Below are 114,794 nucleotides of genomic sequence, written 5' to 3'. Positions count from 1 at the left end.
TGAACTCTTTCCACGATGCTTTTAATGTACGTTTACGTTTTGTAGCGTCATCAATTTTGTTAGCTTCTTTTGAATCTTTTTTCTGGGGCTGAGGTTTTGGCTTGATTCCTAACCACTTCTCAATTTGTCTTGTGTTCTCTGTGCGTCTACTCTTGGAATATAAGCAAACAAGGCTTGGGAAAGTCCGGAAGCACGGAGTTATTCGATGCAGGCTTCCAATTGGCTGCCGTGTATGCAAATTGCCAAACAAACCGAAATTTCCAAACCGAACAAAGATTTCAAAATCTGAATAACGCAAATGTTTGATTTTAAAACAAATCTTTTGGTTTTTATTTTTTAAAGTTGTCGAACAGCCGGGTGGAGACGTTTTGTAAATTGTGCACCCGACGTAAAAGATGCACGCCCCGGGCGTTCGGGCAGACGTTTTTTTCAGACACTACCCATATCAATGTAAATATACCCCCCCTCAGTTACTTTAGTGCTCGTTTTGGGCCTAAATTTGGTTTCAAAACTGGGTGCGAGCAAAGTTCTTTAGTAAAAATGTCACAAAATACTGCAAACGAGGATACCAATGGCGCTGGGTGAGGAGTGTTCGCGTCCTGTCCTGTGTATTGTTCCGCCCACCAAATTGCTCAATGAACATAGAATGCTTAGTGAGTTTCAATATCCAGGATTTAGCAATTTACAGCCGAAATAGGGTCTGTGGGTGTGACACCTCGACTGTAAACTAGTGAAAATTGAGTCTTACCTATACTGGACCGAACCCTTTGAGAAATCTGTAACGTCTGGGCATAGCATTTGTGACAATCGGTTCCTTGTGTAACTGCATTTAGTGATTACGTAGGTTCTCTTATCTCTAAACCATATTTACTCATGAAAAAAAGCTATATAAATGGCTCGAGCCAAAGGTTGTTGGCCACTGGGCTATACAACATCAATGCAAATCTAGTTTTTCATGTGTTGGCATCAAGCTAGCAAACCTTTGCATACTTGTCAACCTCAGCCTATTGCTCCCCTTATTGATTGCAATTCCCCTAAAACGATAAAAAACCTTACAAACACAACACAGAACCTATTTACTAACCGAAATCAGACATTTTTTATAATTAAAAACAGATAAATTGTGCAAAAGATGAATTTATTCAGCAAATAAAACATTTCAAAATCTTTTCCCACTTGCCATAAATGTAGTGTTGCATATTATACGTAGTTGTTCAGCATTTCACATACTATTTGTTCCACGGATTGTTTTACTCTGTAACAGAAACTTACAATTCAGTTTAATTTGCAACACATATGTGGCATCAGTTCCCTTTGTCCCTCTATACTCTGTACTTTTCTGACATGGCTGAAGACCCTCAGGAATGCAAAGCAGAACTTTGTAAATCAATGCGATCTTAACCTAATGTACTTTTGAAATGCGTGTGGTCAAAAGACTGGGTTCATACCGCAGCAATGTTCATATTTCCATGACCGAGACGATCCGGGTTAAAGCTGAAACGCAATCTTTTGCACAAGAATTGTTTTATGACGTACATAATTTGAAATGATAAAATATGGGGAAAACATACAAGTGGACAGGATGCTTTTGATTCAATATTGTTTTGAATGTCCTCAAGCATCCTGGAACAAAAGGACAAACGTGGAAATCAGAAACCGGAACGTATTTGGATCCCATTCTTTTATTGCAGCACTGAGTAAAATACACGGCAAGAAATGAAATGCATATTTGCCAACACAATACAATATTTGGGAATAGGCTTCGCCGCTGCCGACAGCAATACGTTAGAGAAACATTCATGGATTGTCATACAACATTTATACTTTGAGTATATGGTACATCTTAATCTGAATCGCTCCAATTTACTTGAGCTGTGACAAAACATTTAAAAATGCACAAAATGAGCCGTTTAACTCTTTAAAATACTCGGTATTTAAGCAATAGTGACTAGTGCAAAGCAACTTAAAGCTTTATTTATGGTGACTACTCTAACCACCTTGAGATACATTTGTAACAGCAATATGTGCAAGTGCTGTGGTCGTTAACACTAGCTAGTGTTGTTCTTGTGGAGATGACAGTTTATAACCGCACACTTGTTAACATCATTCTCCAGTGTTTTGTTCTGAGTTGACACATGGACAAAAAGCTGCGTTTGTTTCATATGAAGGTTGCCGTTCCTGTTAATACTTCACGATGTGATCCGATATTGCTGGCTACAGGTAAAAACTTCATTAACCACGATTCAGTTTATAAAACACACTAGTGATATATGTACACGTGTTAACCGAGCTTGAGTGTTGAAAATAATGTCATCGTGCAATAAACGTATTTCTTCCTGAGGCAATCGAAAATTCAATTCGGACCAAGTTAGAAGGAAAACTTTCAAAACAAATTGTGGTGGGACATAGCAGTTCTTGTATCAGCGTAAAATACACGAGTGCACAAAACAGGAGTATAAGATAAATAGGTTCTCTATAACTATAACCCTGAATCAAGAGGAGTCGTTTGGTACAGGTCATGTTTATAAGCTGGTGCATAAAGGAAAACACGTCTTATAACATCTCATTATTCATTTATAAGGATTCCAGCACATTCCAAAGACAGAACTGTAATTTCACAGTCATTCTAGGACGAGTGACAATATTCCTTCGTTACATCTAAACGGAATTCAACATTTAAAATATAAAGCTAATTAAGATTTAACTGAGCTTACAATTTATATTGCTGCTGCGGTTACTACGAGTTTTTTTGCTTTTTTTTTCAGCACCTTTTTGATGAAACACTGTAGTGTGGAAAATTATAAACGCTCTGTAAAGGTTAGTACAGTACAATAAAGGGGGGGATACAACAAGACCAACATTTTCCCTTTTTTCCTGGATGTTTTCAAAGTGGGTGCTTTCACTACAAGATTCGTCGTAAGAATATTCCGTTTTAGAAATGTTAACATTTCACACCTACGTACAACATTGTCTCAGAAAATTAATTTGTGTGATAAGTTTTTTTGCAATTAAGATGATAAATATATCATATATTCTAGATCAGGGATGGGCAAAATTGAGTGACGACTCACATTAGGTTAAAAGAAAATGGCAAAATGGGCAAGGCCGGGAGGAAAAAAATAGGTTGGTTTAATCTTATATTTACTGATACATAGTCTTGAATCCGAAACCATGGCAATGCATGTAAAAACAAAACATTAAACAACAAATGTATTCCTTATTCGTTCACCCTTATATGTATTGTCGTTCCTTTTGCAAATTATTTGGCGGGCCTCACGTGACCCGCAGGCCCCGTTTTAGATTCACAACAAATCAACTGAAGTATTGCAAGTCGTCCATTGTTTAAACATTACTGAGAATAGGCTGTGCAGTACAGATGTGTTTTAATAGCATTACTGAAGATAAATATCACAATATTCTTATTTTCTGAGACAACTCATATTTTGAAGGGACAGTGTGTTATATTTAGAGCCCCCCACCTCGTGCTACAAAATAATAATAATAATAATAATTCCTTTGTATTGCCATTCTTTGTAACAATGTACACAGAACGAAATGTCGATACACCTGACCCGTTGTAGCGAGCCGATGCAGCCGCAGCCAACAGAGGGCGCCGCCATTATACCAATTAGGTATGTCTCGGCCGAGGCGCGAACCAGCGACCTCCCAGTCTCAAAGCGGGCACACTACCATCTAGGCTACTGTTTGTATGAATAGGCAAAAATACATGAACTGTCGCACCAATGTTAATTTTTATTAAAAACTCATTGGTTGAGAAATAACTATTTATTTTACCCTTATTAAGTCAGCGCCATGTTTGTCCAGCAGGATGCTGTGCTCTGTATCACAGGCCTTCGCTTACACAGTGCCATTTTGTGGTCGAATGATACACATTGGGGCTATAACTTCCACCACAAAAATGTGACCAAACCAAATCATTTTTCCGATTCTCTGCCCAGCTTTTCACAAGGTTTTTAGGCACGCTTAGCAGCAAGATGGCAGAAAATCATCAGCTTCCGCTTAGTATGTTATGTCAAATACAAATGTTTCCACTCATGAGTCTTAAAAAAACATGTCCAGACCATAGTTACTATATGTTCTGTTGTATTAAAGATATCTAAAAACTAAATTTGAAATTGCAATGCATGATTACCATTAAATGCTTATACAGTTATGAATTAATCCTTTCATTTGAGATTTTTTATGCTTTACGGAATTTTTAAGTTTTCCGGCGAATGTTTTGAGGAACCCTAGATCTTACAGTAGGTTTCATTTCATGCGTCTTATACTCCAGTGGTTTATATATGAAAATATATATATACAAGTGCCTACTTGGTCTCATTAGTTCATGTTTAGATGGTTAGATACTAAACTATGTATTTTTGCTCATAAATCATATCTACAATTTATATTTAAAGTATTTTTTTTTTTTTTAACCAATAGAAGGCTCCAAATAACACACGATACCCCTCAAAGTACGCAAAATATGTTTATTCTGTGGAGTAAATCTATCCAGTTATTTGCTGGGGATGTCACTTGCCACAAAAATGGTTTATCAATGAAAGCCACAAGGTGGCAGCAATGCGCCACTTCTCTATACTCTATCCACGAAAAATGAGATTTCAATTCTTTGTTAATTTTTCGGTGCGCTGTTCTGGTCCAAAGGAAATTGTGGAAGAGTATTGATTTTACATCAAAGAAAAGGTGCTTCAGTCTGCATTAGATAAACCACATGTCTGACAATAATAACTACAGTATAGCTGACTGCATTTTTTCTAACGGCCGCCAGGAATGCGCGAGCAGACTTAGCGCAAAGGGCACCCATTTTGATATAAATTTCTAAAATGGCAATTAAGCTAGATAGATAGATAGATAGATACTTTGTTCATCCCCGAAGGGAAATTCACATTTCCAGCAGCTCCCTGGCTTGCCAAGTAGCTAAAAAGGTAGCTTGATAGTTATTAAAGGTTAATAGGTAAATAACTAAAAGGGAGCTAATAGCTAAAAGGACAAAGCCAGCTAAATTGCTAGACCGCAGGCCAAAATTTACCTTGATAACTAAAATAACGTTGGCTAGAAAGCGTGCAAAAATATGTAAAAAGCTAACTAGATAGCTAAAAACGATAGGATTATAGCTAGCTACAAAGCTGAAAAGGTAGCTAGATAGCAAGCTGAACAAAGCTGCACACTTTTTGCTCATTCACTTTTTAAAAATCCATACAATGAAGATTGTTGTATTTCCTGTAACATAGATCAACAAAAATATGAATGTTTTTTGATACATGAATGTTTAAAAATAAGATTATTTTGGTCCATGAAACGCATGATGTGGAATTTATTTAAATTTCTAAAATAACTTTTATTGCTATGTTGTTACCGGGTTAATTATTAAAATAGGGTTAATTAGACTCAACTAATAAAAATCATTTTTTAGAAAAGGTCTGCCAGCACCTCAACTGTCATTAGGGGGCATCACTTTGGAGACCCACGAGGTAGAGTGAGACAGGTGGTGTCAAGGAAGATGCAAGTGACAAATAATATACACCATAGAAGAAGAAGTTGTTTTACTGCTGCGTTCCGGTGCCTTTCTTATACGTGTGGTTGTTATTAAACTTTGAAAATGCTTTCTTTGTACCGTCTTTCCATGTAAATATCTCAAGTTTCAACATGCAGGTTATGAGAGTACAAAATGTCTGACTCATTTTAGTTCAGGGGACAAGGGTAGAAAAATCACATGGGGTCCAACTAGTAAATTAATGGTACAAAAAGGTTTGCCTTATCTGCAGGGGTATTTTGGGAGATTCCATTATAAAAATGATTGAATGTTATTTTTCCCTCAATATTTTGCACCAAAATGTATCAATCTTTTGTAGTGTTTACTAACTGAGCATTTGTTTTCACTTTCACTATATTTTTTTTTAACTTGGGGAAACTCAAAGTCTGGAAAGTGACCAAAATGGCATACACACACTTTTAAATAATTTATTTTTTGATGAAAATGTTAACCTGAATATGGGAACTTAGCTGTTAGATTTGATATTATAAAAAGGAACTTAACCTTCAGCAAAAACTCCCAGGTTATTTCGTTTAATTTTGTATTTCTTTTCTTGCCTCAAAAGTGCAACCATAAATATAATTTTAAGGAAAATAACACGGGCTTCCTCAATGTTATGTGCTTGATTAACGGTAGTCGGCAAACAAGGCTACAGTGGTTGCTTTGCGAGTGGCGTATGGCTTTTGTGACATTCGGTAGACCTTGTTTGACACGATACTGTTTATTTATCTCCTGTGCTTCTCAGCATCGTCTCACTGGCCACTTGAAAAGTGTTGTGCCACATTTAGGCTTGATAGAGCGCTTTAAAAACATCTTGGAGTCCCAAAATGACGGTAGTTTGGCAAAAAGCCAACTGAAAATATTTGTACTAGAATATTGTAAATTGTTCCTGATGGAATTCAATTTCAGTTTTTGAATCTTGCTGTAACGATATTACGTGTTCCGCTTCGTTATATCTCGCACAACTTCATCAGGAAGAAAGACGAAAACAAAAAGTATTAGACTAGTAATAGGAATCATGATACAAGAGGACACACCAATGTTACATTCAAATTCATGACTAAATACATCAGTAACGGATTCAATTCATCCACACAAAAACGTTGCAGTGTGTGCTCGACTCTGCAGTAGGTCCAAAAACAACAGCGACACAACCAATATGCATAAATAAGCTGACTCTGGACCCACGTGTGTTGTGCATGTGAAGCTTCTACAGGCCTTTGTTGAAGTAGACCACGGTAGTACCCGGGTTGCTCTCTCGTATCCTGTCCTGAAGCTCCGCCTCCAGCCCGCTCACTTTCATCGAACTGCAAACGAGTCAAAAAGGGTGTGGAAGCCAAAAAATGCATTCTTTACCTTCTTTTTGTGGGGGCATGTTACCTTTTCTGTGGGAACAGGGCGCAGCAAAGAGGGGTGGCAAACACCAGGCTAGAATCAAAAAAGAAGGGCAGGGGTTCATCGTAAGACCGTGATTTCCAAAACCTCGAAGGTTACCTTATCGGGCCATTGACTTACCACAGGCCGACTAGCCCCACCTGGATCGGAGCATTTAGAATTGGAAAGCGCTGCAGGGGCGGCGACAGAAATGTTTTAGGTCGGAATGTGGAAGGACTCCTTTTTGAAGCAAACGTTGAAAGACTTACCTTCATAAAAGCTCTCTTCTCCAGCGCGTTCATGATGACTGGAGGAATAGCTGGAAGGGTGCGGCCACACAACATTTAACCTCAAGTCAAACTTCGGTCACACTGATTGAATGCTAGGTTTGCGCTAATTATACAATGTGTGCTAATTGCATAGCTGACAATCCCAGGCCAATTGCTCCCCTCTTTGGTAATTGTAATTCCCCTTTGTAAGTGATAAATCTTTCAAAAACAATGCAGCACCTATTAACTCACAGCAAGACAGACTATGCTGAACGAAGATAACTAGTGAAAGCAAGTGTCATTTAATCACCAAATGAACAAAACATACAATTCTTTCATCATCTTTCTGAGTTCTTTACCCACTTGTAACACATTTTGGGTTTCCTATTATACATAGCAGAGAATGATATTGCAGACTTCATCTATTGTATTCTAACAGAAACTGTCACAATTTACTGTATATTCCGCACCCGCAATAGTCGTATTTTTTTCTATAAGGCGCAATAAAGTGCACGAAATCGAAACTATGTTAACAGCCACTGTATTCATTCAATTGTAACCGTTGCGATGGTATAAATGAGTGCAATCATTAGTCAAAAAATGTCAGTGACCAAAATTACAAAACATGGCATTTAACAGGAATCGAACCTGGTGCAGTGAGAGCGCCGAAACCTAACTACTAGATCAGGTAGTGGTACAGTTGACGTTCGAAAAGGCATTCGATTTTATTTCATGACCACACCCCTTTTGCACACGGTGCTAGAAAATAATGTCATAGAATGGAGAAAACAAAGCTGAAAGGTGTGAATAAACGCAAACAAAAACAAAAAACCACGATGAGGGAAAACAACTTTGGTTCATCTGACAATGAATTGGACTATGCAGTTATTTATATCTCTCAGGACAACACTCATTTTTCTCCATTCTCTAACATTTCTTTCTGGCACTGTGTGAAAATGGTGGTCTAGTGGAAGAGTTGTGGTGCTCTTACTGCCGCAACCTGGTTTCAATTCCCGAGGCAAACGATGTTTTGCGATTTAAGTAAGCGATGAAATTCTATTGAACACGGTAGTATACCGTAAAAACTCGTCTAGTTACACATGAATAAATACTGTATGCATATCCAATTTTACCCATCAGTATTCCGCGGTATATAAGGAGCACCAGATTATAAGGTGCACTTGAGTTTTTCTTTGCCCTCATGTAGGTTTTAGATCAGGGGATGGTGTAATAATAGTCTGTGCAGCCCTTTGAGACTCTTTGTGATAAAGGGCTATACAAATAAACATGACTTGACTTTCGATTTGGTGTTTTTTAGGTGCGTTTTATAGTTTGGATAATACAGTAGTTAAAGATAAATGCTTGATCGAGGATACAATTTTCAAGTGTACCGCCTCAATATTAGCAATCATTGACATTGTCGTCTGCTACCAGAGACGATCCGGTTTGGAGCCAAAATGGGCAAGGCGAGATCAATTCAAAGAAAAACAATTTTTTTAAAGGTTTTATATGCAGTACACAATTGAGAGGATCAAACAAACGTATAAATTAGGGGGGAAATATACTAGTTGACAGGTATGTAATTGCACAGGGTCAAAAATTACTCAAATGAGTTCAAACACGGACCATTGATAATTGGTGAACGTAGTTCCTTTGTTTTGTATGAAATTCCGACCCAACCTGCCAACTTTTTGCGTTGCTGTAAGAAATGATACCGCATTTGGGTTGTTTTGTTCAACATGACATCCTTTGGAGTTGTATAAGCAATGGGTTTTCACATGTTTTGCTCTAAAGCCCATGTTGAAGAAAATATAAGGGAAATTATTGACAAAAACCAGAGATTTTTGTGCAAAGTTCACACATTTTGCTTTTTAAATAGGGAGAAAATTGTTTGAGATCGTTTTAAGGAAAAAATAAAGTGTTTCTTGACCTATGGGTTTTAAAAAAAAATCAAAAGTTCGATAGTTCATGTATACTGTATTTGCCGAGAAAATATTAAATTGTTTTTTAATTAATCTTTTTTTAACACCAGGAAGCGTTAAATTATAAACAATGTCCCTTCAAGGTCACTCCGATTAAACCATTATCCTATTCAGTAAATATGATCATTGGGATGGAATATGTTAACCTTCGTCAACACACAGGCACCAATTCTCAATTTTTATGGCTACTCCAATCATATCATGCTAGAACAAACCCTCACGCACCAATTTTGACTGAAATGAGAGAAAGCATTACCCATAGCTGGCACTGCCATGCCGATCCTGGAAACCACCACTTGCATAATGGCCTGCTGCGCCGCATTGGCGGACTCTCCTAGCTTTTTCCCGTTCTCGTCTGTCACTGGAATGCCGTACTTCAACTCCCTGTATGGAAAAGGGTCTCAAAGTCAAATGGACGGGGCAAAATAAATAACTAAAAGGCTTCAAGGACTGTTGGGATGTTGCAGGGTTCCTACAGCTTAAAGCAGGTTAAATTCAAGACTATTTTGAATGTCTTTTGAAATTAAAAAAATAGACCAAACTTACAAATAAAGCATGATTGAAACAACATCAAAAACATTTTTTTCTTGCAAACAATACATTGTGCCTCGTACACATTACCTGGCACAGTTCTTAGCCACGGAGAAAAACTTTCATCTTCTAAATAAATTGACCCGGGCATGGTCTAAAGTAAACGAATCTATTCGAAGTTGCTGTGTGTATTGTGGGTAGATCTAATACATGCATCTGCTCTGAAAGGCCCGACTGAAACCACATCACCATTTTGTTTAATAGTTCTGTAATTGTGGTCACTCCATGTTGCCACGAAAGTAAATCGGTGAAATAATAAACATTAAAAATTCTAACTTAATCTTTTCAGTTCAAACAAATATATATCTTATTAATGTGTTCACATTTTTAAGACTTTCGAAAATTGGATTTGAGAAATATTAATGCCGATTAAGACCTTTCTTGTAATAATGAATTGAATGCCTTTCAAGACTTTTCAAGGATCTGCAGGAACCCTGTGTTTAGCATTTTGAAAATGACGCATATAGTACGAACGGGCGGATCGATTCAAATATCATTAATATTAAGCAAGTACTAGGATCGGATCAATACTTTTGTCCCAGGATCAAAACTGTGCTCCTCAACCAATTTCCTCAAAGAGCTGCTTATCTACGCAGATAACGCACTCCTATCTCTCGTCAAGCGTCCTGTGCTCTTTAAGTATATACCTGAGTGGGGACTGACAGGCAATCTATTAGCACCTTTCTCCAACCTGGCCACTGGCTGGCATGCTGAGTATTACTTGCCAGGCATAGGAGACAGAACGGGAGCATGGAAGAGTAGCCAAATCGATCTTCCCACCCCCACTAGAATAAAAATGAATGAGGCAAACAGGAAACACAGTACTTTGTAGACTTTTTAAAGTGGTCAGCTACTGTGGCAATACCACAAATTTACACAAACAGATGAAAAAAAGCTCACCCTGCAAAGAGCAACAAGCTGCAACCAAAATTTATTCAACAATCACGACATTTCCGAGCAATCCGTCAATACTACCATGTAATTAATTAGATTGGATCGATACCAAAATTCCAAGTATGGCCCATCCCTAGCATACAATCTAGTGATCCCATTTGAACCTATTGAAAAGCGAACATATATATTCCAATATGATCTCATAAATAAAGAATTATTTTCTGTCAGTATTCTTGAATTTTCCACAGGCACAAGACGAACTTCCTTGAGAAAAAAATCCCCAACAACATGAATATCAAATGAAAGAAAGTGGTGTTATTTAGGCATATTAGCAGCCTACAATTTATATCTTGGCAAAAGTGGGCAACATTGACTTCAAGCAGCAATTTTCTATAATTTACTCAACTGATTTCTTTTTTTAATTGCATTGGATTAAAATACAGTAAACTGTAGTGCAAAAATCTGTCAAGCAAAAATACTTAAGTTAAAAAAACATCCTGGTGTATGATACAGTTGGTACAAATCAAGATCCTCTCAGGGGCCGTGAAAACCTTATGGGACACACCTGGCCTGCGGGCCTTCATTTTGACACATCAGATCGGATCAATATTTGTTTGCATAGCAATTTTCAGGCAACCAGTTGCAACTCAACGTACTGAAGATAAACATTCCCACTACAATGAGAAAATAAAATCCTCCAATCTGGTCAGCAAAATGAAGAGAGCACCACACGGCTATGTGCAGGTGTTCCTTTTTCAAAATATCCTAAGATTGCTGAGCAAAACCTCGCGTGATCAAGGTGCTCGTTCTTGCGTTAGTTATAAGCTTCGCTGTAGGAAAACACAGATACACAATCCGAGCTGTGGTGAGTGTTCTCTCACCTCTGCCTCATAAAGGGAATGTTGATACAATTGGCGGCAGCAACAGCAGCGAAAGGCACAAAGCGGCTGACGATGGGCGGGAGGCGCTAAGGAGAAGGTACAACACAATTAACATACCAGAAAATCATTGTTCCAATGAACAAAAAGGGGTTTTGACGGGACGTTACCGTGGCCAGAGATTTGAGGCCCAGGGCAGTGACGACGGCCCCGGTGGTAGCACTCACGTAGGCTGCACCAAGCTGACTGAACATGTGTACATCATCAGTATTGGGACTAACGCGTTACAAAGGGTGTCATAATATTTGAATTGCATGTGAGGCAGCCAAGATTACAATTTGAACACGTCAGCCTGGATGACTAGGCAATGTAATCTATTTTAAACAATAAACCCCACCTGACACATTCATTTAAACCAGGGGTGGGCAAACTTTTGGAGTCACAGGCCGCATCCAGTTCAAACGTTTGGACGAGCGGGCAGGGCCAGAAGGAAAAAAAAATAATCAATTCATTTGTTTTCTATCTCCCGATTGGGCGTCTCGATTCCATACCTCGGCAATGCATGGGCCAAAATATACCATATCATATTTTTTAACATGTATCCATGCATTCTTATTTTATACTTGTTTTTTATTAGACAATTTCATCAATGAAACACTTTTGTTAAAGCAAAGTAATGAAGAACGCCCCTTTTACTTTTGACAATGTGCATTTAAAAAAAACAATCAAATGCAAAAGTGTTTTCTTCTGCCTGACATTTCAAAAAAATAGCTTAACGAAAAAAAAAAAAAAATCATAATTTTTCTCCTGCTATGTATCGTATGAATAATATTTTCCAAAATCGACTATTTTCTCCTCTAGAAAGGTGCCGTAAATGTTTTCAGACGTCACCGCAGTGGTAAGTATTTGGAGCTCATGCGCCGTGGACAAGGGCAGCCCGCGGTTTTGTTCTGTGCCCCGCAGGCTTGAGGAATTTGGCAACTGAGCGCAAACATTACAAAACATGTTTGATACTCGATGCCATTGCCGCCAAGATGTTATTGCTCTTAAACATGCCGCCTTTTTGGGGTTGAGTTCGACGTGTCAGTTTTAGAGGAATAAATTAAACAGGTCATCGATAATACATGCTTTCATTTTATAAATAAGATTATGCTCAACCCTAATTAATAGAAAAGCGAGAGGTTGTCCTTACTTGACAGTGATGGGAGCATCTCCACTCCGGTTGGTGTAGTTAACCACTGCATTGAAGGACTGATTAACCCACTGCCAGAACACCACTGCCGGTGTGGTCCTGTAGGCAACCAACAAATGCTTACGAATAAGCTAAGTTGACATCAATGTTGAATTGAGCAAGAAAAATGAAGCACTGGACACATTCAAATAAGGGCAACTTTAATTAAGACATCAATTGTTTTAGGCCTTTTAATAGGATTTTCATTCTAAACAGGGATAAAAGTTCTACTTCAGTCCCTCTGAGGCACACTCACTGTGCTCATCGGAAATAGACGTTTAGGTATTTAGCATTTTGCCCAATTAACAGATGAGAACCAAGAGATGGCGGTACCTGTAGAAGGTGAGCATGCAGCCAGTGATGGACATGTTCATGGGCACCTGAGCGGACATCCGGCCGATCACAAACATCTTCTCGCCTGTGTCTGGATGAAAGGCTGAGTCGTACACGTACTTGGCCCGCCACAGCTGGTCCTCCGTCAGGCCGGGCGCCACTACTCCAGTCCTGGAGGGAAATAACCACTTTGTTTTTTTCTTTTGGGGCTCCTTTTCACTTTTTAAATGTCCGCCAACCCAGTACAACGTGAGCAACGCAAATTAAATGTACATCACAGTGATACCTCATCTCACAAACTTTGTTGCAGGATCGTGCTCGTAGCTTGAATTGCTTGTGTAATGACTGATTTTTTCTCATAAGAAATCATTAAAAAATTGGTCTGTTCCTGTCGTCCCAAAAGTATCCAAGTGAAATCTAAGTAGCTATAAAACAGATGTTCCTGATCACTAAAACCGTATTCAAATAGTAATCAAACATAAAAAAATACAACAAAATAAATGATATATTAATGAAATAAAATGCAAGTATTATGAGCGCTTACCACGGAGGAAGAGGCAGTAATGAATGTGTGTGCGCAAAATTACCAATGCTCGTTTTCCCCGTCTTGTGTAATTTTAATGTTTCAAATTGTGTACATTTTTTAAAGTCCGATCTTGTCTAATATTGTCGCAGTATACTATATAGTCTCTTGCTAGGAGTAAATACGTGCCGTGTTGTATTTATAAGTATGTATTTATATTATCGCTTAATAAGGAGAATTGCGACATTAATACGGGGAGCCATTGGCTGAGGTTGACAGGTATGAGATCGAGAGACTTGATGATATGTAAGCACTTACTGTACACTTGAAATTAAAGTTACTGTAACTAAGTGAATGTACACACCAAAAATATTTACAGCACACTATTTTTGCCTGTATTAGTTTACAAGCGCAAACTTGAACAAGCTGATGGTGGCAGTGAGTAGTCACGAGCCATGAGTGGTAGCCTCTGGGACTTGCTTGTGAACTGGATTGTCTGTAGTATCTAGAGCAAGATGTTTCTTCCAAATAAAACTTGTACATGGAAATTCATGACGTGCTCATATTAAGAGGTACCGCTGTATATTATAAACAAACATATTTATTAATATTGACAATAATAAATCTGAGTTAATTCTCAAAATATGCCATGAAGTGCAAGTTAGCGAAGTGAAAATATAAACTATGGCTTCTTCTTCAGCAATGTCCCGTTTCCAAAACAAAGAAAGCCTCCCACCTGTAGTTGTTCACGATCACACGGGCCTCTTCCAACGTCTCCCCTGATAGCAGGACGTTCCTGGGGTCAGTGACCATGAAGAAGTGCTTGGCACGGCCCAGGAACGTTCCCTGGTCCCATCGCGGTTCTTTGATGTTGATGTTTAGGGGCAGATCGCCGGACATGTTGGCTACCTTTGCAACAGAAAAAATTGGTTTAAGAACATAATAGAATCATAATTGTCTTTATTGCCATTAATAACAACTTATTGCTTGCAACAAAATTCAAGATAAAAAACGTAATACAGACTTATAAGAGATAAAACAATGTCAAGATAAATAGGCCAAACATGTACAAGGTAATGATTGGATTATTGTAATGTGGAACATTCAAAATCACAGACATCCTTTCAGGGATACTGCTAACGTTCTGAGCCATTTTTATTGGACATTTCCACCCCTCAATTTAAACAAACGATATATATTGGTCAAAGGGACAGTGTGTATTATTTGACCACTAGATGTTGCTGTATTGTCTAGTGCAGTGTTTTTTTTAACCCTTTTTGAACCAAGGCACACTTTTATTTATAAAAACGTTCTGAGGCACACCGTCCGTCGAAAATGTTTGAAAATTAAGTTATGTCAAATATTTCACTGTACTACCGCATAAGCAGATAATTAGTATATAAAAAGAAGAAAATAATACTTAAAATAAAATAGAAATATGTGCTTTGTTTTTTTTTACAGGGCAATCTTAAACCGCTTTGTTAGACAACTTAAGTTATTGAATGTAGTGTGCTACCTCATGAGCAGATAATTAGAAGCTAAAAAGTATATAAAAATCTACTGCAGCCTACTGATATGGATGACTATTACAGTTCCTTGTCCGAGGAAAGCAAAAATACTGAATGATGCCCTGATTCTTTGGAAAGATAAAATTGGGCAAATTCCAGCAGCACACTGGACAAGGTCTCACGGCACACTAGTGTGCCCCGGCACACTGGTTGAAAAACACTGTTTTAGTGCAACCGAAAACTAGTGCCAGAAAGCACAAATAGAAACTACGAACACTTAAGAGTAGGGGTAAGATCTTAAGCCAGAGCGCAACAGGGGACTAAATCAATCATGTGGATCCTTCGCGACACGTGGACAATTTTTTTAAAAAGTCAGCGAGAGGGAAGCCCAGCCCTCACAAATAAAATATGTAAAGGCGCGTTTTGTTCGGGCTCCCTCCCTCAAATCAAATTGATTGGTCAGGCTTGGCAGGCTGGTTTGGGCTTTAATATATGCGGGCCAGGGTCGTGTTGGATTTCTTAGGCCCTAACTTACTTCTTACTTAAGGTAACCAAACCTCACCACCGTTCTTTGACGGAGACTCAGCGTAAACAAACCTCAGCATTTTTTTTTAAATATTTTTGCCCAGCTTTTCCTGACGTTTTTGGGTACCCGTAGCAGCAAGAGGGCCGACCATAATTCAGCCCTGTCTAGTTGAGGATCACAATATGAAAAATAAATGCAAATTTCTTGACCGATGAATAGTTGAGAAATGAATTTCTGCTTTCATAACACTAAACACTGGACTCATGACTGTTTTCAAAATACTAAAGACTGGACTCATGCCAAAATAGTCGGGAAAACGTGTTGAATGCAGAAAATAAGTGATGGCTTTGTTAACGCTTCATTTCCGACCAGAATCTGTAATATCTCTGTAATAGTAATACATATCACCACACTCCTAGTTATGTAGACTGTTTTTTATTTCTTTCACATATAAGATGTTGACCTGCTTTTTTTGCCGGACTGCCTAGAGTTTGTATGTCGTGGGATTTTATTTTACTGTTGTATGGAAAATGGTAAAGAAGGCAATAAAACTGAGGTTAAAAAAAATGCACCTTTATATAACAGTTTATGTATTTTTGCTTTTTTAAACAGCAATAGATTTTTTAAAAATTTATTTTAATGAATAAAGTTTGTTTACAACTAAGAATGAATGGTTTCCGGCTATAATAAACATTTTTTAGCGGGTGGTGAAGGGATGTCATGAGTTTCCTGTTTGTTCAAAATGTCTTCGTTTCTATCAACCAGCGGCGATTTCAGATTCAGAGCTTTGCGGATGCTGAGCACCCAGAGTGGCTGACTGGTAAAAAAAATAAATCTTTTTTTACATTTTCATTTTACTTAAAGTGATTTAGTACCATTCAACACTGTTCAGGAGTATGACTTCCCATTTGTGAACCTCACATTACTTTTTGTGGTTATCACAAACACTGTTCCTACGGCATGCCCGGTTTTTTACTCATTTATTTATAAAAGAGTACACACTAACATACAGATGAAACTTAAAACTTATTAGACAATGATGCATTGTATTCAACCATTTCTTTTTGATCTAGCGTTTTTCATTATAGTTGAGCCCAGCCTGACCTTTATTAAGGAGGAGAGTTTTGAAAATGTAAAGTTTTGGGGGCGATTTGGTTCAATAAGGGGGTGCTTGAGCACCACCCAAAATGAGCTGGTTACGCCCATGCAACAATGAACTCGTAGAAAAAAAAATCTCCCTGCTAAATGAACACACACACAAAAACGGACAGGTTGATTGACATGACGTTATATAGTTTACGTAGTGTATCGTGTACGTGTAACACGTGTAGGCTTGCTTTTTATGTAAATAACTGAACAGCAAATCCCATTTAAATTACAATTAATCGCTGTGGAGGAGAGCCGTCAATCCTATCGTGGCTTGGGCAGCCACGATAGGATAGTTCAGTCAAATCCGCAGCGGGCTTTTTCACCCGAAAAGGCAACAATTCTGATGAGTACACATATGCGCCATTAAATGAATCACGGAGTTGGCAAAATAACTATTAAGGCGTCTTTCCTGAATTCCGCCATTAATCGGTGCCCTCACGGTTATCAGTCATTTGACTGTTAGCTGGCTTAGCTAACGTCGAGTTAGCACAACAGCGAGGGTCAAGAGGGGAACACACGACATTCGTCACTTTATGATATGAATATAAATTTAAAATTAAAAAAACGCCATTAAGACAGACTTTACCTGTTCAAATGTGATTTGAAGACGATTGACCTCACAATATCACCGCAACCAGCTGGAAGAGCACTGCGACGTTCAAGTACACTTACTAGTGTAGGCAATTTAGCAGTTAATACAAAATGAAGGTTCGTCAAACGAGAATCCCGCATAAAATACTGAAATAGTAAAGAAAAGTTAGTCTTACAGTTATTTTGAAAAAAAAATGTAAATTATTTAAAGGTTTAATTAACATCAGGAAAACTAGTTTGGTAAGTTTCGATGTACTAAAATGCAGCACTTTCGAATACGTATTCAGGGCGTTACATCTTGTCCGTCAGTGAATACCACAGTATTTGATTGGTCATACAAACGCCCCTGTCTCTGATTGGTCTTTGCCTTTTTCCATTAAAACATTGGCTTTGACCTTTTATTATTCGAAATTGTCAACGAATTTGTTTATTCATGGGTTTATATCATTTAATATGATATGAATCTCCAACATGCAAGTGGCGGAATAGAATAGAATATTATTTATTGTCGTTTATTATTAACGTGGTAAAATGATGTATGCAACGAGATTAGTCGTGACACCCAAAGGTAAACGTGTAATAAAGACTTTAAAGAGAAAAATAAGAAAAAAGACCTTCAGAATAAATAGGCAAACATATTTACAACCCACATGCTCGGGGACTAGTCCAAGTTATCATAATAGTGCAATGAAAAAAAATGCATCGTCTTAAATATATGAGTTAAACAGGATGATATTTTGACCATGTTCATTTATTTTCTTTTTTTAATTTCTGTACTTCTGCAGCACTTTTCAGTCCCTTGTGAATTGTTAACTTTGTATTATTGTTTGACTGTTGAATGCCAAACTCGTTTCTAATGATGCTTTGTTTATTAAAAAGTGTCAAAATTATATTCGAATATCTTAACATTTTGTAAAGGTAAACCTTGGTTAGAGCCATTGGCCGTTTTAACTTTGAGTTGGTTCACCCTAATAAAATCTGAATAAAAACATTGTTGGAAATCTGACAGCATCTTTGGTACACACTCATTTTTCCCACTAGATGGCAATGTTTCAAAATTAATTGTGACGACAGAGTCTTCCTTAAAACGCATACTGTAAATAATCAATTGTACTTTAAAAACATGTTTTGTTTTCACAAAAAAATGGTCATAAAGATTGAATAACTTTTGTGTGGTGATGTGCAATTTAAAGGAACCCACATCATGGATTATGACTTGTCAACTCAAGTCAAGTCATGTTTATTTGTATAGCCCTTAATCACAAAGTCTCAAAGGGCTGCACAGACCACAGATTATTGCAAACCATAGACTATTATCACCAGATCAAAAACCTACATGAGGGCAAATAATACACAGATATTGTCAACATAAAATATAGGTTATTAATATGCTATAGAATAGAAGTGTGTTTTAAGCTTAGATTTAAACATTTCCACTAAGGTTGCAGATTGAATCTCAGGGGGAAGAGCATTCCACAGCAGCAGGGCCCGAATGGAGAACGCCCTAGAACCTGCAGATCTCTTCTTGGCTCTTGGGATCAGCAGTAGACCAGCATTTTCAGAGCAAAGGCTCCGGACCGGTACATAGGAGGGAATTAAATCTGAAAGATATGAGGGAGCAAGTCCATGCATGATTTTGTATAATACCAACAGAACCTTAAAATCACATCTTAAGCTAACAGGGAGCCAATGCAGGTTAGCTAAAATCGGGGTAATGTGATCAAACTTTCTTGTCTTAGTTAAACGCCTCGCTGCAGCATTTTATCGGAAGATATAGTTGAGTGTCATCTGCGTAGCAATGAAAACTGATATTATACTTTCGAATAATATCACCTAATGGAAGCATGTAAATGCTGAAAAGAAGGGGGCCAAGTACTAAACCCTGCGGAACACCACAGGTAACACTATAACCGTTTAACGATATTGTGTTTATTTTCTTTAAATTTTATGCCTGCAAATCTTTTGGGCTCTTCTAATATAGGCTTTTTTATTCTGATTAAGACGTGATGCATGTGAGGCATGTCATATAAAGCATGACTTACTGCTTTTGAAAAATGATGAAAAAAAACTCATCACATAAATCCTCAGTGACGCATGACTCGTGTCTGTCATATTTACAAATGAATGATCGTTCATTGTATTCATCATGTGATTACAGGGCAGGAAACCAATATATAGACTGTAGCATAGAAAACGTTTTATTGTCTTACCTTATACATGAAGTATATTCTGCATCTTTTGAATAAAAGCATCAGGAAATAGGTAATCCTCCATTATATAAAAAAAACAAACCCATGCAATGAAAGAAAAAAGTGGAAGGCTTTTCCTTTTGTTAGCTTGCTAATATTATGCCTGATTCTATTGCTAGGGGCTGAGGCGTTCAGCAAATCAAAATCTAATCTAATATTCATAATGTGTGAAAATAGAGTGATTTTAAAAAATACGTTCCCCAAAATGTGAAGTGAAATGAGAAAAATCTTCAATACAGACCTTATACAACCCTTTAATATATTTTGAATTGTATATTTCCATGATGACAAGTGAGGCACAGCTTCACCTGCCTCCTCCGACTTAACACCCGTAAGGTTATATTTTGCAGGTTCACTTGTAATTTTATATGTTTATGTATGGTGACAATAAAAGCCATTCATTCCTTTATAAAAATGAAAACAGTATAAGAACGAGTACTTCATACTATTTTATTTTAACATGTACACTGTTTTGATTATACAGTACATTTTTGATGAGCATTTGGTTCTTTCAAGATTTGTATTCATACATTTGCTGGCCTGGAGAGGGATGAGTGCAACAAGGCTGTACTTGCCCAAGACACACAACAGGAAAAGGTGCCCGTACCATGCGAGTGGTCAAGGGATCAGACAACTACTGTATGATCTAGTATCAGTATTGTCACACGTTTGCCTAATTTCTGAAAAACAGGATGACGCTTCACACCGAAAAAACAACGGCAATCAGATGATGAAGGTGTTGTATCTGAGACAGATCTGGATGCTTCTCCTGCTCCTGGTAACCATGTCAACCAGTGCTGTTTCATTCAGGGCAAATCCCAAACCAAAATACAGCCCTGGAGATGGATGGGTTCTGCCAGGCTGTCCTTGCTCAAGGCACACCACGAGAGGTGGTGCCCCGACGACGAATTGGCTAGGGGATCAGGGAACCGTGATACAAAACTTTGCAACTGCAGTTCTAGTTCCACTAATCTGAATGAAGGTTTGTTTTTGGAGTTATGTAACAAGTTTACATGTATGACACATGAAGAAAATATAAGTGAATTTTTGGGAGATTTTGCGTATACTGTATGTAACTGGTGAGTGAATGGATGGGGTTAGTCAATCTCAATACTCAAAAGTGCATTGAGGGCTATATGTGTATTGAATTCTTTCCTACAACTATGATGCTGTTAAGATAGACCAGGGATCAGGTATCTATGGCTCGTGAGCCAGATAAGGCTCTTTTTATTAGTACATATTGCTAGGAGATAAAATGCTACTTATGAAAATTTCCTCTGTAGGGTTACACTCACAATAAACTCAAAGTCGAGATTGGTGCGTGCACAGCCAAAGCAACGCTGATGACATAATCTGTTTGGTCCAATATATAAAGGGTACAATTCCAACTACGGTTTCGGGTCAAGGTGTCACACCAATTGACGTGTTTTAACTGTATGAAGCTCAGGAATCCTTCATATGGAAACTCATGAAATAATGCGTGAGTCACTTAATGATGAAAACCCACAGAACAAACTGAAAAATCACAACTAGGCTAGCCAAGCACAAAGAGCAAGTTGACAGGGTGAGCAGTAGGGGTGGGTGGAACTCTGCACAAAAAGCACGCTCCCCAAACATACGCGCCCATTGCGCTTAAGAAAAACACATCAATAAACTTTATCGTTTGCAAAAATAAATGAAGTTCAAAATTCAATGATCTTACGTAACTAAGGGAGGGGGACAAGTCTAAAGTGGTATATTTGTTGATATGGGACACAGGCTCTGGCACTATTATTATTTTATAAAATTTATCAAACCATTTAACGTCACACAGTGAAATAAAATGGGCTGAAAAATTAGCATTTGTCCGGAGAGCGGGTTTGGCGGTTTCGCTGAATTTTGTCTTAAAATATATGGTATGTCTCTCTCAAAAAAATAAACTAGAAATATTTTGCCATTATGGATCTTTGGGTCAAAAAAGTTCTTATCACTAAGAGCTAATGACACCGGATCTTCCAAGAATGGTTAGTAGTTGCTATGTAAGACACCCTTGTGCATAAAACAATGTCCTTAAGGGGAAGCAGCACCCATTTCAGATCATACTCCACATGTTGAACAAGAAAGGGGCGGCATTAGCTCAGGAGGTAAAGCTCTCATCTGGGGATCAAGAGATCACAGGTTCGATTCCGTGTTATATGTCGAAGCGTCCTTGGGCAAGACACTGAATCCCTAATGCCCCCAATAAGCAGGTTGGCGCCTTGCATGGCTGCATGGCCGGTGTGTGTGAGTGTTTGTGTGAATGGGTAAGTGTGAAGCACATTGTAAAGCGCTTTGGGAGGTCTTCATTGACTTGAAAAGCGCTATACAAATGCAGATCATTTCATTTCAAAGGTGCAACAGACCTATAAATAGGCCTTTCTCCATTAAGGGACTTTCCATTACTCTTTGAAAAATGTTGGTTACTTAAAGACCTTGACTTACTCTCAGTGGTGTATGACAAATGATCGAAAGCACTACCTCTTCTATGGCAAGGACAAGCCGCGGATCACACAGGTTCATGCTGAAAAACGAGAGAACGGTAAGAACATAGAACACAGGTTTGGTCCCCTCTACAAGGGTCAATCAGACAATTGTTGAAAATAAACCTCTGTACCAGTAATACAATTTAGCAGCTGGTTTTATAGAAGTAGATACATCTGAAGACATTGTTGAGGAATGTCTTTTCCTAAGCGTGTTCATTGGTTACAAATACAGAGAAGGCATGTTTTCAAATTAGAGGCTGAAAACAGACAGGCAGTTCCTTTGAATGTTTTATTACAGAATATACTATAGGCATAAATGAGCTGGAAGACTGGGTGTAGCAATTCACTTTTGCGAAGACTGACATTCTAAATCATGATTTTTATGCAAAAAAAGGCAGTGCATAAGCTGATTGGAAATCTATCAAAAGTCAAACATACAGTTGGAGCACTATCCTACTGATGACTGCCTCATCATCTTTGGGGAAATCTTACTCATGCCGCTCAACCCTTAATGAGGAAATCATTGTAGTCTTTTCTTCTCAGGAGTGTGCTTGTTTAAGCATCTCCTTGTGAACTGAAATGGACGTTTCCTGTCTTTCATTGTGTATTCCAATAAAAGAGAAAGGTGATATTACAAATAAAACACAACTGACGTTACATAGTCACGTCTAAATAAATGAGGAACTTATAAACACAGAAAATATAGAATTATGACTAAATATGGGCAGTGACATATTTCAATTATACCACAATAACCAGACTGATACCTGGTTTCAGAGTTTGAGGTGAGTCTGACCAGTGATAGATACTTTTTTTTTAAATTATAAAATCAAAACCAAAAGGTTCTGGCTGTCTAAACAAGATGTATTGAATGAAGGGAAAGGGAAAGGGGAAGCAGAGCTATGTAGTGGGCATAAAACAATGGTTGTTTGTTTTTGGCGTTGCAGGTGCATCCTCAGAAAAGAACAGATGACATCAGAGGAAATCGCTGTTAACACGCAAGGAACTTTATATATTGCTTGCATCCTGTGTGTGCAGAAAGTACACGTGTATGGATGTGTAAAAAATGAACGGGGGGTTCCTAGTTATTTCTGACATAAATGAAATTATTGTACAAGTACACATACTATTTACGAGGCTCTATACAAAAAAAAACATACAGCTTCCCAAATCACACAATGTTTTAAGGCAGAAATGATCTTTAACAAGCTCAATTTTACTTAAAGGGACTGTGTAATATTTGACCATTGGATGTTGCTGTTTTGTGAAGTGCATCCGAAAGAGAGTGCTACAAATACAAAGTACAGAGACTCAAGGTGACCAGACCAAACCATTGTCTTCTCATTTTTTTTGCTCGGCATCTCTCAAGGTTTTTGTTATTTGGTGGTACATAACCTCAACAGCAAGATGGATGACAATCATGTCAGTTCCCTGTAGGTGAGCATCGTGTTATGTAAAATAAATGCAAATGTTCCGCTCTGCGAGTATTTAAATAAAGTTTATGTGATGAATTGTGCATTTTTGCTTTTTATTAATATCAATATATATATTTTTGAATTAATGAAATGTTTGACCATAGCAAAGCGCTAAATAATACACTATGTCCCTTTTTGTCACTTCTCTTGTGGGAACATTTGTTTAGGAAAGAATGTGCTTCTGGACTCAATTGTTTCATTAAAATGCAAAGTGTTTTAAATTATTAAAAAGGTTTTAAAACATTGAAAAAGGGGCGCTACACTTAAAAATTAAACTTGAACTTTTATTAAAAAAATCTACTAAAATGAAATTACAGTACTGTAAATAAAATGCAAAATAGAATATAGTTGTATAATTATATAAATAATTTCAGTTTGTACGTTCAAAAACTATAATACAAGAAAGAATCTCTTTCTGCTGTTGTATTATTCATTCCTTCATTTATTCTCTGCACCACTAGTCCTAAATAGGGTCGCAGGGGTGCTGGAGCCCATCCCAGCTGTCTTCGGGCAGTGGGCACCTTGAACTGGTTGCCAGCCAGTCGCAGGGCACACAGAGACAGACAACTCACTCATTCACACCTAGGGACAATTTGGACTGGCCAATTAACTTGAAATGCATGTTTTTGGAATGTGGGAGGAACATGCAAACTCCACACAGGAAGGTTCGATCCCATGACCTCAGAACTGTGTTGCACATGCGCTATCCACTGCCCTGCCGTGCTGCCCGCTATTGTATAGAATTATACACAAATATTTTTGTAATTTTTGCATACCGATACGTTTTGTGTATCCGGATGAGTAAAATGCAAACAAGAAACATGTAATAATCTCAAACTATCCCGTTCTAATTTTTACGAGCATTCATTTCATAATTTGATGGCAAAATACTCATTTATAAGAGGGAATCCATATCACAACTCTTCAAAATGCAGTAAAGGGTGTCATTTTCTGAAAACATAGAATATGCACTGGAGAAATGTTATTCCGTCAATCAATGTCAAGTTTCTGTTCAGATTTAAACATTGTTGCTATTTCTTAGGTCTTATGACATCTAGCTTTGTTTGTTAGTATTAAGATAATTGGGGATTCATGAGGCAAAAAGTACATTTTTGTGATCAAAATAGATTAAAGCTTGTAAGCACGTTGTTGGGTTTTGTTTTTGTGGGAGTTGAGTGTATCTCATCAAAGATCATTTCTCATCGCATTATAGCTCGTTTTTTATGCGTGTGTGGGTTTGTGTGTGCGTGTATTCGTGCTCAGTATTAACCTTCATAGAATTTTGGTCATTCCCACAAATTTTAGACTCCTAACTGAGTCAAAGAGTGAGGATACCAGCAGAGGTGAAAGGCAGATTTGATACCATCCTCAAGATTCTGAAAAAAAAGGTACACAAATTGATCCATGATCCCTGGTCTGCGATAAATGGGGCCAAGACCAGAGTAGGAAAAACATGCCCAGACCATGATACTTGCACCACCATGCTTCACTGTCTTCAATGTGTACTGAGGTTTGAATTCAGAGTTTAGAGGTCGTCTCACACACTGTCTGCTGCCCCTGGACTCAAAAAGGACAATTTTACCTCCATCAGTCCACAAAATGTTCCTACATTTTTCTTTAGGCCAGTTGTTATGTTTTTTGGAAAATTGTGACCTCTTATTCACGTGCCTTTTTTTAAAAGAGCGTGGAATTCTTGAAAACATATTTGCTTTGCACAGATGTCTTTTAACTGTCACAGCACTTACAGATAAATGCAGACTATGTTTGATCTTCCCGGAGCTGATCATTGGCTGAGCCTTTGCCATTCTGGTTATTCTCTGGTCCATTTTAAAAAGTCTTTCTTCCGTTTTCTTCTACATGTCTTTGTTTTTTTTATCCTATTTTAAGGCTTTTAGCTGAACATCCCACACTTTTTTTCACTTCTTTATAGGTTATACCCTGTCCAATCTACTTTTTTATTTAAAGAACACCGTTTTTCACAGCTTGTGTAGAAACGTTTCAAGTTTTTGTGTGTAACGGTTGTCATTTTTATATTTTGATGTTAAGAAATGCCGTTCTCCTTCGTTGCGTGTGTAGAGTAGGATCGGAATCAGTCAAATGAAGATAACTTCTGCAAAGAGGGCACCGACAACAAAGAAAAAAGGACTTGGCACCAGTAATTTCAAGAAAAAGGGCTGCTTATGCCAACCTAAATCCCCAGGACGGCCATCAACATCAGCAGAGACGGTGGGGCAGGTTCGTTAACACTTCCTGCATAGTCCTCGGAAGACTGTTAGGAGAGCAAGTTTGGAAACTTACATTCTAAAAACAACAGTTTGGCGAATTCTAACGAAACTATCGTGATTAAAACCGTACAAGCTGCAACTCAGGCAGAGTTACAGGCGGCGCTCATATTGAACCTTTATGAAAGTCTGTCACTGAACCAACTAATATTTTTCCTTTTTTTTGGGGTAAATTTAACTGATAAAACATATGATTTCCAACATAAAGTGTATTTAAATTCCTGAAGATTCATCAAGTACTTATTGACATATGGGCAATTAGATTGGGGTCAACCATTTTGGAATACAGTGTATACAAAGTAAGAACACAAATTAGAGGGTGAGAAAGAATGATTAGTAGGAAGCAATCTGCTGCACAACATAACCAAAGACTCATTTTACAGTTAAGATTGGGTCGGCGGGGTCAGCCAAAAACACCCCTTCTCCCGAGTCCTCAAAAATAAAATTTACATTTGGGTTTGCTTTGGGCTCAGTTCTTCAAATCAAGTTAATTGGTCAGGCTCGGGTTGGTTCGGGCTTAAATACCCGTGGGCCCAGGTCAGATTTTTTTAGGTCCTAGCTCCATGATACAACCTGCTAACAACACTGAGCCACATATACCAAGTAGGGCTCAATGTCCATTTTGGGATTTAATCGTTATTAAATGCTACAAAAATTGACTCGGTCATTAGTGGAGTTAACATGCGGCGACCAATCTGTCAGAAAATAAATATAATAATCCCTGGACCACTCCATTAGATTTACTGTCAGATTAAAATTGATGTATTATGTCAAAAGCCAGAGTTTGGAGATGATTTCAACATGGCTGCTCAGCATTACAGCGCTATTTTTTGTGAGTTTTTTTGGTCTGGCATGAGTGACGGCAGTTATAGAGCAATCTGCCACTTTGGAGCTTTCATTACACATGATGAGGATTTGGGAGAAAGGGAATAAAAATGCTGAATGCGACACAGTTAGACTTCTGAAAGCAACATTTCATCATTAAAGACAGGAAAGAAACAAAGAATCAAGGTGTGACAGCTTGGTTTTTACTGAAAAAGAAAACTTCATTTGCACAAAAAATATACACATTTACATGAACGAGTGTGAAGTAACAAATAAAAGGGTGAGAAATAAAAACAAGTTTAGCTAAATTCCTTTGGTCTATGGTCACAGTGGCTACATCTGCAATATGTATATGCCAAAATGTGTTGTAATAGTAACTACTTTTATATATTTACACTCAAAAACAGAAAACTAGATATCCTTATTCGAAAAAAACATGACAAAATAACAACTTTGAGGAGCATCCTCTCAGGTTTTATTTTAGCTTTACACTCTGCTGCATGTTATGTCTACCTATTGACATTCATTTAGACAGACTTGGCATATGAAACCCACAATGACACCGGTGCTACCAGAAAAATACAATATTAGTAGGTGCTTTATTTATATGTATATAAAAATATACAAACTTCACAATATAGACTTTCTTTTCTACTTCTACAAAACTGAAAGCTCTCTCTCTCTCATGCTGGGTAATAAAAATAGTAGGATTAAAGCTGATCTTGTCGACAGGGTTTGTACGCCTCATTTATGGCCAGATTCAAGCACGTTTTAAGGCCTTTAGAGCCATTATGCAAATTTCTCCAGGACCATTAAAAGAAAAAATCCATTATTAATTAATCCATTGATTTATTGTCTGAGGTCAGAGTGTAGAAAAAAGAACTAGAAAAAAAAGACAAATCCTAAGCCAAATATTAAACCAGCAGCTGTCATTCACTGAATGGTGCATAGAAAATTAAACTGAGTTTCTGTGTCCCATTTTATTAGTGTTTGCTGTCATTTCTGGCCTATGTTATATTAAATTTCAGTCTTCGTCTTCCCACACACAGCCACCGACATCACACGGTAGAATTTTGGATTGATTCATGCTGGACTTCTCCTTGTAAATTACAATGGCAACATGAAGCCACCAGTGAACAGTGTCAGCGTCATTTTTTAGCAGACTTTTGTATATTTTTCTTCATTTAATGCGTGATCTATCTCGTCGGGCTGCCCGGAAAACATGGCGACAGTCTAAACCACTTACAAGCTCTCTACCCCAAGAACTTTTCAAACCTGCGTTAAATATGGCGAATTGACATCTGAGCCATTTAGTGTAACTTGTGGTGTTCCGCAGGGTTCAGTGCTTGGCCCCCTTCTCTTCAGCATTTATATGCTTCCACTAGGTGATATTATTCGCAAGTATAACATCAGTTTCCATTGTTACGCAGATGACACTCAACTCTATTTCCCGATGGAGGAATCTACCACACTAAACTGTGGAACTTTGGAGGCCTGCCTCACTGAGATAAAAGAGTGGATGTCACTCAATTTCCTGCGTCTTAACCCTGAAAAGACTGAAATGTTAGTAATTGGTCCTTCTAAGTCCCGTGACTTATTCTCTAAAACCGCAGTGAACTTGGACAATTGCCACATCACACAGAGTGACTCACTTAAAAATTTAGGTGTCATTTTCGACCCTGATCTGTCCTTTCAAACACACGTGAAGAAAATTACTAGAACCGCTTTCTTCCATCTCCGTAACATTGCTAAAATTCGTCCTATACTTTCTCAGTCGGATGCGGAAATCATAATTCATGCGTTTGTTACCTCCCGTCTCGACTACTGTAATGCACTACTTTCCGGTCTTCCGATGACCAGACTCAAGAGTCTTCAGCTGGTACAAAATGCTGCAGCGAGGCTTTTAACAAGGACAAAAAAGTATGATCACATCACCCCAATTTTGGCTAACCTGCATTGGCTCCCTGTTAGCCTAAGATGCGATTTTAAGGTTCTCCTACTACTATACAAAATCATACATGGACTTTCCCCCTCGTATCTTTCAGATCTGATCTGCCCTTATGTCCCGGCCCGAAGCCTTCGTTCCGAGAGCGCCGGTCTCCTGGTGATCCCAAGAGCCAAGAAGTGTTCCGCTGGTTCGAGAGCGTTCTCCATCCGGGCACCGGTGTTGTGGAATGCTCTTCCCCCTGATATCCGATCTGCAACCTCGGTGGAAATGTTTAAATCTAGGCTTAAAACTCACTTCTACTCTATAGCATACGAGTAACCTAATCTTCTTATATGTAATAACTTGTGAAGCCCTTAGAGACTAATTGTGATTAAGGGCTATACAAATAAAAATGACTTGACTTGACTTGACCTTGAAACAAAACATTCAAATTTAAGGATTTTTAAGGATTTCAAAGATTTGTGCCTGTATGAACTCTTTGTGGAGCTGTTAAAGTTTAAAAAATATCTACCAATGTCAGTGTTGTGCTAATTTCTTTGCGGTTGGGGAGAATCTGTCGTTCTCTTGTTTTCAAAACTAAATACATAGTTGTTGATGTCTTGTGATGTGTGATATAAAAACTTTGGAAGACTCAGAATCAAGTGATTGTGTCTTGAGGGAAGCTAAATAAAGTTCCACTGAAAGATTTGAAGCCCACTCTGAGTTCAAACAGCAGCCTAACTAATAAACTCCATTTTTAGTTTCATAACAATGCTAAAAATAGTTTCGAGTGAAGAGAATGCAGACAAAGAGAGCAAGAAACACAAACATAATGCTGACATCTCCCACTGACATGCTTGTCTTACTTTCTCACAGTATTTTGAAAACAGACTTATTGTTTCTCAGATTTTTGGCCGCATAACAGCTAAGCAAATCTTAAGTTCTATGCCTATTTTTAACATGGGAAAATACGGACAATCGATTAGTTTTGCATTTGTGAAAACCCGTGTTTGTTTTCCTAGGCATGTAACAATTCTAATTTCACTGCAGAACACTTAAATTGTGGTACTATGATGTGCCATAACATGCCTTGCAGCACTGAGTCTAGGGGAAGAGATTGTATGTAGGATCTTAAGCCCGAGCCGGGCCTTAAATGTGAATAATGACGTTTAGGTTCAAGCGTGGCCAGGCTTCTCTTTTTTTTAAATTATCCACCCGTCATTGATATTTGTTTCTTTTTCTTTGTGGAGGATCTGGGAGATGGATTTCAGCCCCTTCTAGGGCAGCCCTGATCAAATTTTACTGTTCTTATTCCCACTGATAGCATCCGATGACATCAAAATGTAGAGCTATGGTTTGATTTATTTTGGACTTCTTGTAAATTACGACGACAAAACGAAGCCAAGATCGTGCGGGCTGCCAAAAAGGGGGAAGGAATCAATCAAGTGGAACCTCCACAAAGAAGAAGTAACAAATAACAATGATGGGGGATAATTCAAAAAAATAGCCACCAAGAAAAATGCCCTCTTCCACACGAGTCCTTGCAAATCAAATATGAAAATTAGCGCAAGTTAGGGCTGGTTTGGGCTTTAATACTCACGGGCCCCGGTCGGTCTGGATTTTATAGGCCTGATCTTACCCCTAAAAGAAATACAACCTAAGAACCTTAGAAGAGAAGGACAAAGACTGGCTTTTCTATTTAACACTTGCCTATCATTACATTTTTACTAAAATATCCTTTGACAAGACTTAAAGGGACAGTGTGTATGGTTCAGCGTCTCCTAATGGTAAAAAAAACTTATATCGTTAACAAACAAAATTGATATAAAACATAATTAAAGAAACATGAACCATCGTATTAACATGATTTTCTTTAAATATTCGTAGGTATGGTAATTAGCATTTACCAGTATTTTATATAACATGAGTCTCACCTAAAGAGAGTTGAAATAATTGTCCCCCATTTTGTTGCCACAGTTCCCCAAAAATACAAAAAAGTCTGGAAAAGTAAATGAAAAGCTTTCTGTTGTACCAGGGTCGGCCACCCAACATTTTGAAAGAGTCTTAACAGACCAAAATAAAATAATTTTTTTTTTGTCTTGAGCGGCAAAAAAAAAGAAAAGCCAGATAATAACAGAGTTCTATATTATTGAGCTTGTAGCTTTTTAAAATGAAATGAAACATGGAAATATTTTTTGTATTACAATGTTAATGCAATCTTGTAGTTCTTACAGAAAAATTCAACTGGACTTGAAAATGGGTTTTTCTTTGATTTGGTTGTCTTGTTTCTTCACTGATATTAAACCACCAACTTAGATAGCAAAGTCAACAGGCACTAAACAACACATTTCAAAAGTCTGTTTGAAGCATGTGAGAGAGGGCTTTAACATGAAAAAAAATATTTTTTATGCAGTTTCTCCATATTATATTGCATATTTCACAACATCAATACTTGTACACTGGTCCCAAGCCCAGATTGTGATTGCTGATTGAGCAGTGTAAAACACAGCTAGAAAGAAAATTCCTAATGTTAGCTTACCCTGTAGCTGCTTTTAGACTCTTCGGTTTTCAATTTGACAAATTAAGCTAAGTGGGGAAAAGTATTTTGGCTGTGGAAGATTGGAGCGGTACTACATACGCCACGATAGCATTCTCAGGCTCCATTGCTTCTTCAAGAATACAAAACACAACATTAAGAGGCAGACATGTCAGGCGGTATCATCACATTACATGACATACATGCTCGCTAAAGAAATGTATGAGAGGCCGTTTGCAAAGTAAATCATACCTGCTCTCACATGTAACATAGTCACACACATGTATAACTATACTCTCATACGGACACAATCATACCCATGCACAAACACTACTATACTATACTCTCTCATTCATACTAATATACTCTTATACACACTACTACATTCTCTCACACATACAACTTTACTCTAATACACACACCTATATACTCTCTCGCTCACACTACGATACTCTCATTCACAACCTACCTTAGTCTCTCACACATACAACTGTACTGTCAAACACACACTATGCTATACTGTCATAAACACACTACTGTACTCTCTCACTCATATGACTATACTATCATACACACACCACCATACTCGCTCACACATATTTCTATACTCTCAAACACACACTATGCTATACTTTCATAAACACACTACTGTACTCTCTCACTCATATGACTATACTCTCATACACACACCACCATTTTGCTCACACATATTTCTATACTCTCATACACACATCACTATATTCTCTCACACATATTGCAATACTCTTACTCTCATACAATGATGTCACTTACACACATGCACCACTATACTTTCTCACATATACTACACACGTTTTACTATACTGGGGCAACTCCAGTTTTATGTCGAACTGCACAACATATACACACAGATCATTGGGCATTGCCAACACTTAGTAGAGAGGTGATCATTACATTTCTGTAAAAAATCCCTACAGAGAGATTAGTAGAGTGTGTGTGTGTGTGAGAGAGAGAGTTTAATAGAGAGAGTATAATAGTGCATGTGAGCGAGTATAATAGTGTGTGTAAGAGTATAATAGTGTGTGAAAGTCTATAGTAGTGTGTGTGGGGGAGTATAGTAGTATGCGTGTGAAGGCATAGTGGAATGTGTATGCGAGTATAGTATTATGTGTGAGAGATTATAGTAGTATGCATGAAAGAGTATAGTAGTGTGTGTATGAAAGATGCTAGTATATGTGAGAGAGTATAGTAGTGTGTATGAGAGTATAGTAGTGTTAGAGCATGGTTAAGAGAGTATGGTTTTGCACGTGTGAGAAAATAATCTTTTATGTGAGAACAAGAATGATTTACTGCCACTCATAGAATGTGCACATGGCCAACTTTTTGGGCCATTTTAAAAAGCATTCGTTTCTGATTCGAACACTTTCAACTGCTTCAGAAGAAATGTTTTTGTGCTGACTTTGTAGTGGTGGAATAAAAGTCTTTCAAAAAAGTGCAGGTGAAACACTGTATCAAAGATTACGAGGAGTGCAGCAGTAGAGGAAGAACGCACCTTTGGGAGCTGCTCGAGAGGTAAAAGCAGCTGTCGTGTTTTTGTATTTGTTTCAATTCTGTCCGGTGTTTTAAGTTCACCGGGTGTCTTTATATCTCGGTGGCTGTAATTTCCTCGAAGTGGATGTCGTTACTGCCGCTGTGCACCTCAAAGTCGTCCGCGTCTCGGTTTTCCAGCTCCAGACTCAGCTCCTGCATCACCCGCTCCAGGTCGCGATTGCGACGATACATCTGGATGTAGTTCTGCTGCAGCTGTTTCTGGTAGCAGATTACCTGCGGGTTCCATCCAGAAGGAAGGAAATGATTCAGTCAATGCCAGTACAAGTACCCTTGCTGGACCTATCCTCTGACTTAAGGTCAAAAATATATATTTATGTTTGCAAGGTTCCTACAGCCTAAGGTAAACTAAATTGGAGACCTTTTAGACTTTTTAATGCCTTTTGAAATCAAATTTAAGACCAAGCCCAACAAAAAACAATAACAACAAAAACAATTGAAACAAACCAAACAAAAAACAACAACACATGAATTAGATGCAATTTTAATGTAATGTAATTTTATTTATTCATGTTTAAATCACATTTTGGTCAAGTCAAAAACTTTTCATTTGAAAAACAGAACTCTCCAAAGTTTTAGACATGAAAAAAAATAAATTAAAAGGGTGTACTTCATGAATCATTAATCAAAACTGGTAGATAGATAACTACTAATTCCCAAAACTATTCTGCGACATTCATGTAGCATTTTTATCATGATGCAGGAAAAATGATACTAAATGTTTTTAAATCAAACAAACATAAATCTTATAAAAGTGTTCACATTTTTAAGACTTTACAAAATTGGATTCAATGACAATTAGGGCCTTATTTTTGGAATTTTAAGACTTTTCAAGGATTCGCAGGAAGGCTGGTTTGTCAACCATTGTGCTGCTGACCTTGTCTGGTGTGTTGCAGGACGTTGTCCAATTTCACCTAATAAGTGACCACCAATTGAAAATGACAGAGGTAAAAAGCATTAAGTGCAAAGTCTATTGTCTTACGTGCTGTAACTTGATGGAATCACTATTGCCCAGAAGATGTGCACGCTATTGTTGAAACCCCCAAAAAACTGCCGTGTGTAATTACCTGTTGCCTATCCCCCTAGAAAGAGAGAATAGAGAAAGAGAGAAATAGAGGAGAAAGAGCAGAAAGCAAGCGAGAGAGAGAGAAAGAGAGAAGAGAGATCAAAAGAGGTAAAAAAAACACAGAGTAAGAGAGAAAGAGGAACAAAAAAAAAGAGAAAAAGAGAGAGAGAGTAAGAGAGAGATAGAGAGTGAGAGAAAAATGAAGGAAGAGAGAGGGAGAGAGAGAGAGAAATACAAACACAGCATTTGTGAGAGGCACCTGGCTTTGACAACATCAAGTGGACATATTTCAATCTGCAGCTCATTTTTCTCTTGCACTTCTCTGAGCATTGTCTCGCGGGCCGGATTCAATCCCTTAGCGGGCCTGATCTGGCCCACGGGCCGCCTGTTTGACACCCCTGTTATAGACGCATAAAAAATTAACACAATGGGGCGTCACTCAAGCCACCCCGTGGCCCACAGTTGACCAGGTAATGATATAATCATAGAGTTTAATTTAACCTAAAATGTTTGCTTTTACTTATATATGACAGGTACACATAGAAGTATTTTTTCTCACATTTATCTTTTCTTCTCAGTCATGTTGCAACAAATATCACATCACAACATTAAAAAATTGCCCGGAAAAAAAAGGGATGACAGATTGAAGCCAAAGGTTTGTAGGAGAGCCATCTCTTAAATAACTTGGTATACTTCTATAAAAGATTTTAACTCGTCATCATGTCTCACATCATTATAACAGGAGGAGCGTACTTTCTCATGAGACTCCGGAAGTGAAGTAAACATTAAAAATTAAACCGGAGCTGGGAATTGCACTTTTTAATATTTATATGGGTAATGTGCCTTTTAGTTTTTTTTTTTTTGGGGGGGGGAAGTTTGCCATGGCTCAAAATATGCTGAGAAACACTGCTAAATATTATAGAGGTCACCATAAAGCTATACATTTTATCCATCTCGAGGAAGGCTGTCATATTTCTCAATGGGTATGTTTGCAAGTATCTGGTTGTGCAAAGACAATGTAAAGGCGCACTCTGATGGGATTATGGTCTAAGTCTAACTGTGGATAGTCCACTTGAAAGTATGGATTTATTAATTTCATTTTCAGATTACTCTTGCATGTGTAACCCTTGACCGTGTCCCAATACCTGTGAGCATTACTGTGCACATGCGCTTTCTCCATCTGAGGTATTTTTTCCTTTGTTGGTGCCTCCAAAAGTCTGTGGACTTGTCGTACAAAGAGGAATAATACGCACCAACTCTGGCTTGCTCACTAAACAAACCTCATGTGTATTGATGGATTTACCCATATTAGTTGTATCCTGAGAAATCCTTGAAAAGTCTTAAAAGGCATGCTTCTGGAACAGCAATATATAAGAGCAACTTATTATACAGCAAATACACTTGACACTTTTGGAGCGAGGAGGAAAAGTACAGTACTTCATTGATTGTGGTGATTGACACAAATGAAATAATCTTGGATTGATTACACCATAGTCCCTTGCTATATTGCGGTATACTCTCCACAGTTTAGTTACTTCGCTACTTTCATCGTGCACTGAATTATGATTGGTTGAATGTCAGTTACTCCCGTCATTTACCCATGCTTCATTAAATTTCTTCAGTTTGACATTTAGAGCACTGGGCAGAAATCACATCACAATAATTGTAAAACAAAAACATTCAACCTATTGCAAGTCCTTATTATAACGCACCCAACGCGAAAAATGAAGGATTATTGTAATGTCAAAAGTTCAATGTGGAAACAACATGCATCTGCAAAATGATTTCTCGCAATAGCCATGTATACTGGTTGTTTGTCATTAGTCCCGTAAATGAGTCATCTGGATCTGACTGTTCCTTCCATTTAAATGTACACAATCCTAGGTAGAAGTAGTATAAAAAATGCCTTCCCCTTGGGACGAATAGAAACAGGTGTTTGTTCCCTTAGTTATTGTTTGTTAACCTAAATACTGCATTTAAGCTCATGGGGGTACTTACAAATGTCTACAGCGGCCCCTCTAAGTTCGAGCTTCTCTATCTATCTATCTATCCATCTATCTATCTATCTATCTTGGTCCTATCCCTCAAGAGGGGTGACGACAGCAAGACAATCACATACAAAAACAAAGAAAATAAAAACTAAATTCTCGAGATATGAGATGTATTTTGAGTGAAAATCTTCTCCAACATATCAGAGAAAATCCAAGTTAAAATTTCTAGCGCTTCCAATAGCCGAACGAGTGCCCGAGACCGCTCACCATATGGTCATCCCAGTTAGTACGAGCGTTTTCCGCCATACAGACCTTGTGAATTTCCCTGCGGGGATGAATAAAGTATCTTCTATCCATCTATCTATCTATCTATCTATCTATCTATCTATCTATCTATCTATCTATCTATCTATCTATCTATCTATCTATCTATCTATCTATCCATCCCACGCTTTTCAGGTTTTTTTTTTATCATATAGCTTACGTATCATCAAAAGTCTTTCGTACTCCTTACTTCTCCCCCACCATGCATTCACCTCCGCTAGCAACCAGGTAAGTGCTCATGATAAACTTACAATGTATTTACATATCTTCATACATGCCAACTTTTTGACATTAAAAATAAGTATATCTTATCCTGCAGTCTATTTTTTCATGTGACGAACAATGCTTCTCCAGATTATTAGAAAAACAAACAACATGTGCTTGTTTAAAATCAGAAGTGGCAAACTTTTACCAAAACGGATATCTATTGAGATCGTTGGAGCGGTTTATTCACAGACAAAGACTTAGTCTTGCTTCAAAATAAAGGAGTCGTAGACTAAAATACTACTCTCCAGTTTTTGTTGTTGTTTAGATTTGAAAAAGCAGTTAATATTTTAAAGATGCGTTTGGGAGGCCAGTAACGGATTAATTGTTTTTCAGTTATTTGTTTTGGGGAAAATTTGTTTGAGTGAATATCTAGATCAGGGGTGGCGAACACGTTTGACACAAAGAGCCGAAATTTTTAACTGTTAGAGTCAAAGAGCCACACCACACACTGACCTGCCATGTTAGTCACACACAAACACACACAATTAATAACATATTATTTCTCATAACACACTCCTCTCCATACAATACAACAAGTATTGTTCTTGTGTTGATTTCAAGGAAAGTGTCCACCCTCAATACACACAAAAAATAAAATAAACATGAAACAAGGAAAAGTGCCACAATATATAGAAAATATGATGAGGCAAAGTGCCTCATTCTTATTGGCTCTAGAGCCACGTGTTTGCCACCCCTGATCGAGATATAAGCTTGATCCTGAAACAAATTCATCTTATATGTAGAGGGGCCACTGTATTGAAAAGGAAATTGTTCAATGGCTAAAATTGGGTAAAGGAATATGTTTGTACCTTCTGTTTCTCCTCCTGCCAAACCTTCCGTTCATCTTCGAATAGAGACAGCTGTTCCTCACTGGTTCTCCGCTCATACATCAACTCAGCCCTTAGCCGGTCCACCTGATTTAAAAATGGAATACTTTAAACAAACCAAAATGCAAGCGATAAAAAAGGTCCCTGGTACCTGTTGCCTAAGTAGGAGCAGAGTTTCCGCATTCTGCCTGAGCGCTTTGGTCTCATCGCTCTCTCCTCCCCAAACCAGGTGAGCTTCCTCCAACTCACGATACACGCAGGGGCTTGCTACCCCCCTGCCCGGTAGGCCTCTACCCAAATGGACAGAGGTGGAGCCGCTCTTTCCATCGGTAGGCAGTGAATCGTAGAAGCGCATTGTGTCATTTTCCAGGCGCGCTACCTTCTCTCGCAGCAGCTCGGCTTCACTCTTCCTTCTCTGCAGCTCGTTTTCGCAAACCTCCAGCTCCAGAGAGCGCGTTCGCAGGGCCGCCTGGGACTCTTGGTTGCGGATTTGGCTAGCTTGCAGCTCCGATTGGGCCTCTCTTAGCTGGGCTCTCAGTGCCACAATATCGCCGGCTTTCTGGCTCAGTTCCGATTGGACCTCCTTCAGTTGCTGCTTGAGGAGGGAGATCTCGCCTGACTTCTGGCACACCTGGCACACCCAAAAGTAGGAAGTTTTTGTGATTGTTTTGTTGGTGGGTCCTGGACTACAAAGCTCAAGGGTAATTAACGAAGGTGTACCAGGAGCCCTTTTTAGGCCCCAAAACTACAAACTGGACACTAAGGAAAGAGCCTTACCTCGTACACTGCTCACCAGAGCCTAAATCCGAACACCCGAGACAACTCCTCCAAAGAGCAAAATACTTGTTTTCAGGGTTCATAGAAATTCAAGCCCTTTTTAAGACTTTCAAAGACAATTTTCTATAATTTTTTTTGGGGGGGTGTAACTCATGCGATTTGCAGATCCACAAATATATGTAATCGTTACACACTTATTAGTGCCCTGTTTAGATGGAACACGCATCCGTCTTTTTGGGTGCCACTCATGGGGGCGCATTGATGCTTTAGAAGACAGTGCCATAGAAAATAATGCTAGCTGCTGTTAATGACAAGGGAAGAACAATTCCAATGGCAAAACAAAGCCACCAGGGAACAGTATCTGCTTCATTTTTAAGCAGACTTGTTTTATTTTTCCTCATTTAAAGCTTGGCCTATTAAGTCAGACTGCCAAGAAACATGCGCAACAATTTAACTATTTACAAGTATTTCACCCAAAATTCAGGCACTTTTCAAACAATGAAAAAAACAACATTAAAATTTAAGCATTTTCAAGGACCGGTACGAACCCTGTTGTTTACAGCAACAATGGGGAATGAACTGCCATTTTGGTGCTTGGGTCAAAAATAAGTCCAACACGCCATAGTAAATATGAATGTCTCTCACACACACACACACACACACACACACACACACACACACACACACACACACACACACACACACACACACACACACACACACACACACACACACACACACACACACACACACAATAACTTCCCATGTTTCTAATTTTTTCCATTGTTTTGAGTAGAAAAATAAAGAAAAGAAAGAAAAAATAAAAATAAAACTAATAAATAAATTCTGGTTGTTGTCTCAACCAAAGTGTGAATTATTTTGTCAGGTAACTGCAATTCGAAAAAAAACCCAACCCTTTATTTTGTTCAGCCAAGTTAAATTGCTACAGAGCTCACCGAATTCAAAGCTGCATGTTCAAATTTCATAACAAAACTAGACTTTGTCTTTGTACGAGCGCATCTGATTTAAAGCAACACGGTTGAACTGGCATCAAAATGATTTACGTACGATTCTTATATTTTAGGCCCCCGCACACATGACGCCATTTTCTGCCACGTTGTTTTTCAGTTTTGCTCTGAGCTGTTTACATCACGCCTTTCGGAGCATGTGACCATTCAAGATGGCGATTCTAAATGGGGTAAAATGTGAGCCATATATTTCTAGACAACAGCGCCAGGGCAACCGTTCTGAGAATAGTGCCAGATTGTAACACAGACATCTTTATGTGTTGTCATTGGTGGTTGCTGAGGTACCGGACCAAATTGCACCCGCTTGGTATTGTTTCTCAAGGATTAAAGGAAACTTCAGAATCCTGTCATTGACGGCAATGATACGGAGAGAGAAGTGTAGCGTTTTCGATAGACAACTTCCAGAGCTGTTCAATTAAAATGTTTAAATTGAGGACTTAGATTGTGGGTGAAAAAGTAGAAATATTGCAGGTTGTAAAAATTGAATTATGGACCGGTAAACCTCCTGTTAAGTGATTATATGAATTATGTTGGCACAAACATTGACTCATTTTTCCTCGAAGGTGGTCATAAATGTTTCGAAATGTCATTGTGGTGTTTTTTATTTAAAGTCCATGCGTTGTGGAAAAAAGAAGCTCCCACTTTTTGTCAGTGCCGCGACAAAAAATAAAAAAAATAAGCCGCACTGTACTTAAAGCTGCAGTCTTTAAAAAGTAGCGTCTTGTAGTCCGGAATTCACAGTATTCTTTAGTTTTCCAAAATACATTAAAAAAGTGCCGCACCTCCCACTTAGTCTCCTCTAGCCGTGGTCCGAGCTGTGTTTGCTCACGCTGTATGGTCGCGCACCGGCGCTCCAAAGTCTCCCTGTCCTGCAGCAGGGAAGAGAACTCATCCTGCAGCTTCTTTTTCTCCTGCTGGAGTTGAAATATCTGATGACGCAAGATCACTATTAGCTTTATACGACTTGAGATGGCAACATTTGTCTTGGATACAGAAAAAAATAATTGAAACACATCATGTATTCAAAACGACCAACCTGTAACTGAAGCACCTGCTGAGCCCTCTGGGCCTTCTGAGAGGCCTGCTTCATCTTGCTGGCACAGTTCTGTCTAAGCTCTTCCATTTCTCGTTCACACCGGCGCTGCTTCTCCTCGTACACCTTTCAAGGCAAGGAATCCGGGTGGCGAGGTTTAAGTAAACATTTAATCGTTAAACTCTAACATGCAGTTGTGGTGTGTAGTAATGATCAATTTTACTTCTGACTTTATTGCCAAGCCTTTACTGAGGTTCTTGGGTACCCATAGCAGCAAGATGGCAGTTAATGATGTCAGCTTTCTTTAGGTGAGGCTCATGTTATGAAAAAAAAATGCTAATATCTTGTCCAACAGCTGTACAGCAGCTCAGTGGTTAGTGAATCCGCAACACAGTTCTGAGGTCATAGGTTCAAATTCAGCTAACAGCGTTCCTGCTCAGAGTTTGCACGTTCTCCCCGTGCATGCGTGAGTTTCCTCATGGAATTCAAGTTTCCTTCTACATTCCAAAAACATGCATGGCTTCAAATTGTTGTTCAAAATGTACAAATGTGTACATTTTTACAGGAACATCAACCTTCATCTAGCGTAAATCTTAAACACAGGTTGCCCTACCAGACCTAGAGAAACTCAAGCTCACTAACAAACTGACCACCACAGGGTGCAGAAACTGCAGAAAATTAAAATAATTTGTCCAGTTTGATACATGAGCTGTCACACTACAATATCAAAGAATTAAAAAAAAATGATGTTGTAAAATAAATAAACAAAGGCTAATTCAACATTCAAATAAAATGTAAACATTTGATAAAAAAACAGTATTAAATATTTGATCATATAGCTAAATGATCAAATGAAATTAATTATTTCAATTAGCGAACAACAAATTGTCATAACATGCTCGATAAAGTTTTGTAAAGAAAGACATAATGGACATCATAGCGAGTGCCGTTAGCATATATATCATAATTGCTCGCTGTGGGCAGAACATAAAAATGAAAAAGACCGAAGTTTAATATAGTAAAGAGATACAACTACAGTCATTAAATTAGATCTTCCCATATATTGGTTGGCAATTACTTGTCTCATACTCACCTGGCAGATGGCAGCTTCATTTTCATCCAGATTTTCCCGAAGATGCTGAAGTTCCATGTTGCGCTCTCTGAGTTTATCCTCCAAGTCCCTCACCACAGCCTCGTAGCCTTCTACAGGCGGGGAGGAGTGGCCACAAGAGCCACTGTCTGACAGAGGGTGCCCGCGGCCTGAGCCAGAGCTCTTACTGGATGAAGAACGCCCGCTGTCTGAGTGACCCAGGGTCCCGATACCTCCCGAAGTGTTTCTCGCCAGAAGCTGCCCTGGTTCTTGGTGAGCCGATCCTGAGCTGGAGCCCTCGCTGGGGGCCAAACTGAAGGCTGTGCTGCTGTGCGTGGATAGCGAGTTCCTCCCAGAGTCCGACGTTGAGCAAGATCGGCTATTGCGAGCATTGTGTCCGCCGCCGAAGGAGTTGTGTTTTTCCTCCGAAGAAGAACTTCCACTGCTGGCTGTGTTTGAGCCGACGGTGGACCTGGCCAGTGGGAGGAGGAGATTAAGGCTGCCTTGGCTCTCGGACAGACCACATCCACTCGGGCGCGGGGACAAGTAATGCACTGAGTGGCGATTCTTGGGAAGGACAGGCTTAAATGCTGTCGGGCGGATCAACACTTTTTCCATGTTCTGAAAACGACAAAGACATGAATGTTCAGCTGTGCTACAAACTAGAGGTAAGCTATTAAGCTCAAGCCCGAGTTTGAGCCCTACCTGAATTCCGGCCCGAGTGGGGCCAAAAATGTCAATCATTGCATTCGGGTCGGGTTGGACTTCACTCTTACTAACTGTGTTATTGCTACACTAACATCACAGAGTGTTGAGGTGTTTTAAGGCCGTGAGTAGTCGTTTCATCACAACACGTACTGTACCTAACTCTTGCGATATTAATTGAAAGAACTTCTTCTTGTCTCTGTCTATTATCCACCAGTCTCTCTAAAAGTGTCGCATTAGATTCTTAAAGAAGTACTGCTGCTGTAGATTATGGCCCAACTTTCCAACAATCAAAATGACAGGCGTCGTTCAAATGTTCACGTCAACTCTGTCGATAATGGAAAATTGACAATAAATGTAGAAATATAAAAGATGTAAATGTTTATACAGTCTTGTTTAACTGTTATATTACAAGACAGGTTTCAATTTGTTACCATAAATGACCTCTCTTCTTTGCAAGTCCTCACAAATAAAGTATGAAATTAGGAGTTAGCTTCGAGCTGGGTCCTGCAAATCAATACATTTGGTCAGGCTGTGGGTGGGTTGAGCTTTAATACCCGAGAGCCTTAGGTCGAGCTGGATATTTGGTCTGATCTTACCTCTACTACGACCAAATGGATTAATTCACCAAAAATAGAAGAAACCACAGAATGACAATTAAAATAAAACACATAATGAAAAGACATAGGCTGAAGCTCATGCTTGTTTTCCCCTTCTCTTCAAACAAATACAGGAAAAAAAAGATATTTAAACCTTATACATTAAATATAACTAACTAGTAATAGAAAATCGAGACTTAAATTCTCATTTTTATAATTGTTAAATCTCAATAAACAAATGTTAAAACTGAATTTACATTAATGCACATTTGTTTTTGTTCTGGGTTTTATACTAACATATATTTTCCACGTAGATCAAACTTCTTTATGATTATGCAGTAGTTATTAATAATGTTTATATATCTTTGTTATTTTATAACCTACTAAATCCCAACATAATAAGACACATACATGAATAAATAGACCGTTGGATGAATCTCTGTATTGTGACTTTGTAATTATTCTTGCAACTTTTTTTGTAATATGATGGGGCTTTTGTGTGCGTTAGATAAGTGTTTTCTGATACTTCCAAACAATATGTTACGCAAGGAACAACCCAAGACTTCAAAACAATGAAAGCATGTTGGTAAAACAAAACCTTCAATGGATTTAGCTTCTTTAGCTTTCAAGTTTATCTGTTGGTCCGAAATAACACTGGACACTTTTAATTCTAAAACCCCAAATTGCACTTGCAAATGTTAAGAAAGCAAAAGAAATGTGTTTTTAGCAGACGTAGTTGAAAAACAGTACATTTCTGACAAAATTAGAAAGAAAAAAGAAACAACGTGATGGACAATTTCTTAAAAAACAATAAAGAATGAAGAACAATTAAATGAGAGGTGAGGTTTTCGTGAATGGAACATCTTCTGAGAGGTAATCATCCAAGCTAATTTCTTGTTTTTTTTTATTTTTTAAAAATAAGCATTGCCATTGTGTCAAAGGTAAGATATAAATATTTGAATCTTATGATCATTGTGAAATGGCTTCAAATTTGGGGTTATTCTTTTCCTTTAAGAGAATGACTGCAAGTGTAATTTTCCAATCGTGGCATTTCAGGCAATGACTATGAGTGTGCTAGGTGAGTAGTTGTCAAATGATCTATTTTATGGGGTGATGTAATGTCTTTTTGGGTTGACAGTGAGTGCGGTGGAAGTAATCTAGCATAAAATTGTGCACATGTGCATAATTGTGTCATGATATATTGATATATGATAAGTGAAGAGGATATTTCATGTATGCATTGTCAGAGGTCAAGAGCAACTACACTCACACATACACTTTGTAGGCATTTTAATAGGCATGAGCTGATAACTGGTTTTACCATTTACCATGGCGTTAAGAAGTCGAAACTTTATTTACAACCAATATTGTCTTTTTATTGGGCCTAGCTCCTTGAGTTGTGTAGAAATTAGCCTCTTTGACTTTAAATGCTTTCAATTACTTGTTTGCCTTTTCCTGCACATGCACTTGTGCAGAAAAAGGAAGGAGGGGTTGTTCTTTAAATAGCTCGTCAGTTATTGGACACTATGACTTGCTAAGACTGAGTCCAAACAGAAAAATACCATCAATTATTCATTTAAACTCAGCAATGGATTTTTAATGTAACAAATTACAAAATGTAAAAAGGGACATTGTGTTATTACTTGGCACCTACTAGTGGTTAAAAAAAACGGCATTCCGTAAATAAAAAACAAAAAACAGTATTGATTTCAGCAAAATCAAAAAAAAAAAAGAACAATCATCGAAACATAATTTTTTATACTCGTTAGTCAAGAAATTTGTATTTTTTTTTACATATTATAAGGCTCACCTTAAGGGAGCTGATTTAAATGTCCGCCATCCTCCTGATAAAAGTCGATCCAAAACCAAACACCTTGTAAAAGGCTGGACAAAAAAATGGTGCAGCTTGTTAACTTTGTGTATCCGTAGATTCTTCTTTCCCAAATCTGTCACAATTCTTGATTCAAATTTACACTAAACTGAACAGCACCTCTTTGTCCTATCATGTTATCTGTATTTGCACTGTGAATAACAAATCATCTGTAGATAAAAACATTTAAACAGTTCCACTGAGGTTGCAGTTCAAATCTCAGGGGGCATAGCATTCCACAACACCAGGGCCCGGATGGAGAAAGCTCTCAAGTTGTGTATGGGAATGGTCTGATTGAACATAATAACTGCATTTTTGAAGGGAAAACTTTGTAATATTTGACCATTAAAGTCACTGTATTGTGGCATCGGAATATATATATATTACCCTGGGATTGGCTGGCAACCAGTTCAGGGTGTCCCCTGCCCACTGCCTGGAGATGGCTGGGATGGGCTTATGTGTTATTGCAACATCCATTGCAGCCTGCTCATCCTGGAAGGGGGATTACCTCATGTGCAGTCTCTTCTCAGGATTTCTTCATTTTCCTCATGTTGAGGTTTTTGAGTTTTTCCTTGCCCTCAAGTAGGTTTTAGATCAGGGGATCTGGTAATAACATTCCATAGTTCGCAATAACCTGTGGTCTGTGCAGCCCTTTGAGACTCTTTGTTATTAAAAGCTATACAAATAAAGATGACTTGACTTGACTTAACATGTATGATGTATAAGTCACCGCAAAGTATAAATTGCAAGAAAAGCAAACCTATACAAAACATAATAATTTATTCGTGTATTATGCGTTTTTTTAAACTAAGAAATAACTCAAAGTTTGGGTGCATGTTATACACGGGGCTTTTACAGTGGTATAGTACCGTCGTGCAATGATTGTTTAGTTGATAAATATTGCTGTACACTATCGCAAGAATCAAGACCCAGGTCACAGGGGTGAGAGCACCAAAACCCAACCACTCGTGATATAAATGGCATACAAAAGGCTTTAGAATTTGTCTTCTTATAACACAATTTTGAATGTGAATTTGTAAAAAAACATTAATGAAAAAATACTGCATTTTAAAATAATATTTTATGCGATAATTGGCCTAAGAGTTAGTACAGCCATTATTGCATACTCGGTATGTACGTAGTTAAGGCCATTATCACATGCCAACAATTGAATTGTGGAATTTAGAATATTAATAATTTCAAGTCAAGTCACATTTTTTATATAGCCCTTAATTACAAAAATGTCTCTAAGAACTGCACAGGATTACAATGACACAATTACCTGATCTTAAACCAACATGCGGGCAAGGAACAACTCAAAACCTCAGCGTGAGGAAAAAGAGAAACCTTGAGAAGGGACCTCACTAGAGGTAATCACCCTTCCAGGATGACCAGGGTGAAATATTGAAAGTAAATACGCGTGATACACGATTCAATATAATAAATAAAGCATGTCTCATAGTGTTTAAAATATGATTGTGAACTTGCCTTTTCAAGCTGTCCTGAAACCGGGATGAGTTTAGGAGGAGGTCCTTCGATATTGCCATTCACAGTCCGATTATCCCGTTGGTCTTCCGAGTCACTGCAGGGACTTAAGGATGCCACCACCAAGTTGTCATTCCAGTCGCCAACGACCGGCTCACTGCTCACGTACCCCAAGCTGTTAAAAACCCCGATGCCCATAGTGCTTGTGGGTGACCCACCGCCACCGGTGGCGCTATTCCCAGGCCGAGGCTGCTTCTTGGTGGGCAACGGTGGAGGTAGAACCTGGCCCTGAGCTTGTTGTTCTTGAGTCCGGTTGCAGACGATAAGAAGCTGCTCCAAGGAGCTGGCGCTGCGCAGAGTGTTATCCTGGAGGCGGAAGCAGTTGCTTGCTGGCGTAGAGCGCCGTGGCTTGACCACAAATTCGCTGGCCGCTCGGGAGTGTTTCTCTTGGTAAGTCCGACTCGATATCAAGCTGCTAACTGAGCCCATTGCGGTGACCAAACTGCAAGAGGCCGTGGGGGAGTTAGAGGAGGATAGCAGCAAGTTGTCGGAGCTGGGATCCGGGCGGTCAGTGACATGCAGAGTCTGAACCAGAGCCATGGCACTGTGATGGCCTTAGCCCCAGCATACGCCCTGTTTGAGGAGATAGGAGAAAATATTTACAATCAAATTGTACTCTTTCTTGCATTAACTTCATGAGCGGAGGTAACAATAATTTTTGCAAGACAGCTACCAAATTATTTAAGGGTCCTATCTGCCACACACATTTGGTAAATTTAACATCATGACAACTAGAGCTAATATTAGAGGTAAGATGGTAAGATCTGGCCTAAGAAAAATCCAGCCTGACCCAATCCGGCCTGCAAGTATTGAAACCTGACCTGACCCAAAACCTAATTAACATGATTTGAGGGACTCGGCCGATGTAAACCCGAACTTAATTTTGGCATGGGTCATACTTCAGCTAAGGTGCGCGGTTTGGCTGAAGTACGTAACCTCATGTTTAGTCCCTCAAATCAAGTGTGCACTTTGAAGTGCAGCACTGATATGAACACTTCTGCGCAAATTGCGCATTTTGGCAAGCTGCTGCAAAATGAAACTGAACAAAATGGCACAGAAAAGAAAATCATATTCTGCAGATTACAAGCTGCAAATAGTGCAATATTTGGCCAAAAAGCAGAAAGAACGTTTGTAAAGCTTGTAAACTATTAGCGAGAAGCGGAAATGACATCAGACGTAAGCGACATAGAGGTTGAGAGAAGAAGCGATGCATCTTTTACAGTGACACAGAGGATGAAAATTTATTTGGATTTTGTGATTTGGAGTTTGGTAGTCGTGTTCTTTATGATAGAGTTTTCTGAAGAATATAACTTCAGTGCTGAAGTGCGCAATTCTGTGCCCAACTGCATCGCCGTAGTGTCTTACTCAAGTAAAAGTACTGTTACTTCAGAAAAATATTACTCAAACAGTCATCTAAATAATTACTTGAAAATAAGTGCATGCTGTTCAGATCATCTACAAAGAAACCAAACAAACAAAAAACAACTTTGAGACAATGCCAGCCCGGCCCGACTTAATGATTGACATTTTAATCCCGAAACTGGCCGGATTTCAGGCCGAGTTTGGGCCTAGGCCTCTAGCTGCAACTAAAGAACAATTTTTATAGTCGACTATTGAAACGATCAGTCTAATAATCAGACAATATTTTTTTTCTAAATTTAACATGAATTTGATGTAATTATGTGGCAAATGGTAATCAACACAAGAAAATTAGTGCAATGGAAAATATGTCTTTTGTTGAACATACAGTCGATGCATAATGCCCTAAAATGCCCTGTCTAAAACCAACTAGATATAGTGCTCAGTCAGCAGAGACATAAAACCATCTTCTGTTCGTTTTCTAGGGAAAGTCAAATCAATAATAGATTTACATCAACATTTTTCAACAGGCTCATTAGCAGCAGTAGAAAAATAAATGAAACAAAGATGATTTGCATTTTGTGTGGTACATTCAGTGGTCAACTGCTTTATTTTCCAACTGACATTGATTCTTCAGACTGCACGTGTTTAAATTCAATTATGTTTCTCAAGCACAGTCTGGCTTAACACTCAAGCTCTCTTTTATAGTGAAATAGTCAAGTCAAGTCAAGTCATCTTTATTTGTATAGCCCTAAATCACGAAGAGTCTCAAAGGGCTTCACAGATTATTACACTATATTACACAGACTATTTTTCACCCAACGAGAAGAAAAACAAAAAGAAATAGATAAAGTGTACAATGTATGACATCAAAACCGTATTATTGCCTTGAATATTACTTGAACCTTATCGAGGCGAGTCACTCCATTTTGTTCAACTGTTCCACTGTTATCCTTAAATATTGGTGCATCACTGAGGTATTTCCATGATACGCAAGGTCTGCTTTGCAAACTTCGTAAGTAATCTTTGTATTTGACATATCAAGGCTAAAATACTTAGTCGACTAATCGTTGCAGCCCTAATGACAACGCTGCTGCCACAGCCATTTCGAATGATAAAGCAGGAGGAAAACATATTTTGAGTTTAGTGAAAAATGAGTTACAATATCACTATTTGTGGCACTTGCATTATTTAAGGAAATGTCCAAATGTCCCGGTCTTAACCCTGATGAGACAAAAAGAGTTTACTGCAGAATCTTATTCAAATATGACAATGAAACGATGCTAGCTCGCCGTTGTCTGTGCTTTCCGTTCAAACTGTAACCCTAGGAGATAGCTTTATCAGTGTCGGCTGAACACATCCTGTCGTGCTGAGCCGAAATCCGTCTGGCCAAGCGGAATAATCCGCAGCAAATATAAGTGCACAGACTGCCAGGACTGACACCACTGTGGAACATATTTGTCGAGTCCAGTGGAAAGTATGTCCGGTGATATCCTGCATGAAATTACAGAATACCTAGAACATTTTTTGAAGATAAAAGCAATCATTCCAAAAACTCAAAGCTATTTTCTTATATTCTCAAACCTGACTACATGAGGTGAGTTGGCGTGGCAAGATGTATTAAATATCTTGAGGAATCTATCAGATGCTGGAATTGAAATCAGAAAAACATTCCTTTCTTTTAAGAGCAATCTATTTTAGTTTTAAAATGAGCAAAGGGACTATGACAACTCAAGGAAGGTTGCCTACCGCATGGAAGCCACACAGGCTCACAATAAGAAACACCGAGTTGCCAAGTTTCTTTTGTAATCGACAATGTTGTTAGCAATGAAGCAAAATGGATATGGAGTGTCTTGGTTAAGTGTCTGTTTGCAAGCTCTTAAGATTATACAAGAAATATGAAGGCTTAAATTTCCTCCCACAGAGTGGTGTACATGTTTTATTTTATTCATTTTATTAAATTACATTACAAACAAACTCACCTGGTCCGTGAACACTGCATCACTGGTTAAGAGGGCACAGCAGCGCCTGTACTTCCTGCGGAGGATGAGGAGAGCCCACCTGCCCCCACCCTACCTCATCACATTCTACAGGGGCACCATAGAGAGTATCCTGACCAGCTGTATCTCTGTGTGGTGTGGAGGCTGCAGCGCTACCGACTGGGGTAGTGTGAGGAGGGTAACGAGGACAGCAGAGAAAATAATCGGGACTACACTTCCCTCCATTCAGGACATTGGCCAGAAGCGCTGCCTATCCCATGCTAAGAACATTATCGGGGACCCCTCTCACCCCCATCATGGACTGTTCACTCTGCTAGCCTCTGGGAAGAGGTACTGCAGTGTGCGGTGCAGGACCACCAGGTTCCGCAGTAGTCTAGTCCCCCTGGCCATTAGACTGTTAAATGGTCAATCTAACATATAGTTAACCTAAATCTAAACGGCTGCTAATCTGACTTTTTGCACTACTGGCAGTTCTTTATAGCTTGCCACTCTCTGCTCTCTGCACTATTGTACTTACAGCGTTATTGTTACAGTGTTAATGTTACTGTTTACCTGACTTGTTAACCTGAATGCCCATTTTGCACATCTGTTTAGCTACTCCTCTTGCACTATCGGCACTATGGTAAAATACTATACGTAGCCATAATACAATACAACTTTTACTTATATCTGTACATTCGAGGAAACTGTGCGGGTCAGATGTATCGACATTTCGTTCTGTATACACGTGTACTAGAATGACAATAAAGTAGATCTGAATCTGAATCTGAATCTGAATCTGAAATGGCTATTTTTACGCAGTTTCAGTTGGTAGGCTTTAATGCGAGTATATAAGGTATTTTGTAATTAGACAATTGCTTTCAGAGTAATAGCTACTTTTTGTGTGAGTAATCCAGGGGGTGACGAAATTACCTTTTGATGAAAAACAAGTTACGGTAACTAATTAATTATTTTCAGTAACTCTCCCAACACGAGTACTTAATCAACCAAATATGTCATTGATTTTTACAAGGTAAGCGTTTTGTGACTGCATATTGTTTGTCATAAAACAGCTTCCCATACTTTTTGTGATCTATATCCTTTCACTCTGACCACCTCTCAAGCACAGACCCAGGGTGAGGAAGGAATAATAGAATCAACAATCCCCTGAGAACCTCAAGTGTCCCTCCAACCACTGTGACCTCCAAGGGGCTGGTTTTGTTCTGGCCATTCAGGCAATAAATTCCACAAGATAATTTCCCTTCCGATTTTGCATGGTTATTTAAGTTCCCCGGACATTGGACTGCTAAGTATTTAGTTTAGAGTGTTATGAAACTAAAAAACACTTCTACCAATGAAGTTAATCAACTTAAAAAAAACACTACACTGTGTGTATGTATGTGTATTGCATGCTGCAAAATAAGAATCCCAATCAAAAGATTCCAAAACGTTTTTTTTCCAAAAACATTTGGTTTGTGATACAATGATTATAAAGAACAATGCTTACAAATTAAGACTTCATCCACTTTTAGGCTACCAATCCTGTTGAAAGCGACATGAAGCTTGGGCCAATCCGGGATGAATTTAAGGAAAAAGTCAGGCTTTAATCTGTGCGGGTCAACAATCAATGAGCAATTCAGACATGCGTTTTATTTTATCTAAAGGGAAATGAAGGCAGGTTCCTTCAGCAAATCCAGGCATCTGAACTTCCCACTCCCAACACCAGAAGACGTCTTTTTCACATTGGATTTGGGCCAAAATCTGGTCTGTTAAGAACTAAACAAAAATAATTCAAATATTTGGTTGTCTTTAGCTCATTAAATGTGGTCCAAGTGTAACCCCCCCAGACAGTTCTTTTGTACCAAATAAAGATGTGATTTGGACAGAACTATTAAACCGTTTTTTGCTTGGTGAGACTACACTACGTAAGTGAACACTGACCAAAAGAAAAACAAAAAGCACCATGATTAGATCACATAGTTCCTGGGATTACAAAAGTTTGTTCCTAGAAATATAGGTAGACATGAGGTTTCTGTATCTGTCTTCATATTCCTTGTTCGTGCATCATCCTCTGTATCAGAGCAACAAGACGGAAAAAAGAAACTCATTGTCATGGGCCCTAAAAATAGAAACCATCTTAAGAGCCTCAAATCACCCAGATAGTTTTTCATGGGATATTTCTCTTGGCAGAGCATTTGAGTCAACGTTTAAAAATAAACTCCAAGTTGCAGCCCGCAATCATGGGGTCAACCTGGGGGCGCTTTTCACTGCTTCCTCACACTCTAAAACTACTGTATGAAATGACGTGGAATGCCTCGAAGGTAGGCTTAAAGTGTGCTACCAACTGGCCAAGGATGATGACAGAAGTAAAAGGCTTATCATGCAGTTCACGACTAACGAGACACATCGGCACGGTCCTTGACGGGGTAATAATCTCGTTACTATAAGACTTTTTATACTGGCAGCACATTCCCAGGAGTGAAGACACATATATAAGGCAGCAATCCTCACAATCACATGCAACCTATGAACCAAGCAGTTCCACAGGCTCGGCAGGACAGCAGCAGAATAAGAGAAAGCTTTAAGGAGTGAAGAGACAAAAGGCAACCGGGTGGAGGTCATGGTGGGAAAAGGGAGGGGGTCCGGAGTTCAGAAGGATTCCATGCACTACCTGGTTGTCTTAAGAGAGGCTTCACAGAGGCCTTGGGAAAAGCAGAACTCACTAATCCTGTTTGGTGAGCACATTGATGCCTTATGATGTCTTAGCAGGACAAGCAAATGTAATTAAATAACGAACCCAAACGTGTCTTTTCTCATACGTCTTTCAACATCTGATTCTTTCATTAGGTGATCTCCGCATGTTACATTTAGACGATGATGTTTTGATTAATCTGGAGTAGAAACTGGTATGGTTTGCCAAAATTAAAGCCACGGTACAGTCAAAATGACAGATATCGATAATATCAGATCCGATATCAGCAAGGAATTAAACATGGTGTCATTTATTTGTAGCATTTTTCAATCTAAATTAGGCACTCATAGCACACGGATCCCTTAATTGCCAGGGTTGTAGCGGGACCACTTCCTGTAGTGTGTCCGGGTAAGTGTAGCCTGAAACTACGCAGTTGAATTTGTTCCCTAGTTCCTTAAGTTGATTTAGGTTAGCATTATCAAACCAAATGGTTCTCTCAAATTTGAGTTATCAACAACCAATACAAAAATGTAATACTTTCAGTGTCATGATTGCCGATTCAGAGCACCTGCGACTGCTTATTGTGGCGCCAACAGCCCTGAGAGCTGATTGGCTGATGAACTCCTTTTAAACACCCGGCTTTCAAGAAATCCCTATCAGTTCGTTATGCGAACCGTTGCTCCCAGCTCGGCAAGCTCTCACGTTCAGACTCTGTTCCTGCTCTGTTTTCTCTGCCTGTTACCGGTTGCCAACCTGTTTCCGGACCTGACGCTGCCCAGTTCTGCCTTCCCGTTATCCGACCTGTTTTGCCCCGCTACCTGCCTGACTACTGTTGCCGACCTTGTTTCCGAACTTGACACCGCCCTTGCTCTCCTGTCCCGGCTAACGACTTGTATTTCCTGCCTGTCTTCGACCCTCCTCGCTCGACACGGAAGTGCCACTTCTGCGTCTCCTGCTACCCTTGTCTGTCAACCATCGGATCGTGGAAGCAAGCCCTGCTCTCCCTCTTTATTAATAAAAACCGAGAAAACGAGCGCTATTGGGTCCTGTGTCTGTTCCTGGTCCGTGACATTCAAAGACAGACGAGAAGCTCTTATGATTAGGTGGTCTCCACGTGTTACTTTCAGAGGATGATGCTTTGAAAAAACACAAGTAAAAACTGGTATGGTTTGCTGGTAGATTAGTGCCAGGGTTAATTCCACTATTGGACACTGTCACAGTACTGCATCAGGTTTGATTTCCTCTTTCTCCCCCTTTCACTTTCCTTTACCTTATTTGGTCACTCACTTCCTGGCTTTTATTTCCACCCCACAGGCTTACTCTCCTAACTCACCTTTCTTTACACGATTTAAACTATCTTTATAAGCCTTCTTGTCCAAGTATTGTTTATTACAATGTACTGAACGTTTGCCTGCCCTTCTGGATCACGATCACCGCCTGCTGAATTCTTGTAGTGACACAATGGCTGCTTTCAGGATAACCAACCCTCTCGCCTGCCAAATGGACCATGACTTCTGCCTATGGTGTTGTAAATACTGTTGCCCCGATACCTGACTCCACATGTACCGAACCCTGTCCGAAATAAAGACCAACGCTCTAATCTGTTTTCTGCATTGTGCTTCTGCACACTCTGAGCCTTGACAGAAACTTTGAAGAAAATCCGCAAAATCTGATGATGTTTGGCTGACATGATATCCAATGTCAATATGGGAAAAGGACCCCACTGTGAAGACGTATACGTATGACACAGAAATGAAGGATTTTTCTAATGAAAAAAAAAAAAATTCCTCATTGGTGTTTTGTTTGGTGTTTTGTTTCGTATGGAATTCTTTTTGTACATTAATGGGTTACACTGTTTCATGTTGCACTGATGTCAAACCAGTAGAGGAAAAACGAGCCGAATCTTGTCGACTCTTCGGCACGGTCATTGATTTTGAGAAGAACAAAACACACAAAAAAAAACAAATAAAAAATCACTCCTACTACACACATCATACGCCTAAGCCAGAGTATGGTCACATTTTCAATCTGCGTGAGTTGCAGCAACACGCTCAGCATGACTAACCATGAGTATGCCGAAGAGGGCAACAGGTGGGAAGTGCACGACTGTAAGATAACAGACTCTATTTGAAAACATTTTGGACTATGGATATAGGGGTCAATGAAAGAGGCTTTCATGAAAAAAGTTTTTTTTTCCAAACACGCACCACTAAGGTCAAAGCTCCCTTGGAATGTGGGGGGAGTTGGGCATTGAATAGTGAGGAAATATTCCACTTTTACCGCCTGGGTGGTAGCCATTAATCCTAAGAGTAAGTCAACAAGCTCATTGGTGAGTCATAAGAACAAAGAAAGATACAAGAAAGATCCAAGTACAGGCAGAAATCAGCACACACTGACTGCATCATGCTCACAATTGTTCGCTTGTCAACCAGCGCGAAATGTCAATCGCCGGGAGTCTCTTCATTCCCCGCCAGAAAGCTCCAGGTTACATTGCTGCACCATTCCAACACCATGACTGTCTCATATGTGAATCTGCTTACTGTCACCTTCCCCCAAATGTCCTCTTGCGCCGTCTCTTAGCTGGCCCGTTTGGGATCACAAAGAGCCTCCCGGGCACCAAAAGGTCTTTTTGTTCACTTTGGAAACGGGACACGCTTGATTGCAACTTCGAACAAAAGCCGCGAGATCAAGAGCCCGGGCGGCTGGGACTTGATTAAGCAGCAGCCTCTCCTATATGAAGAAAAGGAGATCGTGCTCTCTAAAAGGAGTTTACTAGTAGTAATTGGCAACAGACGCAGCCCCTCTTATTTTTTTCCCCTTGTTTTTTTTACAGTCAATGTGTTACTGGCCCTGGACTTTTCTCTATTTGCAAGCGTTACCAAGGAAGCAGAGACTCGCATTGTTTGTGTGCAAAAAGAAAAGAGGAAAGGAAAGGTTGAAAGGAAAGATCTCTCTCCAAAGATTTGACAGCCTCAGTAGCAATTCTGAATTAGTAGTAAGTAAGGCAGTGCACCACTTAAGCTAGTAGGAATGATAAACTTATGTTGTATAAAATTCCTGCATCGGTTGCAGTTGTATTAGTTTGATCAAGAATCACAAAACAATTTGAAAACTGTATTTATTTGTGTATAACGCGCACTAGTGTATAATGCACACCCATCTCATCTCATCTCATCTCATTAGCTGTACCGCTTATCCTTATTGGGGTCGCGGGGGGGCTGGAGCCCATCCCAGCAATCTCCGGGCAGTGGGCAGGGGACACCCTGAATTGGTTGCCAGCCAATCGCAGGGCACACAGGGACACCTAGGGACAATTTGGACCGGTCAATTCACCTGAAATTCATGTCTTTGGAATGTGGGAGGAAACCGGAGTGCCCGGAGGAAACCCACGCAAGCACGGGGAGAACATACAAACTCCGCACAGTGAGGCCGGTAGCTGGATTTGAACCCACGCAGAAGGTTCCCACGACCTCAGAACTGTGCCGCACACGCGCTAACCACTGCGCCGCCGTGCTGCCCTATAATGCACACCCTTAATTTTTTATAAGTAATCAGTATAAAATTCTGTTTCACTTTTTCTCAGCTCAAACTTTGCCAGGAATCAAACCTGGGCAGTGATGGTCTGATTCTAACAACAGGACCATCAGTGGTATAGATAACATACGAAAAGGCAGAGTATGTTATCCCAACATCACACTATTTTTAGTCCCTGTACTAAAGACAAATGACAGTTTGGTTTCACATGTTACCATGACAATAAAATTGTCACTTAGAATGCTTAGAATATAGGCGGTTGCACGTTACAACGATACCAATGACTATAAAGGCAAAATCAATTCAATTCAAAATCCGCGAAGGAGTGAACCAGCAATTACCGGGGACCAAAGTATGGAGGGGTCTCTGTATATCGAGAGGGTCAGCTAGTGTCATTGTCATTGTAACATGTAAAACGCACAACAAAATCAACATTTGTCTCTGGTATCGTGACGAAGAATGGTATGATAATGAGACAAAACCCATTGACTTTTCATGTCATCTACATAACTGGGGGTCCAGTGGTCAGAGTTTGGTGCGCTCCCTGCCGTAACCCTGTTTCGAATTCCTTCGCAACCAATGGTCAAATGATTTTATTTTATAATTGGTTTAAAAAGGCCAGCCACTGACTATAGCAAAGTAGATTAATGGAATTCTTACATTTTACAGTACTTCTTCTAGTAGAAATAAAACCATTCACTTGATCAATGTGTTTATGATTGGAAAGGTGAAAGTATACATTGGATTTAAAAAATAATCACAATCAGCAGGTTTGAGAGGACAGGGGATCATTGATTGGCCCAAAGATTGTGCACTACGCATCCTAATATAAACTGACACAAAAATCTGTACAAGAACAAAGCAACATTTTACCACCGTAAAGTTTATTGTTGAAATTAGTGTGTTGATGATTATACTTTGAATATTTGTTTCTAAGATGGTCATTATTTGTACGTATCCTTCATCTGTAAGGATGTTTATGAATTTGTCTGGAGAATACAAACACATTGAAGCTCTAAAATGAATAACACATTTCATGCGTGCATAAGTGTTTTGCACAAATTAGTGCATACGCACAACAGTGAATGAGGCCTATTGTTAAAATTTGGACAGAAGAGCTCTTAAATATGGGATGGCCAAACCTACATATGAGCTGGCACACTCAACCCCCCAAAATACTCTGCGGGGGTTCACTGTGAGAGCAGCCATCTTTAATCAAAAACTTGGATGCAATAGACATTAATGTCAACATGAGGCGACACAGTCTAGTTAAGACAACATGGCCATCCAGGGACACAAAATGTCTAGCCCATGCTTATTTATGGGTTGCTTTGGAATCAACTTGCCCTGTCTGGGTCTCTGCTGAGAGCTTCAGTTGAAAAAAAATGAGGCTACAAGTACATTCTATCGAAGAAGAAATAAATTATTAGAGCAGACAACACATCTGGTCATTGCTGGTCGATTACCGCCAAGGGAAGTAAATAAAAGCATTAACTAATTTTCCTTGCACTTTTACGGCTTAGGATATAAAATTTTCCCTGAAGGAAATAATTCAGTCTTCATCAGAATAATGGAAAGCTAATTTAATTTGGGACAACCAGCTGTACACTCTGGAGAAGATTTGCTTGAAAATCATTTGGTGCAAAAGAGACAAAAGCTAGCCGAGTAGGGAGAGGGTCAAAATTCCTGATCGGCATGTTGTGTTTTCCAGGAGTTTTTCCAGACATTGACAGTTACCCGCAGCTACCGGCGCTCAGACAGGCAGACACTGGAAAGAGTTTCATTTTTAAAGGCGCTGCGTCTGTTAGCAAAAATCAATGGCACCACATGAGATGTTTATCTTTGAAAGGACATTGATACCAGACTTAAATTTGGATGTGCTCTGTATGCAGAAAGTTTCCCATTGGAAACCTTTGCTTCAGGCCCTATGTACATCAACGGGCCAATATTTCACTCTCTTATTTTGTTGAGAACGATTGGATGAATTTGTTGGCTCAAAATTGGGTCAGGGAAGGAAATCAGAATATCGGGCCACAGTTTAACTCAACATTGACCACTATTGACTTGTGACATTGACTATCAATGCCCAATGACAGTCCACCTACAGCCAAAGTACAGGACCAATCAATTTACATTTTTCCCCTTTGTTCATCACAACAAGGTTACAATGTATTCCAAAACAAAAAAATGATACACAGAAGGAAAAAGGGGCGGACGGGAAACATATCTTGGTCCCATCTCCTGTTCCCATCTCCTTGACAGTCCAAACAATTTTCTGATTAATCAAATCATGTAGATGGAACTCCAAGTTTTTTTTTCACATTTCTTCATGTTTCTGAAACAATGTCAAATTTGTGTTTAAAAAGCACTAGGGAATCCTTTATTCTATCAAAATTGGCGTAGAGACTCCTGGCATTTGGAATTAAATTGTCTTTATTGTCATCGATGCCAACGTTGTGAAACATTGTATGCAACAGGATTACAAATGGCACTCCAGTGTAAACTTGTAACAGATTTTAAAGAGAACAAATATAAAAGACTATCAGAATATGAGGAAGAAAATATATTTGCGACGTAGTACTTAGAGACTTCCTTTGATTAACTACCTACAATTCAGGTCAAAGGCTATCTTCAGGCCTAAGTCCTTATTGGTAATGTCCAGCTCACCACAAACTAAAAACCAGATAAGAGCCTCAAAGAATCAATTCGCGTCATCTCAGAAGTAGCAGGCTACCAGTTCATTTTGTCCCCTGCCCACTGCCCTAAGACGACTGGAATGGGTTGCAGCACGCCCGCAACCCTACTAAGGAAAAGCAATGCAGGTAATGGATGGATGGAAAATCTTGAAACTTATAGTCAATGGTGTGTACGCACTGCCATGGGTTAAACCAGGAAGAAGCTAGCCAATGGTATTGCAGGGCGGATGTACATAAATCAGTAACATTAGTGTGTAATTTTGAGCCCTGCCTCACTAATTGGCATGCATATCAAACTTGCGCGGGCCACACTAGTATTAAGCTTTGATATTATGGCAAGGGGGCAGCACGGCGGCGCAGTGGTTAGCGCGTGTGCGGCACAGTTCTAAGGTCTTAGGAACCTCCTGTGTGGGTTCAAATCCAGCTACCGGACTTCCTGTGCGGAGTTTGTATGTTCTCCCCGTGCTTGCGTGGGTTTCCTCCGGGCACTCCGGTTTCCTCCCACATTCCAAAGACATGCATTTCAGGTGGATTGGCCGATCCAAATTGTCCCTAGGTGTGAATGAGCAAGCGAGTTGTCTGTCCCTGTGTGCCCTGCAATTGGCTGGCAACCAGTTCAGGGTGTCCCCTGCCCACTGCCCGAAGATAGCTAGGATGGGCTCCAGCACCCCCACGACCCTACTGAGGATAAGCGGTGCAGCTAATGAGATGATGATTATGGCAAGGGCCCCAAACTAACATCTTGAGGTGCCTCAAAGGGCCCGTGGGCCGCAAGATTGAGACTACAGAATGGAAATGGCACAGTGAAAGGCCATTGTTTTGGCACAAAACAGGTCAGAGACAAGGAGAAAAAGCCTTTCATCTTCAACTTTGGTTTAGAAGCAGCAACGCTAAACGGGCTGCTATTGCATAAGCAACCACGCGTTAGCTGGGCTAGCCTTGATGTATAATTCACACACGCTCATCTTAGGAAATATGCGTCAACGTACTGAGGCATTCGCATCACTGGAAAAAAGGAGATAGATGGAAAAGGAAAGGGGGTTGGACTGGTTAGGAAAAGTCTAATTCAGCAAAATGAAGAGAAGACAGGCTTACTTCTAATCCCTCCCTATCTACGCTCCCTGTCAGGCTTCACTGCTAGGCTTTCAAAAATACCTTGGTCGTGATGTTGGGCTCAACAAGAACCTTCAAAAAAGTAGACTTCGGACATCGGTGGGCAAAATATGTCCCGCGGGCCAAATTCAACTCAGCAGGCTTTTTCATCCAACCTGCCAAACCGAAATTAGTAAAGATAAAGTGATAATATGTATAAAATGGTAAAAAGAAACGGTCTCCGGGGTGCTGGAGACTATCCCAGCCATCGTCGGTTGCCAGCCAATTGCAGGGCACACGGAGACATACAATTAACTCGCTCATTCAAACCTAGGTACAATTTGGACCAGCCAATTAACCTAGGATTTAAGCTGTATGCGCCCTAGTGGCTCCCTGGTCCTTTTTTAAAAATGGTTGATCATGGAAAACTGTTTTCTGTAGACACATTCTTCACGTTTTCCCATGAATATATATATATATATATATATATATATATATATATATATATATATATATATATATATATATATATATATATATATATATATATATATATATATATATATATATACAGTATATAAATGCCGTATAGGTTGCCTCCCTTACAAGGCTTACATAAACTTTTTAATTTTTTGCACCTTTAAACAAGTTTTTTGCACCAATATTGCTCTTTCAACACTTTGGTTTGCCAACCCCTGGGATAGGCTTAAATCAGCTTTTTTCCTCATGTACAGTAATCCTTTGCTGTGTTGTGGTTTACTTTTCATGGTTTCCCTACTTCATGTATTTGCATTGTACATTGTGTTCTGCATTCTTGATAGATAAACAGTCGCCCAGCAGCTACTTCTAAAAAAACATGTATAGCTTATATTTTTTTATATATTATACATATAATATATATATATATGTATATATATATATATATATATATTATACATATAATATATATATATATGTATATATATATATATATATATATATATATATATATATATATATATATATATATATTATATCCAACCATCCATCCATTATCTGCACTGCTTATCCTCATTCGGGTCGCGGCGGTGCTGGAGCCCATCCCAGCCATTTTGGGCAGAGGGCAGGGGACACCCTGAACTGGTTGCCAGACAGTCGCAGGGCACACAGAGACAGACAAGTCACTCGCTCATTCACACCCAGAGACAATTTGGACCGGCCAATTAACCTGACATGCATGTTTTTGGAATGTGGGAGGAAACCGGAGTGCCTGGGGGAAACCCACGCAAGCACAGGGAGAATATGCAAACTCCACACAGGAGGTTCAATCTCATGACCTCAGAACTGTGCCGTACACGCGCTAACGACTGCGCCGCTGTGCATCCCCCTATATATATATATATATATATATATATATATATATATATATATATATATATATATACTGGACTGTCTCAGAAAATTAGAATATTGTGATAAAGTTCTTTATTTTCTGTAATGCAATTAAAAAAACAAAAATGTCATACATTCTGGATTCATTACACATCAACTGAACTATTTCAAGCCTTTTATTATTTGAATATTGCTGATTTTGGCTTACAGCTGAAAAAAACTCAAAAATCCTATCTCAAAATATTAAAATACTTCCTCAGACCAAGTAAAAAAATAATTTTATAACAGCAAAACTAAATCAAACATTTGAAAATGTCCATTGATGCACTCAGCACTTGGTTGGGAATCCTTTTGCACGGATTACTGCATCAATCCGGCGTGGCATGGAGGCAATCAGCCTGTGGCATTGCTGAGGTGTTATTGATGCCCAGGATGCTTCGATAGCGGCCTTCAGCTCATTTGCATTTGTAGGTCTGGTGTCTTTCATCTTCTTCTTAACTATACCCCACAAATTCTCGATGGGGTTCAGGTCAGGGGAATTAGCAGGCCAATCAAGGACAGTGATGCCATGGTCAGTGCACCAGTTACTCGTGGTTTTGGCACTGTGGGCAGGTGCCAGATCATGCTGGAAAATGAAATACTCATCTCCATAGAGCTTTTCTGCAGATGGAAGCATGTAGTGCTCTAAAATCTCTTGGTACACAGTTGCATTTACTCTGGACTTGATGAAACACAGTGGACCAACACCAGCAGCTGACATGGCTCCCCAAACCATTGCTGACTGTGGGAACTTCACACTGGATTTCAAGCAACTTGGATTTTGCTCCTCTCCAGCCTTTCTCCAGACTCTGGCGCCTTGACTCCCAAATGAAATTCAAAACTTGCTTTCGTCTGAAAAGAGGACTTTGGACCACTCTGCAACTTCTTCTCCATAGCCCAAGTCAGACGCTTCTTCCATTGTCTTGAGTTCAGAAGTGGCTTGACCATGGGAATACGGCTATTTAGCCCATTTACCGGACACGTCTGTGAACTGTGGCTTTTGATACCTGGACTCCAGCTTCAGCCCACTGTCTTTGAAGCTCCCCCAAATTCTGGAAGCGGCTCTTCTTCACAATTTTGTTAAGGCTGCGGTCATCTCTCTAGGTTGTGCAGCGTTTCCGGCCACATTTTTCCCTTCCAACAGACTTTTTGTGGATATGCTTTGAAACTGCACTCTGTGAACAGCCTGCTCTTTGAGAAATTTCTTTTTGTGTCTTACCCTCCTGATGGAGGGTATCAATGATGGTCCTCTGGACAGCAGTCAGATCAGCAGTCTTCCCCATACTTGTGATTTAGTTTACTAACCCAAGCTGAGTGTTTTTAAGGCTCAGGAAACCCTCGCAAGGTGTTTCGAGTTAACTAGATGATTCAAGTGATTAGTTGAATAGCCTACTTGTATACTTTTTCATTATATTCTAATATTTTGAGATAGGATTTTGGAGTTTTCTTAAGCTGTAAGCCAAATTCAGCAATATTCAAATAATAAAAGGCTTGAAATAGTTCAGTTGATGTGTAATGAATCCAGAATGTATGACATTTTTGTTTTTTTAATTGCATTACAGAAAATAAAGAACTTTATCACAATATTCTAATTTTCTGAGACAGTCCAGTATATATATATATATATATATATATATATATATATATATATATATATATATATATATATATATATATATATATATATATATATACATATGTGTGTGTGTATATATGTTAAACAAATATTCAAGCCTGTAAAAAGTGTTTGTTCTTGGATTCAATGTATATTAGAGAATTTAATTGTATAATAATTGTAAAAAATAAAAACAAATAAAAAAAGGTTTCCAAAGATCTTCCATAGCACAGGTTCTTTTTGAAATGTAAACCAAGCGATAAATAAACATATTGCTATATTGCCGAGGTATCAGATTTGAAACAAAAAAAATCAATAATTTTTTCTCTTGCCAAATCTTTTAACCCAATGCGGCCCACGACTCAAAATGTTTACCTACCCCTGATCGACGGCAATAAGAAGATGGGAAAGAAGGGGGTAACAAATAAAAACAACAACTTGCGAATCTTTTAATGTGTGTGGTGATGTGTCCATGAATGAGTCATCTCTAAAAAGGTAGGGGGATCTAAAATTTGCCTCACATTTACCTCACTTGAGAATGACGTAACCCGCCTTCTTCGAGTTCAAACCTCACCATTTTCCATGACGATAGTTACATCACTGCGACACCTGGCCATTAATGGCAACCACTTTACCAACGAATACTTCACGATGGCCTCTCCTCGCATGAAAATGTCAACACGTCATCGTGACTACTACAAAAGGGGAGGGCTCTGTCATCGGTAAACATTTCTTCTGAGGCATTACAATAAACGGCCATGGGGCACATGATAGTCGTATAATTAGGCACACACAGAAGAGAAAAACAGTGTGCGCCAAAGTGATTTATTCCCTGAAGGAACGCGGCAGGTTTTGATACCATTACACTGAAATGTGAGTTGAGCAGGCACCTTCTTATCTTCAGTACATGGTATGTGTAGAGTATGATGTGTGAGCAGATGGAATAACATCCCCCTACGAACCAACTGTCCAAGGGTAAATTAAACCAGGTCCTCCTCGGCTGCAATTTCACATGAATACTTCTACATACCACAATAAGCAGCTCAAGAAAAACTCCTCATTCTTCTTGATTTTCAATGATAATGGTTGAGCAAGCTGGATCATCAATAACAGTAAATGTTTAAGAACACATTTTTTCATGACTAAAAAACAACATTTTTAACCATGAAGAGAACTAAGTCTTCTTTGGTTGGAGGCCCATACTTGGCATTCTTCATCACAATGTGTTATTCAAGTCAAGTCAAGGCACATTTATTTGTATAGCCCTTAAACACAAAAATGTCTCAAAGGACTGCACAGAATTACAATGACACTATCGCCTGATCTTGAACCAACATGCGGGCAAGGAAAAAATCAAAACCTCAGCGTGAGGAAAAAGGAAACCTTGAGAACGGGCCTCAATAGTGATAATCCCCCCTTACACACACACACACACACACACACACACACACACACACACACACACGCACGCACACACACATACACACACACACACACACGCAGGCACATGTTTTTTAGTAAAGGGAAAGTGTGGAGTATCTAGTGCCTCATAGTGGTGCAAAAAAAACAAACAAAAAAAACTTTCATCCAGCAAAAACAAAAACAAAAAAACATTGATTCTTATACTAGGCAAAAATACATTAACTATCATACCAATGATCTATCTATCTATCTATCCTGGTAATACCCTTCGAGAGGGGTGATCGACAGCAAGACAAACACATACACAAAAATAAAGAAAAGAAAAAAGGAAAAAGTAGCAAAAAACACAAAAAAATTAACGTTGCCCAAAAACCCAAACAAGTTAAATACCTCGGCACCCAAGTTGGGCATGCTTTTGTCCCTCCAGATGATACCAATGATACTTTGTGTAAAAAAAAATAAAAAAAAATCATAGGTCGAGAAAATCCCTTCTTAGATCGGCACCATGTTTGTTCGGCATCCTGCAACCAGCTGTGCCCTGTATCACTGGCCCTCACTTGTACCAGACATTACAGCGCCATGTAATGGTCAAATATTACACATTGGGGCTTTAATGGAAAATTATGATCAAATTTCCCTAGAATTGCAGCCGTTCAAAAGTAGTTATTTCCAATCATATAACTAAATGCAAAAAAGGCTATAAAATTTAACAAACCAAATATGTCATTTTGAACTCAAAAGAATATAATTTGTTCTCATTGACCTTAGTACTTATTTCATTGGGCCCTTCATTAATTTTCCTATTATTTATTTAAAGTTTAGGATTACCACTATTTGAGTTTGGATCAATGTATTTTTTTGGGCACTCACCACCATAAACAAGTGCGCAAGATTGTGAAAAATATAAATCTGGCCTGTTTTGAAATGGTTAATGCGTATAAAACGGATATTCATATGCTATTTAGTTTAATTTTATTTTCTCTGTTCATTGCATCCTGAAGTCAGTGTCTAATCTCGTTGTAAACAATGTTCATGTTGTTATTAGTGACAATGAAGACGATGCTTAAGACTCTAAAGATTCTTAATTTGAAATATTTTTTATACTTTATATTTCATCGACAGTTTTTGCTTGAATCAAGTCTCTTATTTACATATGTATACTTAAAGTAAATGTTGGCAAAGTATCATTCTTGCCAGTTTTAATTCTGGACAGAAATTGGTGGCAGACAGCACTCAAGGCTTTAGTATCAGCATTGTAACAATGAATTTGATGGTTTGGGACAATCTAACTTTAAACCAATTTTGAATGCTTTATAAGTATGATGGAGCAGTTTGCCGCAAATAAATAAATCTTGGTTTTATGACTCAGTTTGTTGAATCAATTTTAATCAATAAACCCTAACCGACACACATTTTAAAAGAAAATGTCATAGACTAAAAAATAAATCCAGTGCGAAATGTTCACACTTGAACTTATTTTAAGTCTGTTAAACGCAAACTCAAAACTCATAGTTCATGCGCAAAAGTACTTTGTGCTTCTAACTTGCTTATGTGTTATAACTCTGTAGTTAGTAACTATTTTTTAATCATTGGCACCATTTTTGATTTATTCAAAATTACCGTAGACTCTTCACGATTTAGCAAATTTACAAATTTTCATTTTCCAAAACTACCATTAATCTAATTAATTCAATTCATTGCCCATTCCTGCTCTATACTATCAACCCAAAACAATGACTTGTGTCAAATGTTTTCTTTAAGTGCAATAAAAGTTGGGAAACTACTCAAAGGGGGTGACCATTTTAAGCTTTCAAAAACTTAAATTTCAAACTTAAAAAATGTATTATAATATTAGTATACTACAGCCTAATAAAGCAGGATGTGTATAACGTTTTTGTCGAACGAATCAAAAGTAGCTAACATTTCTTTTTGACCGACCTATGGTTGCATGGAACTCACTGGATTTCTGGTATCAGAGACTAAAAAGAAATCTAATTTTATCTAATCCATACCTATTTAATCTAAATGTAAATCTGATCTCAATTACTTTATAAATCCCGAATTGTGTGTGGGTGTGCATGTGTTCGTATGTGACTTAAAGGCTCCGGAACAGCTGAACTGATTCTTGTGAAACTGTACACAGTTGTACTTTAGACATCCGCAAGTGTCATTACCTAAGTTTGGTGTCAAAGCGCTGCCAATCAATACCACCAAAAAAAAAATCGATAAATATCTGCTTACGTGAGGTCTGCTTTATTGGGATTTAACACCCTCTGGCAGCCAACTTGGGTAATGAAGATCTGGACTACCGACCGCTCCAAGCAGCTGATTATAATCTTCTATCGGCCCAGCAACAATTGAAACTTTTTTTGTACACATTGGTAATATTGGTAAACAAAATGGAGCATTTGGATTTCACATTATCTGAAGGATTTTTTCCATTGACATTCATTACTGATTGTGTTTTGTTTAGTACTTGTATACACATGTGAGTGTGTGTGCATGTGACTGTATGTTTTGTCAGTCTTCGATTAAAAATAAGTGAAAATCAATGTCTGTGAGCAATTTTGAAGTGACCACAGGAAGACTGGCCCCTAAGTTTTTTTAAGTAGCAAATGAGGTTCTACAAAAAAAATAAAACAGCCCCCTATTTTATTTTGAGTCCAAATGTCATCTTAAAAGTAAATATTTTCGAAACAAATACAGCTGCCTTTTACACTTTCCAACATTCAAGATTTGATTTAAGCTTCACGTAAAACCTATGAAGAATGTGAGAGCGCTTGCACCAAGCAAATTTTTATGCCCACCCTCAAATTGCCACAACAATAAGTTTTTTTTTGTGGCAATTTCAAGAGACACACACTTAGAATGTAGTTCTATTGTGAATAGACTCACCCCAGTGAGAACCTTGCATCTCTGCCTCCATTTGGATCTCTGCTCCTTTTCAGATAGAAATTAAGTCAAACGCTGTGGTCCAATATCACAGTCTTCCCGGCACGGCCGCCCTCGCTTCTGCGCTCCTCCAACACTTCTACGTATCCTGACACTTTTCAAAACGGACGCCCCCCTTCCTTTTCTTTTGCTCTCCTGTCCTCAACTCTTCTCAATTCTCCCTCCCCGTTTGTCTGCATTAGCACCGCCTACCCCGCTCCACTTCTCCTGCTGCCTCCCTCACTTTTGTCTAAAAACACCCCCCCTTTTGTTTCCATCTTCTATCAACCCCCAACCTCCAACTTCTCCCTCCTTTTTGGACCACTTTTTTTCCGACCATCTCATAATGCTAGCGCAGGATTGTGTCTTTGATTTCTTCGAGGCTGAAATGAGCGCAGGTGGGCAGCACCCCGTTTCCATCCAATCATCAGCATCCGGCAGTGTGGAGAAATTATTAAAATTAATGGGGGGGGGGGGGGGGGATGGGCTGAGGCTGAGGGCGGGATGAAGAACCCACGTGGGATAAATTACATAACATGTAATCAGGCGTCCGGAGGTGAGCAAGGGCGTTCATTGGCAAATAACTTGGAGGTCGCCATTGAAATTTGTCAAACGGAAAGCCGTTTAAACAATTTTTACATATCCATAGGTTGCATTGCATGTTCTGGTATGCCTTTGGTCTTTAGGTATTCTATGGTTCAAAAGTTTGGGGTAACTTACAGATGTCCCTATTTTTAAAGGAATGTCACGGTAGTTTTCAATGAAGATACATGAAACTAATCAGAAATACACTACATACATTGTTAACGTGGTAAACCACTATTTGAGTTGCAAATGTTTGTTTTTTATATAGGTGTATAGAGACCCATTTCCAGCAACCACCACTCCACTGTTCTAAAAGTACATTATGTTTGCTAATTGCATTAGAAGGTTAATGGAAGGTTAATTAGAAAACCCTAGTGCAACTATGTTAGCACAGCTGAAAACACCCGTGGCAACATCTTTAGTGACAAGGCGAAGGCAAAAAACAGCCATATCTGAGGGGATGTGAAAAAGTTGTCTTTTTGTTTTGTTATTGGTGGTTTCTTTGGTAATGGACTAAATTGCAATAGCTTGTCATCTTGGGTGACAAAAAGAAGAGACTATTATGGGCAAAAACACAGATGTTGGACAACTGTTTTGACAAATAAAAGTGGTTCTTTATCATGGAAAACACAACATTGTCTGGGTGATCCAAAACTCTTGAATGGTAGTGTATAACAAAGAAACCTTACCACTCACATTCTTAAACAATAGCTCATCTACATACAAGCTACACTCCGAAGAAAGTTGAGATAAACAAATGTCTTTCAAGCAAAAATCTTGCCAGACATACGGGACACAATCCAAGTAACGATAAGTCCCAGATGCTACCACGAGAGACCGCTCAAGATCGCTCACCAGAAGAATTAGCTCGTCCCAGTTAGCAAGTGTGTTTCCCGCCATACAGACCTGATCATGCACTTTTGTGTGTAAAGTAAGTGCTTAAGTAATAACAGTCTATTGTGCTCCTTCACTCCTCCCGCTTCACATATACAGTGAGACCTCGCTACTTCGCGGTTCCACGTTCGCGGGTTAAGAGCTTCGCGGGTCTAAAAAATAATAATATTAAAATAAAATAATTAAAAAAAAATTCGCGGGTGGTTTTGGTCCCCATCAACCGCGATAACCGAGGGATTACTGTACATCTTTATTAGCAATCACCGACTTCCTCCAATGGTAAGTGCTCATATTACTACAGTATTTTTACGTTCAATTACTTTTAAATGTGGTTTTAGTGATCAGAGAGATGTGTTTTATTGCTATTTAGAGATAAGTTGAATGATTTTGGTTTTTAGTTATTTATTATGGGGAAAATGTGTTGGAGATAAGAACCATTTTAGATACAAGCTTGATTCGAAGGATTTTATCTGAATTTATTAATCATCCATGCATGTGGACGCCAGGTCTCAGAAGTATAATTGTGATATCTTAACAAGTCGCACAATAAATAAAACCCATTTTTTAACAACAACTATCATGTTTTCTACAAAGCATGTTGCAAGCTGGTCAACAGGCCGCTTATGGTCCCTGGGCTGTGATTGAACAACCAAGTACTACAGATGTATTTCGCTAAAGTAAAAGTGCTAGAGCAATTTTTGGGGCATTTTTCACATCTGGAGTAACCTACCTGACCTTTTAAATATGGTCCTCATATATCTTCATGAGTGGATAGACACACAAACAGACAAATAAACATGTATATATTCAAATCCAAATTAAAAAAAATGTCACTACCCTCGCTTTTCTCGCAGGTGATAACAAGTAAATACAGCTAATGTTTCCAAAAGGCTACAAGTGCTTGAGGAACAATTTATCTTTTCCGCTTACCTCATTCTATTATTGTGCTAAACCTGCTTACCATTGAAGAAAATAAATCTACAAAATGAGTATTAAGGAAAGTGAATGATATCTCAACGTCTTTTCACAAAGAAAAGAAGCTCATGTTGAGGATTCTTGCAACCGGATCCACCATTGGGATGCTGAAATGAGGTTGACTCCTGCTAATGCACGTGATTAATGCACCAACTGTTTCAGCATCATACAATCTACGGATCACACACGTTGCCGACTCATGTTGCATTCCAAACAAAGAACACAACCGTTATGAGATGCGTAAAGTTCGACGAAAAGAAATGTGCATGCGTTTAATGCACGCATTCTTTATTCACTTAACTTTAACTTAAAATTTACATTTACTCCCTATTCCTCGAGTCCTTCACTTTAGATCTCCGTCTCCCGGAACTTTGTTGTCATTTACACTGGCCACCTTGCCACAAAGAATAACAAATAAAAGCTTTTGAGTCCCCCTCGCCGCTGTAATGTGTAACTGTGTATGTGCTTGTATGTGTTAGCAAAAGGTTGATTCTTACCAGCCAAATATGTCAAATAATAATAAATATTTTAGCAGGGTGACAAAAAGTGTTTGTTTATATGCCTCCAAAAAAATAAAATACCTGCACAACATAACAAATTATTGTTGAGAGTAAAGTGTGTCTCAGAATAAAATGGTGCAATAAAATCCCATTCGCCTGCTACTTTTCAACTCATCCTGGTCTCTAAATGCACAGATGCCATGTAGATGGATTAACAAACAAAATATTTTTTTTAACCAGGAATGGACTTTGGGTATTTTGCCCACAGCCTTTAAAGTTACCACAATCAGATGCTCCTACCTTCAGTAGACTCTTTGGAACGACTTTCTCATGTTCTCTTTAGAATTAGAATTGGGTTTATTGTCATTGATAACAGTGGTGAACATTGTTTACCACAAGATTAGACATGGCACTTCAGGAGAAAGATGTAAAAAAGACTTAAAATAAATAGATAATAAAAAAAAGAATGTCAGTATAAATGGGAAAACTATTTGCAAGGTAGCGTTCGGAGACTAGCCTAAGTTGTAAGCGGATCCGAACAAATAGTTCAATGAAAAAGAGTGCAATGACTAACTTTAGTGAAAAGATAATTCTAAAATAAATCCATAAACAAGATATGAATACCCATTTTTTTTCTATACTTTGGAAATATTCATTTTTTTACACAGTGCTGTGCACTAGTTTAGGGTGGTGATGGCCCTGGGGAATAAACTGTCTTTGAGCATTGAGCATCTACCAGAGGGCAGCTGGTCAAAGAGGTGGTGGCCCGGTTCATTAAACGACTGCATACAAATGATATTTGACAAGTAAAAACAGGTCATTAATGCTGTATGTTTATTTAAGTTTTCTATAATATATTATTTGTCTAAAGAGTTGTAATCTGAAAGAAACAAGATCAGCATAGTTTTGGGCTTTTTCTGTTTTTCTTAAAGGTGAGGTGTGTTATTTTAGGTGACCTTAAAAAAGTCAAAAGTAAACTCTCTATTATTTTTCTCTATTAAGTATGTGTTAAGAATGCATAACTGAGTTCAAATAGCCTTTATATTCGGGGTTGAACACATTAGGTAGGAGAAATGGGGGGTGTGGGAAGTGCTGGAGAGTGAGGACACGCTCGTCCCCGCAGTTTTTTTTGTTATTAATTTGTTAGTGTAGTATGGAAATGGAGAAGGTAAGAAAAGGCCAATTTCAAGTATAGTCCAACTGCCAACACAAACCCCAAGAAAGATGGAAAAAGAAGAGTTTATTTGAGCGCATCTAAGAAATGCACATATAATCACAAAGGAGCTTACTGAGGCTGCAATGATGAGTTGGCAGTGGCAAGTTAAGAGGTTCCAAAGTCCTTACAACTTCTTTGAAATAATTTAAAAATCTAGGATTTGACTGCATCTTTTTTATGAATTGAAATTAGGAGAAAAGATTGACAAGAACATATCGACGTAGTGCTTAATGTTGGAAGATAGATCAATGCGTTTTTGTTTAAAGGGCGTATAAAAACGTTGAGACCATTATCGCATGTTTCAAAGTACCCCGAATGCTCCATGTTGCTTGTCACAGGCCAAATTAAGCTAATCGTTCCATCTGAAAGTGTCCTTCAAACTGTTTAAAGACAATTAATTCCGACTTTAGTGTAAAACTAAACGCACAACAAGAACAACTGCATCCATTTTAAAGTTACATGCAAATTTCCAACCAATGAATGTATTTTTGAGGTAAGAAAAAACAGTTGTTACTCGGAAGGCACAGTGAGGAATTTCTATTCAAGTCACAGGCCATACATCTATCTTACACCTGGCCCGACTAGTGCAATGAATCATGGGCCACAGGTGGCCAGTCCTGGCGTGGTTGGACCGAAGAAACCCAACATATTTCAGTACCGTTTTGAAAAGTTACCGCATTCTCGTACTATAAGTGCAGTTTTTTTTTATAGTTTGGCCTTACACTCCGATGAGACTTATATGTGAAATTATTACAACATTATAATATAATTGAGTTAAAATGTTTCTTACCAGTATATCATTTCACGTTATTTTTACACTAAATTGCAAGAGGGCACTTTAGGCCTGTGTTGATAATTTCAAACTTGCTCCGTTGTGAGACATTTTTTGGCACAAGACGGGTTATTTATAAAAACAACTAAAAGAGGTAAACAAAACGGCACCAAAAGGAAAATTCATGTTCTGCAGATTACAAGCTGCAGCTGAAAGCGGTATTTGAGCAGCCAAAATAAATGTTGGAGTTAGCGAAATGCAGAGGGGACGTTGAGTCTGTCCTAGGCGACGTAAAAGTGTCTACGTAAAACCGAGGATGAAGATATTATTGTATTTAGTGATTTGGAGTGAAACAGATTGTTTGGTAAGCATGTTCTTTATGCTGGAGTTATCTGAATAACTCTTATCATGTTATGTTGTTACTGACATTATCAGACATGTCAATCATGTTAGTTCGTATACTGTACGTTTAGACAGCCTGTTGTCGTTATCTCATTTTTATTTTAAATTGCCTTTCAAAAGAAAAATGTATGATTTGGGTGTTGGAATAATTCAAATAAATTTCCCCAAAACGTGCAACTTATACTCGACGTGCAACTTATATATCGTTATTCCTTCTTAATTGTGCATTTTTTTGGCTGGTGCGACTTATACTCCAGAGTGACTTATAGTCTGGGAAATACGGTAAATATAAAATACTGTGTCCTGCAACTGGCTGGCAACCATTTCAGGGTGTCCCCGCCCCACTGCCCGAAGATAGCTGGGATGGGCTCCAGCACCCCCACGACCGTACTGAGGATAAGTGGTGCTGATGATGGATGGATGGATAAAATACTGTGCTTTTTTCTTGAAAAAAAACACACCAGTTTTTCTTTGTAAGCACATATTGATTTGTATCTTGTTTTAGTGGTACCACATTTGTGATATCAGATCCTTTTGACTTTGGATCTAACTGTTTCTAGAATGTTTGTCCCGTCACTAAAGTGAGAAAGTGGAACTTTTAAAGAGTGAAGTGAGTCATCATCTCCACTCTTTTTTCTTTTTATAAAATAGGTCTGGAACAATTATTAGACGTTGTCGACAATAATCGATAATAGAAAGAGTCAACAGTAAATGTCATTGTCGACTACTGTCGCCTGACATGTTTTTCAACAGAGTGAGGCGTCTCGAAATGAATATCTCTGTTGAAAGTCGCCCATGAGCAATAGTGTCTCTGTCTCATAAGGTAATATACAGAAATGATATCAACTTTGGAAGGATTTCAGCCTGGATACAGCAAATATAATGTTTTTATAGCAGACCTTGCGTATCATGGCAGTACCTCGGTGATGCACAAGCACTTAAAGATAGCAGTCGAACAGTTGAACAAAACTGAGTCTGACTTGCCTCAATGAGATTCAGGTAACATTCAAAGCAATACGGTTTTGATGACATGCATTGTGCCTTTTATACACGTAGATTTTGCAATAAAAGAGAGCTTGAGTGTTAAGCCAGACTGTGCCTGACAAACACAATTAAATTTAAATTTATGCAGTCCAAAGAACAAATGTCATTTTTTATAACGTTAAAAACCACAAATGACAGTTGTTGAGACAGTTTTATTTCATTCAAACTGTTGAGAATTGTTATGTACTTTTGTTACAGACTGCAGTTTAACACTGAATGTTGTTCACAAAACACATGTTTGTTTTTACTGGTCTACTGCTGATAATGATCTTGTTCTTGGTTTACAGGGATAACAAATGTTTACTGTATCATAATGTATTATTTATTTGCTTGTCTCTAAAAAATGGACAGAGGTTTATTTATGGATTTATGCCTCTACTAACCAAGCAATGTGCTTAATCGGTTTTAGATAGGGCACTTTTATTAAAATTTTCAACGAATCCACAGTGTGTTCAATAAAAAATTTGTTTTTCACTGTACCAATTTTTATTTTGTTATTATCATTCTCCACATAATTAAAGAAGAAATAATAATCATCAAATTATTCGACTAATCATTTCAAAAGTTGGTGACTAGTCGACTATAAAACGAGTCGTTAGTTGTTGCCCGAAGGAAAACCAAATGAAGGAAGGGCTTAGGCCTAGCAAGAATTCAAACCAAAAGTAAAGAATATTGAAGTTCACGCCAAGGATCGTGTCAATACATTCGGTGCTAATTGTTCCAGGCTACAGAGGGACATGGGCAGCTGGTATTGGACAAGCAAAAACAAGGAAACCTGTGATGAATATATGTTAGAGCAAGAGAGGAAGACAGCTGCTTCTGTGTTGTTGTCCACACACGTTTATCACTACGTGCATCTCAAAAAAAACCCTCACCGCCTCCAGAAATGATAAGGTCAGACCTTAGTGTCGGATGGCCCGCGGGAGGTAGAAACACAAACAAACTGTCGATTGTGATGAGGAAACAAGTTTAAACTGAGATGCAGCAAGTTGAAAAGTGAGTTGCTTGAGGGAGGAAATGTGATTTCATATCAGCCAGATGCTAAGCTGTGAATCCCTGACCCCAGGATCTTACAGCCAACCCATACTCGCTATGACATGTATGTCTAAGCACAGAGGCAAAATCCCCAAATTCCACAATGTATTTTCAAGACCATAAGGCACACCATACAGAAGGTGCAGTCTCAATTTCGTGTGCCATTACTGTATTTAGCACACACATAAGGCACACCTGGTAATAGGGCCCATGTTTAATACACAGCCCGTGTCCACACTTTAGAGTTCTCATGGTGTTCTTACAACGCGCACACAAACAAGCTTAAAAGTATGCCTATTTAAAAATTCAATGGGAGCAATATCGACTGTGGTAGTGCTTATCTAAATATTGATGACAAAGTACTAACATTTTTTAATCATTAATGCTTAACAGGCGTGGGCATGGTAAAACACCGATAAAACCAGCGCAAAAATAGACAAGAAAACAAAACATTTTTAATTGGTTACATGTCGTCAATCAAACTTATCAAAGTTTTTATTCTGTTTCTGAATTTAAGAATTGCTCCTTCGAGCGTGCCATGTTCACTATCAGAGGTACTTTCTGTGCGGCTCCTCGGAAAGGATGCTGGCTTTTGTGAAAGTTTGAACAACAAAGCCAGCAGACACATTAGCCCAAACATCTACAATCCACCTGCAATGATAGCAAGCTCAGAGTTCATTTGTTTTTCTTACTTTTTTCACATTGGCAGTGATGGCCTTCACAGATGACGCGCCATGAGTGAGATGACATAAGTGGTCTACAGCATTGTCTGATGGCACTGTCCCCTGCACACCAGATGCCGTTTTTGAGGATGCCTCAAGTTGTGTTCATTCATGTCTTTGGAATCACGTGACCATTCAAGACAGATAAATCGGGTATTTAACGAACTTTCACCATCTTAGGGCATTATTAAATGTTTTCTGCAGATATATACGTGAGAAGTAGTACATGCTAAAAGACAGAAAATATATCGTGGATATTACTGGGGATAGTAGTACACTGGGGAGCCAAGGGGGTGTCAGCCTGCAAGAGTTTGGGAACCATTGGTGTAAACTGTTACGAAGAGGCGAACCGTTTCTTTTGAAACGAAAGTGGAATAAAAAAGCTTGAAGCGTTTGAAATGAAATGATCTGCATTTATATAGCGCTTTTCAAGTCAATGACTTCCCAAAGCGCTTTACAATCTGCTCCACATTTCCCAATAGCGGCCTTGCAGCCATGTAAGGCGCTAACCTGCTTATTGGGGGTATTAAGGGTTCAGTGTCTTACCCAAGGACCCTTTGACATGTAACACGGACGAGCCGGGATTCGAACTGGGATCCCTTGATCCCAAGACGAGCACTCTACCTCCAGAGTGGTCACTCTTTACCACAAAGGAGGACCTCTTTAAGCGCATCTTCCAAAAGTAATTTAAAATCAACTTTATTTGTCTTTATAGAGCATATTATTTTATGAAATGTTTATTTTTTAGTAAAAAGCAATACAGGTTACTTATACAAGCCTTAAACATACTTATACAAACCATAAACATACAAAATATAGCATTGAAGCAACTTACGAACAAATTCAACCTACGAACGATCGTCGGGAACCTCGTTCATAGGTCGCGCAGCGTCTGTACACACATTGTCATCTTTCCATTTACAATCCACACCCACAATATGTGATCCTTTTATGCGCGCCCCACAGTTGGGAAAATACCATAAATACATTATTCCCACAAAGTAATGTAATTTCTTTTAACTGTGAATACATATGTAAATGTTTAAAATGAAAAGGCCATGTTTGTTTCTTCTTCTTCTACTTATTTTAGCGTTATCTACATACTCAACAAATTTATATTTTTGCTTTGTTTTTTTTAAAGAAGACTGATTGCTTTTCCGGGACACACACATAAAACAAACAAATTTAGGTTGAAATTGATTAATTGAGCTTAATTTGATCCACACTTAACACTTGTGTGGTTGTTTAAAAAAAAATATGTTTTTTTTACCAATCCTACTTTTTTGTACTAAACAGCCAGATTAAGGGGATATTTGTGTGCAAAATCACCCAGTAAACTCTGTCAAATTAACCCAAGTAGTGAATCTGCAGACTCATGACCCAAATTGGGTTAGTTTTGACCAATCTGATTTTAGAGTTCATAGTTTGTGGTTTAAAGAATGAATGTATTCTTTTTTTTTGACAAACAATGTACTGTACTTACAAAAATAGAGTTAATTTGCATTACAAAAACGATGTGGTACTTCAGAAATCTGAGTTAATTTGCATTACAAAAATAGAACAGAAGAACATGTAACTTTTAGGATATGCTGATGCTGAAAATTGAAACATGTTTGAAAACACCTTTGTTTTACAGACAAATTTCACTTGTGATTTTAACTTCTGCCTTGATTTTCACTTAGTCTGGAGATAATCTAATGGTTTGGGTCTTACTTCACTCCGCTGCCCAAAGTGCTCCTCCTGGAGGCCTGTTGGAGACAAGGTCATTCCAGACAGATTTCATCCCTGTGCAGAGCTCATTTTTGGGCCGCTTGCCTGAAGAGTGGAGAAAAACAACACGCACACTTAATTTAACAACATTGGCTAGTCTGCAGATGCTCAGGAACTATTATGTAGACAAAGAATAGCTGAGGACTGCAAGGGGCTAACACTGCCCCTATCTGGCTATACTTGTGCTTTGCATGAGGTTATGCAAGTTTTTTTTTGTTGACAGTCGTTAGCTCCCAATAAAAATACATGTTGAGCATAATTTCAAACAACAAATTTTGTCTGTATGTTTGCCAGGTAATTTTGCAGTCTGATAAAATATGCTGTGTGTTACAAGTATTTGTTTTGCTGCAAAGGGAAACACGTATCATATTACCAGTAAGTTTATGCCAATCTTGAAGAAACAATGAAGGGGAATGTTGCTGAATTGTTATTGTGTTGTTACAAAGATCATTTCAAAACTGATTTTCAGTATGCAGATGCTGTCCTAAAGGAGCATAGATAGTAGATTTATTGAGAGGCATTTATGAATTGTTTCATGGAAGCATCAAATTGAATAGATTATTTATTCTCTGAACTTTGAAGCAAAACCTACATAACCACTTGTTTAAGTGTCTGACAATAACATCCACGGGTGCAGATTAGAGTGAGACTATTAATCTTAGTTTTAGATAGATTACACGTCTTGGGCAGGCTGGCAGCCAATGTGTTTGTCCTCGCAGTGAGTATCTAATACAAACTCCTGTGGTTGTCAAGGTGAAGATAACCCGGCACATGGCGGAAACTTCCACGGTCACAAGTAGGAGGTCAGTCCAGGACTTTATGGTTTGCCATCATCTCTGGAGAGTGATGCTATTTGGTTCTTGACGGGGAAGGTTGAAGGAGAAAGTGGGAACTGTCAGTCAAAAAGTCAAGTGGGAAATGTGACAAGAAGGTTGGGTGTTTGGATTAGAGGTCTCTCAAGTATCAATTCTCTTTTTAGCTTTATCTGGTGATGGACCACATGCACGAATAATTCTCACATTTGTGACTTATTAGGGGGCTGACTTCCGGTCGCCTTTTTAAAGCATTGGAATCCAAACAAAGTCTTTGAAATACAATCGCATTGTAGGTTGTGTAAATTTAATTAATTGTTTTATTGATTGATCCTTATCCAAATTAAAAGCATTCAAAACACGAGTAATATATTTCATTTGACTCTTATAAATTAAACAGAATTGTTATACTGTATTGTCACATTATAGGATATTGTTTAGATACCCTAATGAATAATTTACCCGTCCACTGAGTTGAACCGAGGAAGAAAAAAACGATAATCGAAACAGCAACAATTGGAGGCGGTATTGCCACGTTTTTTTTAAATACAGTTTCAATGGCATTTCGCTACCAGTATAAAATATACATTTGTTCTCTTTAATGCTATATATTTGCAATATATTTAAAACCTTAAATTAGAACAAGGTTGACTCCAAAAGAACTCCAGTGACATTAGATGAATTAAAGCTGAAATCTTTAGGAGAAATATGTCCTGAATTAAAGTAGCATATTTTCAGAGCCATTAGTCGCATTTTTTCATAGTTTGGCAGGGGGTGCAACCTATACTACAGTGAGACTTACATGTGATATGTGAAATTATTAACACATCATTATCCTGTATATCATTTTAAATGTTGTATTCACAATAAACCGCCTGTGTTGCTAATTGCAACTTTGCCATTTCATGCTGAAAATGCCCACCCACCACCAAGATATGTCCGCTTTTATTTCGCAACAAAAAGCTTAGTTTTCTAAGCTTTATAGAAGCTATATATCTAATAAAAAATAATCAAAAGTAAATTTGCATCTTTCTCTGTAAAAAACGGTTCAATATATAAAATTTGTTTTTGGGGAGCAATAATTTTCTTTTTTACTATATGCAGGGATCCACTAAAATGTGCCCAAGGGGCTGCAAAATGCCTCTTACTGAAGTGGTCATTTTAAATAGTTTTTATATAGATTACTCATTTACAGTTATTTCTTAGGGAGTTGGAAGAGAAACCCATGGAAAATATCGCACTTTTAAGCTTTGAGTTTTGTATGTCTGTAATCTTGGGTGGTATTCAAATTAATTTTGAATTTCAAATCACATTTACAATTGTGCTCCTCATGATTGACTGCATTGAAATAGGTAAGAATCTCAAAATGTACTCCACGGCTGCCGGCTGCTTGTTGTGAGGGTGAAAAAAAAAAACGGTAACAAATTCAAAGATTCTTTGTTGACATAATTTGCCCCGTGTGATGCTTGGCCCACATTCCAGCCTGCTCATATTCTGCAGGCACGCGTGCATAAAACATGATTTGCTGCTTTAATTCCTGACTCTTATTCGTAGGGGATTAGGTGGCAGACTACGCTAGAGTCATGAGAAGAAGCACAGCAGAGTAAGGAATGCAAATGTAATGTCTTGAAAAAGGGAGAACGAAAAAAAGCTGAGCCTCAACGTATGTTCCCAGAACAAGCTTTAATCACTGACCTCCAACTTACAACACGCATGATTAATGAAGCAATTCGTTTGGCGCGGGAAAAAAAGATGTGCGGGAACCGGCATTGGCGAGTGCTGCACTGACAGATCCAAATGCAGCTTATATTTCACTGTCACTTTGTTAACACACACTTCAAACTCCGATCCATAAAGTCTGACTTGGCATTTTTAACTTAATCTACTAGATCGCAAAATACAGTATTCACTGTTCATTTCAGGGCAATAACTATATCTGGTATGAAGATTTTTTAAAACAATAATAACAATAATACAATGTGAAACAAGTACAGTGGGACCTCTACTCACAAATGTCTACATACAAAAGTTTAGAGTTACAAAGTACCTAAACGGGAAAATAGTGACTCTAGTTACAAAGGCGTTTAAGGATACAAATTCAAAAATACACAACAGTACACGCTGCCATTTGGTGCTTCCAGAGTTTCACCCATCCAATTCGTATGTGTGAATCAGGGCATGCTCTTTGTGTCCCCTTCCCACTCTGTAAACAACTGGCAACGCAATGCGTATGCGTAAATCCCGGCATGCTCTTCATGTCCCCTTTCCTGCTCTGTAAACAGTCTTTTGTATGGTAGCGCTATGAAGATCTATCATCAGCAATGGACCCCTAGAAAGACATGCAGAAAAGTAGACAAGGAGAATAGAAGAGGAAGAGACTTTTTCTGGCTTTGAAACAAAGCAAGAAATAATAGAAAGGTATGAAAACACACACAGTCGTGCAGGAGGTGTTCAGAAACGACAAGGAGGAGGATACAGCCATCATTCCATCAAGTCAAATTAAAGACATTTTGGCAAAATTTGTGAAAAATGAATCACTCAGAAAAACTGTGAACAGGTCGAGCCATCGCTCAAAACCTGCCAAAAGCAAACGTCACTGGATCAGTTGTTCAAGAGAGACTGGTGAAGACCAGTAAACAATGAGCATAGTTAAAAGGTGGTAAATCAATATTTTGATTATTTCCTTTTTTCTCTGTTTTTTTTTTCATAAAGTGCCTTTCGTTTTGTTTGTTGTGGGGTAATCCAATTTTAATATGTATTTTTTCATGTTCCAATGCTCTTTTATGATGAAACAAAAGACAAAAACAAAAAACACACTTTTGAGGGGTTACTACATTTAGGCGTCTAAACTTACAAATCTTTCAGGTTACAAAGATACTCCCAGAACTAAGTAAATTCGTAAGTAGAGCTACCACTGTATTGATTTTGCTGCAAAGGTAAACGGCATATAAACACACACACACACACACACACACACACACACACACACACACACACTAAAATACACGTACATACAGTGACCCCTCGCTACTTGGCGCTTTGTTTATTGCCCGTTCACTCCTTTGCGGATTCTTAAGTGAATTGATTTTGTCTTTATTATCAATCAGATCATTGTTTCGCACATTGTATTCAGCAGGGAAAAATTAAGGAGGGTGCTCTGTGTTGTGGGTGGGTGTGACAGTCTGTGTGCACGGCCGTGATATGTCACTGTCCGTGTGCACCGCCATGATAGGCTCAGTTACGCTGTCAGTCAAACAGCCAGGGGTAGGCGTGCGCAGTCTATGTCTCCAAATCCAAATAAGCCGGGAAGGGGCACTAGCTTCTAGTGGCTCGTTACATTAAAAATAATTTCATTAAGTCCGACTCAACAAAAATTCAGAAGAGCGCAACAAAATTGTGATCACCAGCGGGGCTACATGGGATTATTATTGAGTTCCAGAGGCTACTCGGACAGCGTCTGGGAGAAGGCAAGAGCGGTGCTGCTGGTGCTACTGCTAACAGCTAGGCTAACTACTCTCCGAAGCTACCCAAGTGGATCCTGTATTTTGCCAACGCCGGGCTCATTAGCCATGTAATAGATGACTTGGAGCCACAACTCGTGGGAATTCACTACATTAGAGACGGTCTTTTTTAATCATTGCAGAGATCTGTCTGCATTCGAGGACCCCTTGCTACCCAGCCACTTTCTAAATTGCTTTCTTACACTCCGAGGCGAAGCCCTACGATTTAGTTATACTTTTGTACAATGATAATAAAACCATGGGTCAAATTGTCCGATTTCCGCTTGGGGGTGGTGTAGGATAAAGCCCGGACCACACAAGGGTGGACAGGGCGTGCGTGTTGAAGTAAGCAGCTCTACGCTCGTACTCAAAGCTGCGTCTGTTTTGGTGAATGTCCTCCAATTTTGCTTTATTTTGTATCATGACAATAAAACCATTCATTCAACTGCTATTATGTGTTGTGTGTTATCTGTAGATCTATAATTGTTTTTGTTACAGGCTTATGTTCTATTGAGGTTAGTTTAACCCTTTGGGGGCTATTGTGAAGGTGGAACGCTACTTCTTGGATTTTCACTTTTCGAAGGTGGTTCTGGTCCCCATTGACGATGACAACTGAGGGATCTCTGTACCGTATTTTCAGCACTATAGGGTGCACTGGATTATAAGACACACACCCCAAAAGTAGCCCTTTGTGATACATTTTTCACATATAAGACGCACTGGACTTTAAGGTGCATGGAATTAAAACTACGGTAAGAGCTAGGGTTGCATAAAATAAATAAATACACAGAAATTGAAATAATGTAGGGCAGCACGGCAGCGCAGTGGTTAGCGCGTGTGCGGCACAGTTCTGAGGTCATGGGATCGATCTCCTGTGTGGAGTTTGCATGTTCTCCCCGTGCTTGCGTGGGTTTCCTCTGGGCACTACGGTTTCCTGCAGATAAAGGAAGGATGAATAAAATAATTTATTTCATGGAACATCAATTACCTTAGGACATCTGGTTTAACCACTAAAATCAATTTTAGCAACAAACTTTTAAGATGTTAACCAGTATTCATTTACAACATCCATCCATCCATCCATTATCTGCACTGCTTATCCTCAGTCGGATCGCGGGGGTGCTGGAGCCCAGCTGTCTTCGGGCAGTGGGTAGGGGACACCCTGAACCTGTTGCCAGCCAGTCGCAGGGCACACAGAGACAGACAACTCACTCGCTCATTCACACCTAGGGATAATTTGGACCTGGTTCAAAATTTAGAATAGTGTTTAGAGTTTGCTACAAGCCACGTGGGGGGATACACCAAACATGTGGTCACATGAAACCAAAATTGAACTTTTTGGTCATAATTCAAAACGAATTGTTTGGTGTAAAAGCATCACAACTCAGCACCATAAACACACCATCCTCACTAATGGGGCCCGCCTGCTTTTCTTCAGTGGGGAGAAGAAAGATGGTTGAAATGGATAGAAAGATGAATGGAGTCAAATACAGGACTGGAAAAAAAGTCCTGAGACTGAGATGGAAATGTATCTTCCAACAGGACAGTGATTCAAAACATGAAGCCAAATTACAATGAAATAGTTCACAAAAAATCATATCCAGGAAAGGCTAAGTCAAAGTCTAAACCTGAATCCAACTGAGAATCTGTGTGCAGAGCTGAAGACGGCTGTTCACAAACGCTCTCTATCCAACTTTATTGAACTTCAGGCTCTCGATGAGCAAAACTGAGACGTACGCCAAGAGACTTGCAGCTGTAGTCACAGCGAAAGATAGTGCTACAAAGTATCAATAACAATGTGCTAAACATGTACGCCAAAATTTTAAAGTTTTTGTATGTTAAAAAAAGGATGAAATTTCCAAAATTTGTTCCTCTTAAAAATTGTCCCTTTCTATCTTTATGTTTGAAGTCTGAAACAAGGCAAAATGTGAAAGGTTGAAGAAGGGCGAATACATTTGCAAAGCACTGTACATGAACTTCTATGAAGAGAAGTCTCCGCTCAAAAAGTAAAAAAAAACGGACAGATGAAGTTGCCAAGGGGCTGTTATGGACACTAGAGTGCTGCATCTGTCTACATCTGTCTTCACTGGCTTTCAACCCCATACAACTTTGAATGACTTCAGCAGCGGCTGCAGATGACTATTCAGCCAAAGCCAAGTCACGTTCCCCCATGAATAGCAACCACACATGTCTGTGGTGAGGAAAAATTTTAGCGATTCGCGAGGTCAACGATTACAATAGGCATTTTTCTTTGGCAGGGGCCCCTTTCGGAGGGAAAAGGTGTGGCACCAGAGGCATCAAGTTTTAATATGTTTGATAATTTTGGAGCTTGGTCTTTTAATTCTGCTCATAAGCTGGGCACAGGGGGAAAAGTGTGCTGATTTTTTCCGCAACGCATGGTTTCTAAAATACAAAACCCAGCAATGGCGACCCAACACATTTTAATAGGCCCTCCAGGGGGATAAATTAGTCAATATTTCCCAAAATATAGAGACGTGCAGAAACGGGACAAGACAGAAGAGACCTAAAATAAACCTCCGCATCTTCTTCCTCAGAGTCATTACCACCCTGAATTTTGATCAACAAGGTAACGAGCATAATGGATATGTGCAATTGTTTGTACTACTGTCACTGTGAAAGCTGCTACATGCACAACTCCACAGAAACTCACACTATTTCTATACATTATATATATATATATATATTGCTAATGATAGATCTTCATAGCGCTACCATACAATAGACTGTTTACAGAGCAGGAAAGGGGACATGAAGAGCATGCCGGGATTTACGCATACGCATTGCGTTGCCAGTTGTTTACAAAATTAACGTAAAAAATATCAGGATTTGTGCAGACTTTTGTTTTGTTCCGGAAGAAAGTCCATTATGATTTCAATGTAACCAAATCACCTTTCAGCCAACATTCCAATATGGTTTGAATCAATCGTTTGTATTTCATGAAGTTTTTTGGTCTACAATCAATCGAAGTTCAAATGTGGAATAAATATCAATCTTATGTGGGAATTGGGGCGTTGGATTCGTTAATCTTTCATTGAGAATGATACATGTGAAAGGAAGCTTCATGCTCTTCTCATTTAAACGAATGTTTGATTCCTCCTCAGTGTTGTTTGAGCACCAAACCCACCCTTACTTAACAAACTTACCCTCAGTACTTCTGAGTACAGTGTTTCTGTTCCCAATCGTGACATTTTCGAAGATGCAACTGAGCATTAGTAAAAAAGTTTGCAATGTTCCCTGATACACATGAACACAACAATGCACGTTAAGTCATGTCAAGTCACATTTATAGCCCTTAATCAAAAAATGTTTCAAAGGACTGCACAGGTAACAATTAAAAGTATGTTAGACTAAATAACGTCACCACTCGCATAACGCCAAACATATTTAACAGAGTTGCAAAGGTGATGCCTTCCGCTTCCTTATATGCTTGAGAGTGGTGGGCCACCCCTGATGGTTGAACATTTCTGTTTTAATGTAAAACATGGCTGGAATGTCCCCATCTGATCATACAAATTGGCAAAAGCTTTCAGCCAAAATCTAGTGAACATTATGTAATATGTATGTCTTGTACAATAGAGAAAGTTTACTCACAATTTTATCTTTTTATTGTCTCTGCCTGCTTCCATTTAAATGAATCGAACTATGATCGGAAGTCCCGGTCAATACCCAAATTAACACCAAAGTTATACATGCATAGTTGTGTTTCTATATCAAATCTAATTTGCTGATGTTTTGGCATTATCTTTATTTAATTTCATCAGTAGAGAAAAAGTTGAAAAGCGAAGGTTTCGTTCAAAAATGTTAATAATTGAGTCTCACCCAAACCTCCTTTAATGGGTAGCAATCAATGAAGTTAGAGTCATAGATTAATTACAAAAGGGAAAGGTCGACTGCTAAGGTGAGCATTGGGGGTTACACCATCACTAACCTCCATTTTGCTTTTTATATTGACGGACTGGCAGGATTAAATTATAACTCACAGATCTGGTCAATCCCCCGGACAAAGCGTCAAACAAGAATTGGATGGAAATCAGAACAGAAAAAAAAAACAAAGCAATGACCAACAACCCCCAAGGTCGCATCTCAAACATCACCAATAACTACCAAGTGCTTGAGCCTGTCAGAAAATCTAAGTATTTAGGAGCTGTCACATCAGAGAAGGGGTCAGGACCGGAAATCGTGGCCAGAAAAGCTCTAACCATAGCTGCACTTGCCAGACTAAAACCCATCTGAAAAAACATAAAAATTGCAGTGAAACCTCAAATCTTGCAAGTCATGCAACTCTCACAGCTGAGCTGAAAAGGAAAATCATTGCCATGGAGATGCAATGCTACAGGAAATCAGCTCCTGAGCTCATGTGACAAATTAATAATTGCGGAACACCATCAAAGAGAACATTGGACTCTGCGAGAAACTGTGGTCTGATGAAATTTTGCAATGATATGGTCATGTCCAGTAGCCTAGATGGTAGTGTGCCCGCTTTGAGACTGGGAGGTTGCTGGTTCGCGCCTCGGCCGAGTCATACCTAATTGGTAAAATGGCGGCGCCCTCTGTTGGCTGCGGCTGCATCGACTCGCTACAACGGGTCAGGTGTATCGACATTTCGTTCAGTGTACATTGTTACAAAGAATGACAATACAAAGGAAATTATTATTATTATTATTATCATGTCACAATATTATCAGGACAGACCAAGATAATTCTCAAGGGCACAGTCGAAGGGGCAGAAGGTGAGGCGGACAAGTGCCAACATTGCCATGACCTAAACTCAGGCAAGGAACCATCAGCAGTGAAAGCTGTCCGAGTCGGATCTTTAGTGGTACCCAATGACCCAGGCTGTTAAGGAATCAGTGAATGTTAAGACTACATTGATCAAACTTCTTTTTACTGGAATCTCAATTAAATTTAAAATTTGTAGCTTTAAAACCAATTATGCCAGCACTTAAGTGAAGCTGGAAACAGATTTGTTTTAAACACTTCAACTTCCACTTGAAATGTTTCTTTGCAAAGATGAGTTGCCCTCAGTTCCTGAGTTTGTACAGCATCTTCATTGCTCACACACGAACATCTGCCGACAAACATTGTGAAGGTTTTTTTAAACTCCTGGTTGAGTGGCAAAGGTCAGTGCTCCAACGTTTGCATGACAGGCGTTTTTGCGCCCTCAGAGTAATCGTGTGCGTGTGTTAAAGCTAATGGAGAATGACACAAGGACTGACATGGATGCTGAGTTGCGCTGCGCTGGGCCAGGCGGTCTTACACAGCAGCAGGGATAAACTATAAATAGACTATCATCCAGCCCCAACACTAGCCCATCCCCCAATTCCCCCCTCCTTATCCCCATTTTTCCTTCCTTTTGGTTTACATGTGTGGCACTTATGGTTTACTCTTTGCTTGTAACAGAAATACACAGAAACACATTTAGTATGCTCATTCTTTCCCCTCATCAGCTCAGAAAATTAACTCTGCAAGTAATTAAGGCTGACCTAAAACAAAGCACTGAGCTGTAATTGACCAAAAATGCCCCAAGATGGCAGTACTTTAGATAACTAAATCCAAAACACTAGGATCTTTTGAGTGTTGTTGTGTTTTCTTTACTCATGAAAATGTGTTCACGCTGCCTAACATTGCGGTAATCAAGACACAGCTAACATGTGTAGAAAGAATGCACAGAAGAAATTGTGCTAGCTAAAGAGGGGGAGATTGGATGGTGTGAATGATACAAAAATTATGCAAATTCCTACCCAAGCCCTCCCCAAAAAGAGACAACATGACATTGCTTTGATTTCAGCCACTGACCCCCTCCCTCGATTTAACACATTCATTGAAATATGGTATAACATTTTTTTCATCAGCCAACAAATCCTCATCTGAAAGCAAGCAGAAACTTTTAAAAATATGAAGACATTTATAGCACACAGTGGAATGGCGTGAAGGGACCCATTCAAAGGACTGTTGCAAATATTGTTGATATTACAACTCAAAACACACACAAGACGTGTCGCTGTAATCTGTGAAGGTATGCTCGGTTCAAAGGGGTCAGAAGATGTAACAAGTTGGTATTGAAATTGCCTCTGGTTCATTTGTTTCAAAGGATGGTGGACCTTTTAAAAATGTTATACATTTCCATGCAAACTAGTTCAAAGATAATCTCACAAAATAACAATGAACTCTTTCTGCAATAGGTCATAATTAAACATTATTGAAGTAAAGTTATCTGTCAGAAAGCTAACTACATTATAATTGTTTTCATTTTTCCATTATGGTTCAAGTATATCCCAGAGCATGTCTTAAAGACGACATCGAAAAAATTAAAAATCAGTTTTCAAGGCAAATAAGGATTATTTTGTTAATATTAGAGAGCTGCACTATTATGAACTGTTTCCTTAATGTCACTGGCGGCCAATCGTGTTGCTGTTTGTTGATACCTGCACCTTTTAGGAAAATCTGGTTTGTAACTTTGGAAACTTAATAAAAAAGGGTGAGGGCCTTTAGATCTGGACTCAGTCTTGCTCTTTGGGTTTTCCATTCTCACGTGGCCAATTGTAAAGTTGGCTGTTTTGAGATATGTGCTTTTCTCAGAATTCAATGCAATGGAATTAACCTGTTTTCATATTCCTAAATGTAAAAACAATCTCTCTCACACACACATATAGTCACGTTTAAAACATCAGTCTAATTTCATTTTTCAAGTCTATACGTGGCAGCACGGCGGCGCAGTGGTTAGCGCATGTGCGGCACAGTTCAAGTCATGGGAATCTCCTGCGTGGGTTCAAAACCAGTTCCAGACTTCCTGTGTGGAGTTTGTATGTTCTCCCCATGCTTGCGTGGGTTTCCTCCGGGCACTCCAAAAACATGCATTTCAGGTTAATTGGCCGGTCCAAATTGTCCCTAGGTGTGAATGAGCGAGTGACTTGTCTGTCCCCGTGTACCCAGTTCAGGGTGTCCCCTGCCCACTGCCCGATGATTGCTGGGATGGGCTCCAGCACCCCCGCGACACTACTGAGGATAAGCGGTGCAGCTAAAGAGATGAGATGAGATGTCTTTACGTTTTTCCTTTTATTGTGAAGTCGCGATCGTGTGTGTGTTCTTTTTCCTGTTTTCTGTGACGAATAATAAACCACGCCTACGGAGTGGGAGTTTCAGTCCGCCGGGGAGGCAGCCGGGGTTAGGATGGCTATGTTAGCAGGGCTGCAGCTTCCACGAAGTAGATTAAAACCAAAATAGGTGCTTTTATTTGAGTAATTCTGCCAACAGAGAGTTTATATAATATTTAGCTTTAACACCAATGACTCTGCCAAAAAGGGAAATGCTACGCAAAAATGGTTATGCGTAACAATGCGGCTGATGCTGAAATGTGGCACATCCATTGTAAAAATTAATTCTGTTTCAATGATGGACACCTGCAAAGGAGATTGCATAGGATAACAGTTTGTTATTTTGACTAATATTGCGCACTGTTGTACGTTGTTTTGACAACGATGAAAAGTTCACAACACAGCCACAGTCGCCCAATCATGTTGCTGTTCTTTGATTTCCCACACCCTTTTGGGCAAATCTGCTTTTGTATGTGTATCAATGCGGCTGATGCTGTAGTGTGGCACACCCATTGTATAAATTCATTCTGTTTTAATAATGGACACCTGCAAAGGAGATTGCCTAGGATACCAGATTGTTATTCTGGCTAATATTGCACAATTTTGTATGTTGTTTTGACAACTATGAAATGTTCACAACACAGCCACAGTCGCCCAGTCATGTTGCTGTTCTTTGATTCCCACACCCTTTTGGGCAAATCTGCTTTCGTACTATAGGTGATTTAATAAAAAAGGGCTCAGGGGAGGGCTTGTAGAACAGGTAGAAATTTCTTATCCGAAGTTGCTCTCCCCTGTTCACCTTGCAAGTTCAAATCCATATGTCTTCTCTCCTTTTTTCAAGTGTCTGCTAAACTTTAAACATATCAGTTATTATTAGGATGGAATTTCAGTGTTGTTTTAATCCTCATTTCAGCCTTTTTTTTTTCTCGGTGGGTAAATTGGTCCACAGTAACATAAAACACTACTAGTTAACCATTGGGAATAAGTCTGTTGATACAAGAAAGAAAAGCCGACATCACAGGAGGGTGGTCCCTGGTACCAAGGACATCTCCCCCCAAATTAAGCTCCCGAAACCTTACCAATCCCTCTACTCAGACAGGACGCTCCAATAAACTTTGACCCACTTCTGCCGGATGGACGCTAAAGAACCTTTAACACAGCAAGGGTCCCCCTGTCACCGGCTGATATAATGCGACTATCAAAGGCCCACGAGGACAATAAATCTTTTCAAAATCAAATACCAGAGGGAAGCTTGAGGATTCTAGAATAACAAAACAATTACATTGTTTGGCGCAGTTCAGGGAAAATTCAGCCCGTTAACACATACTCGGTGCGTCTCCTACTGAGGACTTGATTTCAGTTTTCTGCTGAAATCACACACAAGACAACCCCCCACCCCCATCTTCTCAAATTTTTTTATCCCTTCCGAGCCTCCTTTTTCCAAGAAATCCCACTCAACAGACGGACAAAATCCTCCATTACTAATTCACTGCAATGATGACAATGACGCAGGGGTCTACAGCGCTTTTTTCATTACACTAGTGTGACGCTGGGATAAAACCAAAGACACTGTCACCATTCAACAACACAGTTATGTTTTTTTGACATTTTCACTATACAAATGTGTAATGGGTGTCAGTATCTGAACTGCTTCAAAGGTTAGCATCGTTTTATTGCGTTACCCCAAAAAAGTGATGAGGTTACATAAATCTTGCTCCTTTATTGACCTTAAATTGATGCACCCCTCTCTCCGCCTGCAAAATCTCCACAATCTATTCAAAAAAACTATCTATCTATCTACCCTGGTCATATCCCTCGAGAATGCTGTTCCTTTAGTAATGCACATTATGCATGTGTCTCCTGACATATTCAGTCTTGCTAGAGCAAATAGACAGAGGATTTCAAAAGCGAGTAAAGAAAATGGAGCCAGACAAACACATGTAAAAATAAAGAAAATTTAAATTTAAAAAGAATAGCAAAAAACACACACACAAATTTTTGGACCATGGCCAACCCAAATGCTCAAACACCCAAACAAGTTAAGCACCTCGGAACCCAAGTTGGTCATGCTTTCGTCCCTCCAGATGAAACTAAAAAAATTAAAAAAAAACTACTATAAGTAATTATATTACTTTTTACAAAGAAATATTTCACACATTTGTAATCAGAATTAATGTGACTTTCATTTAAAATACAATTGTTTGACTTATGTGCAGATTTTCCTGCTCTTTAACATGCTGTGCCTTTAAGAGACAACTTCATGATGAAAATGCTGTTCCTTTAGAAATGCACATTGTGCATGTGTCTCCTGACATATTCAGTCTTGCTAGAGCAAATAGACAGAGGATTTCAAAAGCGAGTAAAGAAAATGGAGCCAGCTATTTGAAATTTGGGGAGACTTAAAAGTACTTTTAACCTATTTATGCATTTCATGTTTTTAAAAATTTGGTGGGCTAGATTAAAAGCCCGACAGGCCGCTCGTGACCCGTGGGATCTGAGTCAGACTTTTATTTTCATACTTATTTAAAACGTAAAAAATGATTTGGGGGTAAAAATATGATGGCTTTTTTTTTCATCTTGATTTTCACATAGTATATACAGGTTTTCTGTAGAACACTTTGTCTTCTCAAATGTTTTTTAACTTGATGGCTGAAGTTGGAAGGATAAATATTGGCATGGGGATGTAATTTATTTCTAAAGGCAGCAAATTTATCTTTTATGAAAAAAAAAAACAGTTAAGAGAGCTTTCCTAATCTTTTTAGGCTAAACTCACACATACAAAGTGATAATAGACAAGGTCTTGACACAATCATGTCATGGCTTATCATTTCGTAAACCTTCTTTCAAAGCAGTAAAATGTTCTGGGACTTTATCCAACGCCTGCTAGTAAGTCACAGGGAAGAGGCTGGAGTCTTGCTCAAGAGGTTGTTGTAGAGCAGATTCCACAGATTGGACAGAATCCTAAGAGTGTCCGACAAATACACACAGCAGCTATTAAAGGTATTCCCAAGTTCTTAAATGTGCAAATTGTAAATAAATAGTACATAGTTTTTGCATGAAATCTAGATGTATTTCATTGTTAATTGTAATTTTTTTCCAAGATAATGCATTTTGCATGTCTTGTCTTTGTCATCCTGAACTGTGACGTCATCAGAGGAACACCAGCCAGTCACCATATTGTTTTTCGCTTGATTAGTCAAAGAGGCTACGAGTGATTTAAGCATAGTTTTGGTTGTTTTTGTGAAGATGTCCTAACTTTATGCTACAGGTGGATGCAGTGATAAAACAACAAAGAACAAGCAGTCAAAAAGGGGCTAACTGGCAAAAATAAAAAAAGCACACAGAGTCCCCAACAGGAGGCTAACCAATGTTTGTAATGTGCAGTTGCACACTTGTTGTGTCTGTTTTGAATAATGTTTAAAATCAATAAAAAAATTGAATCATAATAACCAAAGCCTATCAATAAAAGGCGGCCTCAGCTTCGGCAGAAAAATGCGTGGCTGTCTGACCAAAAAACATGCATTGTGCAGCCAGATTATTCTTGAACCAACAACAAAAACCGACAACAACTAATGCGATAAACAAAAGCTGGCCGGAAATGAAACCAAGGGAAATGGCAAAACCGGCGCAAACTCCAGTCTAGCCGGCTAAACAACACAATGTGGGCAGCCAAGGAGTGGCAACCGGGAGCAAACAAAAAAGGAAAGCCCTCGGTAGTGCCGGCCCTGAAGGGAAACCATTCCAGTCAAGTCAAGTCAAGTCAAATTTATTTATATAGCCCTTAATCACAAAAATGTCTCAAAGGACTGCGCAGGATTACAATGACACAAATACCGGATCTTAAACCAACATGCGGGCAAGGAACAACTCAAAACATCAGCGTGAGGAAAAAGAGAAACCTTGAGAAGGGACCTCACAAGTGATATCCCCCTTTCAGGATGACCAGGGTGAATTACATTTAGCATTAAGTACACAAACACTAGGTAACATGTTGAAAATGTGTCCGGAAAGTGCATCTATAGGATATATCAGCACAACGCTTCTGAAGTGGCTTTGGAGGGCTTGCGCTCATCCCCTCATTGAATATTTTGGACCACATAAGATGTTAAATCACTCATTCTCCCAGTGGGAGGTGGCAAAGTCCCAATTTTTCTAAGCAGAAATGAACAGTATGCAGTCAGTCACTGTACACTACAATTGCTGCCAGTTCTGGAGCTTGCCTCATTTGTTGTGTTAATAAGATTAGCCATTTTTTAAGTTTAGTGTTTCTTCTAAGGCTGCAACAATGAATCTATAACATCAATTCAAATTAATTATTAAAAGCGATGGCAACTAATTACTTCATCGATTCATCGTGTTGCACAATTTATTAGCCACGAAGCACGTTCATCAGTGCAAATAAGTGAATTGGATCATATTGTGAAGTCATAAGGTTGTAGGAGCACTTTAGTCTGGCACAGGGCGCATTGAGACATTTTTTTAAAAAAAGTATCTTTCTTCTTTTTTTTCAAACATTTTTTTGAACATTGCATCATCACAAACACAATTAGCGTGATCCAGTCAAGCACTACAAAATTAACAAGGGAACAGAAAGAGCTGCAGAAATACAGAGGAAAAAATATAAAAATAAATTAATAGAATATATAAAGTAAAAAGAAACATAATAGTGATGTCATGTTTATCTCAACATAAGGGGAAGCCTTTTAAGCATATTGTATCATATCTGCTCATGGGGAATGTTGATCATATTCAAGGTTTAACAAAAAAAAAATGTTTAAAATGGGGGTTTACGATTTTCTTTTTTTGCTACCTATAAAAATGTAATTCATTGGACTTTCTTTGTTTTTGTTTTTTTGTGAGAAGTCTAAATGTAATGTGATCTTTGGATAAGGTGGTAGAAAAATCTTACACATTTGCAGGTGTATAGCATACACTTGTATTCATTTTTATTTATTGTTAAATTATTTGTCAAAAACTTGTTTTTTTTATTATCATTTTAAATGATAGAATATTCTGTTGTGTTGTGCACATTTTTTTCTATCTGTCCAAAACTTTACTATTCAAATATAGGATGACATTAAAAATGTGTTTCACATAAATCTGATTCATCGATTAATCGTAAGGATAATCGACAGATTCCTGAATTATTAAAATAATCATTATATGCAGCCCTAGTTCCTTTAAAGACGCCACAGCTTAACAGCAAACAAGCCAGATGTGTCAACTTTGAGACCACATTTCTCGAGTCCCCCGAGGCATGATATATTTGGCAATCTATTTGCATAATTGTGGGGAGGAATACTACTCGTTCTCTGCCTGATTAAAAACAAATCTGTTTGGGGATAGCTTTAGGACAGCATGGGCTGACTGGATGTTTTGGTGGCGTGAGAACCCGTGATGGAGATAAAAAAACTGAACAGACCCCTTTTAACAGTACCAAAGATGCCACGTGACAAAACTGCCACAGTTCACCATGAATGTTTAACCGACACAGGAAGAGGAAGTGGCGATTAATGGTGGGGTCATGTGACAGATGCATCCTTCGACATCCACAAACTTTAGCTGAGAGGATTAAGAAAAAAAAATAACAATAGGGAGGAAAAAAGTTCGCCCTGCCTAATTAGCTTTTCTTTTAATGGAAAGAAGCCTCCATGTAAATAACTGAAGTCACGTTAAAAAAAAATGGTGTCATTGGATTTTCAGCAATCCTTGACAACGATTGGGTACACATTTTATCCATTCAAATTGTCCCTAGGTGTGTGTGAGCGAATGAGTTGTCTGTGTGCTCTGCGACTGGCTGGCGACCAGTTCAGTGTATGCCCGAAGATTGCTCCAGCACCCGCGCAACCCTACTGAGGATAAGTGATGCAGATAATGGTTGGATGGAAAACCACAATACTGAGTATTTAACTAAACTAGCTTATTGTCCAGACAATAAACCCCCAATTTGGCCTGATATTCTAAAGTATAGTTTAGTATTTAGTCGCTAGTATCACTCAATGTTTTGGACTGCCAAATTTCACCACCCTGCTATTTTGCTATTTATCCCACTTAGGTCTGAAATTTTCATCGTAGGTGCTTGTCCACTGTGAGAGAGATAAACAAAAAAGAAAAATTCAGAAATCACATAGCATGATTTTTTTTAACGATTTATTTGTGTGATATAGCTGAAAATAAGTGTTTGAACACCTGAAAAAATGAATGTTAATATTTGGTACAGTAGCCTTTGTTTGCTATTACAGAGGTCAAACGTTTCCTGTAGTCTTTTAGCAGGTTTGCACACACTGCAGGAGGGATCTTGGCCAACTCCTCCACACAGATCATCTCTCGATCAGTCAGGTTTCTGGGCTGATGCTGAGAAACACTGAGTTTGAGCTCCCTTCAAAGATTTTCGATTGGGTTCAGGTCTGGAGACTGGCTGGGCCGTGTTAGAACCTTGATATGCTTCTTATGGAGCCACTCCTTGGCTTTCCTAGCTGTGTACTTCGGGTCGTTCTCGTGTTGGAAGACCCAGCCACGAACCATCTTCAATGCTCTGACAGAGGGAAGGAGGTTATTCCCCCAAATCTCACAATACACGACGCTAGTCATCCTCTCTTTAATGCAGTGCACTTATCCTGTCCCATGTGCAGGAAAACACCCCCACAGCACCCCATCTTTCACAGTAGGGATAGTGTTCTTCGAATTGTTCTCTTTATACTTCTTCTCCAAACACGCTTAGTGGAATTAGGACCAAAAAGTTATTTTGGCCTCATCTGACCACAAAGCCTTCTCCCATGACTCCTTTGTATAATCTAAATGGTCATATGCAAACTTAAGACAGGCCTTGACATGTGCTGGTTTAAGCAGGGGAATCTTTCGTGCCATGCATGATTTCAAACCATGACGTCGTAGTGTATTACCTGCAGTATCCTTGGAATTGGTGGTGCCAGCTCTTTTCAGGTCATCAACCAACTCCTGTCATGTAGTTCCGGGCTGATTCCTGACCTTTTTTATAAATAAATAAACAGTTACTGTATTTTCTGCACTATAAAGCGCACCTAAAAGCGCACCTAAAAGCCTTTATTTTTTTCAAAAACTGACCATGCGCCTTATAATACAGTGCGCCTTATATATGGATCAATATTAAGTTGCAAAGTCTTGCAACTAAGGCAAGCAGCCGCCGACTAGATTTTCCCCCGAAGGCGAAGTCGTCCGCGGTGTATGCTGGGATACATATGCCGGCGTTTCATTTCCCAGCCAATGTGTCAATCATCATTTGAATTGATCACTATTGGCTAAAGTTATTCGGAGGTAAAGGAGGCGGATCCTTTTTATCATTTACAGGCTCGCATAGGCTAAAGTGGCAAAACAAAGCCTGCAATTGGCCGAAAAAGATGAATGTAAATAGCAAGTTTGGTTGTCTACGGCATAGATAAAACATGTTTTACTATTCTGTATTTGTAAATATTTTACTCTCCTGGATTTACTACACTCACGGATATAAGAGGACCATGGTTGCACATTATTATTGAACGCAACAACATCGGTGAGCTACTCCGGCTATATATTTTCCCAGTATCTTGTTTCAGAGTGATATCGATGTTTCTGTGATGGGTCTTTTTTTAAATTAAACTCAATTCCAAGTGTTTATTGTCATATGTAAAGTTGCGAGCGAAAAAGAAAATGGAAACTGAGGAATGGTTGGCATTTCTTGAATCCCAATACTTTAACCTTCCGAATGATATTTGGAACGATGCATTTGAGTGACATCCTACAGACAATGTTTCCGTATATGTCTGAGACACGTATTTGCTTCGGAATGTTAAGGGGGTAATAAGTTTGACTGAACTATCTGACTGTTTTGTCGACGTTTCCCATTGTAGCACCTTATAATCCGGTGCGCCTTATGTATGGAAGATATAGGACCAAAAACTATTTTTTGGGGGTGCGCCCTATAGTGCGGAAAATACGGTAATCAAATTGTGTTACGTTTTTCCTCATAAACTCAAAACTAAACGAGTCTTTGATCTTTCATTGTCACGGAATGCAGGGATCAGAATGGAGATTTTCATTTTCAGCTGAAATAGCCAGGGTCCAGGGGCCGCAGGCCCCGGCCAGGTCCAGGGCGGAGCCCGGTGGGGGGCTCAGGGGGGCAAACCCACCCGAAGCCAACGGCATTTATCTTATTTGCTATGTGAAAATTGCACTAGAATGAATTAAATCCAACAAAACAGAAACCATGTATTTTTTCAGTTTTAAGATGTTTAAAACAATTGGGGGATTACAATGTTACAACCATCACCATTGTTGTTGTGTTTTGATGATGAAGATGGACCTTGTATTTAGCTACTAATCAACAATATATATGAAAATATATACATTAATAACCATTCATCATTAATTTGAAAATAGAATGCACAAACTGAACATGCTTAAAGAAAATACATGTCAGTCTGTGACAGTCTTCTCCAGCCATGACCACTTAAATTTATTCTTGATTCCTTTATCAATCTCGGAGACAAAAGCCTCGTCTTCTTTTTTTAGTATCTTCATATTTACTTTTTCAAACACTCATTTCACCGTTTGAAAAGACCGGAAGGAGCGCCATGTTTGAGAAAGCCAATGCTCTGAACAAAAGCTCCGCTGATTGGTTATCAGCGAACCTATCGACCAATGGTAGGAGTCGATCTATTTGTTGTGTGTTATAGATCTAATGCGCTGCGCTTCTTTTTGCCGATTTTTCACGCGATCTCTAACTGCTAACTTGGGGTGATGAAACAGTCACGTATCATACCTCACCCCCCCAAAATATTTTCTCATCGAATTTAGACCATTTACGGGAATGACCTTTGGGGTTCAAAAACAGCGGAAATCCGCGAACCGCGGAAAATTCTGATCCCTATGAATGTTTATTCTACTTTCCATTGGATGATCTTCTTTGTGTAAGAAATTCTGGGATGTCAAGGTGGTAATAATATAGGGTAGATTTTTTTTCTAGTTTTATAATGAAAGTGTGTACACAGCAATTTGAGTTGCAATTTTTTTAAGTGTTATACAAACAACATACGATTTGGTAAACCATGTTCCCTGATAACACAGCACCCAGCCACACCAAAGTGTACATGCTGTCTTACCACTATAGTTCACTATACTGTATTTCGAAAATTGCATGTAACGTCACTGCTGGGTAAACAGAAGATATAAGTCTGACAACAGTGTGACAAGCTGTAGGGTCTTTAATTATAACTTACAGTTTGAAATATGTATTTGAGGGCAACAAGTTACAGAATAACTTGAAAAAGACACAAGCTGATCATAAACAGATGCTCAGCCACACCTCAAAGTTGCAACTTGTTTTTTTTTTACTTGAAATTCAGTATAATTACAGATGGCTTTTGAGTCAATCAAACTAGCGCAAAAAAAGACCATTTGGTTAATAAAATTGTCATATGAATTTTTATCTGGCATCTTATTGGTTGGCCTGACAATATTTTCCAGCTCTGCCACGCGGAAAGTCGCTAGTGCAGTCGTACCGAGACAAAAGAAATAAGTGATTTAACATCTTATGGTCCAAAATATTCAATGAGGGGATGAGCGCAAACCCTCCAAAGCCGCTTTGGAATCGTTGTGCTGATAAAAAGTCGATGAAAATCTCAAAAGGTGTGGACGCGGGAATAAATAGAGAACTGCTAGGTCCTGGCATTGTTTTGTCTTTAATTTTGTGCTTGTTAGCATTTAATATTTAATGGACAGTGTTTCAACAAAAACTACTAGTGGTTCCACCTCTAAATGACGATATTGAAAAGTTCCTCAAATGTCAATGAAAACGATCCAGGCTGAATAGTTATTTAGGCCAAACATTAGAAAAACAGGCAGCAAACTTGCTCTTAGATTAACCAAATAGTGTGAAGAGCAATTCTTGTTTTATAGTCTATTGGATTTACAATGTACTTATGAATGTGCCTGTAGTTTTTATTAGTGCTGTAGAGCGTGACTGAATCTGAATGAGAGGCGCTTCAAATATGACCTTAGAATGATTTGTAAAACAGGAAAGCGTACGAGGACAATTTAAGCTTCGAAGTTTGAGTGTGGGAAAAGGTTTTGAACGAGGCAAAGCTCACCCCAGAAAACAGAAAGCTACAATTGATTGCTTGCAATTGTTGTGTTATTGTACTGTATATGTGTGTGTGTGTGTGTGTGTGCATGAAACACAGCCTTTCTCTAAAGTGTTCTGACAGCTGCCCAAGTTGACGTGACGTTTAACTTATGACAGATGAGGGGACGTAGAAGAAAAACTGGAAACATAAAGGTAGCCATCAAATAAACACATGCACAAACTGCCTACAGACAACCAAACTCGCTGTGACAATCAAGTTGCACAGACATATAACACAATGTAAATGAAAAGTGTTTGTCACAAAGTACAGCGCAAATGACACAAGGCCAGTGTGAGGTGGAGTTTCCTGGCATTCACGCTTCATTCTATTACATCAACCGAAAGACATACCTTCAAGAAGCCTCGCAGCCACACTACCGTTCAAAAGTGAGGGGTCGCTTAGAAATGTCCTTGTTCTTGAAAAAAAAAAATACTGTTTTTTTTTTTAATAAAGATAACATAAAACTAATCAGAAATACACCCCATGCATTGTTAAGGTGGTAAATGAGCTTCAAATGTCTGGTTTTGAATGCAATATCTACATAGGTGTACATAGGCAAATTTCCAGCAACCGGCACTCAAGTGTTGTTATAGGAAATTGGGTTCAGCAATTGCGTTGGAGGGCTAAAGGGTGTTTAGAATATTTTATTGAAGTAATGTTAGCACAGAAAAAAAAGCTATAACACTGACCATCCTTTGAGCTAGTCAAATACCTGGAGCATCACATTTGTGGGTGCAAATATATTTTCAGAAGGGACAGAAAAAGAGGTCTATTGTTGTTCTAAGAAATGAAGGCTATTCCATGTATGAAATCTCCAAGAAACTGACTGGTGATCAGCTTTTCTTTGCACTTTTCTGACTTTTTTCGGAGCCCGATTAATTAATTAATTTATTTTCAATGTAACGAGCCACTAAAGCTGCGAGCTGTGGCGTTTGTTTTGGTGGCCATTTGTGCAAGGGTTGTTTGAATGACTAGAAGCTTACACCACCCTATCAATGTCCTGCATACACCTCTAAGAAACTATCTCGCCTTTATTGGTTGGTACCCTTATAAACCTGCTTCTGTGACAATTCCTCTTGGCCAACACTACATCACTTAAATTACAAATTGGAACTAAGAATCCTTGAAAAAAATCCAGTGTTTTGCGGTGACATTACCGCACTACGTCACAATGCAATCTCAATTGTATTTTGGTTAATCATGCAGCCCTAGTGTGGGTATCAAAGAACAGCATCATGATTGTCTGATAATGCGAAGGATGTAAACAGTGTAAAAATAGTCAAAATAACAAACTAGCATCCAATCCTTTGCTGGTGTCCAGTATTAAAAAATGAATCCCTTTTAATCAGTATATTACCAACAATAATTTAATGCAGAAAATTAATTCATAATTTGAATAAGAAAATGTATTTATCTCATCTCATCAGCTGCACCGCTTATCCTCAGTAGGGTCGCGGGGGTGCTGGAGCCCATCCCAGCAATCATCGGGCAGTGGGCAGGGGATATCCTTAACTGGTTACTTAATTATATTTGCATGTAGTTTTTCCTTCTACAGTGAACGTCCAAGCAACTTCATTTTTGAACTTTTTTTTAAAATAAACCTCATTCATGTTGAGCAACTCAGTGTCTCACAACAAAATGTTCATTAACAATATATATGATATAAGGAAACACATGAACAATATAACATGTTAAACTAAATAAATGAACATTTTTGAAACAAAAAATATGTTTTTGTATTTTGTTAGGGAAAATACGACAGTTTGTAAGGGCATGGAGCACACTAAATTTTGGGGACCCATAGATCTCTGTTGGGACCCATAGATTTTTGAGCATGCGAGTCTTCGGGACCCATCACTTTTCAGAGGTAAAATGAACACTGATTGCCATTTACAAATATTGACTTAAAATAAGTGTAAATACGCATTATTGTAGTCTAAACATTTTGCAAAAAGTGGGATTGACATTAGCATTAAATAAACCCTTAAGTAAATGTTCTTAGTTTGATTTAAGTTATTATTCAGAATGATTAAGGGAAGAAAAAAATGAAACAATTTTAATTGCCAATAAAATTCTAACTACTGGTGTATCGGCCAATTAATCTTAAAAAAATATGTAAAATGAATGAAATTACCATGTTTTGCGGACTTTGAGGTTCCCTTTAAAACCCTAAATTGTCCATATTTTTGGAGGAACGCCTTATAATCCGGTGCACCATAGAAAATGGATTTGAACTTTACTAAAATTAAGAACATTTACCTTTGGGACAAATTCTTTGAAGGGTGACTTTTATATTTGTTTTATCTTTTCTGTGTTAATTTGTTTGAAAAATTAAAATTAAATTTAAAAATGCTAAAGATATTGCCGATCAAAAAAATCTAATTTTGGCCTGTTGAATGATGGCTTTGGCAACGGAACCACGAATATGACAAGCAAGGACACAACTTAAAGAGTTCGGACATAAGTTACGACGTGAACACGAAACTGACCGTGACCGTATTGGTCCTCTCGCTCTGCTTCTCCTAATTTAATAAGACCGGTCCCTCGTCTTCGGGCCCTCGCCTCCCTCTCTCCACAGCCTTCCTTCTTTTTAAGCTGCTGCAACCCTGAGCATCACTATCACCTCCAAGCGATGCCCACAAATCCCCCTTTGACTGTATGTCACTTGGGTAACAAGGCCAAGGATGATATAGTGTAAGGGTGGACAAACAATGGTCCATACCACACATAAGGCATTCCAGGCTTCTGAATCCGGACGGACCAATGTTAAAAACATAATCATAATATAAAAAGGTTAAAAAAAGTACTACTAATGTTGATATGGTGCCACTCTTGTCCCCAGTGCCAACAACATTCAAATAGCTGACTTTACATCATAACAAATTAGCAAATATTCATTTTATTTAAGATATTTTGCAAAAAACATGCCTGAAAGACTCGTAATGCATTTTAAGTTTTTAAATGCTCATTATCACATTTGAAGATTGATCAGTCGATACTCGCAAAACATTGTATGCGGGAATCAAACCTGGCAGTGAGAGGGCTGACACTTATCCACTAGACCACTATTGGTACACATGACATATAAAAAGGCACCAGACTTTATCTCATTATCACATTGTTTGTACTCTCAGTGCCAAATGTTAGAGAATGGAGAAAACAGATAGTTATCCTAAAGATATAAAGAACATTCGTTTCTGGCACTGTTAGTTAAAATACAGTCATAATGAGATAAAATATAATTCCTTCTCATATATCGCCTGTTTAACTAGTACTCCCGTGATTAGGTTTCAGCGCTTTTACCACCGCAACCCAGGTTTAATTGCCATTGCATACAATGATTTTTACGATTTTAGTCTGTGACGTTTTTTGACGGATTAATCATTGTGCTAATATAAACCCTAAATGTATAAAATGCACAACAATTATACACAAATAATTACAGTCGCTCTTACTGTAGTTTGATACTAGAGTAATTATAGTCTAGTGCGCCTTACATATGAACAAAAAATAAGACAAAATACTATATTTTAGGAGTGAGCCCTAAAGTACAGTGCGCATTAGAGTGGCAAAAATATGGTAAATGTCTGCATCTTTGATTAAACGGAAAGTTTACAGAGACAACAAAATGTTTAAAATTGTGATATGTCTGTTTGAAGTAACATCGCCTGGTAGGGGTTTGGAGTCACACTTGGGCATCCCCTTGAAGAGGTAACACTATTGGAACGTGATATTTAAGCAAGTGCCACATTATTGTTCAGACTGAAATGAAAAATGTACTTGAGAGTCCTTTTGACCAGCCTCTCAATGTCTGCATTTTTTGAAAGTATTTTGCACAAACATTTTTTCCCACAAGACTGTTCGCATTTTTGACCAATCACATCGAGCGTGCTTTGGTGTAATCAGATGAGTTGAGATGCTCTGTAGAGATTATTTATTATCCAATCAAACCTTGCTAGGCCTCCATCCAACTCCAAAGTAATCCATATATTTAAGTAAGCCAGGGTTTGTAAAAACAAAAGGTGCTCTCCAGAATCTATAGTGACCTTCAACCTTTTCATTAGTGCTTCTTGCTTTCATAAGAACAGAAAACAGCTGGAGGGATCAGCAGTCACCGTCACAATGCGTATGTATGTGGGAACGAGTGGATGTGTGTGGGTGTATCTACTAACAGCTGCACATAGCAAGTTGAGGAGAGAGTATCTTGTTACCACACTGGATGCTTAATTAAAAGCACAACACAAGAAAAAAAATATCTGTAAGGGCTCTAAAACAGAGCGATGAGAAATCACTTAGAAGAAACATCGTACACGCACACACGCAACAATCTGAATCTGTCTAATTCATACATTCCACAGCAAGCCCTAAGTCACGCCCACCATAGTTAAGGTATCCATGGATTACGAGCAGGCGACTCTTTAGCCGCTATTCCTGAAAGCATAGCCGTATCATGTCTTCCAGATTATGCAAACCTATCTCAAATGTCAGTAGAAAAGAGTCACAATTATTATTTGCGGAGTTGTATTCATGGCATCAAGGTGTCCAAAGACGGGGACCTTGTAAGGGTAGATGCAAAATGTTGGCGATTTATGAGGAAGTCATAAGCCCATACCAAGTACATAAAGAAGTAGATTCAGACTTGTGAGAGATAATGGTATATAGATGATCTACATTGAGTGATCTAGTGTATCAAATGTATTAAACGAGTGGTGTAATTTCCATTTGTTCATCGATGGAGACTCGGAACAAATGGAAATTACATCACCAGTTTCATAAATTTGATACACTGGACCACAAATTGCACATCCTATATATCCCATACATTACTATTTTTACTTTACTTAGGAAACACCACTTTCGTTTGTATTTGTTTTTGTCATATGCTAATGAGGGCGCAGAGATATAGTCAAAGAAAGTACACGTAAAGCGGCCACAGTAACTTACAAACATCACGCCAGTAAATGTAGACCACATAGGGTACCATGGATATTTTTCTAATTACTGCAAAAACATACAATAAGTTTATCCAAGAATTTTAAACAAATAAGATATTATTATTCATACACATTTAAACATTAAATACTGGAATCCACTGTGTTTGCCAATCTCTGACTACAAAGGGACTGACGTCATAGTAGATGGCCAAAAGCTCAGGGTACAATATTCGCTCAAGTAACCGACCCTACAGCGTAAACTTCACTGTAATAAAAATAAACCACTTACTATGGAACAAATAACTTCCGGTTCCCATCAATCCTCTACACGTTGAGTGATTGTGAAGCCGGCCGCATGCCTTTATCCATATCAAACATCCAGAACAAACATTCTGTCGGGGGCCGGATTAGTAGATTAAAGAGAAATAAAGAAATAAGAGAAAGAGGGAGGGAAAAGGAGAGAGGGAGAGAGCGTGAGAAACAAAACAGATAAAAAGAGAAGTCGTGAGAGACGGGGAAAGAAAGGGAGCGGAAGAAAGAAATCCAAAGAGAAATAGAAAGACAGAAGGAGAGAAAAGAGAAAAGAAAGTGCAAAGGGTAGGAAGAGAAAAGAGAGAAAAGGAAAAAAACGAAGTCAGAGCAAAACAAGTTAAAAAGACACAGAGAGAGAAAGAGACAAAGAGCAAAAAAGGAAGAGAAAAAGAGAGACACAGAGAGTGAAAGAGACAAAGAGCAAAAAAGGAAGAGAAAAAGAGCGACACAGAGAGTGAAATAGACAAAGACAGAGAGTGGGAGAAAAGGGTTTGAAAAGAGGGAGAGAGAGAGAGAGAGAGAGAGAGAGAGAGAGAGAGAGAGAGAGAGAGAGAGAGAGAGAGAGAGAGAGAGAAAGAAATACAAGTACAGTGTCTTTGTTTGAGGCACCTATCTTTGCCAACATCAAGTTGACATATTTCAACCTGCAGCTCGTTTTTTCTTGCGTTTCTCTTGAGTGTTGTCTCGCGTGCCGGATTCAATCCCTTAGCAGCCTGATTTGGCCCGCGGGCCGCCTGTTTGACACCTCTGCCTTAGACTTACAACATTGGTACCCATTGCCTCCCTGCTCGGCGCTCAGCATTAGGGGTTGGAATCGGGGGGCTTGGTCGCCTAATCACTAAAAATAGGGAAAAATCGCAGCAATAAAATTAAAATAAATTGCTCAATTTTATATTTGCAAAAAGCATGCCATTTTTCAGTATACTTGCTTTCTTTTAGTGATCAACTAAGGAACTGTAACATTTATCTATGTCAATAGGCGGCAGCACATTGCTTATTCCCTTTTACATACTTATTATAGGCTCATAAAGTAGTAAAAAGAAATGTACATAATACATTATTTTGTTTGGTGAAGCTGTTTAAGATTGCGTTGAGAAAATAACAATAATAAAACAAGTAAAGTGAAAACCTTGGACATAATAAAAAATAGTAATAATAATGGGCTGTGAGCCACAGCACGCTGCAATTTGCTTACACTTAGATGCTCCTTGATGTACATATACACAACACAGAATATACATACATAGTATTTTCCTTTCTATTTTTCCATAGTGCAGTGGTTAGCACATTTGCCTTACACGCAAAAGATCGTAGTGTATAAGGGATCCACCCACCCATATACAGTGCATCCGGAAAGTATTCGCAGCGCTTCACTTTTTCCACATTTTGTTATGTTACAACCTCATTCCAAATTGTATTAATTTAATCTCTTATCTCAAAATTCTACACAAAATACTCCATTATGACAATGTGAAAAAGTTTTTTTTTATTACTTTTTTTGAATTTATTAAAAATAGAAAACTAAGAAATCACATTTACATAAGTATTCACAGCCTTTGCTTAATACTTTGTTGATCCACCTTTGGAAGCAAATACAGCCTCAAGTCTTTTTGAATATGATCCCACAAGTTTAGCACACCTATCTTTAGGCAGTTTTGCCCATTCTTCTTTGCAATAAGTCTCAAGCTCAATCAGGTTGGATGGGAGACGTTTGTGCACAGCCATTTTCAGATCTCTCCAGAAATGTTCGATCGGATTCGAGTCTGGACTCTGGCTGGGCCACTCCAGGACATTCATGGAGTGGTTGTGAAGCCAATCTTTTGAGATCTTGGCTGTGTGCTTTGGGTCGTTGTCCTGCTGAAAAATGAACCTTCGCCCCAGCCTGAGGTCAAGAGCGCTCTGGAGCAGGTTTTCATCCAGGATATCTCTATATATTGCTGCATTCATTTTTCCTTCTATCCTGACTAGTCTGCCAGTTCCTGCTGCTGAAAAACATCCCCACAGCATGATGCTGCCTCCACCATGCTTCACTGTAGGGATGGTATTGGCCTGGTGATGAGCGGTGCCTGGTTTCCTCCAAACATGGCGGCTGGCATTCACTCCAAAGAGTTCAATCTTTGTCTCATCAGACCAGAGAATTTTGTTTCTCATGGTCTGAGAGTCATTCAGGTGCTTTATGGCAAATTCCAGACGGGCTTCCATGTTCCTTTTACTAAGGAGTGGCCTTCGTCTGGCCACTCTACCATACAGGCCTAATTGGTGGATTGCTGCAGAGATGGTTGTCCTTCTGGAAGGCTCTCCTCTCTCCACAGAGGAACGCTGGAGCTCTGACAGAGTGACCATCGGGTTCTTGGTCACCTCCCTGACTAAGGCCCTTCTTCCCCGATCGCTCAGTTTAGAAGGCCGACCAGCTCTAGGAAGAGTCCTGGTGGTTCCAAATGTCTTCCATTTACGAATAATGGAGGCCACTGTGATCATTGGGACATTCAAAGCAGCAGACATTTTTCTGTATCCTTCCCCAGATTTGTGCCTCAAGACAATCCTGTCTTGCAGGTCTACAGACAGTTCTTTTGACTTCATGCTTGGTGTTTGTGCTCTGACATGCACACTCAACTGTGGGACCTTATATAGACAGGTGTGTGCCTTTCCAAATCATGTCCAATCAACTGAATTTACTGCAGGTGGACTCCAATTAAGCTGTAGAAAGATCTCAAGGATGATCAGTAAAAAAAAAGATGCACCTGAGCTCAATTTTGAGCTTCATGGCAAAGGCTGTGAATACTTATGTAAATGTGATTTCTTAGTTTTCTATTTTTAATAAATTCAAAAAAAGAAAAAAAAAAAAAACGTTTTCGCATTGCCATAATGGAGTATTTTGTGTAGAATTTTGAGATAAGAGATTAAATTAATACAATTTGGAATGAGGCTGTAACATAACAAAATGTGGAAAAAGTGAAGCGCTGTGAATACTTTCCGGATGCACTGTATATATAGTTTTATTTTTATTTATCAACATTGTACACCCCGCTTGCAAAGAAAATGTAGCTGGCAATTTTTTGTTAATGGCAAAAAGAACATCCATCCATCCATTATCTGCACTGCTTATCCTCAGTAGGGTCGCCGGGGTGCTGGAGCCCATCCCAGCTATCTTCGGGCAGTGGGCAGGGGACACCCCGAACTGGTTTCCAGCCAGTCATAGGAGCAGACAACTTACTCTCTCATTCACACCTAGGGACAATTTTGGACTGGCCAATTAACCTCGCGTGCATGTTTTTGGAATGTGGGAGGAAAAGGGAGAGCCCAGAGGAAACCCACACAAGCCATGGAGAACATGCAAACTCCACACAGGAAGGTTTGATCTTATGACCTCAGAACTGTGCAACACACGCGGTAACCAGTGCGCTGCCGTGCTGCCCAGCAAAAAGAACATTTTAAATCTAAAATCTAGAATCTTTATTTCTTAGTTTATTAAAAAAAGGAAACAAAATAAAGTTGGAGCTAGTCAATAAATATAATTTCCACTGATTGCCACATTTCCACGTGATTTTTACTCATTTTAAATATTGTTATTATTTTAATTTGTGTTTTATTTTGAGACAAACAAGATAAAAACACAGTGTAACAGTTTGAAAATATGTTAAATAATGAATAACCTTTAGTACTAACTGAGCCACAAAGACCACCAATGATAAAAACCTAATACTGGAAGTACATTGTGAATTGCTTTGGAGGTCTTTAGTGACTGATTAAAAGCGCAATACATATGTATCCCATTTACCATTTGTATTGTCAATTTAGGAAACAAGATAATGAAAGCTCAACAAGTAAAACATAAAACCGGAGCCGCGATTTAAAAAAAAATAAAATAAGAGCCCTAGCTCAAAAAAGGTAGAAAAACACTGCCCAATTAAATGCTGTGACGAGCACTAATACTAAGAAGCAGTTTACTATTATATTATTAAGTTATAAGTTACGCTGCCGATAAATTGCACATTTTTGGGCCATTAAAGTGGGTAAGCAAGTGTTCTCATGTCACTTAAATTAAAAATCATTAGCATGAAAGTTGCTGTAGTGCAGAATTTGGCAAAAAGCCTGTGTTCTGTGTTTCAGAGTCCTAATAAGTTTTTTGTGTAGACAATCACTTTAAAACATACAGTCAACTCATGGCCTGAGGGCCAGATTTGGCCTGCGACATCATTTTGTGCAGCCCTCGAAAGCCTAAAATGTCCGGGCATCTAAAAAAAAAAATAGTCAAGAGTGTTTGCACTTATTTCACACAATGCTTGCCAACTGTTTTCCCAGCAAAGTGACGGCTGAGCACCACTACACGGCAGTGTCAACGCCAATGAGTATAGGTAAACAATGAATGATTTAGAACAGGGGTGTCAAACATGCGGCCCGGGGGCCAGATCAGGCCCGCTAAGGGATTGAATCCGGCCCGCGAGACAACGCTCAGTGAAGCGCAAGAGAAAAACGAGCTGTAGGTTGAAATATGTCCACTTGATGTTGCCAAAGCCAGGTGCCTCTCACAAAGACGGTGGACTTGTATTTCTCTCTCTCTCTCTCGCTCTTTTTTTCCCTTCCCTTTTTCTCTCTCTCGCTGTCTCTCTCTTTCACTTTCTGTGTGTCTCTTTGTCTCTTTCTTTGTTTCTCTTTGTCTCTTTCTCTCTCTCTTTGTCTTTTTACCTTATTTTGCTCTCTCTTCCATTTTTCCTTCTCTCTCTTGTCTCTCTTTCTCTCTCTCTTGCTTTCTCATTCTCTCCTTCTCCCATTCTCTCTTTCTCTCCTTCTTTTTTCTCTCCTCTCTTTCTATTTCTCTTTGGATATTTTTCTCTCTCTCTCTTTCTTTCCCCCTCACTCATAATTTGTCTTTATCTCTTGATTCTCACGTTTCACGTTCTCTCTCTCTTTTTTCTCTTTTTCTCTCTCTCTCTCCCTTTCTCTCTTTCTTTGTCCCACCCTCTTTTTCTCTCCTTCGCTTTGTCTTATTTCTTTCTCTCTTTCTTTCTCTCTAATCTACTAGTCCGGCCCCCGAAGGAATGTTTGTTCTATCCTGTGGCCCCCGAGGTAAATTGAGTTTGACACCCCTGATTTAGAACGTGTCCTGGATTTAGTTATCTTTATATATTTTGTTTAAAATATATTAAACAATTAGGTCAAACATTTGAAACTGATATTGAAGCTCCCATTTGTTTCAACAAATGTACAAAATGGGCATGTTCACACTACACCACCCCTAAAACAGGGGTAAGGGGCCATTTTGGCTTCTCAGCCCAGAGTTTGGAAACCCCAGCAAAAAATATTGTCATGAACTTATATGTTACATTAAGTTTTTTTTTAATCGTATTCCAGCAAACAGTTAAAGACTTAGTGCTGAAATTAAGCGTTGTTTAAATTAACCTCAAACAGCGACTTACACTCACCTCAAACAAGACGTCTTGACGCTCCGTTAGTTACAACGTCGTGTATTTCCATTTGCCCACCGCACATCTTCTTCCCAGTGTCACTTTCGCGACATCCACATGATCAAATGTGACTCTCCTCGTCTTATTCAGACCGACTTTAGACGAGTTTTGAACGCCGATGTAGGGTTCTCCTCGAGAAGACTAAGCAGGCAGAGTGTAGTCTACTCAGTGGACCAACTCCAAGCTCTTGCAGAGCTCTCTTCCCACGCGCCCCAGGGAAGCGCGTTAGATGAAACGGAAGTCGTCCAGCAAGCAAGTATGATTTCAAAATAAAAGTGATTTTACATTGCGAAATCGAATAGCTAAATTCATACCTGTCAACATGTACGTTTTTGCCGTACAAAGTACGTTAATTATGCATTTTAAGACGAGTACGACGTACAAGGAAATCTGTACGGAAAAACACAAATTTGTCATTTATGAGTACCATCCCGTATACACCGACTATGACGAAACGGCAAATCTATCAAGTCAAACGAGTTCGCTGCGGTACCCTCTATCTCGGTATGTTTTTTTGTTTTGTTTTTTTTGTTGCAAACGAAGCGAGCGGTTTGATGCTACTGTGCGCGTGCATCTGCCGCCTCGGATTTCATGTGGTAATTATGTAGTGAATGGATGTCCATCTCTTTTTAGAGAACCGGCTTTTTTGGCTCAACTCATTAAAGACATTAAAGAGAGCCTGCTCTCAAACGGCTCACTTGCTTTGGTGCATTATATTACGATTCATTATTGTTGTATAAAGAAGTTAAAAAAAAAGGAAGTATAAAAAGAGAAAATGAAAAAAGACAAGTTTGTGGTTATCCCTTTAATCAGTATATTACCAACAATAATTTAATGCAGAAAATGAATTAATAATTTGAACAAGAAATGTATCATTCTACTTAATTATATTTGGATGCATTTTTTCCTTCTACAGTGAACGTCTAAGCTACTTAATTCTTGATCTTTTTTTATAATAAACCTCATTCATGTCGAGCAACTCAGTAGCTCACGACAAAATGTTATTTAACAGTACATATGATATAACGAAACACATGTACAATATAACATGTTAAACTACATAAATAAACACGTTTGGAAAAAAAATATGGAGTATGATTATTTTGGATTTTGTAAGGGAAAATACAACATTTTGTAAGGGCATGGAGCCGTGCCGGTTGACATATATGTAAATTCGAGGTTTAATATTAAGTACGAGCCTGTTCGGAAATTCGGATCGGGTTGGGCCTTAAAAATGGTAACGTCCGTGACTTTTGTTGCTGTGTGTTTACGCATGGTCCCTTTAAGAAAGGACGTGATGTGAAGGAGGGGGGAGGCGACAGATTTCTTCGAAAAAGTAACTGAGTAAGGGACTGAGTTAGCTTTTAGTAAAAGTAACTAGTTAGTAAGAAGAGGTATATATTTCCGTTACTTTTCAAAGAAGTTGTATGTCAAACAATTTCAACTTTTCTGAGCAGTATTTGAGTCATTTGAATAGAGAAGAACAGATAGGTAATTGTGTTATTGATCTTTGTAATATTTATTGCATTTAGCCTGCAACAGATTAATCCTGCACTTGAAGTGAAACAGCATTAAACAGTAAATATTATATGAATATTAGCAGTATCATTATAGAGAATTATAGGAAGACCGACTCTATTTTGTGAACTGGCTTTTTCAGCTTGGCTCCCTTAAGACAGCCCCTTTGGCTACCAAATGGACCTTCAGTTTGTTTAGGTTATATTTTACCATTTATTAGGTATTATTATGAATGGTAAATGGTCTGCATTTCAAGTCAATAAATACCTTTTAAAGCGCTTTACAATGTGCTTCACACTTACCCATTCACACACACACTCACACACCAATAGCGGCCATGCAGCCATGCAAGGCGCCGACCTGCTTATTGGGGGCATTAGGGATTCAGTGTGTTGCCCAAGGACACTTCGACATATAACAAGGAGGAGCCGGGAATCGAACCTGGGATCTCGAGCGCTCTACATCCTGAGCCAATGCCGCCCTGAATGACTTAAAACGGAGGAAACTAAAATATAAATTACACCTAAATGTTAACACTGAAAAACACATGAAACATAAATTTAAATATGTATAAATCTGCAAAGAAAAAGATAAAATACAAAACAATTTTAACCTTTTTTATACTCAACAAATTCATTGGCACAGAATCCTTCAAAAGTGCATCACTAGAGAAAAATAGAGACTCAGAGGGAACTGGCTCTCGATTGGTGGGCTCCCATTTCCAAGAGTCGGCTCATAGAGCCTTTTTGTTCGGCACATTACTAAATACTGTATTGATAATCGTTTTCTAGTACCATAATCGCTATTTTGAATGGTACATGATCCGAAAGCAACTCAGAGGGGGGCAGAAAAACGTTGTTTTTTTTAAAGTAACGCTAGTCTTTAAAATGGCGTCCTAACGATAATGGCGTTGTAACGGCGGAAAAAGTGATTAGTTAGATTCTCCGTTGCTGAAAAAATAACGCCGTGACATAATGACTCACACTCACACTACTCACAATTTTTAATAAGTCCTCAAAAAATATAGTGTGAAAATTCAGGTTCGCTTCTGGCTCGGTCCCTCAAATCAATTTTATTTGTCGGGCTCTGGCTTGTTCAGGCTTCAATACCCACGGGCTGGGTCGGGCTGAGTTTTTTAGACCCAATCATACCTCTAACTTAAATAGACATCGAGGAATATTTAGCGCCTCCCAGTGGTAACAAACCTATTTAAAACAGGGGTCGGTAACATTTGTCAAGCTACTTTTTGTGACCAATTAGTGCAAAAGGCACCCAGTTTGATATACATTCTAAAAATAACAACTTTTCATGTTATTACAATGTTATTACTGTGTTAACACCAAATTAATTCTTGAAAGTAGGGTTCAATACTCGTTCAAACACAAAAAAAATCATGTTTCTAGAAAATCCCAATGATCCAACACTGGTAAGCTATTCTTACAAGAGGTCTGCGGGCATTTCAACTGTCCTCTGGTGCTTGCAAGTACCACATTGGAGACCACTGATTTAAAAGGACATTATGTATGTTTTAGCACAGGGATCTCGGTTAGGCTCTGGGGCCAGATCCAGACCTTCTGTTCTCAGGCGGGCCGGATCAGTGAATGTCAATTTCAATTTTTTTGCTTTCATTTTTTAGTATTATGCTATAATTCTAATCAAATGCAGAATCACATGGTAAAAGATGAATGTTTAATTACAAATCCCAAATGAGAAATGTGATGAAATTCAGCTGTCCACATGAGCAAGGAGGTGCTCCACTTCTCAGTAGAGGTGGGCGATACTGGGAATTTTGCTATCAATCCGATCTAAGTAAATACAATGTAGCATTGATCGCTACGGATCCGATACCGATGTTTTTAGCTTGGAAATGTCATGATCATTGAACATTGAGTTAGTGTATCATGACGATGAACAAAGTACAAAGATTTTAGGCACTATTTTATTAAATCATTACAATGCAAACTTAAGCAAGTGTCAGGACCAGAACAGAGACAGGACCCACTTGCGTTACATTTCTGTCAGACAGGACGAAAGGAAGACTGAGATCACTTGCGCTCGTTTCTTGGTTTTATTGAAAGGAAGGAAATGACAAGGTGGGATTCTTCGATCCGTTGGTTGGCGGATTGACGGAACTTGACAGGCGGGTGAAGGCTTGGCGGGAATGGTCGTGGTGTTCGGGAAAAAGTTCAGGAGTCAGACGGGCAGGGCAGATTTACAGAAACGGGTCGGCAACGGAGATCAATCAGAAGAGAACAGGGAGCAGGCAAAGAGTCAGAGGTACGGGCTTACTGAGCTGAAGGCAACAGGTAGCGTGAGTACAATCCAACAAAGTGTAACTGGAAGCTGGGGATTTAAATATACAGGGTGCGCCAATCAGCTGTCCTGGCTGTTGGCGCCAAATCCTGAACACAGGTGTTCCCGATCCGGGTGATTGTGACAATTTCCTTTTATTTGAAAAGGAAAGGAAAGGGTTGATCCCACCATCCGGTGATCACTGGGTGTGGGAAGCAAGTCGCTCTGAACGAGGAAGTGGGACTTCCGTGGCGAGCGATGGCGTCGGGAACGGAAAAACGGGTCAGTAGCCAAAAAATCGTGGTCGGGAACGAGTCAAAAGCGAGAGTAGACATGGTCAGGATCAAAAAACAGGTCGAAGCCGGAGAACAGACAGGAGCAAAAGCAGGTGGGAGTCAGGGTCGAAAAAGGCTTGCCTGGAGTAAACAGATGGACTGACAACAGGTGACAGAAAAGAGTGGGTTTAAATAGGGACAGGGAGCCAATCAGAGTCCGAGGCAGTTGGCGCCAAAGGAGCGGGCACAGGTGCATCACATCGGTAATCATGACAAGCAAGGTAAAAAAGAAATATAATTATTTCTGTTTCAGAATTGTAAAGCGCGTCCAACCCAAAAAAAGCAGAAATGTGACAAAAATACAAATACAGTATTGTATAACAAGTCAAGTAAAATACCTTTCGTTTCATAATATTTTGAAAATAAAGTGAGTCGTGCAAACAAACACAATCAGATTAAATTTAAATGTTATAAAGTATGTGTAATCCTATGACCCACTAACATTTTTATAGTGTCAGTAAAATAGGACAGACAGTATTGATTCCAAGACAATTGTCACGACCGGTACAAGCAGGGGACTCAAATGCGTAACGTTTCACACAATGCTTTATTAAAGGATCGGGGAAGTCAGGGAGAGGAAAAAGATAGCAATCTGGTGCTCGCTGGGCATGAGGAGCGGGAAGCCCTCACAAACGAAGCGTGGTCGGGGATTGGAACAAGTCGGTTAGCCGGGACAGGAGACGGACCGTGGTCGGAGACCAAAACAAGTCGGGCAGCCGGCATGAGCGTGAAGCCAGGGATCGATACCGGAAACAGAATCAGGATACAGGTAGCCAGGACAGGAAAACACAGCTTGGATCGGGGACCGATACAGGAAACAGAATCAGGATACAGGTAGCTGGGACAGGAGAACTGAGCTTGGATCGATATAGGCAACAGAATCAGGATACGGGTATCCGGGACAGGAGAACGGAGTTTGGATAAGGGATCGATACAGGCAACAGAATCAGGATACTGGTATCTGGGACAGGAAAACAGAGCTTGAATCAGGGATTGATACAGGAAACAGGTCAGGCTCAAAACGGGAGCCAGAGTCAAAAGGTGCTTGCCTCGCATGTTCAGAGGTTCGCAGACGGACTGACAAGGAGTGAATGAGAATGACGTGTTTAAATAGGAGGAGAAGTAATTAGGAAACGAGTGGCAACTGGGGCTGAATGAGTGAGCGCAGGTGAGGGCAAATGGCAAATCATGGCAACAATAGATTCGATCGGATCCAAGTACGCACTGAATATCAATAGTATCCATATCAGGCACTGTCTTGTCCACCAGGAAGGCAAGCCCAGAATACGCTGTGAGATTAGTCAGTGAACAAAGAAAGGTTAATAACAAGATGTTCCAGCACAGCCACCAAAAATCTTTTTCAGAAATGATTGCAGCCTCAAGGTTACTTGAGAAGCCATGTCTCTTCATTCATACATGTTTTCTGGTTAATATCGTAATTTGGGGAGTAAAATAGATAACAAATTTCACTTTAAAACACAGCTATACCGGCTTCATCTCACGCATGGTTTTTCAACCTGTAGTCTGGGGCGTACAACTGTGTCAGAACGTAACTCAATTTCGTCTTTGCAAAAAAAGAATGCCATTGTTAAGTGTATTTGCTTCCTTCTGGTGCAGGGGTTGGCAACCCATGGCACGCGTGCCAGCAGTGGCACGCGAGGGGTTAACCAGCGGCACGTGAGTACATGGCAAAATAATAATGATTTTTTTAATGCACATTTTTAAGTGAAATGTAGACATTTTTAGTTGCGCGCCATGTTATTTAGAGGCTTTACGGTAGCGCCCCTCCTCCTCTGCTTCGTGTGCGTCTGCGCCGCACC

General features: G+C 38.9%; 2 protein-coding genes and 1 long non-coding RNA gene across 6 annotated transcripts; 1 reads left to right on the top strand and 2 right to left on the bottom strand.

Annotated features, from left to right (window-relative positions):
• Window positions 1–1,666: 1,666 nt before the first annotated feature.
• On the bottom strand, window positions 1,667–17,673 carry sfxn3 (sideroflexin 3). Its single transcript, XM_088351970.1, has 11 exons — window positions 17,399–17,673; window positions 14,366–14,538; window positions 13,107–13,277; window positions 12,735–12,833; window positions 11,713–11,788; window positions 11,546–11,631; window positions 9,436–9,563; window positions 7,198–7,247; window positions 7,070–7,119; window positions 6,935–6,982; window positions 1,667–6,861 (listed from the first exon to the last, which is right to left on the bottom strand). The coding sequence occupies exons 2-11, from the start codon at window positions 14,527–14,529 to the stop codon at window positions 6,765–6,767; spliced, it is 969 nt and encodes a 322-aa protein (XP_088208096.1). The 5' UTR covers window positions 14,530–14,538; window positions 17,399–17,673; the 3' UTR covers window positions 1,667–6,764.
• Window positions 17,674–19,589: 1,916 nt separating this feature from the next.
• On the top strand, window positions 19,590–20,473 carry LOC148353644 (uncharacterized). Its single transcript, XR_015852486.1, has 3 exons — window positions 19,590–19,665; window positions 20,169–20,249; window positions 20,344–20,473. It is a non-coding gene; the product is annotated as an uncharacterized LOC148353644 (long non-coding RNA).
• Window positions 20,474–26,916: 6,443 nt separating this feature from the next.
• On the bottom strand, window positions 26,917–109,030 carry LOC148353643 (leucine zipper putative tumor suppressor 2 homolog). 4 transcript variants are annotated; one of them, XM_088351006.1, is made up of 11 exons: window positions 108,788–109,030; window positions 94,882–94,966; window positions 76,496–76,597; window positions 45,851–46,480; window positions 41,192–41,809; window positions 40,102–40,224; window positions 39,848–39,994; window positions 37,412–37,891; window positions 37,243–37,347; window positions 29,095–33,001; window positions 26,917–28,010 (listed from the first exon to the last, which is right to left on the bottom strand). In XM_088351006.1, the coding sequence occupies exons 4-10, from the start codon at window positions 46,445–46,447 to the stop codon at window positions 32,819–32,821; spliced, it is 2,253 nt and encodes a 750-aa protein (XP_088207132.1). In that variant the 5' UTR covers window positions 46,448–46,480; window positions 76,496–76,597; window positions 94,882–94,966; window positions 108,788–109,030; the 3' UTR covers window positions 26,917–28,010; window positions 29,095–32,818. The 4 variants fall into 4 exon arrangements, with proteins under 4 accessions (XP_088207132.1, XP_088207134.1, XP_088207133.1 ...); XM_088351008.1 differs by lacking the exon at window positions 94,882–94,966; XM_088351007.1 differs by lacking the exons at window positions 76,496–76,597; window positions 94,882–94,966; window positions 108,788–109,030 and adding an exon at window positions 66,602–66,771.
• Window positions 109,031–114,794: the final 5,764 nt, after the last annotated feature.

The sequence above is a fragment of the Urocampus carinirostris genome, chromosome 13 (assembly GCF_059441175.1).
Source record: "Urocampus carinirostris isolate Australia breed hairy pipefish chromosome 13, RoL_Ucar_1.0, whole genome shotgun sequence".
In the NCBI taxonomy this organism is placed as follows: Eukaryota; Metazoa; Chordata; class Actinopteri; order Syngnathiformes; family Syngnathidae; genus Urocampus; species Urocampus carinirostris.
The sequence above is the reverse complement of the archived record's forward strand: the minus strand, read 5'-3'. Positions and strand labels throughout refer to the sequence as shown.

Coding starts and splice junctions, on each gene's coding strand:
- LOC148353643 (XM_088351006.1), bottom strand. CDS start 46,447: ATGGCTCTGGTTCAGACTCTGCATGTCACTGACCGCCCGGATCCCAGC. Junction 41,810..45,850: donor TTTCAGGACAGCTTGAAAAG/GCAAGTTCACAA, acceptor TGTCGTTTTCAG/AACATGGAAAAAGTGTTGAT. Junction 39,995..40,101: donor AGCAGGTGCTTCAGTTACAG/GTTGGTCGTTTT, acceptor TTGCGTCATCAG/ATATTTCAACTCCAGCAGGA.
- sfxn3 (XM_088351970.1), bottom strand. CDS start 14,529: ATGTCCGGCGATCTGCCCCTAAACATCAACATCAAAGAACCGCGATGG. Junction 11,632..11,712: donor GCCTCAAATCTCTGGCCACG/GTAACGTCCCGT, acceptor CCTTCTCCTTAG/CGCCTCCCGCCCATCGTCAG. Junction 9,564..11,545: donor ATTCCCTTTATGAGGCAGAG/GTGAGAGAACAC, acceptor TTTTCCATACAG/GGAGTTGAAGTACGGCATTC.